The sequence below is a fragment of the Lissotriton vulgaris genome, chromosome 1_1 (genome assembly GCF_964263255.1).
Source record: "Lissotriton vulgaris chromosome 1_1, aLisVul1.2, whole genome shotgun sequence".
Classification (NCBI taxonomy): domain Eukaryota; kingdom Metazoa; phylum Chordata; class Amphibia; order Caudata; family Salamandridae; genus Lissotriton; species Lissotriton vulgaris.
The window spans coordinates 129,921,842-130,066,020 of NC_141685.1; the positions used below are offsets into that span (position 1 = coordinate 129,921,842).

The 144,179-nt window shown below is 46.8% G+C and overlaps 1 protein-coding gene across 1 annotated transcript; it reads right to left on the reverse strand.

Annotated features, from left to right (window-relative positions):
• Nucleotides 1-6,939: 6,939 nt before the first annotated feature.
• Nucleotides 6,940-78,488, reverse strand: LOC147737762 (uncharacterized). Its single transcript, XM_086935278.1, has 2 exons — nt 78,330-78,488; nt 6,940-9,990 (listed from the first exon to the last, which is right to left on the reverse strand). The coding sequence occupies exon 2, from the start codon at nt 9,071-9,073 to the stop codon at nt 7,667-7,669; it is 1,407 nt and encodes a 468-aa protein (XP_086791404.1). The 5' UTR covers nt 9,074-9,990; nt 78,330-78,488; the 3' UTR covers nt 6,940-7,666.
• Nucleotides 78,489-144,179: the final 65,691 nt, after the last annotated feature.

Sequence of the window (144,179 nt, forward strand, 5' to 3'; positions counted from 1 at the left end):
ATTTGAATTAGAGTACATATTAGGGTGATTTTGCGGAGAGAAAAAATTAGCATTTCTGTTAAAATGGGTGGGAATAAACTGGTTCATAAGTTGTTTCCGATGATAGGGAAAATCCAAACCATGTCTCATCCGAGGTTTAATCGAGGAGAACATCATGTTTTCCGGGTAAAAGTATGTCAAATTTTGGGTTGACACTCCTCCATTACTATTACCCGGGAACCGGTCACTAATATAAGTGACCACCCTATGATCCCGAAAGTTGACAATAATCAAATCACCCTCTATATTTTAAGGGCGTATGCCCACCAAAAAACACCTTCTAACTGAGACAATGTCTCCATTCAAGTGTAAAGGTAATGGTCTATTCAAACGTACCCAGTGAATGACTTTATTTTTTAAGCTATTATTTGATTCCACATTTCCCTCTGGGACAACAGGAACGCCTGTTAAAATAACAACAGAATTAGATGAGTCCGGGGGCAAATCTACTGTATTTTTATAATTAGATTTACCTCTATTAGAGGAATTTATTTGAGTAGAGGGTAATCTATTGGTGTGAACGGGCTTCAAAACCACTGGACGAGACTTTTCTTTACTTGTGGCTTTCATAACTGTTGAAGCTGATGTGCCTGCTAGTGTGATAGAGTTCTTATTTGCAGGCGCGTTATTCGGTTTCACAGTAGAAGTGTGTTGCCTACATTGATTGCTTTCAGATTGTTTATTTATAGTTTTATTTTCAATTGGAATAGCTGGAGTAATTGGATTTCAGTTCTCTGATAGAGTAAACTCTGGTAAAAGACGATCCAATTTTTTATCCAGCATTTTAAGCCTTTCAACTAGAGGGAGAATAAGAGCCTTTAAAAGACTTTCAACAGCCTCAAGAAGCCCATCATTAAGAGTAGATTTGCGATCCATAGCAAGTTTCTCTGTTATTACTTCTTTCCCCACTATTAACTCTTTCCCGACTACATCTGCTGGAATTTCTTTGGGGACAGCTACCCGTGGCGGCTTCCAAGGGTTGCCCGACCCACTTTTATTTTTCCCTCCCTTCCTCCTTCTCTTCCTAACTGGAGAGCGTACTGCTCCTCTGCTCTCTTGTCTTATTTGATTTTCACGCGGTCTACTTGGTTTAGTAGTAGATTGAGGATCAAGCAGCGTGACTATCTCAGTTTGGATCTTCAGGGGTGGAGGTAAGATGTTACTAATAGAATGGGGAACAGCATCCAAAGGTGAGAGGGTATTAAGATCTATAAGGTTATTTGATGCGGCCGTGGGCAAGTTACTTTTACCCTCCACAGCTGCATCCAAGTCTTCCAATAATGGTGGGTTTTCTTGGAAAATTAACGGAATGTTATCAGTGTTAAACAATTCCGCATCAGCCTCAGCATACGTGCTATCAAGTACTGAAGTGCTTACAACAACCTTCTCGTGATTAAGAGGGGCCTGTCTCTTAAGGAACTCAATTGAGAGGCGACGCTCTGCCCTCCTTTCAGCTAGAGCTAACTCTCTATCAATATCTTTAGTAGCTCTAGTAAAAAATTTATCAAGGGGGCCGAGGATGGATACACTCAAACAATTCGGTAGAGAATTGGGAATCGGGCTAGACATTCTTAAATAATAATACAGTAATAAATAATGTCTAAAAAGAAAAAGAAAAAGGGTTGCTAAACAGGAGGTGGGCAAGTTAAGTCAGCCTATAAACAATTAAAATAAGAAATAAAACACACTATTTCATGAATTACTATCAGAGGAACTCAGGGGTAGATAGGAGTACAAGCCTAATAATAATAAATAAACGAAAACAAAGCTTATCAGAGGGGGGGCCCTGCCCAAAACAAAGCTTATCAGAGGGGGGGCCCTGCCCAGCCTCCTCCGGCCCACAGACGGTCCCGCCCTTGTCCCGGGCTTCTCCCGGGACGCTCCCGCGCCGCGGGGTTTACACTTAACTTAAATACAGGGCTGAAGAGTGGAGGCGGGACTAGGCTAGCAGGGAGAGCGGCCAGGTGACGGGAGGCGGGGGGAACCGGGGCTTCTAGGAAACGAAGTCCGGACCCCAAGCGCTCGCAGCCCAGCTAGCAGTCAGTTCGCCCACAAGCACAGTCCAGGTGTCCCTTGAAGAGGAGCAGCGCAGCGGGACCCGCAGAGCGGGTACCTCAAGTCGTGAAGAAAAAGGAACAGCTACAAGGAGCCAGCAGCAGCAATCAATACAACGGTGAGGTGTCCCAGAGAAAGCAGCTTCCAAACACCTTTTCAAATGTGGAGGCGGGACTAGGCTAGCAGGGAGAGCGGCCAGGAGATGGGAGGCGGGGGGGAACTGGGGCTTCTGGGAAACGAAGTCCGGACCCCAAGCGCTCGCAGCCCAGCTAGCAGTCAGTTTGCCCACAAGCACAGTCCAGGTGTCCCTTGTAGAGGAGCAGTGCAGCGGGACCCGCGGAGCGGGTACCGCAAGTCGTGAAGAAAAAGGAACAGCTACAAGGAGCCAGCAGCAGCAATCAATACAACGGTGAGGTGTCCCAGAGAAAGCAGCTTCCAAACACCTTTTCAAATGTGGAGGCGGGACTAGGCTAGCAGGGAGAGCGGCCAGGAGATGGGAGGCGGGGGGGAACTGGGGCTTCTGGGAAACGAAGTCCGGACCCCAAGCGCTCGCAGCCCAGCTAGCAGTCAGTTCGCCCACAAGCACAGTCCAGGTGTCCCTTGTAGAGGAGCAGCGCAGCGGGACCCGCGGAGCGGGTACCGCAAGTCGTGAAGAAAAAGGAACAGCTACAAGGAGCCAGCAGCAGCAACCAATACAAAGGTGAGGTGTCCCAGAGAAAGCAGCTTCCAAACACCTTTTCAAATGTGGAGACGGGACTAGGCTAGCAGGGAGAGCGGCCAGGTGACGGGAGGTGGGGGGAACCGGGGCTTCTGGGAAACGAAGTCCGGACCCCAAGCGCTCGCAGCCCAGCTAGCAGTCAGTTCGCCCACAAGCACAGTCCAGGTGTCCCTTGAAGAGGAGCAGAGCAGCGGGACCCGCGGAGCGGGTACCGCAAGTTGTGAAGAAAAAGGAACAGCTACAAGGAGCAAGCAGCAGCAACCAATACAACGGTGAGGTGTCCCAGAGAAAGCAGCTTTCAAACACCTTTTCAAATGTGGAGGTGGGACTAGGCTAGCAGGGAGAGCGGCCAGGTGACGGGAGGCGGGGGGAACCGGGGCTTCTGGGAAACGAAGTCCGGACCCCAAGCGCTCGCAGCCAAGCTAGCAGTCAGTTCGCCCACAAGCACAGTCCAGGTGTCCCTTGAAGAGGAGCAGCGCAGCGGGACCCGCGGAGCGGGTACTGCAAGTCGTGAAGAAAAAGGAACAGCTGCAAGGAGCCAGCAGCAGCAACCAATACACCGGTTAACGCAGCAACTTTCTTTTTCTGAAAATGAGGGCGTTAACGTGGCAAGTCGTCCTGCTTGCCTTTACCATCAGATGGGCGGGGCTGCTCATGTCCTTGAGGGGCACACCGACCCCTGCGGTGTTCTCCGCTACCAGCTTGCTTGCCCAATATTTCCTGTGAAGAACGAGGAGAACGTTGCTCAGGAACCTGAAATCTATCAGGAGACCTAATTCTTGCTTGGTCGCGCAAATCATAAGTACGCTCAGTAGACACTGGTATCGGCGACGCCGTACGCGACCCCTGTTTTTATTGCTGCTTCCCCTGTTTTTTATTCTTCCAATTCTGTTTGGGAAAATTTGGACGGTTGTCTTTAGTAGACTTTGCCATCTGAGTCTGCGGTTGAGTTGCCGTTTTAGCAAAAGGCTTAACACCCAAACTATTGCGGCCAATGGTCTTATAAACCTCCGCAATATTTCTCGGTAACGCTTGGGGTTTGTCGACGTCTGGGACAAGGTGCAAAGCATTCGACACCTGAAAGTTACCCGCATCTCCCTTTACATTACAAAAGATGAGATCAGCAACTACGTCAAACACTTGAATATTGATTTATCTGAGAACTCATGGAGTTTTCAAAGAACTGAGTCTTTGATGACGTTATTATGACCAACCTTAAGTCAAACTAGGCACCTTCAAGGTATAAATATGCCCACACTTGCCCAGGCAAACACACAGTGGTTTGGAGCAGTTCGACTATCTACCTACATGACACAGCTCGCCGAAGCAAGCGCCGAAAGAAGCCAACCCTCCAGCAGATGCACTGAGAGCGACGCTGTCTTTTCTCTTGCTGAGAAATCCAGCTCCAGTGTTTCCAAGCTACCCTTGCGGGTTGTTAGGAATCAAGTCCTGAGAGAGAGATACCAGACCTCCTTCATTCTAAAACTAAGGTACAGAGCTGATTAGACCCTTAGAGAAACCTTGAATAGATTCTTGGCAAAAGAATACTGAAACTAAGCTACACCTCACTTACTTCTTCCCTTGTAGTAGACCTAGGTTATGTACACCGGGGTAGGCATATTTTAGAAGCACCAGTTGAGTACTTTTAGTCCTTATTTATTAATGTATGTATTCTATGTATTATATGGCTTAGAAACCATGTCATGCTTTTACAGTATTATTTTATAATACTCTTTGTACTGTACGCATTGTATTTTGCAACCAGTATTACGATTGTAGCAGTTAATTTCTCCTGCATGAGGCAGAAGACTGTTCAATAAATACTTTTTATTGAAAATGCCCGTCTCTCTATTTCTCTGCACCTCTGGTGAAACGAAGCATGCACGATTGACTGAGTGAAATAACTATCTATTGTTTCCGCAACTCTAGAGATACATTTCTTATTCTTGGGAAGCAAAGTTGTCATGTCTATGCGTTTGTCAGAAACTAATCCCTTCTTGTTTATTCGAGAAAGTTTCTAGTGACCTCTGAGCAAGCTGGCACCCACAATTAAGTCTAATATATTCGATAGAGACCTAGTCGACCTCAGTAATACGTCTAATCTATAGTATATGATATTCCAATGCGCAGAGCCTATTGGGAATATAGGAACGACACTACAATTCCCAACTCGACAGCCGCCTACGGACTGTGGTCATCCTGAACACGCTTGATCACAGAGGGCAAGACAGTCATAGACGGCGTGCCGAAACACTTCACATATACTGCTTCAGATACTTTACCCCAATTCTTACAATCTGTTACCTCTAGCAATAAGTCTTCCTGCAAACTAATTGTGAGAATCCTGTGTTTTTCCACAGGAGTGGTATTAGGAAACACTGCTTCCAATAAGGCATATCGTACTTAGTTTGGGGGTGCTTGCCCATTACCGAATTAACCAAATTAACAATGACGGAAGAAATCGACATCCCGGCCGGTCCAACTTGTTGCGCTGGAAGAAACATAATGAACTAAAGCCCTATGTACCCCAACAAAAGAGGTATAAAGTTGACACAAGTCATCAATCGGGCATTGGGATAACGTGGATATGGTGTGAACCCGGCTAAGACTGGCCAAGTGGCCCCAGGAATTGACAAGGGACCTAACCGTACCGGAGTTACGGTGTGGGGGAGGGTGCCATTAAACCAAACACGATGCTGCCATGCCGAAATTGGAATCTCTTGTGTCCTATATGGAGTATAGTTCAGAGGAATCGCAGTGTGAATGTATGTATGGAACGTATCCTCATCCGCATTTATTGCAGGAAATATAACCCAAGAGTAGAAAAGCTCAAAAGGCTGAGCTATGTCAATATCACCCATAAGGACATAGAGAAGAAAAACAATTTATAATTTGCAACACAAAAAGGGTAGTAATTCAAAACGTGAACCTTTTTATAAATCTCAAGCTTGAATTACCCTATAACACATTCATATAGGTAGGTTAATCCGTCATGCCTGTTAACCGGAAACAGTGGTAAGAGTATTGTGGACATATAAAGCACTAATCAAGACGTTGAGCGCCATGTTGAGGGGAATCTGCTCATGCACAGAACTATGCGCAGGAAACCAGGACCTCAGTGTATTGTGGTGTACCTAAAACCCACCTCAGTGCCCAGAACCCCTATCCAACTAGCATCAGTGTCTCATTCGTTCTCCGTACTAAAGCGAAGCTACCAACGATTAGACAACCCAGAACAAGTGACTTTGGGACCTCTCAGGAATAGTGGGAATCAAGAACACTATTTCATTTTTATTCTCATAAATGTCCACAATGTGAGTAATCAGAGACAAGGTGTAGTTTAAAATGTGTATTTCAACTACATGCTCTAAGATGCAGTATCGTTGGTAACATCAGTAAAAAGATGCATAAAATCAATACAATCAGCATTGTTACAATTCCATAAAATACAAAGGGAGAAATCATATTATAATGATAGTGGAACCAGGTCTATAGCGCCTTGTGTAAACCTCTCCCCTTGCTAGGAGCTAGGTATTATAATAATAGAAGATCTCTAGGTTAAAACCGGGAATGCCATACCTCCAAAGTCAGCTGAAGTGAATCAAATCATCAGCACAGCTCTTTGTCGATGGAAAGGTTTTTTCCAAGTGCTAGTCTCATGCATGCAGTGCAATATTAAAAGCACCTGAGTTTCAGAAATGAGCAGCTGTGTTCGTGTTGTGTCTAGAGCGTGGGTCAATCAACCTGCATCAACAGCATACATTGTTATTTTAACCTTGAACACTTTGTGCAGACTTGAGGTCGCAGTGTGAGTCTCGAGATGTGAAAACCAGACCGTTCTCATGTGAAGGAAAAGCAAGCAGTTTGTCTTTATAAAAACAGAAACCTGTAGTGTCATGTGCAAAAGCAGCAAAATGGCGTTTGAGCAACTAACTCACTTATGCTAATATAGCAATGTGTGCAGGCAGAATCATATTCATCCCTACACTTTTACAGGTAGCATGAACAGGAACTCTTGGATGTTTTTCTTTGTAATTCTTCATCACCAAATAAAAACCACCAGTGTTTCTTTCCTTTTATTCCACATTGTGCTAGTCTCCCAGTGGATTTCGTGTTATATCACGTTGTTTTTTTCTATGTGTACCGAAGGGAACAATCACTAGGAACAGACACTTTTATTATTCTACAAATCTTTGTTTTTTTTCTTTTCTTCTAGTCGAGTCTTCATGCATCTGGTATTTGAATATCCCACATAATTATATATTTTTTCCTGTAATTCCTTCATCTCACAATAATGGCACTGTTCTGCTACTGTCTATATCCTCAGATGAGTCAATATTATTGTTAATGTTTGTAAGTTCTTTCTGAATTCACTGCATCTCTAGGATTATTTCTAAGTGAGTTAAATGAAGGTGTGTGTTTACTGAGGCTATGTAGGATCAGAAATTGACAAAAGCTCGTCACACTTTTAGTGCGATTATAAGGTTTAGCCTAGGTGTGTTTGCAATTGACAAAATCACTTCTGAAATTCATTGCAATGCCCATTTTTACTCTGTGTATGTTAGTTGATGTATCCGTAGGTTTAATAACTGACTGAAGATATTCACACATTCACTGCACATGAAAGGATTTTTCTCTGTGTGCATTAACTGATGAATCCTTAATGCGAAAGATTTCCTAAGGGTACTTCTACACCCACTACAGTTGTACGGTATTTACAGAGTGTGTGTAAGCTGATGTCTATATAGGCTTGATAATTGACTACATTTCCTCACACATTTATTGCACTTGAAGGCTTTTCTTTTGCGTTTGTTCGCTGATGCCTGTTTAGGATTGATAATGGACTACAGCTTTTCAAGCATTCATGGCATTTAAAAGATTTGTTTCCCCTTTGTGAGCTCGCAGATGATTTCTTAATGCTGAAGAGTAAGTAAAACTACTGCCACATTCATTACAATGGTAAGGTTTTTCCCCAGTGTGTATTCGCTGATGTCTCCGGAGGTCTGTTAACCGACTAAAGCTCTTTACACATCCATTGCAATGGTAGGGTTTTTCCCCTGTGTGTGTTCTCTGATGTGTGTGTAGGTTTGATAGTTCCCTAAAGCTACTTCCACATTCACCGCAATTGTATGGTTTTTCCTCAGTGTGTATTCGCTGATGTCTCAGGAGGGCTGTTAACTGACTGAAGCTCTTTACACATTCACTGCACTGGTATGGTTTTTCCCCTGTGTGTGTTCGCTGATGTGTTTGGAGATGTGCTAACCGACTGAAGCTCTGCACACATTCATTGCAATGGTATGGTTTTTCCCCTGTGTGTATTCTCTGATGTCTGAGGAGGTCTGTATTTTGACTGAAGCTCTTCACACATTCACTGCAATGGTAAGGTTTTTCCCCGGTGTGTATTCGCTGGTGTCTCCGGAGGTCTGTTAACTGACTGAAGCTCTTTACACATTCACTGCACTGGTATGGTTTTTCCCCTGTGTGTATTCTCTGATGTCTGCGGAGACATGTAATTTGACTGAAGCTCTTCACACATTCACTGCAATGGTATGGTTTTTCCCCTGTGTGTGTTCGCTGATGTGTTTGGAGTTCTGCTAACGTACTGAAACTCTTCACACATTCACTGCAATGGTATGGTTTTTCCCCTGTGTGTGTTCTCTGATGTGTTTGGAGTTCTTGTAACCGACTGAAGCTCTTCACACATTCACTGCAATGGTATGGTTTTTCCCCTGTGTGTATTTTCTGATGTACGTGTAGCTGTGAAATCTGATTGAAGCTCTTTACACATTCCTTGCAATGGTATGGTTTTTCCCCTGTGTGTGTTCGCTGATGTGTTTGGAGTTCTTGTAACCGACTGAAGCTCTTCACACATTCACTGCAATGGTATGGTTTTTCCCCTGTGTGTATTTTCTGATGCGTGTGGAGGTTTGAAATTTGACTGAAGCTCTCTACACATTCATAGCAAAGGTATGGTTTTTCCCCTGTGTGTGTTCGCTGATGTGTTTGGAGATGTGCTAACCGACTGAAGCTCTGCACACATTCATTGCAATGGTATGGTTTTTCTCCTGTGTGTATTTGCTGATGTCTGTGGAGGTTTGCAATTTGACTGAAGCTCTCTACACATTCAGTGCAATGGTACGTTTTTTTCCCTGTTTGTATTCGCTGATGCTCTTTTAGGGTTTCTAATTGGCTAAAGTTCTTGACATATTCAATGCAATTGCACGTTTTGTCTCCTGACCGTGTTTCCTGAAGGGTCAGCATAGTTAATAAACCGCTTGCGTTATTTTCATATTCCCTGTATGTGTGTGATATTTTGGACACTTGATTTCCGATTTAACAACAAAATACAAGACTCACTAAATACCTGCCACATTCATAATATAAGTAAGGCTTCCTTGTGGGTGATTGCATTTTTAGATTGTATAATGGCTTCGCATGCTTCGGGTAAAGCTTAATCTTCATTCCGGTAGGTGCAAATTGGGACAATAATCTGTGCTTTAGGCAGCAGAACCACTCGTTCCTTTTCCCTTCAGTTGTTTGGCTCCACTTCGTTGTGCTTTTCCCTGGTGCCTTTGGTTTGACTAGAAAGAGTTTGCAATACACCTAGAGCACTGAATGATGGTCTGTTGCCAGTTTAGATAGCGAAGCACTGTTCTAGCCATATCATGATGATGAAGCGATTTGTAATGTGTACAGCTACTCCAAAGAGTGTCCAGGGGCCAAGCACAGGTCTTAAAAGAAGGTTAATCAGGTTGTTTCAAACATGGACAAAAAGCCAAGTTTTCAACTTTTTTTAAACATTATCATGTTGCTAACAGCTCAAAGCTGAAGAGGGAGTTTGTTCCAAGCTATGGATTCCAAATAGACACGAGACCTTCCTCCAACTCTCATACCGGCCTCATGATCAAAGCTGGTGTTAGACGATTTTTTATACAGCAGGTGGTTTTTCAGTTTTGCTACCTTAAGTTTGTTGAGGTCATTTCTTCGTCTTGGGGTATCGAGGTGCAGATCTCAGACTCGTACACTCACTGAATTGCCATTGACTGCGTCTTCCTGGATCTTTGCTCTGCCTCTGATTGCACTGAAGTTTTTGGAGCATTTTATTTTTGATAATTTCTGCAGGTTTGATGGGTTATCTTGATTATTCATAATCAATCCGTGTATTTAAGGCTTATTTTCTGTTGGATGTAAAGAAATGCAATATTACTAAATGCAAATGTAATAGAATGTGAATACACAATATTTAACCAGCTGTAGAAGACATCTCTTCTCTACCATATTTGAAATTTAGTAAGGAACATTTTACCATACATATATATTTCATTAAAACTGCGGTTGAACATGTCACATCTTATTTACTTCTGAAAAGGCAGTGATTTACCATTATTCACTGAGTAACTTACTAAAGAAAGGGCAGTCACAGAGCACTCATGCTACAGGTACAGTTTTAGGTAGATATACATGGACAAGATTTCATTTAAACAGAACAGATTGTGGAAAAAGAGAGGAATCAGGAAGCACTGCCGTTAATTCAGTTTCAGAAAGTAGCTTCCAAAGGTAGCTCTTCAGAAAGTGTATAACAAAGGTAACTCTTCAGGAAGTATTTAACCAAGGTAACTCTTCAGGAAGTGTATAACAAAGGTAACTCTTTAGGAAGCGTATAACAAAGTTAACTCTTCAGGAAGTATACATGACAAAGGTAATTCTTTAGGAAGTATATATGACAAAGGTAACTCCAGACACCTTCTTCCACGATGCTTTCATGTTCACACTGGATCAGCTCAAATGCCAACTCCTGCCTTTACCTTGCAGTTCATTAAGGGCCTCACTACGAGTGCGACGGCCCTCATGATCGCCGTACGCCCAGTGGCGGGCCAACTGCCACCATCCTGGCGGTCTGACCGCCGTATTATTGTTGGATCTTTCGCCGACTCAACCCACAACCACGGAAGCGAGGATGGCCCCACTCCTCTGCCCCTGCTCGGAACGCCACACGCAAGTTAGTACAGCGTGACCGCGAACCGGGAAAAGGGAGAAGGTAGGAAAAAGTAAAACAAAGAAAGAGTAAAGCCAATGCTCTCTCTATGTTACAGCACTGCAGACCCTCTTCAGTAGCGTAGGGAAAGATCTTCTAACCTGCAGTCATAAGAGAAAAGAAACACAGAAAAGAAATAGCACATTAACACATGGCCCAGTGTTCCTTCACCTGAATCCTTGTTCACACACCATAAACATGTCCAACACACCCCAATCCCCTCCTTACTTGTGTAACATAGCAGGATTGTCCCAAGGAGAGCGAAAGTCCATTAGTTGTACAAGGACCAATTCCTCGAATACTCTTTATATATGAAAAGGGGAAAAAGTCATACTTCTGACATAAAAAACCCCAGGAAAAACGAGTAGTGCAAACCTAGGCACTTATGACTCCAAAAAAATAAATCCAACTAACTGTGGCCACAGACTAAACAGGCTTTCCAATGGTAGCGCTAACAACTACACCATACCTCGGGTACTCAGAACCCGGAAAAAGCATCCCGCGGTTCCCTCGGCGGCGAGGAGAACCCTTGAGCACAGTCACGATTCGACAAAATAACAAAAACAGTTAGTTCTCGTGCTTTACAAAGCGGACGCTCCTCTTACGTTTCCGTCGGTTCTTTCTCGCTCGGGAAGACGACCGGAGTTGCACCCATCCGGGTGGCTGACACGAAGCCTCGTGCAGCAGAACGCCTCCTCCAGCCAGGTCGCGTAGGGCAAACTAGAAGTCCCACAAGTTCCCACGATGATTCCAAGACACAAGACTCTTCATCCAGACGCTCGAAAAACGCCAACAAGGTCAGAAACCAAGCACAGAGCCCAAGTGCTGGCGACCTAAATCCACAGAGGGAAAAGGGGCGGGGTTACCCAAAACAAGGAAACAGAGAAAGGACACCACAGGAAAATCGAAAGAAGGAAAAAAGACTAGATCAGAGAGGAAAAACCTGACTAATCCCTAACAATTATGAGTGTGGTGGTAGGAGGCGGTCTGCAAACACCCTGAATATGTTGGCAGTGCCGATGCCGACATCGCCGAGCATATTACGTCTGCATATCCACCACCCTTTTCATGGCGGGACCCCACCATCAAAAGGATAAAGGCCATGCAGGTAAAGGGGCCCTAACAGTTCCCCGGCCGATTCTGCTCCTGGGGTTGCATGCGGGGGGCACATGTTGTGCCACCCCATGGAATTGATCTCTGCCAGGTGTACATGTTTTGCATGTGTAGAATCACACACTAGTAAATGTAGCGCACGCATGCTTCGCCTTGTCAGTGTGTGAATGACCGCTTACTTGTGAGTAAGTGAGAATTCACAGACTCCAATCTGACTATTTCTGACACTGGAAACAGTTAGAGTTTCACTTCAACAAAATGCGGGAGTAACTCTAGAAATCTGAGTTTCAGGTCATTGCTGCGCTAGCGCTTAGGGGCAAATATTATGCTTATTGCTGCAATTGTTTTTACGGTCCACGCACCTTTTAAAAACTGTTTTCTGGCACTTGCTAATTGCGCGCTGACTCCCCGTTCCACCGCAGCGAATTGATGCAGATTTTTTGTGGAGGGAGAATACAGTGCATAGTATTTCCTGGTGGTGCCATTAGCGGGCGGCCATCTTGGCAGGGTGACGCTCCAGCCTTTCCAGGAACCCTGACTACTTAAAGCTTCAGGGCGCCAACGCGCAGGATCTAGAAATCTGAGTTTTAGGTCATTGCTGCGATAGCGCTTAGGGGCAAATATTGTGCTTATTGCTGCAATTGTTTTTATGGTCCACGCACCTTTTAAAAATTGTTTCCTGGCACTTGCTAATTGTGCGCTGACTCCCCGTTCCACCGCAGCGAATTGATGGTGATTGTTGTGTAGGGAGAATACAGTGCATGGTATTTCCTGGTGGTGCCATTAGCGGGCGGCCATCTTGGCAGGTTGATGCTCCAGGCATTCCAGGAACCCTGACTACTTAAAGCTTCAAAGCGCCGATGCGCAGGATTTAGAAATCTGAGTTTCAGGTTATTGCTGCTCTAGCGCTTAGGGGCAAATATTGTGCTTATTGCTGCAATTGTTTTTACGGTCCACGTACCTTTTAAAAATTGTTACCTGGCACTTGCTAATTGCGCGCTGACTCCCCGTTCCACCGAAGCGAATTGATGCTGATTGTTGTGGAGGGAGAATACAGTGCATAGTATTTCCTGGTGGTGCTATTAGCGGGCGGCCATCTTGGCAGGTTGGCGCTCCAGCCATTCCAGGAACCCTGACTACTTAAAGCTTCAGAGCGCCGATGCGCAGGATTTAGAAATCTGAGTTTCAGGTTATTGCTGCTCTAGCGCTTAGGGGCAAATATTGTGCTTATTGCTGCAATTGTTTTTACGGTCCACGTACCTTTTAAAAATTGTTTCCTGGCACTTGCAAATTGCGCGCTGACTCCCCGTTCCACCGCAGCGAATTGATGCTGATTGTTGTGGAGGGAGAATACAGTGCATAGTATTTCCTGGTGGTGCTATTAGCGGGCGGCCATCTTGCCAGGGTGACGCTCCAGCCTTTCCAAGAACCCAATCTACTTTAGGTCACTTGTCACCACCGCGCAACGGACACGCGCAGCGGAAACGCCTTAGAAGCGCCGGAGAGGCACCTAAGGGAAGCCAGTCTGCGCCAGTCCGCGCCCAGCCGTGCCCAGGTCCCATGAACCCTGGTCATGTGGCCGGGAACCTAATCACCTATGATTCCCCATGCCTACATGAGCTAAGATCGGTCGCCAATTTGAAATGTCTGCACTCCATGCGCCTCACTGACACTATGACCAATTGCACTCATTGCAATTGGGAGTTACCACCTAACACCATAGGGAGACACTCCACTTATAGCATATGGAGGATGTTCCTCCTCAATTGTAGATCACTGCCTAAACACCATACTGAGTTAGCCCTTCTAATAGAAGAACATAAGCCCGACGTACTCTTCCTAACGGAGACTTGGCTCCAACTGAAAGCTGACCCAGCCACTGTGTGGGCAATCCCACAAGGCTATACTATAAAGAGATCTGACCGTAATATGGGCAGAGGAGGTAGCCTAGCCATCATTTACAGAGAACTATATAAGTGTCGCATTACTCCAAACATAACATCACTTTGTGAAAGTATGTCGTTTTCGCTGGAACTGTCCCCGACAAACACCTTTACGGGTCTCCTGGTTTATCGACCACCCGGAACGCTAGGTCAGTTTACCTCGAACATGGCTGACCTAGCTGCCAATCTGGCGCTTACCTCGGCTAACTTTACAGTGCTGGGTGATCTAAATCTGCATCTAGATAACCCACTTGATCCTGCAGCCAATAACCTTCGGCTGAGCTTTCAAGCGATTGATCTGGTTCAAAAGGGATTCCTCCCGACACACAACAAGGGCCATCTATTAGATCATGTGTACAGCAATCTCGATGCTCTGAACACTGAAACGCCTCTGCCACTACCCTGGACTGACCACTATTTAATACATTTTACTTGGGTAACTGGGAGCCCTTCATCTGTCCAAGAATCCAAAAAACACTGTGGTAGAAAGTGGTCCAAACTCTCTTCCATCAAATGGGAATCTGCGTTTGTTGACCTTAAACCTCTGAAGGCTTCCAATCCTGACACGGCCAGTAATAATTTTGATAACTGGATCCAAAACTCCCTTGACTCAGTCCTCCAGAAGGAACCCATGCATTGCATAAAGCGGCAAAAAGTAGCCCCTTGGTATACTCCTAGACTAAGGGACATGAAACAATCATGTCGTAAGCTAGAAAGGATCTGGAGACAAGATCGCTCACAGCACAGGAAGGCAGATTACAGAACCGCAATTAGGCTCTATAAAACCAAAATCAAGGTGGCTCAAGCCTGGTTCTATGAAACAAAATTTAATATAGCTGCCAACGCTCCAAAGGAAATATTCTTGAAAGCCAAATCACTGATTTCCCCTCCCCCAGAGTTAGCACCATCAGACGGGGCACTTGTACGTTGTAACAATCTGGCAACCTTCTTCTATCAGAAGATTCATATCTACGCATCCTTTGCCTCTGATAACATCGAACTAGACGCTGCTACAACAGCGAGCTCCAGCACTGCGGCTGCCTGCATGCTGGAAAAATTCACTCTCCTAGACTCTGTTTCCCTGGATAAAATAATTCCCAAAGTCACCTTAGGATCCCTTAGGGATCCAGCACCTCCACAATTTCTTACCTCGGTCATTGACTTAATTTTTCGAGTCATTCTTGATGTTCTTAACACCTCAATCATCTCGGGCATAGTTCCTACATCATGGAAATGTGCAATGGTTAGGGCTCTTTTAAAGAAGCCCAATCTGGACCAAAGTAATTTATCCAACTTTCGCCCTATCTCCTTGCTGCCCTGGATGAGTAAACTGGTTGAGAAAAACATTAATAACATCCTAGTGGAATACTTAGAATCCAATGATCTGCTGTGTGCTCCCCAGACGGGGTTTCGTCCCCAACATTGGACCGAGACAGCCCTGCTGGCAGTGACCGAGGAAACAAGAATTGTGCTGGACCAGGGAGGGAAGGCAGCCATTATATTGTTAGATCTCAGTGTCACGTTCGACACGGTTAACCATGCCATTTTATTACATCGACTCAATGGCATGGGAGTGTCGGGCGCGGCTCTGAAATGGCTGACCTCCTTCCTGGACAAGCGCTTTTTTCAGGTCGTTGAGGGAGAGGTTGTATCCACCAAGCAGCCACTTAGTTGTGGGGTCCCCCAGGGTTCTGCCCTGAGCCCCACACTTTTCAATGTTTATATGAGGCCCCTGGCGAAGATAGTCCATCCATTTGGCATTCGAATTGTCACCTATGCAGACGACACCCAGCTTGTGGTTTCACTGAATCACGCTGAGGGGTCGTCTAGCACTCTGAGCCCCTGCTTAGAGGCAGTGGCCAGATGGATGGAACTCTCCTGCCTCAGACTAAATGGGGAAAAAACAGAAATCATGTTATTAGGCAATCCTTCACCTACCATCCTTGCCCCCATCTCGCCTACGTGCCTAGGACCCCTCCCAAACCACAGATAAAGAGCTTAGGAGTTTTGCTGGATAGCTCTCTCGATTTTACGTTCCAGGCCACCAAAACCTCATCCACCTGTTATGGTCTGATGAGAATGTTCCGGAAGGTTCTCCCTTTTCGTCTGTTCCAGGCGACAAAAATCATGGTTCAGGCTCTGATACTTTCTTGCCTGGACTACGGTAATGCTCTTTACCTGGGAGCTCTGGTGGCTGCGATCAACAAGCTTCAGGTCACCCAAAACTGTGCTGCCTGACTGCTCTTTCAAATTCCACGTTGGCAGTCTGCCAAACCAGCTCTGAGGAAACTGCACTGGCTTCCCGTTGCAGCTAGGATACAGTTTAAAGCCATGTGTCTGACCCAGAAAGCTATGGTTCCAGCTATAATGCATCCTTTATTCACCCCCTACCTCCCCCACAGAGCTCTACGCTCCAGTTCATTACACCTGGCCGCCGCCACTAAGATAAACAGGACCCGTTGGGGTGGCTGTTCATTCTCACACAATGCTGCGAGAATGTGGAATTCCCTCCCTCTTACCCTCAGAAAGAACAACAATCAGCTGGCATTTAGAAAGCTTTTAAAAACTCATTTGTTCGGAACAACCTGTTAGCGCCCTGTCCTGTCGCTTCTCTGATTCTAGCCAAAAGCGCTGCGAGGCCTCAGGGTAGATTATGCGCTATATAAATATAATTTTCATTCCATTTCATTCATTTCACTCTCCTTTCCGGGTAGGAAGAGAAATGGATCACCCTCTAAACGTGGTGGCGAGTAGTGCTATAAGGTTCATAGCACCATTTATCCGGGCAAAACTGGGGAAATGGTACAATGCACTGGGAAAATGGCATGTGATGACAATGTGACATGACATTCCCACTACATGTTCTTTTGCTCTTTTTTAGGGCTGTCTGTGTCCAGTTTATCAAGGCCCAGGGTTTAGTTTCAAGTCAAGAGATTGTGTAGGATTAGAATAATTATAATGTCATACATTGCAACAAATGCCTTTACCACGTATGCCTTTACCACGCAATGCCTTTACCATGCAAGTCTTTACCACGTACCACCTTTACCACGCAAGTCTTTACCATGCATATGCCTTGACCACATAACACCTTTACCACGCAAGTCTTTACCATGCATATGCCTTGACCACGTAACAGCTTTACCACACAAGACTTTACCATGCATATGCCTTGACCACGTAACAGCTTTACCGCACAAGTCTTTACCATGCATATGCCTTGACCACGCATAAAGAAAGATTTACAAAAATGGCCCTGCCAGTAAAGGGTGGGTGCCCTTGAGCCCATCCAGGGCACCCACATCATTATTGTTGGGGGCCAGAGGGGGTCCCTAAGCCTCCGTGATGTCAGCGGGAGCCAGCATTGTTCCTACCCGTAGGGAGCAGTTTAAAATCCTGCGCTCTACGGGCAGGAGCAATTTTTTCATAAGCAGTGCTTTGTAGGTGGCGTAAGTGATAGTTAGCCCATGTAACTATAACTGCTGAGTTTATATGGTTGTGTGTGTGTAAAATCTGAGCCTAAGTAAAGGTTCCTGTACCCTTTTTTTCTGTGAATTTCTAAAGTTTCTGATGCTATTAACGAGCTATAACGTCTCTGTAACCTTTGCTTTTTTTCAGTGAAAATATCTCTCTTTCTCTCTCTCTTTCTCTTTCTCTCTCTCTCTTTCTTTCTCTCTCTCTTTCTTTCTCTCTCTCTCGCTCTCTCTCTCTCTATATATATATATATATTCGCCTATTCCACATTTTGTGACATCCTACTCTAATTCCTCTTTTCTCTCACATTTTCACACAGAAATGTTGGCAGTTTTCAGCGTTATAGTAAATAGATTCTCTGTATTTCTGGATGTCATATTTCCCATAGGAACCAAAGAAGCTTCTTGTACTGAGGGCATGAGAGGGTACATGGTGGCTGACCTCTGGACTGCCCTGGGGCTTGTCTTTATGGCTGCTCCCGATTCGAGTCGCTATGGTTCGCAAGTAAACTTCCCCAAGGAACAGGGCTCTTAACACCTTAATATGGTGTACTTGCAGCACATACAGGAGATCACCATATCTAGTTAAGTTGTCCAAAAGTCATGACAAGGCCTAGAATACAGGCACCTGTAATGCACTGGTCAGCCTCCTGTACTTAGCTGTGTTCACAGTCAGTCCTGGTAAGCACTGCCATGCTCCCCGATGGAACTTCCCGCCACTGAGGGGCGATAATCATTTCCAACTCTAAAGCAGGTGTATTTCACGAGTAGAACAATATCCAACGAGTCTTTACTCTTCCATACAGCATCCCTCTCACAAATAAATATTTCTCCTCCAGCAGGGCTAGGTGACAGCAGGAGCCAGTGTGTCAGGGGCTCGAGTCCAAGAAAGAAACTCCCTCTTTGGTCCCTGTTTAAACTGTGAAATACAGCAATAATTATAGTTCAGTGGGCCCTGGTGCCACTGCACCTGCTGCACTAATGGAAGCTACGCCTCTAGTTTACGCGTTGTGTTTGAAAGTAGGAGTGGAGATAGGCAATTTGTGTTGAGATAAAAAATAATGATTTAGAAGTACTGCTTTTACACTGAAAATATTATCCTAATAATTGATTGTGAATACATAGAAAATTGTGTGTGCTAATGTATTTTAATTTGTGTTTTAATGTATAGGGCAGGCATAGGGATAACCTAATTAAAAGAGGATTTATATCTTCTAAGTAAGAGGTTAAGTACACTGGTAAAGACATAAAAGAGTGCTCCCACAAAGAAATACACATACAAAGAGATGCACAGACCCACAAACACACACACCAAACATGAACACACAGACACCTAATGTGGACTGGGGGTTGGTGCAGACTGGAATAACAGGCGTGGAGGCCGTATATACTTGGCTATGGTAGCTGTTTTTATTGCTCTGAGTGACAAACGGTTTTAAGTACAGAGTGCAAGGTGTGAAGCCGTAGTCTGTTCCCAGGTGTCCGTCGGCTGATGGATCTTCCGGACCTCTTCAGGTCTTCCGGGGAGGCGTCGGAGTAACCTCGGAGGGAAACAGAGAGGCAGAGGTTTAGTCCTTTCCAGCTCGGACTTCTGGAGTACCAATACCAGCATCAGGGTCGTGAGGGGACAGAGTTGACCGTGAGAAGGGGGATGGACGGGAAGGTTTAGACGGAAGGGAAGAGATGTGGGAAGGGGTAGAAGAGGCGTGCTCTCGTGAGTGGCCGGGGTGTAAGGACTATGTTACAAGTTATAGGTGCAGTGACTCCACTAAATCTATATACAGTGCAAGGGTGTTCTATCAGTGCGTTCTACTGCTATACAAGCATTTACAATTATTTACAAGGGGACATGGAGACGGTAACAAGGTACTCACGTGCCCCGCCGTAACTCTCCAGCGAGTTACGGCCGCTCTCCAGCCACCTCCAGAGGACTCCACCACTCCTCGGTCCAGACGTCCTCCAACTCTTCGTCTTCGATCCTCTCGCTCCGTCTACTCTCCTTCTCTGGTTCACTATGCGCTGTCTCCTGCCACGAGTCGGCTACCTGGAACGCTCTCCTCTCTTCGTCACCGGCTTTTCTACTTCTCGGCCCGTGGTAGGGGGCGGGACTTCCGGGTTCCCGGCAGGCTGCTTCCAGTTCGGCACTTCCGGGTTCTTGGTGCTCTGGATTCTCCGCCTCCGGGTAGGGATCTTTGTCCAGTCACCTGGTCAGGTTCCTGTAGGGGGAAAAAGAGAGAAGGATTCCTGGTCGTCAGAGACACAGGAGGGTTAGTGGTCATGGTATCCCCACTCGGGCGCCGCCCGGTTGAGGTGAGTGGCGTTCCCCTTCCACATCCCCTTTCCCTAGCTGTCTTTCTTGTGGGGGAGGCCGGTGGGGGATATCTAGACAGATAGTCTGCGTTGCCCTGCTCAACCCCCTTCCTATGTAAGGTTTGGAATCTGTAGGGCTGCAGGGAGAGAAACCACCGAAGCATAGGCGTGGGCGGAAAATCCGTTCCGCTCGCGGATTTTGCGGATTTTCGGGAAATCCGCAATCCGCGAGATTTGCGAATTTCCCGCAAAATCCGCAAATCCGCGAGCAGCGGATTTTGCTCGCACTGCTCGCACTGTTCGCGTGAGTTCGCGCCCCGCGAATAAGTGCAAAATTGCAGAAATACGATCTTAGCAAAACTGAAAGTAACTACTTACCAGGTTCAAAAGTTCAGGCTCATCATTAGTAGCCATTTCCTGGAGTGCTTCCTGAGGGGCCCCTCCAGAGTTCAGTTGCCAGTTGAAACTAGTATGTGACCCTGCTCTGAACCTCAGAATAGTTACACATATGCCACAAAGGTCCTGAATTACAGCTAAGGGAGACAAGCAGGAGCCAGGCTGGAAGTTAAAATCCATTAATCAGCCCCTAATTCATTATTGTCAGTTGGGGCAGGGCAGGTGTTGTAACTAATTTTGCAACAATGAAAGCACTTAGCAAGTGCAAAAGATCACTAATCAGGGCGCACTAAGGAAGCAGGTGCCAGCTAAAAAAATATTCTGTGACACATTAATCAGCCCCAAATTAATTCAGGTCACTTGAGGCAGGGAAGGTGTGCTTTGCTTTGCCGAAAATAATGTACACTGGACAACCAGAGGGTGTGGTGATGAAACAGAGGGTGGCATGGGTGGGCCAGAGGGTGGCATGAGTAGTCAGAGAGTGGCAGTGGTGTCAGAGAGTGGCAGTGATGAAGAAGAGTGTCCCAAACAGGCTGGACACGTAGAAACAATAAGTTCGCGAAACTTGCGACCCGACAGGTAAGTTCGCAATTTGCGAAAGTGTACAAAACCCTCGCGAACTGGCAGAAACACGGGCGAACACAAAAAAAAAAAAATCCGCAAATTCGCGGGAATTCGCGGATTTTGCGGATTGCGAATCCGCAAATCCGCAAAATTCGCGAACGCGAGATCCGCAAAATTCGCTCATGCTTACCGAAGCACCCTATCATTATGACCCCTATTGCGTGCCATCCATTCTAGGGGAGCGTGATCCGTGTACAGAAGAAACTCCTGCCCCTCTAGATAATAACGCAGGCTCTCTACGGCCCATTTTATGGCTAGGGCTTTCTTCTCGACTACCGCGTAATTCATTTCACGAGGGAAGAGTTTCCTACTGAGATATAGGATAGGCCTCTCAATTCCTGCCTGGTCTTTTTGGGAGAGGACTGCTCCCAATCCCTGTTCTGAGGCGTCTGTTTGCAGGATAAAGGGCTGCGTATAATTGGGGCTGATCAGAACTGGCTCTGACACTAGTGATTGCTTGAGGTCCTGAAAGGCCTTCCACATCTGCGGAGAGGGATGTTGCAACATGGTCTCTGTTCGAGTGTTTTTCTTTAGGAGATCTGTCAAGGGTACCGCAATTTGAGAAAAATTGGGGATGAACCTCCGATAATATCCTAAGAGCCCAAGGAAGGCACGGAGGTCCTTTTTGGTATGGGGGAATGGAATCGACTGGATGGCCTTTATTTTGTTGTCTTGAGGTCGGATGACACCCTCCCCAAGGAGGTAACCTAGGTATTTTACAGACTGCGCAGCTAGAGTGGTTTTAGCGAGGTTAATAGTGAACCCATATTCTCCCAGAGAGGTGATCACTCGTTTCAGGTGGGACAGGTGCTCTGGCCAGTCATTGCTATAAATGACTATATCGTCAAGGTACGCTCCTGCGTATTAGGCATGAGGTTGCAGGACTATGTTCATGGCCCTTTGAAAAGTCGCTGGGGCCCCATGGAGCCCGAAGGGCATGACTCTAAATTGGAACAGGCCGTCGGGTGTGAAAAACGCTGTTTTCTTTTTATCTTCGCTCTTCAGGGGGATCTGCCAGTATCCCTTGCAGAGATCCAGCGTGCTAATGTAGCGGGCTCGTCCGATGCGTTCTATCATCTCGTCAACTCTTGGCAACGGATAAGTGTCAAAACTCGAGACTTTATTGACTTTGCGAAAGTCGATACAAAATCTCGTGGAGCCATCGGGTTTGGGGACAAGAACGATGGGCGAGTTCCAGCAACTGATCGATGGCTCGATGATGCCCATTTGCAACATTTGTTTAGTTTCCTCTTGAATGACTTTCCGGCGTGCTTTCGGGGATCCGATAGGGGCGTTGTCTCACGATCTTTCCGGGATCTGTATGTATTGCATGTTCGATGACCGTGGTGTGCCCAGGTAGAGTGGAAAATACCGTCTGCAAGGGTGACAAGACAGTCCTAAGGTCTTGTCGTTTGTTCGTGGGTAGTTGTGGATCCACACATTCTTCAAAGAGTGGGGTCTCTGGGTCTGTCACGCTGATTAATACTGGGTGGGGGCCCTCCCACTTCTTTAGAAGATTGACGTGGTATATTTGTCTCTGGTTGCGTGTGTGGTCCAATTCAATTTCATATGTGACAGGGGTCACCTGTCTCGTTACTGGATACGGCCCTTGCCACTGTCTTAAAAGTTTGTGGTCTGAAGAGGGTAGGAGAAGCAGTACCAGGTCTCCGGGAACGAAGGTTCTGGAGTTGGCTCCTCGGTCGTATTGGCGTTTTTGCATAGCCTGGGCGGTCAACAGATTTTGCCTCACTATTTTCCTGATTTGACCCAGGTGAGTTTTGAGGTTGGCAACATATTCAGGCAGAGGTCGGGTACGATCAGGCTCGGCCTCCCAAGCCTCGCAGGCCATATCCAGGAGTGTTCTAGGGGCCCTTCCATAGAGGAGTTCATAGGGAGAATATCCGGTACTGCTCTGGACCTTACAACGAATAGCGAACAGAGCCAAAGGAAGCATTTCCTCCCAGCGACGGATTTCCAGACCCAACAACTTCTTGAGGGTGGTCTTCAGGGTAGCGTTATACCGCTCCACAAGGCCGTCGGTCTGGGGATGGTAGGCAGAGGTCCTAATTTGTTTAATGCCCAGTTGGGAACACACCTGGCGCATAAGAGAAGAAACAAACGGGGTGCCCTGGTCCATCAATATCTCCCGGGGAAAGCCCACCCGGGTGAAGATGGTTACAAGGGCTCTCGCTATGTTCTGCGTGGTTGGGTGTTTTAACGGAACGGCCTCAGGAAACCGGGTGGCATAATCCACCAGAACGAGAGCATACCGACATCCACTCTTTGAGGGTAACATGGGGCCTATCAGGTCCATCCCAAACCTACTGAAAGGAACACCAATAAGAGGGAGCGGCTGAAGGGGTGCCCTTTGGGGTCGATATCGACTGTTCTTCTGACATATAGGGCACTCTTTGCAGTATTGGCTCACTTGTTTGTGTACCCCAGGCCGTAGAACTTGTCCAGTATAGTTTGTCCTGTTTTGTCGTCCCCGAAATGACCCCCTAACAAATGGCTATGGGCCAGAAACAGTACTTTGTCGCGAAAGGGACCGGGAACGAGTAACTGAGGGTCTTCTTAGGGTCCGCCTTTCCTATACAACAGACCGTTCCGTTTAAAGAAATAAGGACATACGTGCAAGGGATCCTCGTTTTCTAGGGCCCGCCCCCAGGCGTCTTGTAGTACTGGGTCCTCTTGTTGGGCCGCACGGAACTCTCGATCAGTCTCCCATGGATGTTGGTCCACCTGAACAGGATAGGCTGTGGTGTGAGTCCTTTTTTCTTTCTTCTTTTGCCCTCTTGTCTTCTGGACTTTGTTTGTTGGTTCCACGGGAGGAGGGTTTCGGGAAAAGGGAGCCTCAGACCACCATCTTTCCAAGGAGTTTGTAGCGTCATGTAACAAACGGGGCAGCCCATTATAATCGCTACCCAGGATAACCTGTTCCGGCAGGTTGGGTACCAGGCCGACAGTAAGGGGGCTTCTTTCCCCTGAGGTGTGTTGTACCTGTACACGTGTGGTGGGATATCTCTTGGTATCACCGTGTACACATTGGATATCTACTGTGCCAGTCATATGCCCCATAGGTCTGGGCATTTCCTGTGGCCTTAATACGCTTTGTCGGCAACCGGAATCGGCTAGGGCCATCATAGGATGTCCATCGATCTTCACCGGACACCGGAAAGGAGGAGGACTGGCATCCATGGTGAGACACACATAGTTCCTAGACAGTCCAACCTCCATAGGTTCCTCCTTCTGGGGACAGAACCTGGCTATATGTCCGTATCCTCCACAGTGGTAGCACTGCGGACCGAGAAGACTTGGTCTTGGGGTCACGGGAAACGGAAACAAGGGGACAGGTTCAGGTTTCCGGGGAACCACCGGCCTCGGGGTTCGAGGATGACTTCCATGGGTTATCCGTGTAGGGTGTTCGTCCATTTTCTGGAAGTCTTGAGCACGACTGAAGGCACTTGCGATCTCGACAGCAGTGTCTAGAGTGAGCCGGGAGTGTTGACGGACCCATTTCTGTGTGGCGGGGTGTAGGGAGGCTAGGAATTGTTCCAAGTAGACCTTGGATAGGATCTCATCTTTGGTGGCCGTTGCAGGCTTCAACCAGCGGTTGGTTAGGTCTTGGATGCGGAATGACAATGCCCGGGGAGTTTCTTGAGGTCCTTCACGGGCCTGTCGCAGCCGTACTCTGTAGGTCTCGTCATCAATCCCAAGCCTCTCGAGGATACAGGTTTTGATGTCCTGATACAGGGTCAGCCCTTGTATATTGGCCTGTTGAAATGCCGCCTGTAGTTCACCCGTCAGCAGAGGCCCCAGGTAGTGGCTCCAGCGATCAACCGGCCAAGCAGCCGCCTATGCCAGGCGCTCAAAGTTCGTAAAAAAGAAGTCCGGGTCTTCTCCCGGAACGTATTTTTGTAAAACCACAGAGGGTAATGCAGTCGCTGGCCTCGATTGACCCATGACGTTGACTAGTTTTCCAAGGGCTCGGTCTTGTGCGGAGCCCTGGTCTTTCAGGACATCATGCAGTTGGCCTCGATTGTCCTCAGCCGTTTTGAGAAAGCGCTCCATCATCTTTCCGAGGAGTTCCTGGCTTTCTGCAAGTTGCTTCACGGCGGCCTCCATGCTTCCGGATCCCACTTCTGACACCAAGTGTGGACTGGGGGTTGGTGCGGACCGGAATAACAGGCGTGGAGGCCGTATATACTTGGCTATGGTAGCTGTTTTTATTGCTCTGAGTGACAAACGGTTTTAAGTACAGAGTGCACGGTGTGAAGCTGTAGTCTGTTCCCAGGTGTCCGTCGGCTGATGGATCTTCTGGACGTCTTCAGGTCTTCCGGGGAGGGGTCGGAGTAACCTCGGAGGGAAACAGAGAGTCAGGGGTTTAGTCCTTTCCAGCACGGACTTCTGGAGTACCAATACCAGCACCAGGGTCGTGAGGGGACAGAGTTGACCGTGAGGAGGAGGATGGACGGGAAGGTTTAGACGGAAGGGAAGAGATGTGGGAAGGAGTAGAAGAGGCGTGCTCTCGTGAGTGGCTGGGGTGTAAGGACTATGTTACAAGTTATAGGTGCAGTAACTCCACTAAATCTATATACAGTGCAAGGGTGTTCTATCAGTGCGTTCTACTGCTATACAAGTATTTACAATTATTTACAAGGGGACACGGAGACGGTAACAAGGTACTCACGTGCCCCGCCGTAACTCTCCAGCGAGTTACGGCCGCTCTCCAGCCACCTCCAGAGGACTCCACCACTCCTCGGTCCGGACGTCCTACAACTCTTCGTCTTCGATCCTCTCGCCCCGTCTACTCTCCTTCTCTGGTTCACTACGCGCTGTCTCCTGCCACGAGTCGGCTATCTGGAACGCTCTCCTCTCTTCGTCGCCGGCTTTTCTACTTCTCGGCCCGTGGTAGGGGGCAGGACTTCCGGTTTCCCGGCAGGCTGCTTCCGGTTCGGCACTTCCGGGTTCTTGGTGCTCTGGATTCTCCGCCTCCGGGTAGGGTCTTTGTCCAGTCACCTGGTCAGGTTCCTGTAGGGAGAAAAAGAGAGAAGGATTCCTGGTCGTCAGAAACGCAGGAGGGTTAGTGGTCATGGTATCCCCACTCGGACGCCGCCCGGTTGAGGTGAGTGGCGTTCCCCTTCCACACCTAACTACCCACAATGGTGCACACAAACACATAAATACAAATGGAAAAAAAACTAACAGCCACAAACAGATATTCAAACAGACGCACACAAACATGCACACAAGCAAACACACAGGCTAAAAGACACTCACACACGTACACCAGCTCACACCTCATTGACACTGAAGTAAATAGGTAATAATGAAACACTGGCAGGCAGGACCGTGGCTTGGGCAGTAAGATTGGAGGGGTGAGCTGTAGATTTTCCATGAATGGAGCTGGCATATAATGTTAAAACACATTATATGACAAGCAGGGCGCATGAGAGGGGCAATGGAAGGAAGACACACGCGGAGTGAGAGAAAACACGTTATTTTGTTATACAACCAACATTGTTGAAGACTTTCAAAACAGAAAGGGAAAAGTGTGTGCACGCGTCTGTGTCTGTGTGTCGATAAAAATTCCTGTTGAAATACGCCATCTCACCATACCCGAATGAAAGCATCTGTGCCCAACTATTTAGCTCAAAATACACTTACTAGTGAGATGTAACACCCCAAATACCACCCCCGGAAGCTACGTCCCTGCTGGCATGGCAGAGAATGACACCGGTTTGGGAATGAAGTAAAATTTCAAGTACTAGCGTCTCTACAGCAGCACACAGGATTGTAGCCTAATTTGGCCTGGTGCTCTAGGGGATGCCATTCCCACTAAATCTTCAGCCCGATCTTGCTCGGCCAGGGATGAGGGACAGCGACGCGATAACTTAAGACACAGTGGGTCGGTAACAGGCAGGAAGCTCTGATACCTGCTACTGTTTAGCCCACTGAGTAGAAAGGTGACCATATCTCAAAAAGGGCTACTGCCCACTAGATTAGCATTCAAGGATCACTGACATAATCACATCTGTCCCCAACAGCCCCTCAACAGAGATCACTGAGCAGAGCTTTAACTATACACAAGGACAGAGCACAGAGGTCGCCGTCACCAACAACAATTGATGGAATATGTTACCCTAAGTGGGAAGTGTATGCCCAGACGTGGGTCCCGTGCTCATTACACCACTGGATTCACGCTAACCTGGCTGATGAGGGGTGATGCCTTGAAACCGGTCCCAGGATGCTTGTTTCCGGTCCAGGGAGGACCTGGCTTGGCAGTTCGGGCTGGACTGTTCCCATGAGGCACAGGGTTGAAACTGATTTGCATATGGTTGGGTCCAAACTGGGGTGGTGAGCAAAAGAATGATGGATTTAACCCAGATCTTTGTTGCTGGTGGTGTATGTTTGCAGTGTCCAGCATTCCGTCCATACATTTTTTCTTTTGAATATGTCACCCTAAGTGGGAAGGGTATGCCCAGACGTGGGTCCTGTGCTCACCACTCCACTGGATTCAAGCTAGCCTGGCTGATGAAGGGTGATGCCCTGAAACCGGTCCCAGGATGCTTGTTTCCAGTCCAGGGAGTATCTGGCTTGGCAGACCTATACCAGCACTCACAAAACCAATGACTCATCCTAAGTGCCACTCACAAATCTACTCACTCATACAGCCACTTACATACCCACTAAGTCACCCATACAGCCACTCATGCTCCCATTCAATCACCAATACAGCCACTTACAAATACAGACATACATACACTTGCACACCCACTCATATACCCTTACATCTATTCACACACCTACTCAATCACCCATACAGAATCTCACACTGCCACTCACTCACCCATCCAGGTACTCAAACACCCACATACTCCCCTATAAAGCTACTCACACTGCCACTTACTCACCAATACAACTACTCACACACCCACGTATTTACCCATTCGGCCACCCATACACCCACTCACTTACCCATACAGCCACTGACACTGTCTCTCACTGACCCATACAGTCACTGACAGCCTCTCACTCCCCCATACAACCACTCACACACCCACATAACCACTTACATAACCATTCACACATCCATACTACCATTCACACACCCTTACAGCCACTCACAAAGACATTCCCTCTCCAGTACAGTCACTCACAACCACGGGGGCGTGACGAACCGCTATGCATAGCGGACACACTCTGAGAGAGCTTCACGCCTGGACCAACTAATGCTGCCAAATCCAGGATTGCTAGGACACATCCTACACCCAGGTGAGAGAAGTGTGACTGCACAGCGGAAGGCGGATGATATACCCACTCCAAAACAGTCGATGCGACCTCTGGGTAGCCAAACAGAGCGACTGTGCTGATGCCATTTGAGGCCTAACCAATTCGCCTGATCCCGATACGGGTGAGACAGCACCGGTTTGAGAGATCACAAGGACGGCACAGAGAGGTACGATAATCCAACCAGTTGGGCACCCCTGCATTCCGGGGCTACAGAGAGAACCGTGGGTGCGGGCGAGGACCCTGAGAGCTGCATCACCGAGGCCGCCGGACCCGTCCCTGGCATGACGCACTGAGCGAACCCGCGCCTCTCCTGCTTTGGTGGCGGAAGGCTGTATCCACCCCCCCCCCCAGAACTACATTCTAAAGAACTCCCGGGCCCATCAAACAGGCGAAGAGCAGAGGGAGGCACACCTGTGCAGGGCTCCGGGGATGGAGGGCTGGCAACGGAGGCCGGTGCCAACGCCATTTAGGGCCTAACCAATTCACCCGCTCCAGATATGCAGGAGACAGCACCAGTCTGAGAGATCACGAAGGCGAGGATGGCACAGAAAGATATGGCAATCAGACTACCAGGGGACCCCTGCATTACGGGGTTGTTGGGAAAGCCCTGGGTGAGGGTTAGGACCCTGGAAGCAGCATCACAAGGCCTCTGGACCCATCTCTGGCATGACGCACTGAGCAAGCCCGCGCTTCTCCCGGTTCGGTTGCGGAATGTTGTACCACCCTCCCCCCCAAACCTGCATTGTACTGAACTCCTGGGACCACTGGACAGACGACGAGCAGGGGGCTGGAGAGTGGAGGCAGGCCTAAGTGGGGCCCTGGGGGTTGGATGGCCGGCAGCAGTGGCCAGTAAACTGGTGCAGTGCACGGTACAGCTCACAACCTCGCCCTTGCGCAACACCAGACTGCGCTGCGATCTCCAGTGGGTGAGCAAAGACCTGCAAGCTCCCCCTGGGTATGTGAAATGCCCAAACACCCCTTCTGCACAGGACTAACGGTGGCCCGGCAGCACTTTGGGGCGACACCTGGACCCTGTCCAACATTATGACTGGCCTGGGACAAACACACATGCAGTGGCTGTGCTAGACCACAAAAGAAAAACAGTGAGTAGAGACTCTCAGTGCTCCCCTATCCACCCTCCTTCTACTTTATATACACAAAGAGGTTGAGTAGGCCCCAGGATACTGCCCATAAACATGGGCCTTCCCTGAAAATGGGCGGAGGAATCCCCACTGTGTGAAGTGTTACGCATCATATGGCCTACTGAGGGAAGCAAGACACTCTGCTAAACCTACCAACATGCGCTCCTCCCTCATTGCAGGACGCAGTCACTGGAGGGTGAACGAAGGGATCCAGGAGGTAGTTCAGGCTTGGTACAGAGTAGACACCGCATACAACAAGGGGCAACTCAAGAATGGAACGGAGCTAACTGCCTGAAAGAGAATTCACCAACTTAAAAGCAGAGGGTTCACTTGGGTAACGTAATTTATCAGCTACCTGTGCAACAACACAGTGCGGTGGGGAGCTGTGAGTTGGAGGAAACTACCGAAGACACTACACAGAATCGCCTACTGTGGCCCACTGGTTCAGGCTAGAACCATACATACGACAGACCACACTGAGCTGCCGGCTGATGTCAGTGCATCACCCCAGGCAATTACATTGCGCCCAAAAAGAAACTTCTACCCATAGAAACGCTGTGTGGCCTCCTGGTGCTGTGCGGGGAAACAAATAAAAATGGGAGGCCCAAAAGTAAAGTCCCGGAGACAACCACAACTACAGGCAAACAACAAACGGAGGATACGGACCACCGCCTTTCATCAGCCTTCCTTGAGCTGTGTCGCACCAACAAACATGACTTCAGAACCCGACAAACTAGACTTAATCTTGCAGGAAGTTCGGGACTCCAGAAAATCAATAGAGCAACAAATAGGCTCCCTAACAACAGGATTCACTCTTCTAAAAGCAGACCATGCTAAACTTGCCACCACCGTTAAAGATAATATACTCGCTGGTGCCAAAGTATAAAGAGCAAGCAATGCAACTGACACAGCTACAGCTTCGCAGGGCACACAGGCTTTATTTAAGAATCCCACCTCGCTAATTCTGAAGTCCTCAAAATGCGTAAGAAATGGAGAGGCCAATTCTTCTCCACATCATACTCTGCCTTTGCCAGGGCGTGACCACCTGGGTGCATGGCGGGGTTCCCTTTGTAGCTTTTGAACAATGCTTAAACCCACAGGGCCGATATACCCTAGTAAAGGGAACGCTGGATGGTGCGCAAGTGATACTGGGAAGTATATACATCCCTAATTTTGATCAAGATAAATTCCTGATGAACATTAATGATGTGCTGGTGGACTGGGCAGGGTACCCATGGATACTGGGTGGAGACTACAACGCAGTCATGAATATTAACATTAACCGTTCACATCCCCCGATTCCAGGAGCGGGATCCATCAAGCAGGCGGAGGCCCTGGCCAGGTGGTCGGAGGGCTAGGCGTTGGGAGATGTCTGGTGTTTCAAAAATTGGCCCAGCAGAGAGTATTCTTTTTATTCCTCAACCCACCGCCGGCACACGCAGATAGACAGAGTATTCTGCTCTACTCCCCTCAGAGCACAAGTCACACGCACTACCTATCTGGGAAACACCTTCTCAGATCACTGCCCATTAGAACTAACCGTTGCCGTGGGAGGACTGCCACTACGGTCCCAACCTGGAAATGATGGGCTCAGATGTTAGAAGACCCTGACTTTAAGAATGCAATGTCGGACGGTATATAAAATTATTTTACAGAAAATGCCAGCACTGCCTCCACTAGACACATAGAATGGGATGCGTTAAAAACCGTCATCAGAGGCATAGCTATTAGTACTACAGCTGGGGTTTGGCGGGAAATACACAACCTAAAAACTGCTGAAAACAACATAAACGCCTTATAACAAGAAGCAGCATGGTAACCCACACAGAGAGCAGACAGCAGAATTACAAGAGGCGCATATAAAACATGCTGAACTGCTGGAAAGCCTCAGAATAAAAGACAATAAGTCATACACTCAGTTAAAGCATTCAGAGGCAGAAATATCAGGGGCGCTGCTAAAGCGCATTTTACATGTTGTGCCACAAGCCGTAGTCACTCACGAGATAACCACACCAGGGGGGAGCCACTGTAACCACTCAGCGAGTTAAAAATGAAGCACTTTGTACCTATTATGAAATTCTATACCTGCCCCTCCGCAACAGACAGATGACATTGTAGATGCCTTCTGCGAGGACCTACCTTTTCCTCAACGAGGTCGTACCGCTCAAGATGCTTTATCAGGCCCTATCAAAAGGGCAAAAATTAGGGACGCTATTCGGACACTGCCACGAAATAAGGCCCTTGGCTTAGATGGCGTCCCAATAGAATTCTTTGACACCTTTGCGGATATTATGGTGCCCCAATTAGAACAGCTGTATAACTCTGCGATGGAAACAGGGTCCGTCCACTACAATGCAGGCTCTGGTGGTATCCCTTCCTAAATCAGGCCGAGCTGCCAAAGACATTTCAGGATATCGCCCCCTCTCATTACTAGCCACAGAATACAAGATATTAAGCACTTCGCCTCCACCCATATCTACAGAATTTAATACATATTGACCAATGTGGCTTCGTGGAGACACGCAGTACCTCACTGAATATTCGCCGACGGTACAACGTTAGGGGGACCGTCTCTGAAACAAATCCCAATACAGGCTGAATTTCACTAGATTTAAAACAGGCATATGACACACTGGCCGTGGCGGCCGCTCCATTAGGGTGTTTGAGCGCCGCCACACTGCTTTGTCGCAGACTGAAAAATCCAAAAATAAAATGGTATTTTAAATACCATTTAATTTTCTGCTTCTCGAGCTGCGAGAAAGCAGAAGTAGGGTATGCCTGCTTGGGGGCGGGTGGGGGTCTATGCCTGGTTGGGGGCGGGTGGGTGGGCGGAGCAGTCATGCACACTCTACATTTTCTCTATGGAGGCTGCCCTACTGGACTCCCCACCAATCACAACACTGCCATTGCAGCGTTGTGATTGGTTACAGGAGGGGAGGGAGCAGCATGCCTGTGGCTTGGCCCAGGAGCAGAGCCGCGACTGCTCTGATCACAGGCAGATGTGTTTACATTTCTTTCCTCCCTGGTCTTTGCAGTGCGCCTTGGCGGGCTCTTCCCGACCTGAGCAGGGAGATTGGAGCCCTAAGCATCGGACGTCTGAGTGAAGGCATCACTTTTACACAGACATACTGGCAAAAAGTGCACCAGAGACCCCTGCTCCGCTGCGGAACAGCTCCTTTCTGTGCCAGCGCATCGCTAAATTCTTATATAATTATTTACTACCGCTCTAAATGTCATTAATATGTTTGTCTCTATTATCAGTATTGTTCTATTTATTATTACATGTATTGTGTGTTTTTACGCTACTATTAATATGAACGGTATAAATATTATTACTGCATTTGGGAAGTTTATTTCTCATTTTACGTTTTTTTGTCTTGTAAATTATTTAGTCCGTGCCTCTTCTATTTAAGTGGCTAATCTATTCTATATTACTGTTATTAAAATATGTGAAATTAATATAGTTACGTTATCAATTTTGATTGCATAATTATTACTTCTGTTATTCCTTCTGATATATTTACGTACGCTCAGATATGTACAAAAAACTTGTATTTCATGATCGACTGATTGAAACTACCTTTCAATGGGGGGTGATATAGCATAGACACACATTGTTATTAAATGATACATATTATAGAGCCCAGTGCATATGGACAGGTTCAATGGACGCTGGTGAACATTCTAATATTACACATTTGCGTGAGTTTGGAGACTAGAAAACTTCAGACGTAACATTAAACTGTTAAAATGTATATTCCGATTGTTCAGTGTCGGAAAAAAACATATGATTCGCGTTCAGTTTTTGGAATATTTTGCATTGGTTTCAATCCTTCACAAATATGCAGGTGGGGAAAAATGCTTAAAGTCTACTTGTAAAATATAGGCGCATGTGTAGGGTTCAATAAGGGGAGGGCACACATTCCGACAAGTCCAAAACCCAACAACCGGCTTCATCACAGGTGAACTATAGATAGGATCTACAGGGCGCGCCACACACGTCATTTCCGCTGTGTCTTGAATGAATGATTATGCCTACCTCCCTGCAGGTGGAGCAGGTGAGTGTAAGCAAGCCGGAAACACAGGCGTGGGCAAAGAATCGTTGTCTCGGTGGGAACAGGAAGCCCTCAGTTTTCTGTATGCACGTGGAATGGATCAGACAACACTGCATATAGAGGTCACATTTCAAAGTCAGGGTAGTATCACCCCATAGAGTTCCTGCACACCACAATGCATCCTTATAATGTGCTTTTTATCCGCCAGGAGGTCACGGGTGTCAACAACTCTACAAGAAGCAGGGACTAGAACACACCAAAAAAGCCATTCCAGGTTTTTTCTTTTTATTCCGGAACTTATAAAGTGGATGCAGCGATGGTCGGTCCAGTGGAGTTCGGTGGTGTGATTGACGGAGACGTGGGGGCTTGCGGTGAAGATGGGGTCAAGCGTGTGGCCGGTAGAGTGGGTGGGTGTTGTGACGAGTTGTCTGAGTCCGAGGTTGTCGAGGTCGTCGATCAGGGTGGAAGAGTAGGAGTCGTTGTTGTTCTCCAGGTGTAAGTTTAGGGCCGCGAGGAGGATGTAGTCCGTGGAGGCGAGGGCGTGTGTGCTGACAAAGTGGGCGATGGAGTCGCTAATCTGTGGTCGGGATCCGGGGGTCTATAGATGAGGGTTCCTCTGTGGATGGTGTTGGGGTCAGTGTGGATTTGGAAGTGCAGATGTTCGGCGGTGCTGTGGGTGTCGTCGGTGTTTGTCGAGATTTTGAGAGTGTTCCTGTGGACGATGGCGATTCCTCCTCCTACTCCATTGGTGCGGTCCTTGCAGGTGATCGTGTAGCCTTCCGGGATGGCTATTATGATGTTGGGTGCCGAGGAGGGGTTCACCCAGGTCTCCGTCAGGAAGGCAACGTCTGGGGTGTTGGAGTCCAGTAGGTCCCAGAGTTCAACGGCGTGTTTGCATGCGGAGCAGGTGTTGAAAAGGATGCATCTGAGAAGTTGGGTTCTTTGGTAGGTGGGTTGGCGGGTTGGATGCTGGTGAAGCTGCAGTTCTGGCAGGTGAAGGGCTCTTGGGTTCGCTTCGGGGTGTCCAGGCAGCAGGTGAGTGAGTCCTGGTGCTGGGTGCGGTCCTGGCGCGGACAGGCGCAGGCGGGTTTGCCTTAGGCGCGCGGCCTCCATATGAGGGGATGTGGGAGGGAGGAGCAGCTGGGAGGTGGGAGCGGGGTGACAAATGGAAGTGCAGGGGGCGGGGCTGCAGGGATGCAGCGGCAGGAAAACGGTGGTGGGAAAAATGGGCGAGGGACGGCAGGGGGTTGAGGGAAAACTGAACTTACAGGAAATAGAGACAAGTAAGGCCAAAAATACAAGTTAGGCAAAGGAAGCAAATTCGGGCATAGAAAAGGCAAAACACTGCAGGAAGTGGTAGCGAGGCAGGCAAAGACAGGCAGAGCCGTGCAGCAGCATGGGTTGCGACTGGCCTGCGAGCAGGATCAGAGGTTTTTCCATCCCTAGCTTCTGACTATTCCCGCCCTCTTTAGCCACCTGGTTGTGGAGGGCATTTGCCTAGATAGCAGACACTGCATGTGTACAAGCCCTGGACATGTTCGCTGCCGACAGGCCCTTACCATGTTAATTATCTAGATGCCGGATCAGCCCTCAGGGAGTCTGAAGACAAACAAGAGCGTGGGGATTCTTGAAAATGTTTTACAACCTACAGCTGAGGGAAGAAGGCAGAAAACACTATAAGCAAGCATTTGCAATGCAACAGGTCTCGCAATTACATTATTTTGAGCTATTGACATTGTAAATTACAATGCCTTTAAAAAAAATTACCGGACAACCCGAATTGTATTGTTTTATTTACTCCTGTGCTATCCTTCTCCATCACTTATTCCTACTTTCCTTGCCCTCCTCTCTCTATCCTTTATCCTACCATCAACCTATAACAAGCATAAGGGTACCCTGTTGAAAATGTATACTATTAACTCCATACCTTGTAACCTGAGGAACTGGAAGCCCACACTAAAACATACGGCACACACAATTCAGATCCCAAAGACAATAAGCACATGACAAAACACGCTAAATACACAAACGTATACACACTTCAGATAATCCCAAGACTGCCCTCACTTTTACCACTAGCCCTAGAAGGCAGTTAACAGGTATAATATTCCATTAAACAAAAACATCTTTAGCGTTCAAGAAAGGTGTGGGGCCATTTTGGAAACTTTACTTTGTTCGACGGAAGGAAATTGTAAGTGCTGGGTGAAAAACTCTGCACTGGCATTGGACTTAGTTTTAGTGCACACATTTATATGTATATCTTTAACAGATATTTTATGTATATGTTATCCTTGAAACCCAATGAACAGTAAATGGACTGCTCATTGCGCCACAAGAAGAACATTAAAACATGGAGGAGAAGGTCTCAGTTTATGTTAACTTGCAGACATTCCAGCCACACCTTCTGGAATCTTTTACACTATCTTGATTTATGCACGGGGAAAACAGGAGTCCATGCAAGATGTCACATGACATTACCTATTGCTATATTGCTATATTACCCCAAGAAATATGCGATTAGCACAGCATTCCAGGCATACTTAGGGGATTTTTTTTTTACCACTAGACTTGGTATCTCGATTTGTGGAGAAAACATTTTCTTTCCACTCGTCACATGTGGACAATCCCACTGAGAATTAAGTGCACGCTGTCAATAGTTTATTAGTAAAATGTTAGAATTTCTGTGTGAGCAGAGGGAGGTTCAAGTCCTGCTTTTGTCAGTTATACAGGAAGGCCGTGCTACTGACTCGCCGCCATTTCATCGACACCACCCTGATTCCCTGTACCATCTATATGTCTTAGAGCCAGGGACAGCTGTAGTGCCGGAGGTGCCCGCTGCAACCCTGATAACATTTGTATGTGCTTTTTCCTTTTGTTTTAAAAGAAAAGAACCTGAGATATGTGGTTTTATATATGAATTTAGTATACCCTTGACCTCATTCTGCAGGATTCCCTTACTCCCACCTTCCACCAGTGCTCCTCACCTCTCCATAGCCTCCTCTCTGACATGCATTTTTTAAAATTTTGCTGGATTGTTTACTGACACTCAGTTCTGTGATCTCTATATGATGTGCTGTGCAAGCTCACCTCTTCCAAATTTGGCTGCATTTATTCTGCTTTCATCACTGGGGTGAACAGCTGTTGTGTGTCAGCAGTAGAGTGTCAGCAGTGAAGTGCACAGCAGTGGTGTCAGCAGCAGTGATGAGTTGGCAGGGTTGTATCAGCAGCGGCGTGTCAGCAGAGGTGTGTCAGCAGCGGCGTGTCAGCAGCGGCGTGTCAGAAGTGGTGTGTCAGCAGTGGTGTGTCAGCAGTGATGTGTCAGCAGCGGCGTGTCAGCAGTGGTGTCAGCAGCGGCGTGTCAGCAGTGGTATGTCAGCAGTGATGTGTCAGCAGCGTTGTGTCAGCAGTGGTGTGTCAGCAGTAGTGCGTCAGCAGTGGTGTGTCAGCAACGCAGTGGTGTGTCAGCAATGGTGTGTCAGCAGTGGCGTGTCAGCAGTGGCGTCTCAGCAGCAGCGTTTCAGCAGGGATGTGTCAGCAGTGGAGTTAGCAGCGGCGTGTCAGCAGCGATTTGTCAGCAGCGGTGTGTCAGCAGCAGTGGGGTCTGCAGGGGCGTGTCAGCACCGGTGTGTCAGCAGTGGTGTGTCAGCAGTGGTGCATTAGCAGTGATGTGTCAGCAGCAATGTTTCAGCAATGATATGTCAGCAGTGATGTGTCCGCAGCGGTGTGTCAGCAGTGGCGTGTGAGCAGCGGCGTGTCAGCAGCGATGTGCCAGTAGCTGTGTGTTAGCAGTGATGTGTCAGCAGTGATGTGTCAGCAGTGGGTTGTCAGCAGCTGTGTGTCGGCAACGATGTGCCAGCAGTGATGTGTACACAGCAGTGTTTCAGCAGTAGTGTGTCAGCAGCGGCATATCAGCAGTGGTGTGACAGCAGTGGTGTCAGCAGTGGCGTGTCAGCAGTGGTGTGTCAGCAGTGATGTGTCAGCAGGGATGTGTCAGCAGGGTCGTGTCAGCAATGGTGTGTCAGCAGTGCTGTGTCAGCAGCAGCATCAGCAGAGATGTGTCAGCAGTGATGTGTCAGCAGGGGTGTGATGGGTCTGGACCAAGACTGACCAGGATCTGAGTGTTGTCAGCATACGACACAACATCAAAACCATATGATCTAATCACTTTGGCCAAAGGTGAAAGAGTGTGGGACCCAAGATAGAGCTCTGTGGTACTCCGATCCTGACTAATCTACTACAGGAGCTGGTATTTCCTCCCTGTACTATCGTAGTTCGATCAGTTAGACAATTTTTGAGCCACTGTAAAGCCTTACCTCTGACACCAATCTCCCAAAGCCGATGTTCAAGAAAGCTATGGGAGATGGTGTTGAGCGCTGCAGATAAGTCTAGCAGAACGAGGATAGATGACTGTCCCTTTTACCTCCAGCAAAGCTATTTCGGTACTGTGGGCTTCCCTAAAGCCAGATTGTGAGGGGTCAAGCAATCCATAGCTCTCAAGATGGAACACGAGCTGTTTGTTAACCAGTGACTCAATCATCTTACTGAAATGAGGGATCAAAGATGTAGGACGATAGTTAGAGAGAAGTTTTGGGTCTGCAGTAGATTTTTTTAATATAGGCCTAACTCTGGTAGTTTTCCATATTTTGGGAAATTCTGATTCTAACAATGATTTGTTGAACAGATCAGTGAGGCAGTCCTAGAGGGCTGGAGCTACAGTAGGAAAATATTTTGGTGGCAAAGGGTCTGTAGGCGAACCAGATGTAACTTTTATAAATGCTTTAATCACTTCTTCCGAGCCACATTGAGTAAATTCTTCCCAAATATGAGGGGGATCAAAAGTAGTTACAGAACGATTTACTATATCATTATTAATATCTTGTGCAGCGAAGGAATTATGGATAGCCATGATCTTTTCATCAACAATTTTTGAAAGTGAGTCTGCCCAGTCCTGATAGGTAGAATGTTGTGTCTGAACAGGCAGGTGTTGGACTTGGCCCTCCTGGCAGGGTCATCCCTGAACTTTTTGCCTTCCTCCAATATTCTCTCTGACCTGTTTTTGTTGGCTTAATGACTCTGGGCACTTTACCACCGCTGACCAGTGCTAAAGTGCATATTCTCTCCCTACTGTAAAGTGTATATGTGATTGGATTCCATGATTGGCTCATTTGATTTACTGTCAGTCCCCAGTAAAGTGCACCAGGAGTGCCAGGGCTTGTAAATACAAATACTGCTCGTGGGCTTGTAGCGCTGGTTGCGTCACCCACAGAAGCAGCCTTTTAAAATGTGTCTAAGGTCTGCCATTGCAGAACCTGCGTGCAGTCTGGTACTGTCATGCTTGCTGGGCAAGTGCACACACTTGCCAGCCCCTAAACCTTCCCTTTACTTCATGTGAGTCACCCCTATGGTAGGCCCACGGGCAGGGTGCATTGTAAGCATAAGGTACGGCAAGCCCTGATGAGTGTGGCATGTCCTAATAGTGAATTACAGCCATTTTCGTTTTTTACTATTGTAAGGCTACCTGTTCTCATAGGCCAGAATAAGCTGCTGGCATTATTACACTCTATAAACCCAGCAGGCTCAGGGAACGTGGTATTAAGTCAAGTTTAGTATGCCTGAACTCAGAATAATAAAATACTTCTTTTAGTAAAGTTTATTTTCATATCCTGTGTTTGCAAATGCTACTTTTAGAAAGTTAGCATTTGCTTGCCTGACTATTTCAGCCCGCTTTTGCCAGGATGTGTATCTGCTGTCTGGTTTGTGTAAATGACACGGCTGGGGAATTCCAGGGGACAGTCTGGGCTGCCAGGTGGTGAATAGAGGGATTACCCCAGGATAGGTGGGAGGAGTGCCCATTGACTCTGAATGGGGCTGTGCTCTGCCACCACAATGCTGGCTCCACCTCCTGCGGAGCGTCTGATGTCCCTGCCCTGCACCCTGAAACAGAGTGCTCCAAAACTGGGTTGAACCATGCTCAGGCCCCCTGGCCTGTAAAGACAAAAGAAATTGTGTATAAAAGAAGGAGCCCTGCTCCTACAAAACTAGATCCTGTTGACGCCAAGAAGAAACTCTGCCTGAAGAGAAGGACCTGGGAAAGCTGCATGGAGGACTACTGTCTCTAATCCTGAGAGACTGGCCTGTGGTTGGTGCCTTGCTGCAAGAAGGAGAGAGGAAGTAAAGACTAAAAGACTTTTGAAATTCAACTTGTGCCTTTTGACAATCTCCAAGGGCTTGCTGGTGAATTTGCCCCCTGAACTGCGCCCCAGGAACATTGGGCGCTAAACCCCCTGAAGGAAGAGCTGCTGTTTGTGTGATCTGACCCCACAGTGCTGATCCCGGGAAGCGGAGTGTGTGAGGAAGCCTTCCTGCATATTCCACGAAGCAGTGCACTCCCGTCCCCTGAGCACCGCAACCTCTGCTTGGCCGCACCGCATGAGCAAAGTAAAGCCCAGCCACAATGGACCAAGCACCGTGATCTGTGAGTAAAGCTGAGCCTTCATCTGCAAAGTAAAGAGGACCCGTTCAGTCCGAGCACCACGAGCCCCTGGCCCCCGAGCCACCGCCCGTAAAGCAAAGACGGACCCCCGCCCTCTCTACTGAGGATAGCGCCCGCTGCTGTGAAGCGCACAGCTGCGGAGCGTCCAGCGAGAGAGTACCTCCTGTTTTCTATAACCCAAACTCCCGCCCGCACAGCCTGCAGCCGCTCCCCCTCCTCGCGAGTACACCTATTCACTAAGATATACTTAATAAGTCAGTTATACAATCAATTTTACAAAACAAAACATCCATTTAGACACTTATTTACCCATTTATTCTTCCATCGACCTTTAGATATACATATATAAAAAAAGTTATCTTTCAGAAAGACACACATTCACTTGATGATGTCATCGGTGATGTCATTTGAGATGTCATCAGTGATGTCATGAGTGATTGCACTGTCCATGTCATGATTGATTGGGCGCACAAGTTATAGTTAGCTTAGCTAACTATAACCGAGGAATTTCAAAGGTTTTGTATGAGAGAAATGTTTAGCTAACTATAACATGTGAAACCTATGGTTTTTTCAAAGAATTTGCAAGGTTTTTTAAATGCTAATTCCTAACTATAACATGTGTGAAACCTATGGTTTTTCCAGTGAATTTCATAGGTTTCGTAAATAATATTTTATAAATGTATTAATTATTATGTCTTTCTTTTTATACTAATTTCTTATATTTCTAATATAAATATTTATATTTATTTTATTTTTGGGATTATATTTCATATTCTTATTATAAAATAATAACAACACTAAATTGCAAAGTAAATTTTGGATGAATTATTGCTTGACGTTGGTTGCAAGTATAACACAGCTCCAGCAATTCTCTTGGGGCCCTATGCTCAAAATGCTGTATCAATCCTTACACCTGCTTCAAGCATATGCAACGTTTTGATGCAGCATAAGCTCAAAAGTCACTGAATAAAATGTCACTTTTAGGAGGCCTTGCTGCACCCCCTTCTGCACAAGAAAGCCTCTTCTGGTGCAGTGCTTTACAATGTAATACACCCTCCAGAAGCGTCACATTGTTAATAGCACACACCATGGCACATCGTTTGCACCACCGCTGTGTCACAAAAGTGACGCAACAGCTGTGTAAAAGAGGCACAAGGGGATTGTAAATCCGCCCCTAACACATACAAATTCACCCAGGCACTTTCACCAGCAGCGCAAATTGAAACATAGACTTGTAACATATTTATGTACATATGATACATTCAAGTGCTTCGGACATACTACAGTATACTATAGATAAACACCTTATAGATTTATGCTGTAGCACTTCCTTATAGTTCTGCACTTTCACATTCTCCATACACTAGTAACATATTCATTCAATCCTTTATGAACTACACATTCATTCTGACAAACTTTTACACACTAACATAGAAATATAGTTCTTTCTTTGACCAGTGAAGGTAGTTCTAAAAAGAACTGGTTTTTTTTGTTTTGTATTTTTTTGTGTTTCCCAAATTCCAAGCGGAACAAAAGAATGAAAAAAAGAACAACTAATGTCGAGCACAGCAATGATCCTGCGTTTCATAAAGTCTATAGACTGTTCACCATAACACAAAAGTTTATCGCAATAAATGCATAGAATTTTTACTTTAGCAAAGTCAGAATCAATATGTGGGTGGGGACTGCTTGCTGAAAATGCTGCTGCCGCAGTTGATGTGCTTGGTGCAGAAGCAGGTGGGTTCTCATGCAACCTCCGACTTGCAGCTCGAGCAAAATTCTTGGGGTGCAAGTTCTTCACATGTCGCACAATATTTGCTGTGCCAAAGGGTATTTTATACATGGATCACCCCTTGATAGAGTTGTTTCGCAAATTTTACAGGTTACTGTTGTAGCATTAACCTTTTTTTGACCTTCTGGAAAAGTGAAAAACTACCAAATTATAGCTTCTTTCCTCTTCTTTGGACGTTCTTCAGGAATAAAATGTTCCCCTGAAGAACTGCTGTAAGATAACTCAATTGCTCTTATTATGGTGATCTTCCTTCTATTTGATAAGATTCTCAGAACAAATGCTTCTTCTCAGAAAGTCAAAGTCAAATAATTATAATGGGACGGAACTTTTACCAGTCGCAATAGGAAAAGTTATGAACCAATCAAATCTCTCCTTTTAAAGTCACATGGCTTTGCGTACGCTTATGATGCGCTTGCGCAGCTCTTTCAATACGAGTACGCATGATGTTCTACCATGATTTGTGTAATTCTTTTTAAAAGTAATATATGATTATTACAAGTATTTAAAAACATTCATAGTTATCCCAAATGTCTGCCCTCACTATGTACATTAAATACATACATGTTTTAAACCAAGTAGAAACATTGACCCCTTTCGCATACAGAACTCTGTATATGACGTCACACCGAAGCCTTAATGCGACGCGTAACGTCAAAGCATATTCGTACCGTATGCGCGGGTACATGCTGAGTATGATAAGCAGTACAAACTATGGTGCAATCCCCCTCTCAGTGACAAATCAGAGCTAGGGCGCGCTAAGGAGAAGGATTATAAGTGCTGACTCATTGCAGATCCGATTCTGGGCCTGCCTCTGCGTACATTATAACACATCCCCATTTTTTGACAGACAGCCCGGTGGCAGTGGGCTCGTTTGCTGACATTGAGGGAGTTGAGAGAGAGAGAGAGCACCTCTCTGTACTTTTAGCATTCCGCCCCGCTGTATGCGAGCGGCGGCGCTTTCACGCAGCGCATTGTCTTTTAAATTGAATTTTTAACCTCACCTTTTGTTGTGCAGGGCTCTAACCTTATTTTCCGGTTTTCAGAGGCGAGTGGCTGGCTGGGGGCTGTTTGTTACCTCGGGCTCCCAGTGGCAGCGGGCGCCATCTTTGATTGGGATTCAATTCCCATGAAGCTTCCCTGAGACTCCACCCTCGTCCTGCCCCTATTTAGGAGGGCGTTTCACTCCTCTCTCGGTGTTTGACAGACAGCCCGGTGGCAGTGGGCTCGTTTGCTGACATTGAGGGAGTTGAGAGAGAGAGAGAGCACCTCTCTGTACTTTTAGCATTCCGCCCCGCTGTATGCGAGCGGCGGCGCTTTCACGCAGCGCATTGTCTTTTAAATTGAATTTTTAACCTCACCTTTTGTTGTGCAGGGCTCTAACCTTATTTTCCGGTTTTCAGAGGCGAGTGGCTGGCTGGGGGCTGTTTGTTACCTCGGGCTCCCAGTGGCAGCGGGCGCCATCTTTGATTGGGATTCAATTCCCATGAAGCTTCCCTGAGACTCCACCCTCGTCCTGCCCCTATTTAGGAGGGCGTTTCACTCCTCTCTCGGTGTTTGACAGACAGCCCGGTGGCAGTGGGCTCGTTTGCTGACATTGAGGGAGTTGAGAGAGAGAGAGAGCACCTCTCTGTACTTTTAGCATTCCGCCCCGCTGTATGCGAGCGGCGGCGCTTTCACGCAGCGCATTGTCTTTTAAATTGAATTTTTAACCTCACCTTTTGTTGTGCAGGGCTCTAACCTTATTTTCCGGTTTTCAGAGGCGAGTGGCTGGCTGGGGGCTGTTTGTTACCTCGGGCTCCCAGTGGCAGCGGGCGCCATCTTTGATTGGGATTCAATTCCCATGAAGCTTCCCTGAGACTCCACCCTCGTCCTGCCCCTATTTAAACGGCCATAATGTGTCAGCGCAGCGGACGAGCGCAGCGGGCGCGACGTAGGCGCGCCAGAGTTGCGCCTGAGTTAAGCCCGTCTGCGCCCGTCCGCGGCAGGCCGGGGCACGGGGCTCGTCACTCTGCTCCCCGCATCATCTATTCCCGCTCTGCCATTGTCTCACTGCACAAACCTGTATTCCCTCCCCCCGAGGCTTCGGTCAAGCACACCGCATGCGGTTTGCCCGTATCGAGGAAATCCTTTCCTGAGCTCATTCTTTCACCCCCTATTCACAGGCCCCCGGCCCTGGCAGGCAAACCTCGCTCTTCTACCTCGGTACCTGCCCCTAATTCCCCCCTATCTGTGATGTACCTGAACACTCGGTCTCTGGTCAGCCATAAAACTGACATCTTCTATCTCTTAGGATCGGAACAGCCTGACATCTTGTTCCTGTCCGAGACCTGGCTCACAGATGATTCCTCCCCTGATATCCTGGCGGCCATCCCCCCAGGATATTACATACTGCAAGGCAATCGCCCCTCTGGCAAAGTGGGCGGCGGGGTCGCAGCCATCATTAGCCACTCAATCAGGTTTTCCCCTATACCTATCCCCAGCATTCCTATGACCGACTGTCTTGCTCTCAGGCTGGAGCAACCTGGGTCCTCTCGTGTATGTGTCCTAGTTTACCGTCCCCCTCAACCCATGCCAAACTTCTCAGTTCAGTTTGGGGAGCTCATCTCCCAGCTGACTATCAACAACACTAATGTTTTGGTTCTCGGCGACTTCAATTATTGGCCATCGGACCCTCACGAAACCCCGGATTCTCTCGCCTTTTCCGACCTTATGCTGGGCCTCAATTGTATTCAACACATACACACACCCACACATGCTAAAGGTCATATTTTGGACCAGGTATGGACTTCTTCTTTAGACATCTCCACTCCCCTTGTCCTCCCCTGCCCCTGGTCAGATCATCTACTTATCACTTTCTCCCTTGCTAAGCCTCCCCCGACCAATATTACCCGAGAATCTAATTTCCTGGCACGTAATTGGAACAAGGCCGACCTCAACAAATTCACTTCCCTCCTGAGCTCATCAGCCCCTTCTACTACGGGACCCCCCACTTCCATTGACTCTCAGTCTGATAATCTTATCCAATGGCTTGTCTCCGCCGCTGACTCGGTGGCACCTCTAAAACCTGTTAAGATGCGGCGCAGTCACGACGCCCATAGGTGGTTCACCGAGGAACTCAAGGCACTGAAACTTAGTCTCCGCCAGGCCGAAAGACGCTGGCGTCGAGGATATACTCCAGAGACAAAAGCTGTCTTCTCTTCTCAGCTGAGGGAATACAAGTCTGCTATAGCCCGGGCTAAATCCAGCTATTTCTCCAATAAGATTTTGAACTCTACTAACAAATCTAAAGACATTTTTTCTATTGTTGAGGAATTATCTAACCCGGCGAGAGTCACCATTGCCCCGCTTCCCTCCCAGCCTCTGTGTGACTCCCTGAATCAGTTCTTCGTGGACAAAATTGTTAAAATCAAAACCAGCATTTCTGCTCACGTTTCATCCACTTCTTTCCCCCCCAGCACTTCCTTTCACCCCATCACCCACACCCTATCCCAGCTCCCCCTCATTCCAGAAGAGATGTTTCTCTCCCTTTTGCTCAAAGTTTCTTCTGGCTCCCCTAGCGACTGTTGCCCCCCCTCTGCCCTGCGAGAAGCTTTTACTTCCTGCCCGGACCCCCCTTTAGCCCTCTTAAACAACTCTTTAACCTCGGGGGTGGTCCCGGGTTCCTTCAAACGGGCAGAGGTGGTCGCCATCCTGAAAAAACCCACGGCTGACCCGTCCACCATGAGCAACTATCGCCCTATCTCCCTCCTTCCCTTCCTTAGCAAAGTCCTGGAGTCCCAGGTCACTCAAACCCTTACTTCTTTTATTGAGGACTCTTGTGTTTTGGACCCCCAGCAGGCTGGGTTCAGACCTGCGCATTCCACAGAAGCAGTCATCCTCTCTGTGATGGACGAACTACGCAGGGGCGCCGACTCTAACACCTGTCAGGCCCTGGTTCTTCCAGACCTGTCAGCCGCCTTTGACACGGTCGACCACGATATTTTGGTCGACCGTGTCAGAGAGGCTGGCATCCAGGGCACTGCCCTGGATTGGGTGCGCTCTTTTCTGACTCACCGCCATCAAGCTGTCAGACTGTCCCAGTTTTCTGCCTCTCAAGTCGAGCTGACCTGTGGTGTCCCGCAGGGATCCTCCTTATCCCCTCTCCTTTTTAATTTATACCTAGCCCCGCTTATCCGTTCCCTCCGCCAATTCAATGTCTCCGCGTTCAACTACGCGGATGACATTCAACTGGTCTTCACTATCGACTCCAGTGACCAATCCATCTCCACTTTCCAAAACACCCTCTGCTTCATCAGCGATTGGATGGGCACAAACCATCTGAAACTTAACCCCGACAAGACTGAGCTGGTGCTTGTCGGGGGGCCCTCTAATCCCTGGCACTCTTCCTTTTGGCCTGCCAGTCTGGGCAGCCCCCCTTGCCCTGTCAACTCAGCAAAAAGTCTGGGAGTTGTCATAAGCAACGACCTTTCTATGACACCCCAGATCAGCGCTGTAGTCTCCTCCAGCCATTTCCAGCTCAGGAAAATACGCAAAATCTCCCGCCTACTTACCACCGATGCCCTCACTTTGGCCCTGCTTGCGTTAGTCATGTCTAGGCTTGACTACGCAAATGCACTTTACGTAGGCATTCCTGCATACCAACTTAGGAGACTCCAGCTGATCCAAAATCAAGCTGCCCGCTTGATCTATCATCAACCTAGAGATCAGCACGTCCAACCTCTCCTAAAAAGTCTCCACTGGCTTCCGGTTTCTGCCCGCTGCAACTTTAAGCTTGGTTGCATCATTTTTAAATCCCTCACTGGTCATGGTCCCTCCTTCATTTCTTCTTTGCTTCATCCTTATGTTCCCTCCCGCACTCTTCGGTCATCTCAATTGGCCTTACTTTCTGTCCCCAGATTCAAGCGGAAGAAACACGGTGGCCTCAGGTTTTCTTTCTTAGCCCCGTCTTTTTGGAACACCTTACCTCTTTCTCTTAGGTTGCCCTCTCCCTACACCACATTCAGATCCTCCCTCAAAACTCACCTTTTCACTGTAGCTTATTACTAGCCGTCATTCTGTGTTATGTTATCTTCTGTCTCTCCTCCCTGCTCCCTCTGTATAGCGCCAAGAAACCTAATGGTGTTAGCGCGCTCAATAAGTTAATTTAACATAACATAACATAACATAACCCATCTCTCTCTGTTGTTAATTGTTAGTGCACACACTCAAACTTGCACATGCGCGGTGCACACCCACCCACACTACCCACATGCCACCACCTAGCATGCTTGCTATCATTTAGCCTGCAAACTAAAACATTACCCAATGGCGTGTCCCCCAGGGCCATCATTCTTGCAGACCACGAAAACGCTACCAATGACGGCCCTGGGCTTGGTTTGGTCAGCCCCTGCGGTTCCCATATAATGCGGGCACTGACGTGAGCACGCTCTCTTTTACCTGCCTCTGCTGCGGTGACAGACTGACTGTCAAAAACACCCCAGACTCAGCGAAACCGCAGCCTTTCAAGACACGACAAAAGACGTCAGAAGCAAAGGTAAGAGAAGAAGTCACAACATCAGCCTCCACTGTAAATTGTATATGCATAATGATATTTTTTTATCCTTCATATGGCTTTCCTACCACTCAATGGTTTTACATTGTACTTACATAATTGAAATATTTCTTTATAAGTCACGAGGTCCTATACACCTCTAATCTTAAAAATTATGCATGCATAAATTTCTGTGACGTATTTCTGTACTACATCACATGCTTAGGCCTCTATTATTATTAATTGGGCGTCCATGATAGTATTTTTTTTTCTGCGTCACGAGGCCGTCCCAGGCCTCTATTAACTTATTGATCTTCCTTTGTTTGCTGGAGCTGCAACAGTCTTAACTACGGAATATTAAGAACCCACATTAAAATTCACTTTTGATAGTTACGCAACTCAGTTTACGATGACTAATCAAAATGTCCTTTTGTTTCCTTCAGCAAACATCGTTCAGAAGCAGCCACGGCCTATCAAGCAACAGCAATGGAATTCTTTGCAGCTTATTGAATATACTTTGACGTACAGAAGCAGAGTTCAAGTGGAATAGTTAACTCCGGTGGCCGCACTCTTTATACAAGGTAAGCACAGCAGCCTAGATCTACAAAGCCTTCATAGGAATGCATTAGAAATAAGTCGCCATAACAGCCGTCAGTAACTCAGTAGGCACTTTCATATAGACAGCACTTGAACGCGGCACGATAGCAACTGAAATATACCAGGTACACTGCACTCGTAAAACTGTAGTGTTAGCTTTATTTGTGAAACGAGAGAGGGCCATAATATCAAGCCTGGACGACTAAATTATCGCCATTTTATCGGCAGGAAACTGCCGCTAAAGTGGCGATAATGGGTTTGATAATATGCTCTATGGAATTCCAATCGAAGCTCATGTTACATGTGAAGGACATCAGACATGAGCTTCGATTGGAATTCCATAGAGCATATTATGAAACCCATTATCGGCACTTTAGCTACACTTTCCTGCCGATAAAGTGGCGATAATTTTGTCGCCCAGTCTTCATATTATGGCCCAGAGTGCGTACTGAACAGCAGCTTCTCTGCAAAATCTATAATGACCTCCGAGCAGTGACAACAGATAGCTTACAACAGTTTGAAAAACAGATCCACAACCTTATTACGCCACTTTTGAGTCACTTTTAACATGGGTAAAGTGATGCAAGGAGCTAGTACATCTCACAATTCAATAAAAAATCTCAACTCCAGACTCTGCGACACAGTTTTAATGTTGTTTTCTCTCTCTTTCTCTCTCTCACTCTCTGGTACATCATTTCTCTTTCTCTCTAAAACTTAGACACTGCTGTCTGCTTGGACGTGTAGAAGAATTGTTGAAATCGAGTTTTCAATCCAACTGCCTAAAGTGTTTGGCCGTAAGGTTTATACAACGGTAAGCACAGAGGCCTAGATCAACAAATCCTTCATAGGAATGCATTAGAAATATTTCGGCATAACGGGCGTTAGTAACACAGTAGGCACTTCCATATAGACACCACTTGAATGCAGCACTATAACAAGTAAAATGTACCAGGTACACTGCACTCGTAAAACTGTAGTGTAACTTTTATTTATGAAAGGAGAGAGGGCCATATTATCAAACCTTGGCAACAAAATTATCGGCACTTTATCGGCAGCAAACTGCCGCTAAAGTGGCCATAATAGGTTTGATAATATGCTCTATTGAATTCCAATCGAAGCTGATGTTAGATGTGAAGGACATCTAACATGAGCTTCGATTGGAATTCCATAGAGCATATTATCAAACCCATTATCGCCACTTTAGCGACACTTTCCTGCCGATAAAGTGGCGATAATTTTGTCACCAAGGCTTCATATTATGGCCCAGAGTGCATACTGTATAGCAGCTTCTCTGCAAAATCTATAATTAACTCCGAGCAGTGACAGCAGATAGGTTACAACAGTCTGGCAAACAGATCCACAACCTTATTACGCCACTTTAGAGTCACTTTTAACATGGGGAAAGTGATGCAAGGAGCTAGTAAATCTACATCTCACTTTTCAAGAAAAAATCTCAACTCCAGACAGTTGAAATGTTGTTTTCTCCCTCTTTCTCTCTCTCACTCTCTGTGACATAATTTCTCTTTCTCTCCCAAACTTAGACACTGCTGTCTTGGACGTGTAGACGTGTAGAAGAATTGTTCAGAATATATAATCCAATATCCCGGCACTCAATTGTAACAATTTTAGTTCCTTATGTATTAAACATAAAGACTTTTGTTCTATACACAGATCCTGAGTATTTCATCCACAAGTGACACTTTTGGTTCTTATTAGTTAAAGGAATTTATTAACACACATTAGTAAGCATAGTCAACAAAAAGTATATATACATCAGACAAAGGATAATACAAAAGCTGGTCAGGAGAGGATGATCAACAAAGTGTGCAGGACAGTTGGTATTTTCTATGTCCTCCTTTTCCTGATCCACAAAAGACAACAGCCGACACGTGTTTCGTCACGTCATGTGACTTCCTCAAGGCTTCTGAATATTTATAAGTCAAAATAAGATGTCTATGTCTTTGTTCTTCCCGATGAGTCTCAAGATTCCAATGTCCTTTTAATGAATAACTTTATTCAAGAGTTTGTAATGCTCCTATTTACTTTTGTTCGTATTCCCGGCCCATATTCTACGTGTTATTGATCTCACGTACACGAATTCAAAGTGACGCACAGCGTTATGCTAATATTTTTATCAGAGTGCGAAAAAGAAGACCACTGTCTGCTGTAGAAATCTTGGGTCTTAGTTTGCAAATAAATTGCATCCCTCTAGGTTCGTTATCCTTTAAAAAGCTCTAGTGTTAATTTAATTTAGTCCTTAATCTCTTTTTTCTTTGATGCAGGGGATGGCGACCTCAAACACGTTTTCAATTATGGGTTTGCATATTTCTTAGCTCAATGATGTTTGGAATACTCTCAATCGTAAGGCGTGGGTAGTGGGCTCTGATAAGCCGCGTTAGTGCACGTCATCCCTGCAAGGCTATCAGGTCCGAGAATAGGTTGTGACACCAACTGCCTGAAATGTTTACCCGCAAAGTTTATACAACAGTAAGCACAGAGGCCTAGATGTACAAAGCCTTCATAGGAATGCATTAGAAATAAGTCGGCATAACGGGCGTCAGTAACGCAGTAGGCACTTTCATATAGACACCACTTGAACGCAGCACTATAACAGAACTGGAATGTACACGTCACACTGCACACGTAAAACCGTAGAGTTACCAAAACTTGTAGGGACATAGTATCAAGAACGGCAATAAAATAATTGCTGTTTCAGCAGCAGGAAACTGCCGCTAAAGCAGCGATAATGGGTTGATAATATGCCCTTCTGAATTCCCATAGTAGCCCAGGTTAACACCAGAACCTGGACTGCTATGGGAATTCACAACAGCATATTATCAAGCCCATTTTCGTCGCTTTAGCGGCTGTTTCCTGCCGCTGAAACGGCGATAATTTTATTGCCCTTTTTGATAATATGCCCCGTAATGCTTTAGCTCATTTACTCACATCTACATAATTCTAAACTCTAATTTTCTTTTTTCTTTTGCAGATTACCAATCGGACACCTTTTTGAATCCATTTCACAATTTGATTATAACAGTGTTTAAGTTATTTTTCCAGTTCTAATGTAGTTATAATTGAGTTTTGTTTATATATATTGTTTAATAAAAGTTAGTTAAGAAAAACTACATACTTCTTTTATTTTGTGGGGGAGGGGTATGATGGCCCACAATAAAAATAATGTTGAAATACTATAGTATGATATTGAAGACTAGGATTGAAAACTACTGAGTTCTTACTAACAGATATAATAAAAACAACACTGAGAAACTACGAAAATGGCGATGGACGGAGTACGTAATCAACGTTTGGCGCCTCGGCACTACCTTTCAAATAAATAAATAAAAAATATGACTATTAATACTGTACAAAAGTACAGCAGCGGATGACACACATGAACCGGGAAAAGAAAGCAACAGATTTACTAACTGATATAAAGAAAGGTTTGCTTGTTGAACTTGAAGAAAAAGAAAACGTGGGCTTCGAAACGACGCTGAGCATGCGAAGAGAGTACAACTGCTACACCAAAAAAAACAAAGCTTTACATACTATCATAGAAATGAAGGAGCATATTATCAACAATAGGCCATACATTATCGCCGCTTTTATCGGCAGGAAACTGCCGATAAATTGGCAATAATTGGCTTGATAATAGGCCCTTGTAACTTCCCATAGCAGCCCAGGTTCTGGTATAAACCTGGGCTCCTATTGTTTTTCACAAGGGCATATTATCAAGCCCATTATCGCCGCTTTATCTGCAGTTTCTGCCGATAAAAACAACGATAATGTATCGCCTTTTGTGGATATTATGACTCATTGCTCTTCTTTTGACCAGTAAACGTAGGTGCATATTATCAAAGACCGGTGTTACAATTATCGCCATTTTATTGGCAAGAAACTGCTGATAAAACGACGATAATGACCATGATAATATGGCCTTGGTATTTCCCATAGAAGCCCATGTTAACACCAGAACATAGGCTTCTGTGGCAATGAACAAGGACGTAATATCAAGCCCACCCTCCCAGAATTAATAAAAAAACATAGGCCCTTGTAAATTACCATAGCAGCCCAAGTTCTGATGTTAACCTAGGCTGCTATGGTTATTCACAAGGGCTTATTATCAAGCCCATTATCGCCGCTTTATCGGCTGTTTCCTGCCAATAAAAGCGACAATAATGTATCGCCTTTTGTTGGTATCACTGAAACAATATCGATGTTAAAATTATCGAGTTACAAAAATATCGAGGTAAAAATATAGAATACCAAAATATCGACCTCCTATCTCCAAACAGGTAAGTACAAAAATATCGAATCCAAAATATCGATGTAAGAAATATGGTTAGTCAAAATATCGAATTTTTTAAAATGCTTTAAATTAATTAAAAATTAATTAAATAATAAATATAATTAACTTAAACATACTTAAACTACTTAAATAACCTTAAAATGTATAATTTAAAAAAAGTTTTACAAATTAATTTGTTAATACATATTTATATAAGTAAAACAAAAAACTGGAGAAATTAATCAAACGTGAGCAGGCCAAGTGGTGGGAGCACCGCTCATTGAGCAGATACCTGGAGGTTAATCGAATACCGAGGGGGCTACGAGTACTGCTGGCCCCTAGCTACGACCAACCAGACCCAGAGATGCTCAGGGAGTGGGCAGAATGCAATTTGGAGTCCTCGAGGAGACTAGTTCAAATACTAGTACGATATGCAGAGTCGGACCGCATGAAAATTCAAAATCAAATTGACGCATTGAACCTCGAGATTGAGGAGCTGAGTACCGACAAAGTAGCAGAGAGCACTAAACTCCGAGAGGAAATGATGGTCCGTGTCCAGAAGGAGGAGGACATCATTATAAAGAGGAAACAATATAAGTTTCAGCGGGACAAAACAGACTATCTAGAAGGACGCATATTCACGTTTGCGCGTAAATATGACGCCAGGAAACTGTCTCAGCCGCCAAAAAGCACAACGGCGCCCAAAGAACGAGGAGCCCAACGGGCTACATCACCGGCCAGCTCATCAAACGCAGATCTGAGTTCGAATATAGACAGCGGCTCTGAATATGAAGGAGGCAGAACCCGTTCGGGTTTGGGGTTTACCCGGTACACAATGGCGCAGGAGATGGAAATGGTGAACCAGAACAGGGACATATTACGCCCCAGAGTCGACCGCCAAAAGGCGGCAAAAATTCCAGCACCAAACGACGACAGCGCCGAAAAGCCAGAGCAGGACGATGCTCCAAAACGCAAACCTTACAAAAAGCAGTGGAGCAAAAAGAAGAAGCAACCATAGAACAAACAGGTGTGTCTAATTTTTCCATTATTAATCTAACTTCCATGCAAATCTCAGATTCCGAGCTAAAAACATTATCTATGGGCTTATCTTTTTGTCCGCCTCGTGATTTTAATTACGCGGACACTCGAATTGACTTGTTTAAATTCACAAGGAAATTGAAATTGAAAAAACACTTTGTGAACAATAAGTCCAGGAATCAGGAGGTTAGAACTGACAACAGCACCCCTAATAGTCCAACACTAATTGTTCATGACTTGCCACTTGTTCAAGATATGGAGAGCTTGAGACAAGAACAGTTTCTAACGCAACAATCTGATGCAGACAGTGCTTCCCAATCTGGCAACGTAATGGGTAACCTCACCAAATTCAAGCCAAGATCTACATATACTCCACAGATGCTGCATGATAATTTAGATATCTTCCAGGAGGCCATAGTAAAAGATATCAAGACACTTTACTCACAGACATTGAGGAACAACAAATACAGAAACAATTGTAACAAAAAATACACTGACTTAGTGGCAAAGATCCAAAAGGCTGGCAATGTGATCGTCCGTCAATCAGACAAGGGGGGCAACATTGTTTTATGGGCAAGGGATCTGTACTTAGAAGAGGCGACTGCCCAGTTGAATGACATCTCCTGCTATAGACATTGTGATCTGGCGGTCATCAAGGAAGCCCAAAGTGCATTCTATTCATTGCTTATGGGTTGGCGGTCATCAGGCCTCATAAGCATGGATGAACTTAAATACCTAAAAAATGATTTTCCCATTATGCCGGTACTCTGCCTGATCCCCAAGATCCACAAGAACTCGCAGAAACCCCCCGGAAGACCTATTATCTCTGCATGTGGGGGTTTGCTAGAGAATACTACAATCTACGTGGATTCATACTTGCAGGAACATGTGTTAGGATTACCCTCTTATGTCCAAGATTCAAGTGACTTTTTAAGAAAGCTGAGCACTGTTGATTGGGATCCATCATACCTGCTGGTTACTCTTGATGTTTCTGCCCTTTACACCAGCATCATCCATGTGGATGGTCTCAGGGCAGTGGCACATTACTTGGGGTTCCGTCCGATTGTTCTGGCAGAACATAACAAAATGCTGGTATCGATGATAAAGTTCTGTTTGAATAACAATTACTTTATGTTTAATAAACAGTATTTCCAGCAGATCAGAGGGGTGGCCATGGGGGCCTGCTTTTCTCCCAGTTACGCCTGTCTCCACATGGGGTACTGGGAGAGACAGGTCCTCAGTGGCGAACACTCTGAGATCTGCAGGAATCACATTGTTCGGTGGTTCAGATACATCGATGATGTATGCATGATCTGGAAGGGAACCACCGAACAGGTCACAGAATTTATTGACAGGTTAAACGTGAACAATTACAACCTGTCATTCACCTCCGATATCAGCAGTACACATGCAACCTTTTTGGATGTAGCCATAGATATCATCAATGGAGAAATTCAAACATCCCTGTTCAGAAAGCCCACGGCCGGCAACACTGTACTGCATGCCAGGAGCCACCATCCTCCCCATCTGATCCGCAGCATCCCTTACGGGGAAATGCTGCGGATCAGGAGAGCATGCAGCACAGAAGCACAGAATCAAAAAGCTCAGGAAGAATGTAAACAGCGATTTCTGGCTCGGGGGTATGACGAAAAGGTGATCCTGGCTGCCATCAGGAAAGCCAATGCCATACCCCGTTCTGAAGCCCTGGTCCATAGGGGGACACGTAATTCCATCATAACCCCAACACAACAACCAACTAGACTCATTTGGGCCTTTAACAACCAGCATGGTGCTTTACGAAAAATTGTAAATAAGCATTGGGGTCTGGTTAAATGCGATCCTATTATAGGCAAGGATATGCACACGAAACCGGCAATTACATAAAGAAGAGCCTTTTCTTTACAGGACGCATTAGTTAAATCTAGCCCTGAGTTGGTAAACAAACAAGATTGGTTGGCAGGGAGCAGAGGCTTCAGAAAATGTGCTTTGTGCAAGGCATGCATCCAGGGGGTCAACAAGACCGAGTATTGCATTCCATTTTCAGACACCCCATGCAAAATAAAGAAAAAAATCACATGCAAAAGTGAATTTTCTGTTTATGTTTTGGAATGCCCATGTGGCCTTCGTTACGTGGGCAGTTCCAAATTACAGGTGCATAAAAGGGTCCTTCAACACCTACGGGCCATAAAGTCTAACGACCCAGCATACCCGGTCGCGAGACATTTCAGGGCGAAGCATAACAGCAACAGCTCTCTCTTGAAATATTATGCCATAGACACCATTGCACCTATGAGAAGGGGTGGAAATAGGGAAGCAGCACTGAGAAGATTAGAAACACGCTATATTCTCATGCTAGACAATAAATACCCTAATGGGTTAAATGCATCGGAAGATTTCTACACCTGTCTGTAGTTTTGTTTTCTGAACAGGATATCTCCACGTATATGTTCCTCAGGGCACCATATTATGTTTTTTTCTTTAGAGACTCCACAAAATGGTTTTGTTCAGTACTTCCAGCTCGGCCAGTGGTTTGTCTATTGTTATGGTTTGCCCACATGTCTTAATGATTATTATACCCGGTGTTCCTATTGCTTTTCTCGGCAGATTTGATTATAATTAATTCAACATCATGAACATGCTTATAATCGATTCTGAATCTGTCCGCTGTTTTTAATCATATTCACTTGCACTTTTTTCCACAATTCAGGTAATCCAACCATAATGTGGTTTCAGTTTGCCAAAAAATGTTGTTTAATGAGATCTAAGTGTGTCTTATGATCAGGTTCCTGAGTTCAATGGTGTATGAACTTCTCTATCAGCTCAGACCGACATATGTATCTATTTTAGTGACATTGTCTTAAAGAGAAGGTACATGGATTTATCCATACATAGTTAGCAGCGCAGACACTCATACTGCCTACTTGCATTTAAGCACGGTTATGCACTTTATTGGTTTGTCTGTTCTTATCTGGGTGAGCCTGATCGCTTTAACGGATTTATCCGGTCACTGTGTAAATAATGTATATATTTATACACTTTAGTGTATATAGACACACGCTTATCATGTGATTTGTTTGGAGGATTTATCCCAATACTGGCGAACTTCCATGATTTGTAAAACTGTTGAGTGCGTGATTCATGTTAACAATGGAATTACGTAGTATTTTTACTATGTTTATTGTACTATGCACTTTACGCCATTCTGGTTGGTTACCGTTTTTTTGCACTTGCACTTTAAATTCTGCCATTCGAATGTGTAACACCATGTGATCAAGGCCTGTGAGAGGCCGAAACGTTATGCTGCCGTTTGTTGCTGAAATAAACTAACAACTCACGGAATACCTGGTCCTGCTGTTTTCTTTAAGGTAGCGTGGCTGATCGTTGCTCCGAGTGCCTTGCTGAGGACCCGTTTGGATATATATATAGGGCTAATCAAATAATCCTAAATTGAGGCACAGGGACGGGACCCATTGGAGGGTTAACACTGCCTACAAAGACTCCACTTCCCAGCATGCAGTTGTGAAAAGAACGTGATAATCACAGCACACCGGAGGCTAATCAATTCAGCATTGCTGTGGGAGTAGAGCGGCGAAAGAACTTTCCCTGTGCTGGCCTCTGAAGAGATGCACAAAGGCATCGAAATGCGTCAGGCCGAAGGATACAGCAACTGGAGGGGATACAATGTGCTTGCAAAATAAAGGTTTGTGACCAAACTTTCAGCGGTGTGCGGCTTCAAAGCCCTGAGCTATGTTTTGGACATGTTTACACGGTTGCTCGGACCGTGGAAGCGACGCACCTCTGAGAACCGAAGTAAGGACCAGCAGGGGGGTAACGTCCCGTCTGTATTGGCGCTGGAAGTAGCAGGACTTAAGCACACTGTACACCGTCTGGGGCCCATTGGAGGGCTAATCAAATAATCCTAAATTGAGGCACAGGGACGGGACCCATTGGAGGGTTAACACTGCCTACAAAGACTCCACTTCCCAGCATGCAGTTGTGAAAAGAACGTGATAATCACAGCACACCGGAGGCTAATCAATTCAGCATTGCTGTGGGAGTAGAGCGGCGAAAGAACTTTCCCTGTGCTGGCCTCTGAAGAGATGCACAAAGGCATCGAAACGCGTCAGGCCGAAGGATACAGCAACTGGAGGGGATACAATGTGCTTGCAAAATAAAGGTTTGTGACCAAACTTTCAAGGGTGTGCGGCTTCAAAGCCCTGAGCTATGTTTTGGACATGTTTACACGGTTGCTCGGACCGTGGAAGCGACGCACCTCTGAGAACCGAAGTAAGGACCAGCAGGGGGGTAACGTCCCGTCTGTATTGGCGCTGGAAGTAGCAGGACTTAAGCACACTGTACACCGTCTGGGGCCCATTGGAGGGCTAATCAAATAATCCTAAATTGAGGCACAGGGACGGGACCCATTGGAGGGTTAACACTGCCTACAAAGACTCCACTTCCCAGCATGCAGTTGTGAAAAGAACGTGATAATCACAGCACACCGGAGGCTAATCAATTCAGCATTGCTGTGGGAGTAGAGCGGCGAAAGAACTTTCCCTGTGCTGGCCTCTGAAGAGATGCACAAAGGCATCGAAACGCGTCAGGCCGAAGGATACAGCAACTGGAGGGGATACAATGTGCTTGCAAAATAAAGGTTTGTGACCAAACTTTCAGCGGTGTGCGGCTTCAAAGCCCTGAGCTATGTTTTGGACATGTTTACACGGTTGCTCGGACCGTGGAAGCGACGCACCTCTGAGAACCGAAGTAAGGACCAGCAGGGGGGTAACGTCCCGTCTGTATTGGCGCTGGAAGTAGCAGGACTTAAGCACACTGTACACCGTCTGGGGCCCATTGGAGGGCTAATCAAATAATCCTAAATTGAGGCACAGGGACGGGACCCATTGGAGGGTTAACACTGCCTACAAAGACTCCACTTCCCAGCATGCAGTTGTGAAAAGAACGTGATAATCACAGCACACCGGAGGCTAATCAATTCAGCATTGCTGTGGGAGTAGAGCGGCGAAAGAACTTTCCCTGTGCTGGCCTCTGAAGAGATGCACAAAGGCATCGAAACGCGTCAGGCCGAAGGATACAGCAACTGGAGGGGATACAATGTGCTTGCAAAATAAAGGTTTGTGACCAAACTTTCAGCGGTGTGCGGCTTCAAAGCCCTGAGCTATGTTTTGGACATATATATATATATATATATATATATATATATATATATATATATATAAACATAATATTAATAAAATATTTACTATATTTTTACCGTAGGATAGCGGAAAGTGTAAAATTTACTATACCCACTCCAATAAGTGCAACAGTAGAGAAGGCGTTGGATAGCGTAGGGGTAAAAATTACTATTCCCACTCCAAAGAGTGCAACAGTAGGGAAAGCATTGGATAGCGTAGCAGTAAAAATTAATATTCCCACTCCAGGAAGTGCAATAGTAGGGAAAGCGTTGGATAGCGGGAGTGGTAAAAATTACTATTCCCACTCCAAAGAGTGCAACAGTAGGGAAAGCATTGGATAGCGTAGCAGTAAAAATTACTATTCCCACTCCAGAAAGTGCAACAGTAGGGAAAGCGTTGGATAGCGGGAGGGCTAAAGTTACCATTCCCACTCCAGAGAGTGCAACAGTAGGGAAAACATTGGATAGCGTAGGGGTAAAAATTACTATTCCCACTCCAGAGAGTGCAACAGTATAGAAAGCGTTGGATAGCGTAGGGGTAAAAATTACTATTCCCACTCCAGAGAGTACAACAGTGGGGAAAGTGTTGGTTAGCGTAGGGGTAAAAACTTACTACTCCCACTCAAGTGAGTGCAACAGTAGGGAAAGCGTTGGAAAGCGTAGGGGTAAAAATTACTATTCCCACTCCACAGAGTGCAACAGTAGGCAAAGCATTGGATAGCGGGAGGGTTAAAATTACTATTCCCACTCCAGAGAGTGCAACAGTAGGGAAAGCGTTGGATAGCGTAGGGGTAAAAATTACTATTCCCACTCCAGAGATTGCAACAGTATAGAAAGTGTTGGATAACGTAGGGGTAAAACTTACTATTCCCACTCCAGAGAGTGCAACAGTAGGGAAAACAATGGATAGCGTAGAGGTAAACATTACTATTCCCACTCCACAGAGTGCAACAGTAGGCAAAGCGTTGGATAGCGTAGGAGTAAAAATTACTATTCCCACTCCAAAGAGTACAACAGTAGGGAAAGCATTGGATAGCGTAGGAGTAAAAATTACTATTCCCACTTCAGAAAGTGCAACAGTAGGGAAAGCGTTGGATAGCGGGAGGGTTAAAATTACTATTCCCACTCCAGAGAGTGCAACAGTAGGGAAAGCGTTGGATAGCGTAGGGGTAAACAATTTCTATTCCCACTCCAGTGAGTGCAACAGTAGGGAAAGCGTTGGATAGCGTAGGGGTAAAAATTACTATTCCCACTCCAAAGAGTGCAACAGTAGGGAAAGCATTGGATAGCATAGAGGTAAAAATTACTATTCCCACTCCAAATAATGCAACAGTAGGGAAAGCATTGGATAGCGTGAGAATTAAAATTACTGTTTCCACTCCAAAGAGTGCAACAGTAGGGAAAGCGTTGGACATCGTGGGGGTAAAAATTACTATTCACACTCCAGAGAGTGCAACATTAGAGAAAGTAAATACTTCAAATATGAATAAAAATAAATTAAATATTATTAGCAAATACAAATTAATTAACAATAATTAACAATGTTATATAATATAAGAATTAATCAATTAAATTATTACAAATAATTACCTATTAATACAAATTATTTACCAATTAACAATTAATTACTTAACAATTAAAAATATATTAATAATTACAACAAAACAAAACCAATAAATAAATAACAATATTTATTTATTCACAATTACATTACTTCACACCCTATTCCCCTATAAAACCACAACCCACTACAGAAAATAAATAATAAAATTAATATAATTAACACTTAAACTATTATTTAAAATTAACTATCAATTATATATTAAATAATTACCAATTAAATATTTATATATCAATTAATTCAAAATAAATACCGAAAAATAAATTTAAAAAATGTAAATAATTATAATTAATTTACTTCCCACCCTATTCCCCTATAAACCCACAACCCGCTACAGAAAATACAATAATACAATTTACATAATTATCAATTAATCAATTAATTAAAACAATTAACAATTATATTTTAATTATTACCAATTAATTATCAATTAACAAATAATTCTAAATAAATACCAATAAATAATTTAACATATTTAATTAATTATAATTACATTACTTCCCACCCTATTCCCCTATAAACCCACAACCTGCTACAGAAAATATATTAATAACATTACCATAATTATCAATTAATCAATTAATTAAAATAATTAACAATTATATTTTAATTAATTTACCAATTATTTATCAATTAACAATTAATTCTAAATAAATACCAATACATAAATTAACATATTTAATTAATTATAATTAAATTACTTCCCACCCTTTTCCCCAATAAACCCACAACCCGCTACAGAATTATATTAGGCAAAAATTAAATACCATAAAATTAATTAATTATAATAAATTATAAAATAAATATACACTTTTCACACATATACTAAAATAAAAAATACTTTAAAAAATTAATATTAACTTACCACAAATTCGATATTTTTGTTGTCTATATTGTGTCATTCTATATTTTTATTGTCTATATTCTGTCATTCTATATTTTTGATTTCCATATTCTGTCCATTCGATATTTTGTCCATTCTATATTTTTTGATTCGATATTTATGCTATTCTATTCGATATTTTTGTAGTCTATATTTGGTCCATTCGATATTGTGTCCATTCTATATTTTTAACTCGATATTAATGTAACTCGATATTAAAAACTCAATATTTTGACTGTATACCCTTTTTTTGATAATATGGCCCATTGCTCTTTTTTTGACCAGTAAACTTAGGTGCATATTATCAAGGACCGGTGTTAAAATTATCGCCGTTTTATTGGCAGGAAACTGCTGATAATGAGCTTCATAATGCGGCCTTATTTTTTCCCTTAGAAGCCCATGTTAACACCAGAACATAGGCTTCTATGGGAATTTACAAGGATGTATTATCAAGCCCACCCTCCCCAAGTTAAGACCAGAGGAATGGGAAGCGAAGCTACGGGAATCTGATGGCCCCCTCTCAACTGATCCAAACATCGCCGATAGAGAATTCAACAGCTGGCTCACCAACCCCCTAGACAGCCTCATCCCACTAACTAGCTCTCTTAAGCATGTAAAAAGGATCAACCATGCACCTTGGTACACTCCGCCCCTGAACATTCTAAGGAAGGAGTGCAAAAAGACAGAGCGTACATGTAGAAAAAATAAATCGGCGACGGAGAAAGACGCTTATCAAACAGCTATGAAAGCTTACAAACAAGCCCTTCATAACGCAAAAAGCTCCTTCTACGAGGAAAAAATAAAGAACTCCTCTTGCTCGGCCAAAGAGACTTTCTCTATCCTCAAAGAGCTCCTCCATGTCCCAGCCCCCGCACAGATACCCATGGACCCCATAGCAGCCGAAGAAAAATGTGTCAACCTGGCCAATTTTTTCGACGATAAAATAAAAAAAAATCCTTTCCTCTCTTCCTGCCACCAATCAGGCCACCTCGGGAAAAGCCAAGGACCCATCCCCTGCATTAGGGAACCCCCCTGATAAACCTGATCCACCTCATTTAGCTTCATTCGGACCAGTCACGGAAGAGGAAGTGGCAGCTACTCTAGCATCTACGAAGAGTGGTGCCCCCAGCGATTCAGTTCCCATACGGTTCACAAAAAACATCGCTCGGACCATTACAGCTAGACTTACTGCCCTTATCAACACCTCGTTTATCCAAGGAGAAGTCCCACAAAGCTGGAAGGAGGCCGTCGTCGAAGGACTTCTTAAGAAGCCCTCGCTAGACCCCGCGGACCTATCCAACTACAGACCCATCTCGCTCCTCTCTTGGATAGGTAAGGTCGCGGAGAAGCTTGCAAACAAAAAACTATCTCACTTCCTAGAAGCAAACCATCTCCTGAAAAACTCTCAAACAGGCTTCAGACCAGGCCAGGGCACTGACACCGCCCTCCTGGCTGCCGTCGAGAAAGCTAGGGAAATCATTGACACTGGAGGATCAGTGGCAGTGGTCCTCCTAGACCTAAGCGCGGCATTCGACACTGTCAGCCACCAGGTCCTAACCCAGCGCCTGGATAACACTGGCGTGAAAGACAGTGCGTTGAAATGGCTCACATCCTTTCTCTCTCGACGCTCCTTCCAAGTCTGGGAAGGAGAAAGCCGCTCCCCCTCGATCCCCCTCCGGTGTGGAGTGCCTCAGGGCTCCTCATTGAGCCCCACGCTTTTCAACGTGTATATGGCCCCCCTGGAGGAGCTGGTCTCTCCTTTCGGAGTCACTATCGTCAGCTACGCTGACGACACTCAGCTGGTGGTAACACTCTCACACCCCAAGCTAGAACCCTCCAATCTTCGAGACTGTCTCTCCAACGTCCATCAATGGATGAGCGATTCAGACCTAAAGCTAAACGGGTCAAAAACGGAGATCCTGCTCCTAGGTCACAAAACTCTGAGCCTCCCCTCCAACCTCTGGCCCGCCTGTATGGGTGAACCCCCTACTCCTAAGACAGAGGTTAAGAGTCTGGGAGTATGGTTGGAGACAGACCTCACCTTCAGGACACAGGCTAGGAAAACTGCCGGCATCTGCTATGGTCTACTTAGATCATGCAGAAAGGTGCTTCCCTTGTTACCATCCCAGTCCCGTCTTCTGCTAATTCAGGGCTTAGTTCTATCCAGGCTAGACTATAGCAATGCCATTTACCTCGGAGCGCCGGAAGCCATCCTCCAAATACTGCAAAAGACCCAAAATGCCGCAGCTCGCCTACTCACGAACACCCCAGCAAGAACATCAGCCAAACCAGCTCTCAGGAAACTTCATTGGCTCCCCATGAGGGAAAGAGTCGTCTTTAAGGCCCTCTGCCTGGCCCACAAGGTTCTGCACAACGTCGGCCCCCCTATTCTGAGCACTTGGATCACTCCATATATACCAACGAGAGCGCTCCGGTCAGAACAGGGAAACCTCATCGTTGTCCCTAGGGTGAAGAAGGCCCGCATCGGTGGCCGCCGCTTCTCGGTCAACACTGCCAAGAAATGGAACGCCCTCCCCCCGAGCCTCAGAGCTGAACCAAACCTCCTTCGATTCAGGAAATCCCTCAAAACCCTTCTTTTCCCCTAATGCATCAGCAGCTTCTCTTTGCCCCCCTTAGGAGTCCGAGGTTTCAGCGCTGGGATACTCGAGGGTGACTACGCGCTCTATAAAAACCTAAAATAAATAAATAAATAAATAACATTAATAAAAAACTACAGACAATGAAGGTACCCGGTGCTGGAAGGTAATTTTACATATCAATGCCCCAGAAATGTGGCGTTCTCGGCAACGTGTACGGGGAGAGAGAGAGAGAGAGCTCATAACATATATTTTTTTTAAAAAGACCTGAGGAGTGGCGCTCTCCGAGACTGTGGGGAGTAGGACCGTAACCCCCCCTGCATACTTCAAAATAAAACCAGAGGAGTGCCGTTCCCCAGTGCTCGGGGCACCTTACAAGCCCCCATTATGCAGAAAAATGGCCCCCTTAATTTGCCCCCCCTATGACCTAATGAATAAAACTGACTTCCCCTTTTTTTCACCTTTTCCACCGCGTACAAGTACTGCACAAGTACCCAGCCATTTTTTATTTAAAAAAAATAAAAATTGAGCCTAAAGATCCGTGTACCAACCCCTGACCAAGACTATAGACTCGGAATCTTTCCACCCTGCCCAGTTTCCTTATTTCTCAACTTTGTTTTACTGTTTTCGTGTGACTCTCCTCTCCCGACAAACAACATGGCTGCCAACACTTCCTGGTTTGGAGTATTGAGAGCCAATCATCATGCAGCCCCTGCTCGTAATTGTACGTATTTTCATACGCGTATGGCCAGTAAACTTAGGTGCATATTATCAAGGACCGGTGTTAAAATTCTTGCCGTTTTTATTAGCAGGAAACTGCCGATAAAACGGCGATAATGAGCTTCATAATACAGCCTTGTTGTTTCCCATAGAATCCCATGTTAAGACCAGACATAGGCTTCTATGGGAATTTACAAGGACGTATTATCAATCCCCCCCTCTCTGCATTAATAAAAAACTTCAGACAATGCAGATACCCGGAGCTGGAAGGTCATTTTACATATCACTGCCCCAGAAATGTGGCATTCCCCACGACGTGTACGGGGAGAGAGACAGAGATAGCTCAAAACATATATCTTTTTTAAAAAGACCGAAGGGGTGCCGCTCACCGAGACTGCGGGGAGTAGAACCGTAACCCGCCGCATACTTCAAAATAAAACCAGAGGAGTGCCGTTCCCCAGTGCTTGGGGCACCTTACAAGCCCCTATTATGCAGAAAAATTGACCCCGTAAATTGCCCCCCTGGGACCTAATGAATAAAACAACCTTCTACTTTTTTTCACCTTTTCCACCGCGTACAAGTACTGCACAAGTACCCCGCCAATTGTTTTATTTAAAAAAAATAAAAATTGAGCCTAAAGATCCATGTACCACACTCTGAACAAGACTTTAGGCTCAGAATGTTTCTACCCTGCCTTGTTTCCTTATTTCTCAACTTTGTTTAACAGTTTTCTTGTGACTCTGCTCTCCCGACAAACAACATGGCTGCCAACACTTCCTGGTTTGGAGTATTGATAGCCAATCAGCATGCCGCTCCTGCTCGTAATTGTACGTATTTCCATACACATACGCCACAATTTTTCTTTACAAAAAAATAGAAAATAGAGCCTAAACATTCATGTACGACCCCCTAAGCAAGCCTAGAGGGTCAGAATGTCTCTACCCTACCCCGTTCACTTATTTCTCAACTTTCTTTAACTGTTTTCTTGTGACTTGGTTCTAGCGAGGCATAAGATGGCCGCCAACACTTCCTGGTTTCGAGTGTTGACAGACAGTTCACAGCCAATCAGCATGCAGCTCGCGCTCGTAATTGAACAGATTTTAGTACACGTACTGAACTCCGTCTGTAGATATCTCTATGATTTTAATTGCAATTTTCTCAGAAACTACTCAACGGATTTACACAATTTAACAAAAAGCGCAATCTGCGAAAAAAGACCTCTTCCTCTCTGCCAAATTTCGTGTAATTCCATTCAGCCATTCGGGCTGTAGCCCTGGCTAAAGGTCCCTATGGAAAATTGTATGGGTAAAACACATTTTGGAACCCCCCTTTTTTCTCGGCCCCCGCTTATCGAATCACCTCCAAACTTTCAAGGAAGGAGCGGTACCGAGCAGGCCATTTTCTTGGAGAAATTTGCGAAGATTCGTCCACCGGTGCCAAAGTTATTCCAACTAAAATAAGGTTTAGTTTACAGTTAAGTGAGTATGTCAGTGATAACATTAATGCTTTGAACTAGAAAAATAACAGAAATTCACCGGTTATTAGCAGCGCTAACTATAACTTGCGCCCTGTACTGCCTTGCGATATGACCTCACATATGACATCACTCATGACGTGTTCTATGACATCATTTATGACATCACTGATGACATCTCAAATTAGTGTCCTTGTTTGTTTTATAGTTTACATAGTGGTGCCTAAGTACCATATTACTTGTCTACCTATTTTGTACACTCGGTCCAGCTAATGGATGTAAGTCTTTACAAAACACATCTGCTCCTACGCATCTTAGGTGTGGGGAGGTATTGAATATGATATAAATCTTTGGACTGAAGAGTAAATCTCTGTGCAGGTAACAGCTGACTGGTGTTCATTAAGTTCCACACACGTTTTATGGTTCTTCAAAAACAAATTTCAACAGGAGTAAGATTCTACATAGTAGATACTAACTTTTATAAGTAGCCTTGAACTATTAGAGCGAACTGTATCAGCATGACAATTTCCACATAACATAGAAGACTCTGTGCACCAGGTACTAACCTATGTACCAGTGCTTGTTTTGCTGTAAAGTTTTCATGACAGTATAAAGGGTGTGAGTTGAAGGATGAATGGCGGGGGTGCAAGCTATAGTTAGCACTGATAATTTTAACTGGGGAATTTCTTTTTTTTTTTTACTTCAAAACGTTAATGTTATCATTGACATATTCACCTAACTATAACGTTACTGTAACCTTTTAAGTAAAAACATTTTTAAAAATCCTGTATGTAAATGCAAGCACCCGCTGTGCCTAGTCTTCGGCCTTGCGTGGAAGGGGGTTGTCTTTAGGGCCCGCAACCAACATCCCCCCATACAGCCAACCCTTTCCTGTGCAAGGCCAATAGGGTTGGCCATAGGGCCTGGGCTCGGTGATCCCAATCCCCAGGGCGATTTTCTTTGTAATTAGAGGTATGAGGGAACCGCACAGCACCCCTCCCCAAGCATTCTTAGGCCCTGGGAGCCGCACAGCACCCCTCACCAAGCATTCTTAGGTCCTGGGAGCCGCACAACACCCCTCCCCAAGCATTCTTAGGCCCTGGGGGCCGCACAGCACCCCTCCCCAAGCATTCTTAGGCCCTGGGGGCCGCACAGCACCCCTCCCCAAGCATTCTTAGGCCCTGGGGGCCACACAGCACCCCTCCCCAAGCATTCTTAGGCCCTGGGGGCCGCACAGCACTCCTCCCCAAGCAATCTTAGGCCCTGGGGGCCGCACAGCACCCCTCCTCAAGCATTCTTAGGTCCTGGAGCCGCACAGCACCCCTCCTCAAGCATTCTTAGGCCCTGGGGGCCGCACAGCACCCCTCCCCAAGCATTCTTAGGCCCTGGGGGCCACACAGCACCCCTCCCCAAGCATTCTTAGGCCCTGGGGGCCGCACAGCACTCCTCCCCAAGCATTCTTAGGACCTGGGGGCCGCACAGCACCCCTCCCCAAGCATTCTTAGGCCCTGGGGGCCGCACAGCACCCCTCCCCAAGCATTTTTAGGCCCTGGGAGCCGCACAGCACCCCTCCCCAAGCATTCTTAGACCCTGGGGGCCGCAAATCACCCCTCCCCAAGCATTCCTAGGCCCTGGGGGCCGCACAGCACCCCTCCCCAAGCATTCTTAGGCCCTGGGGGCCGCACAGCACCCCTCCCCAAGCATTCTTAGGCCCTGGGGGCCACACAGTACCCCTCCCCAAGCATTCATAGGTCCTGGGGGCCGCACAGCACCCCTCCCCAAGCATTCTTAGACCCTGAGGGCCGCACAGCACCCCCCCCAAGCAATCTTAGGCCCTGGGGGCCGCACAGCACTCCTCCCCAAGCAATCGTAGGCCCTGGGGGCCGCAAAGCACTCCTCCCCAAGCATTCTTAGGCCCTGGGGGCCGCACAGCACCCCTCCCCAAGCATTCTTAGGTCCTGGGAGCCGCACAGCACCCCTCCCCAAGCATTCTTAGGCCCTGGGGGCCGCACAGCACCCCTCCCCAAGCATTCTTAGGCCCTGGGGGCCGCACAGCACTCCTCCCCAAGCAATCGTAGGCCCTGGGGGCCGCAAAGCACTCCTCCCCAAGCATTCTTAGGCCCTGGGGGCCGCACAGCACCTCTCCCCAAGCATTCTTAGGCCCTGGGGGCCGCACAGCACCCCTCCCCAAGCATTTTTAGGCCCTGGGAGCCGCACAGCACCCCTCCCCAAGCATTCTTAGGCCCTGGGGGCCACACAGCACCCCTCCCCAAGCATTCTTAGACCCTGGGGGCCGCACAGCACCCCTCCCCAAGCATTCTTAGGCCCTGGGGGCCACACATCACCCCTCCCCAAGCATTCTTAGGGCCTGGGGGCTGCACAGCACCCCTCCCCAAGCATTCGTAGGCCCAGGGGGGCGCACAGCACCTCTCCCCAAGCATTCTTAGGCCCTGGGGACCGCAAAGCACCCCTCCCCAAGCATTCTTAGGCCCTGGCAGCCGCACAGCACCCCTCCCCAAGCATTGCTAGACCCTGGGGGCCGCAAATCACCCCTCCCCAAGCATTCTTAGGCCCTGGAGGCCGCACAGCACCCCTCCCCAAGCATTCTTAGGCCCTGGGGCCGCACAGCACCCCTCCCCCAGCATTGTTAGACCCTGGGGGCCGCAAATCACCCCTCCCCAAGCATTTGTAGGCCCTGGGGGCCGCACAGCACCCCTCCCCAAGCATTCTTAGGCCCTGGGGCCACACAGCACCCCTCCACAAGTATTCTTAGGCCCTGGGGACCGCACCCCTCCAGCGGGTTATGCGCTGCCTGTAAACATGTGGATGAGGCCAACCTGGCATACATTTAAATGCTTGCAGGGTTCATCAAACTTCTATTGTTAGGAGGATATTGATAAAATCAATGACAATGAGTTGGATGGTGATCTTAAAAACACCCCAAAACTATTGATTTTGTACTGCGTGCTATGGAAATGGTCATCAGTATAACTGCACACGCACACCTGCAAATACGCAATGATGATAATTCCATGCCAATCATCATGCATAAATGGTCCTGTCAGCTTGTGAAACGACATTGCAGAGTGCTCCAGTGAGTCTGCTGGTTACCTGGTGAGTCTGCTGCTTCCCATGCTGAGTCTCCTGGTTCCCTGGTGAGTCTGCTGCTTCCTTGCTAAGTCTGCTGGTTCCATGCTGAGTCTGTCAGTTACCTACTGAGTCTGCTGGTTCCCTTCTGAGTCTGTTGGTTACCTATTGAGTCTGCTGGTTCACTGCTGAGTCTGTTGGTTCCCTGCTGAGTCTGCTGGTTTCCTGCTGAGTCTGCTGGTTCTCTTATGAGTCTGCTGGCTCCCTGCTTAGTCTGCTGCTGAGTCTACTGGTTTCCTGCTGAGTCTGCTGGTTCCCTGTTGAGTCTGCTGGTTCCCTGCTGAGTCTGCTGGTTCCCTGCTGAGTCTGCTGGCTCCCTGCTGAGTCTGCTGGTTCCCAGCTGAGTCTGTTGGTTCCCTGCTGAGTCTGCAGGCGTGCACTGGTGCCAGGGGGATGCCTTTGGTTTATTACCTGTTCCTACGATACACAGCCCTGCTGATAGGTAGTCACTTACTGCAGTTTAGAGAGAGCGCTACTTCCTATCACTAACCTGATTGGTTTTATAACCTAAACCAGAGTGCAAGTCATGGCGGGCCTGGGAGTATGATTTTTTGGCACATACTGCATTGACTTCACTCAGCTGGCCTCACGACTCACCCTCCATATTGTAACACGATTCTGCAAGGGAGTAGGCACAGGGGTCAATGCTGGGCCAATAAAAGGAATTTTACAGGCACTTTTGTAAAAACAGTGGCCTTTATACAAAACTGCGGGTATCGTGATTGTTTTGCAGATCATACAATCCTGGAGGGTCTGCACAGTCTCAGTAATAAGAGGTGCAGTTTATAAAAGGCTCCACAGTAAATGCCCCTCGGAGTGTGAGTGAAGATCAGTGTACAGATATTCTCTACTCTACACACTTTTCTTAGTGCGAGTTCAGATCAGGGCACCGTACAGGTCAGTTAGGACCCCTTATACTGCAGTAAAAAGTAGTGTTTTGTACACAGATTTCTTATTTTGTAAACACTTCTCATTGTGTTGGAAAAAGACAGTGCAGTGTTCAGTTTTCGTCTGTAAATGTCCCTCAAAGTATAATAAATAGAAAAAAACTGCACACAGATTTCTTCCTGTTACGGCCCCTCATAGTACAGATAAAAGCAGTGCAGTGTTTACACAAACTCTCTGTAAACGCCCCTCATGTTGTAGTAAACAGCAGTGCAATGTGTACAGAATTACTCTTCTGTAAACACTCCTCATTCGGTTGTAAAATAGATTTCCTGCTGTAGATGTAAATACTGCTTCTAGTGCAGTTAGAAAATAGTGCAGGGCACAGATTTCTTCTTCTGTAAACACCCCTCGTAAGGTAGTAAATTACAACGCAATGCGCACAGACAATGAATTCTGAAAGCCCATGGAATGGAACGCAAGAGAGATGCAACTCTTAAGGTATATTTATCAAGCCACGTAAGGCCACCTTGCATGGCCCTGCGTGGCCTATGCAATGGAACGCAAGAGCGACGCAACTCTTAAGTTATATTTATCAAGCCACACAAGGCCACCTTGCACGGCCCTGCGTGGGCTATGCAATGGAATGCAAGAGCGACGCAACACTTAAGTTATATTTATCAAGCCACACAAGGCCACCTTGCACGGCCCTGAGCGGCCCTGCAATGGAACGCAAGAGAGACGCAACTCTTAAGTTATATGTATAAAGCCACGCAAGGCCACCTTGCATGGCCCTGTGCGGCCCATGCAATGGAACGCAAGAGAGACGCAACTCTTAAGGTATATTTATCAAGCCACGCAAGGCCACCTTGCATGGCCCTGCGTGGGCTATGCAATGGAACGCAAGAGCGACGCAACTCTTAAGTTATATGTATCAAGCCACGCAAGGCCACCTTGCATGGCCCTGTGCGGCCCATGCAATGGAACGCAAGAGAGACGCAACTCTTAAGTTATATGTATCAAGCCACGCAAGGCCACCTTGCATGGCCCTGTGCGGCCCATGCAATGGAACACAAGAGAGACGCAACTCTTAAGTTATATGTATCAAGCCACGCAAGGCCACCTTGCATGGCCCTGCGCGGCCCATGCAATGGAACGCAAGAGAGATGCAACTCTTAAGGTATATTTATCAAGCCACGCAAGGCCACCTTGCATGGCCCTGCGTGGGCTATGCAATGGAACGCAAGAGCGACGCAACTCTTAAGTTATATTTATCAAGCCACGCAAGGCCACCTTGCATGGCCCTGCGCGGCCCATGCAATGGAACGCAAGAGAGATGCAACTCTTAAGGTATATTTATCAAGCCACGCAAGGCCACCTTGCATGGCCCTGCGCGGCCCATGCAATGGAACGCAAGAGAGACACAACTCTTAAGTTATATTCATCAAGCCACGCAAGGCCACCTTGCATGGCCCTGCGCGGCCCATGCAATAGAATGCAAGAGAGACGCAACTCTTAAGTTATATTCATCAAGCCACGCAAGGCCACCTTGCATGGCCCTGAGCGGCCCATGCAATGGAACGCAAGAGAGACGCAACTCTTAAGTTATATGTATAAAGCCACGCAAGGCCACCTTGCATGGCCCTGTGCGGCCCATGCAATGGAACGCAAGAGAGACGCAACTCTTAAGTTATATTTATCAAGCCACGCAAGGCCACCTTGCACGGCCCTGAGCGGCCCATGCAATGGAACGCAAGAGAGACGCAACTCTTAAAATATATTTATCAAGCCACGCAAGGCCACCTTGCACGGCCCTGTGCGGCCCATGCAATGGAACGCAAGAGAGACGCAACTCTTAAGGTATATGTATCAAGCCACGCAAGGCCACCTTGCATGGCCCTGTGCGGCCCATGCAATGGAACGCAAGAGAGACGCAACTCTTAAGGTATATGTATAAAGACACGCAAGGCCACCTTGCATGGCCCTGTGCGGCCCATGCAATGAACGCAAGAGAGACGCAACTCTTAAGTTATATGTATAAAGCCACGCAAGGCCACCTTGCATGTCCCTGTGCGGCCCATGCAATGGAACGCAAGAGAGACGCAACTCTTAAGGTATATGTATAAAGCCACGCAAGGCCACCTTGCATGGCCCTGTGCGGCCCATGCAATGGAACGCAAGAGAGACGCAACTCTTAAGTTATATGTATAAAGCCACGCAAGGCCACCTTGCATGGCCCTGTGCGGCCCATGCAATGTAACGCAAGAGAGACGCAACTCTTAAGTTATATTTATCAAGCCACGCAAGGCCACCTTGCATGGCCCTGTGCGGCCCATGCAATGGAACGCAAGAGAGACGCAACTCTTAAGGTATATGTATAAAGCCACGCAAGGCCACCTTGCATGGCCCTCAGCGGCCCATGCAATGGAACGCAAGAGAGACGCAACTCTTAAGTTATATGAATAAAGCCACGCAAGGCCACCTTGCATGGCCCTGTGCGGCCCATGCAATGGAACGCAAGAGAGACGCAACTCTTAAGTTATATTTATCAAACCACGCAAGGCCACCTTGCATGGCCCTGTGCGGCCCATGCAATGGAACGCAAGAGAGACGCAACTCTTAAGGTATATGTATCAAGCCACGCAAGGCCTCCTTGCATGGCCCTGCGCGGCCCATGCAATGGAACGCAAGAGAGATGCAACTCTTAAGGTATATTTATCAAGCCACGCAAGGCCACCTTGCATGGCCCTGCGTGGGCTATGCAGTGGAACGCAAGAGAGACGCAACTCTTAAGTTATATTTATCAAGCCACGCAAGGCCACCTTGCATGGCCCTGCGCTGCCCATGCAATGGAACGCAAGAGAGACGCAACTCTTAAGTTATATATATCAAGCCACGCAAGGACACCTTGCATGGCCCTGCTCGGCCCATGCAATGGAACGCAAGAGGGACGCAACTCTGAAGTATATTTATCAAGCCACGCAAGGCCACCTTGCATGGCCCTGCGCTGCCCATGCAATGGAACGCAAGAGAGACGCAACTCTTAAGTTATATTTATCAAGCCACGCAAGGACACCTTGCATGGCCCTGCTCGGCCCATGCAATGGAACGCAAGAGAGACGCAACTCTTAAGTTATATTTATCAAGCCACGCAAGGCCACCTTGCATGGCCCTGCGTGGCCCATGCAATAGAACGCAAGAGAGACGCAACTCTTAAGTTATATTTATCAAGACATGCAAGGCCACCTTGCATGGCCCTGCGTGGCCCATGCAATGGAAGGCACGAGAGATGCAACTCCTAAGTTATATTTATCAAGCCACGCAAGGCCACCTAGCATGGCCCTTTGCGGCCCTCGTCACCAGCCGACTGGACTACGGCAACGCCCTCTACGCCGGAAGCACCGCCAAGCTCCAGAAGAGACTCCAGCGGATCCAGAGCGCCTCAGCCAGACTCATCCTCGACATCCCCGACGCAGCCACATCTCCAGACATCTGAGAGACCTGCACTGGCTCCCCGTCAACAAGAGAATCACCTTCCGTCTCCTCACCCACGCACACAAATCCCTACACGACCAAGGCCCGAGCTACCTCAACAACCGCCTCAACTTCTACGCTCCCAAACGCCACCTCCGATCGACCAACCGCGCCCTCGCCGCCGTCCCCCGCATCCGAAGAGCGAGAACAGGAGGAAGGTCCTTCTCCTACCTGGCCGCCAAGACCTGGAACACCCTCCCGACCGACCTTCGCCTGACCCAAGACCACCTCTCCTTCAGGAAGAAGCTCAAGACCTGGCTATTCGAGCAGTAGCAGTACCCCCACCCCCCCCCCCCCAAGCGCCTTGGGACCCTCCGGGTGAGTGGTGCGCTCTATAAATGCCTTGATTGATTGATTGATTGAACGCAAGAACGACGCAACTCTTAAGTTCGATTTATCAAGCCACGCAAGGCCACCTAGCCTGGCCCTGCAATGGAACGCAAGAGAGATGCAACTCTTAAGTTATATTCATCAAGCCGCGCAAGTCCACCTTGCATGGCCCTGCGCGGCCCATGCAATGGAACGCAACAGAGACGCAACTCTTAAGTTATATGTATCAAGCCACGCAAGGCCACCTTGTATGGCCCTGCGTGGACCACGCAATGGAACGCAAGAGAGACGCAAATCTTAAGTGAAATTTATCAAGCCACGCAAGGCCACCTTGCATGGCCCTGTGCGGCCCACGCAATGGAACGCAAGAGAGACGCAACTCTTATGTTATATTTATCAAGCCATGCAAGGCCACCTTGCAAGGCCCTGTGTGGCCCATGCAATGGAACGCAAGAGAGACGCAACTCTTAAGTGAAATTTATCAAGCTACGCAAGGCCACCTTGCATGGCCCTGCGTGGACCACCAAATGGAACGCAAGAGAGACGCAAATCTTAAGTTATATTTATCAAGCCACGCAAGGCCACCTTGCAAGGCCCTGTGTGGCCCATGCAATGGAACGCAAGAGAGACTCAACTCTTATGTTATATTCATCAAGCCACGCAAGGCCACCTTGAATGGCCCTGCGTGGACCACGCAATGGAACGCAAGAGAGACGCAAATCTTAAGTGAAATTTATCAAGCCACGCAAGGCCACCTTGCATGGCCCTGTGCGGCCCACGCAATGGAACGCAAGAGAGACGCAACTCTTATGTTATATTTATCAAGCCACGCAAGGCCACCTTGCAAGGCCCTGTGTGGCCCATGCAATGGAACGCAAGAGAGACGCAACTCTTATGTTATATTTTTCAAGCCACGCAAGGCCACCTTGCAAGCTCCTGTGTGGCCCATGCAATGGAACGCAAGAGAGACGCAACTCTTAAGGTATATGTATCAAGCCACGCAAGGCCACCTTGCATGGCCCTGCGCGGCCCATGCAATGGAACGCAAGAGAGACGCAACTCTTATGTTATATTCATCAAGCCACGCAAGGCCACCTTGAATGGCCCTGCACGGCCTGATAAATCTAGAGTAACACCACGCAGCGTAAATCACGGTGCTGTGTTACTCTTCCCCCAAGAGGTGTTCCGTTCCATGGGTGGGGCGAGGTGGTTCCAACACTGGTAGACTTGAGAATGCGTCAAAATGCTAAGTCTCCCAGGTGCGGCACAGCAAAGAGAAGTATCTTTATGTCTCCTTGTTGCCTCCTCTTTCTATGAGTCCTGGATACTGTGGCACACTCAGCAAGATGCCTCAAGGGATTGTTTTTGTGCAGGAGGGTGCTCCTTCCTGCACAAAAACAATCCTGTTTGCAAGGCACGCACGCTTGCACCATGGTGCAGGGGTGCCGGCTTTGGCACTGGGAGCACATTGTGCGCCCGCGCAGGGAAAACAGGACTGCGCTGTAGAGTGTTAGATACAGCGCATTCCTGCCCTTTCACTATCACGCAGCGCAGCTAGGTGACTTGCTGAGCTGCGTGTGTGCCCCTAAGTGTAGTAGAAGGACGTGCAGTATAGACGTATGTTTCCCAGTGAAGAGTGAAGAGCGGTGCAGCGTGCCCAGAGTTTCTCTTTTTTAAACGCCCCTCGGACTGTAGTAAAAAGTGATTCCGTTTGCAGACCACAGATGCGCTCTAAACACCCTGCACAGAATAGTCAAAGGCAGAGGAGTCTGCACAGATATCCTCTTTTATTTTAAACCCCTCACAGTGTAATAAAAAGCAGTGCAGTGTGCGCACATGAGCTTTCCTGTCAACAGCCCTCATAGAGCAGGGAAAAGCGATGCAATACACAGATGTTCTTGGTTCACAGAGATTATTAGTAAACTGAGCACGAATTTCTCACAAAGTAGCAAAAAGCAGTGCCGTTTTCACAGACATCTTCTTCAAAGTGCAGTAAAAAGCAGAGCAATGTGTACCGATTTCTCACAGTGCAGGGTGCACAGACTACTGATAGTGCAGTACAATGCATGGCCGCATGCACAGATCGCACATAGTGCATATAGCTGTGTAGCATTCACTGTTTCTACACAGTGCAGTACGATGCAGGGCAGTGTGCACAGATTTCTCATAGTGGAGTTTGATGCAGTGCAGGGTGACAGGTTTCTCATAGAGCAGTAAGATGCACTGCAGTATGACAGGTTTCTCATAGTGCAGTAAGATGCAGTGCAGTGTGACAGGTTTCTCATAGTGCAGTAAGATGCAGTGCAGTGTGACAGGTTTCTCATAGAGCAGTAAGATGCAGTGCAGTGTGACAGGTTTCTTATGGTGCAGTAAGATGCAGGGCAGTGTGCACAGATTTCTCATAGTGGAGTATGATGCAGTGCAGTGTGACAGGTTTCTCATAGTGCAGTAAGATGCAGTGCAGTGTGCCAGGTTTCTCATAGTGCAGTAAGATGCAGTGCGGCAGGTTTCTCATAGTGCAGTAAGATGCAGTGCAGTGTGCACAGATTTCTCATAGTGGAGTATGATGCAGTGCAGTGTGACAGGTTTCTTATGGTGCAGTAAGATGCAGTGCAGTGTGACAGGTTTCTCATAGTGCAGTAGGATGCAGTGCAGTGTGACATGTTTCTCATAGTGCAGTAAGATGCAGTGCAGTGTGCATAAATTCACCCTCAAACACACATAATGACCACAAAATTCCCCAGGGCCGGAAGGAAAGCCCCTTCTCCCTCCCGGAGGTCCCCAGGTAGAAGAACCCAGCGCAGTCCACTTCCTTGCAGTGATTTCTCATAGTGCGGTAAGACAAAGTGCAGTGACACCGATTCCTTCTAGTGCAGCAAGGTGCAGTGCAGTGTGCACAGATTTCACACAGTGCAGTTAGATACAGTGCAGTGCACTGACATAGACTTGTCATAGTGCACTAAGATGCAGTGCACTGCACAGACTCCTTATAATGTAGTCAGATGCAGAGCAGTGTGTACAGATTTCTCATAGTGCATTAAGAGGAGGTGAACCATTAGCAGGTTGCTCAGAGTGTCCTATGTTACACTGCAGTGTGAACAGATTTCTCATAGAGGAATAAGACGCAGCACAGTGGGCACAGATTTCTCATGGAACACTAAACTGCAGTGCAGTGTGCATAGATTACTCCTTGCAGTACAATGCAGTGAAGTGTGCACAGGTTTCTCTCAGTGCAGTGTCACATACTTCTCATAGTGCTGTAAGATGCAGTACAATGTGCACAGTTTCCTCATAGTGCTGTAAGATGCAGTGACGTGTGTGCGAAGATGCAGTGTGCACAGGTTTCTCACAGTGTGGTAAGATGCAATGCAGTGCGCATAGAATCCTCACAGTACAGTAAGAAACAATGCAGTGTGCATAGATAATTCATAGTGCAGTAATATGCAGTGCAGCATGTACAGACTGGTCAGAGTGCAGTATATACAGTACAGCAGATGGAGAAGTGTGGCTCAATGGTTAGAGCGGCAGACCCTGATGCAGAGGTCTGGCCCAGGCCAGGGCTCAATTCCCCGCCTCGGCGGGTCTTGGGCTCAAAATTCCACGGACCTGATAATTCTCGCCTCGGTGCCTATTCTAATCATAGAGTCCCACTCTGCAACTCTGGGCAATAGCTTGCTTAATCTCCACAACGGCCCCCACGACGCTAAGGATGCCTGGCCTACACCCTGGGGGTGCCCAGGAGTGGACGCCTCACAGGGAAAGCCAGGACGGGTTCCACAGCGGTATTCGTACAAGCGCCTTGAGACCCTCGCGGGTGAGTAGTGCGCTATACAAGTATCAATTTAATTTTTTTTACATTTACAGCATACAGAGAATTCTTACAGTGTTGTATGATGCAGGGCTGAGTGGACAGATTTCTCACATTGCAGTAAGATGCAGTGTAGAGTGCAAATATTCTTCACAGTGTTGTAAAGATGCAGTACAGTAGCCCATATTCCTCGTGCAGTAAAATGCAGTGCAGCATGCAGTGATTTCCATCGTTCAGTGCGATGTTGTGCAGAGATTACTCATAGTTCATTCAGGTGCAGTGCAGTGTATACAGATTCCCTACAGTGCAGTAAGATGCAGTGCACAGACCTCTCATAGTGCAGTGAGATGCATTGCAGAGCGCGCATATTATTGATAGCGCAGTAGGATGAACTGCAGTGCACAAATCCCCTCTTTAACACATATGATGCCAACAAACAACCCCCATGGCGGAAGGAAAACCCCCCAGGGCCCACGGATAGAAGAGCCCAGCTCAGCCCCAGGGGCCACGGATAGAAGAGCCCAGCTCAGCCCCAGGGGCCCCGGATAGAAGAGCCCAGCTCAACCCCAGGGGCCCACGGATAGAAGAGCCCAGCTCAGCCGCAGGGGTCCCGCATAGAAGAACCCAGCTCAGCCCCAGGGGCCCCCCGGACAGAAGAGCCCAGCTCAGCCCCAGGGGCCCCGGATAGAAGATCCTAGCTCAGCCTCAGGGGCCCCAAATAGAAGAGCCCAGCTCAGCCCCAGGGACCCCCCGGCTAGAAGAGTCCAGCTCAGCCCCAGGGGCCCCCGGATAGAAGAGCCCAGCTCAGCCCCAGGGGCCCCCGGATAGAAGAGCCCAGCTCAGCCCCAGGGGCCCCGGATAGAAGAGCCCAGCTCAGCACCAGGGGCCCCCTGAATAGAAGAGCCCAGCTCAGCACCAGGGGCCCCCGGATAGAAGGGCCCAGCTCAGCCCCAGGGGCCCCTGGATAGAAGAGCCCAGCTCAGCTCCAGGGGCCCCCGGATAGAAGAGCCCAGCTCAGCCCCAGGGACCCCGGATAGAAGAGCCCAGCTCAGCACCAGGGGCCCCCGGATAGAAGAGCCCAGCTCAGCCCCAGGGGCCCCCGGATAGAAGAGCCCAGCTCAGCCCGGCCCCTGCAGAGATTTCCTCCAGGATTATTCAGTCTATTTCTACAAACACAGCAGAATGTGCTGACAATCTCCTACCTGAGCCGAGACCTGTGCAGACATGTCCAGTCTCTCTCCTGCTCATGGGGGGGTGGGAGGGGGGCAGGGGCAGATCTGGGGTCTTTGAGGGTCTGCAGATGAAGGTAACTGCACACCAGACAGGGCTCCTTCCTGCTGCAGGCTGAACACACACAAAGAAAGTCCGGAATTTATGTAATCACCACTGCTGGTGCTGTCTCTGCCGCTGCTGACCCGGAAGAGGAAACCCTTCTCCCTTTCACCCAATGTGCAGCTCAGTGTTTCCTCAGCAGTTGAGGAGCGCCCTCTGGTGGCTGCTGACGGAACCATCGCCTCCAGTCTTTAAGAGTGGATTGGAAATGGCAGCCTGAATTTTATTAAATACATGAAAATGAAAGAAAAATGCTAGAATTAAACTAGTCAACGTTTTCTTTATATTTGATAGGGCTGTGTATATTCAAACAACTTTCCAACGATTTACCCAAATTAAGTTTTGCATTTCTCTGCAATTTTTACCCACTCACTCCCCCCAAAGTTTCACTTATAAAACAAAATAAAGTAGATTGCAGTCTCAATACATTCATGAGACAGAACAATCGGGTTTGACTCTCACAGATTTATCCCTCAGTGGATGGTCCCATGGCAATGAGTGAACGATGCCGGGTCTGAGGATGAGAGGGTATTCCAGCACTAACAAATGTCAGAGTTCTGCATACAGGCTCTTATTAGAGTTACCACCTGCCTTTTGGTCATGTTTTAAGATTTTGCAAAGGCCCTGATATTATTCTTCAGTAAGACTTTGAATAAAACTGTTTGTATTCATTTTTAACATGGCTTTGATGTCTTTATTTACTTTAGCTCTCAGTCAGGATTCATTAAGGCAGCACACATTTTAAAGTGATTTCTGCTTATATTTGATATTTTAAGTTTGCACTGATTAGAGGTAAAATGCCAGGTTTAAGTAATCTTCCTACTTTTTTACTGGCCGGGACATGAAAATACAGGCAATGCCACGCCTATAAAAGACCGGCCAGGTGGTAACCCTCTCTCCTATCATAAGACACTCTTCATCCATGCACTATCAATGTGCGGGTGCAGGAGGGCTTCGTAGCACCGTCAGGCAAGTTGCATTTGTTGCCTCTGCAGTAACATGGGATCCGAAAATGCACACACATTAGATCCTTCAAGTCTCACTCATCATGAGTGACACTCACACATTTAGAGGTCGAGCTGAAGTCTCACTTACACCTAGCTGAATCTTATAACTGGGAGGCGGGAGGGGGTCCTAGTAGTCCATATGTGACTTTGCTCGCACTTCTACTGTGTGCAGAGTAGCCGCTTACAACTAAAGAGGGAGATACTATTCACTTCATAGAGTTCAGCAAACCCACTGTCCTACATTTTGATAGCACTACATTTTTAATATTTCACCTTGCGGCTGCACATATTATGCTTTCGGTGTAATGTTAATTTGGATGTCTGCATTAATGATTTGGATGTTACCTATGTACTCATCATGCCTATAATTTCACTAATGTCTCTTCCTCTGACATTTTCAAAGTCAAATGTTATTTTACATCACTTCCTGTGAGGTCATCAATAGGATACTTTGTTTTGACTCCTAAGAATCTCAAAACCTTGAGCTCTGTGAAACCCATACATGTGCGCTCATCTGGAGTAAGGGGGAGGAGCATGCTCTTCGCTCAGAGATGAAAGCGTCTGGTAGCGGTGCAGGCGTTACACTGACACGTCCTTGCCAGGCTTTGCTATCAGCATGAACACCACAAGAGTGCTAATCTCTGCAAAAAGAAATGACATGATTGTTTCAGTTTAATTGCACACAATGTCAGTGTTGTTCAACTTTACAATGGTCACAAAGTGGTTCTTCGCTTGAGTTCCTACGAGTACCTTCAGTCTCTTAACTTTCACACTCTGCTGTTTTCCAAATAAATTATCCTTTATGGACAATGCTGTTTTTTCTGAGAAGGAAGTCACACTTATGCTTCCTAGTGAAAGTGGTTAAAGGATGTCTATGTTTCTGCTGATTCCTGGATTTGACTGAAGAGAGTTACAAATTCTGTGCCTGGGTGGGTTCACTAAGAGAAGCCCTTCAAAATGTACATTGATGCTCTCAGTGCCTTGGCTAAGATCTGGAGGATGGGACCTCTGCTCCACTGGGCTGTGTCTGGCACACAAGATATTGCCTTTGAGCCTCCTTCAGTTCACATTGACACATACAGGGGATTCAAAGGGCGTCTGATGAAATATCTTCATCCCGCAAAGAACACTACATAAACCGAGGCGGCATCAAAGAATCTAGCACACCGAAGTCATTGGGGGTAGAGGTTACTCCTGCTGCAGACAGTCTTCACCATACCCAGGGGTTCAGGGGAAATAACACCCATGTGGCAACAGAGACCATTATAAAAGGACTGACTTCATGTTCAGCTTTTCTGCACAATACTAAGCCCCTGAAAGAGAAAAGAAAAGGACTCTTCATTCAAAGTGCATCAATCCTTTTGCTTGCTTGTTTTTTTTCACTTTTTGCCATTGAGTTTCACAGTTGATTATTACATATGATTTGGGGTGACTGATACTTCTAGGATGGAAATGTAGGGTGGGGATGGATTTTAGTTTAGATTTTTCAGGGTTTCATTTTGTTCTTGTTTCCAGGCACATGCTCCCGCGAGTTGTACAAGATCCTTTTGATTCTAATGACTAACAAATTCTTGTCAGACTGAGATGGGATATAGTATAAAGTCATGGAATGATAATAGTTTAAAAACTAAAATTAAGAGGGGGCCCTTATGTTGTTTGTTGATCATCACACCCCTGCTATCCTGTTACTTCAAGAAACTCATTTACTAGGTACAAAGTGTGTGTTCCTGGGTAGTTCACATACACCCGTTTGTATCATGCAGGATTTACTCAGTGGTCCACAGGGGTTGCCATTCTTCATTCGCCTCTGTAGGTCCTTCCCATTTTCAGTACAGACAGTTCATGTAGATGACATAGGTAGATATGTAATTCTCTCCTGCGGGCTTTTCGATCATTCACCGGTCCAACTAGCCCTCTGACATCGACAGTGGGAGTTGAAGGGTATGGGGTGTTTGAATGCCTGGTGGTTATTAGATGATACTCTTGTGAAACATCTTCTCAGCAGTTACAGTTTGGGAAGTATTCAAGGTAGTGGGTCTCTTCCTCACTCTACCTCTGGATTCAAGATAGCCTGGCTGATGAGGATTATGAATCCGAAACTGGTCCCAGGATGCTTGTTTCCGGTCCAGGGAAGATATGGCTTGGCAGTTTGGGCTGGACTGTTCCCATGAGGCACAGGGTCAGACTGATTTGCATATTGCCATGTCTGAACTGGGGTGGTGGAGTGAGCTAAAGAATGGTGATGGATTAAACCCAGATTAGTTGACTGGGGGTGAGTGTTTGATTTACTCAAACGCTCTGTCCATCATCCCCTTTGGTATCACTGTGTTCACCCTAAGTTGGCAGGGTATGCCCAGACGTGGGTCCCTTGCTCACTCTACCACTGGATTCAAGATAGTCTGGCTGATGAGGATTATGAATCCGAAGCCGGTCCCAGGTTGCTTGTTTCCGGTCCATGGAAGACATGGCTTCGCAGTTCGGGCTGGACTGTTCCCATGAGGCACAGGGTCAGACTGATTTGCATATGGCCATGTCTGAACTGGGGTGGTGGAGTGAGCTAAAGAATGGTGATGGATTAAACCCAGATCAGTTGACTGGGGGTGAGTGTTTGATTTACTCAAATGCTTTGTCCATCATCCCCTTTGGTATCGCATAGTTTTGCCATAAGTAAAACTGTTAGCGCTCTAGTTGTTATTTAGAACACTCTGGGAGGCTGCAGTAGAACACTGGGTATCAGCTGACATTCGCTGCTCATGCTGGAAGTACACGATTTACTGAAAATGTCAGACTTTTTACAGGGAACATGCTCTCATTTTAGCTTTTGGAGCACCTTCTATAACCCCTGTGTGAAAATCACGAGAGAACTGTTTTCTCTTAAACATGATTAGAATCAGCTTAGAACAGCTTAGAACAGACAACAAATGATTTATATTGTAACAGCATCCTTTAATTTCACAGGGTAAAATCACCTTAAAACAGACCATTCCTAAAATTAGTGTGGTACCATCCACAAATAATTTATATTGTAACTGTTACCATCTTTTCATTTCCATTGGCTCCATGTCCAAGAGTCCTGTAATGGCTGCCACGGAGTGTGATCCCACCTGGCCATTGGTTTACTCCTCCATCACTCTTCTTTGTTGGCTTCTGATTGGTTGGCACTCCTGTAACATCACTTGCGGTTTTCTCTCAGGAGCAGCGGCCAACTACAGTTTTGTTACGCTGTAGTTGTATATATGCCCCTTTGTGTACTACTTTTATTTCAACGTGTGCATAACTTTTCTCCACCCGGGCGCCGCGCTTCATGTTTCACAGGGCGCCCGTTTCTATTTATAGTTTTTTACTTTTACGGTTCAGAAATTGCCTCTGTGCAAGGCAGTCATTCCCGTTGCTAATCTCATCAAATGGTAACTAGATGGTTCAGCAATAAATAACAGTGTTATATAAGCCAAACAAGGCAAGTTATCATGAGAAAATAGTGATTTTGGGTGCAGCCTGGCAACAAGAAATTTGATTTTAGCGATAATAAAGCATTTTTGAAAATGTGTTAATTTGTTTTGTACTAGTCTTAGTCACCGCCTCTTCAGAGGTCATAGAGGCTGGTGGTGCCGGTGTAGGATGAGAAAGGTGAGCAGGAGCTTGCTGCCGGTGCTGCTAGCTCAAGAAGCACTGGCGGCACTGAAGCATTAACCGCACAGGGCTGTAAGAAGCAGACCGAGAGAAAGGCAGCGCAAAGCCAGCATTCCGTCATTTTCAGCTCCCTCTCTACCCCCTTTCTTGCATGTGTGCAGAACACCAAAATCCAACGGCCTTTGCACTTCAGGTACAGTAACACACACGCAATGTACTGTGCAAACACTAGTAATCTGTACATGCGCTTTCTTGCACACAGTTGCCTATTTAGTGCCACACACAACCATGCAGTCATTCATACCCAGGCCTCTCTCATACAAATCATCACGTGTTTCCTTTTACACTCCCATCACCATAGCAGCTAAAGTTGTGGCCACAAAACAACACAAGAGAAACAGCGGAGGTGGTTTCACATGATGGAGCAACATGCCTGGGTGGTGGGGGGGAAGGGGATGGGAGAGTGAGAGGGGTTTGTTCACTTATTAGTTGTTTAGATAGATATGTGTGTAGATGAGAACAGACAACCGAGAAGCTGATCTCCGATATAAAGACTTTGAATGTAAAGTTGCGGGAGTTGTTTGGAATTTGAGGGGTGGTTGCCCTTGCGGTGAAAGCTATACGGGGCGAGAAGCGGGGAGCAGGACTGAATAGATGCAACTGAGCTTGTTGACACCCGCTGCTTAAGTTAAGATGAGACGCTCTTGTTGAAATGTACTGCTACTAATTGACAAGATGAAAATGAATAAAATCTGTTTATAAAAAAAGAGAGAGAAACAGCGGAGGTGGTTGCGACTGCAATCGCATCCTGAATAACACCTGGCTTCTCATCACCACCGTAGTGGCCGTGGTGCTTCATATGTGCTCCTCCATCCCTCATTTCTCCACACAAATCCCATCAACACCCATGGTGACTAACCGTCCCTACTTTTCACGAACTCTCCATAAGAATGCCTTTATACGGAGCCACTTCTATAATTTTCATTATTTTGGGTGACAGCCAATGAAGCGGTGTGTTTCACCCTCTAATGGTTGCCCCAGACTTTTTGTGGAGAGCTACTATGATTGGCTTGAAAGCCATCAGCCAATCCTAGTGCTCGCTGCTCCACTGCAGGACTTATATGGGCCAGTGAGAACAGCTTTGGTTACCCAGCCTTGGGTTGCTTTAGCGCCCGCAAATCACTCTTTCAGTGTTATTTTAAATTGTTTACAGTGTCCTGCACATAGGCTTCATTACCCCTTCAATCAACTTCTCCAAGGTAAGTGGAATAATTATGCTTTTCATGTTTTGAAGTTTTACATTTGCGTTTAGTTTCAGTAGAATGAAATGTATCTACGGTCACAGTGTTTTCACTTTTTTTTTCCATCTCCACATGAGTCGTTCCTGCGCTCTTTCCATCTTTCTCTTTCCCTATATCTCTCTGCTGGTTCCCATTCCCAGTGCACTAGGTCTCACATTTACGAGAGTTTGTGTTATTGGTATTGTACATGATAATCCCTTTTATTTACGTTTTATTTCTTAAAACATAAATAAAAGGCATTGTCATTTACAATGCTTATAGCTTAAACACTCGCAGATGAAACCTATTGCATTGCAAATACTTGTTTAATTAATTTATTATGTTCCTGAGTCTGGTAAAGGCTGCCAAAACATATTGTTCAGGTTGAAAACAACCAATCAGGATGGACTACTTCCTCTTAATTTGGTCAATCAGGCACATCTGGACACCAACTGCCTAAATATACAGTTATTTTTTGCACTCAATTTCTCAAAAACTACTGATCGGATTTACACCAATAACCAAAAAGCTAAATCTGTGGGCCAAGATCTAGCTTCATGCCAAATTTAGTGTAACACTGTTCAGCAGTTTTTGCTACAGCCCTGTTTAGAGAAGTCTATGGAAAATATAAGGGGGGACCCTTATTTTTCTCAGCCCCCGCCTGATGGTTCACCTCGAAAGTTTCCAGGAAGGAGCTGAAATGAGAGGCCTACTTGTTTTTTATAATGCCCCTGGGTGGGCCAGATCCTGGGGGTTAATTAGCTTCAGAATTAGGAGAGAGGGGGCACACGCGACTGCACTTCCCCAGACCAGTTATGGTCCTGGAGACCACCACTCCCCAGCCATCTAAACTCAAGGGGAGGGGGTATGTGGCCCCTCTCCCAGGATAATTTCAGCCCTGGGGACCACAACACCCCCGTGGCCTAGCTATCCAAACCAGATGGCAGGGGACAGATGCCCCCATCCTGGGCCAATTTCGGACCTGGGAACCTCATTACCCGAGGCCCAGCCGTAATTGTAATGAGGGGAGCCATGCAGCCCATCTCCCCAGGCCTATTTTGGATCTAAAGGAGGGAATCCACAGGCACTAAGCAAAAATCATGAGGGGTGGGGACATGCAGCCCCCTCCCCAGGTAAATTTCAGCCCCAGGAACCTCATCCTGGGGGCAGACTGTAAAAGCAAATGGGAATGCGGCAACATGCACCCCTTCCAGGGCCAGTAATCAGCCTGGGGACCCCATACTCTATTGCCACCTTGGCTTTGCCCTGGGGTGCCCACACCCAGAGCATAGCAGTTTCCCTGCCTGCACTGGTCCGGACACGGAAACCTGTGTTTGCTCTCGCTTCGTGGGAGCAATTTTAAAGCTCCTGCAAAAGCGAGAACAAACACTATGTCTGCACCCAGCAGGCAGGAGCATTAAAAAATGCACCTGGCTGTTGGGAGCAGACTTTACTATTGCTTCCCTGCCCACTTTGAAGTGGACAAAGAAACAGATGAAAAAAGTGCTCTTGCATGAAGGGAGCAGCATTTTTAGCTTCTCCCTGCGAGCGGGAGCAATGCTGTTTCATGCCGGAGGCGTGGAGCATCTGGGGCAGTGCCCTAAGGTAACTATAACTCGCACACTGACCATGCACTGCTAATTACCCCACATATTACATCACTCATGATAACTTCTATGCCATCATTGATGATATAATTTGCAGTGAAATTATTGATAAGAAAACTGCATGGTGGGCGCGCAAGTTATAGTTACCCGAGGGCAGGAGTTATAGTTTCTTGAGATAACCATTACTGCTGCATTTCTATGGTTTTGTGTATTAATTGTGAACCGAACTATACCGTCCCTGTAACCTTTGTTTTTTTAACTAATTTCTTATGTTTTTTAAATTCTATTTCCTAACTAGAATATCCCTGTAAACTTTGTTTTTTTTTTCAGTGGATAAATATATAAATATATAAATATATATATATATAATATTTATAGTTAGGCACCCATAGAATTATGGAAATACTAGCCCCTAGACAAACTCATAAAATTCTCTTTTACAGGTAACTTGGAAAAGGTGTAATAAGATCTTACTCAGTAATCACAGTGAAGTAGCTCCATAGATAGCCTTTGCTAGAACTTTATCACTGTAAGAACAAACAGGGGCTCAGAAAAAGAGCCTCTCATACTATGAGAAAAAGCATAAAACGATGAGTTAGTCCGAGACCTAGGATAAGCAACATTCTGGATTATGACCTTTGCTGAGCGTTTCAACAAAAAACAGAAAATCAAAAAACCATTACTGTATAACTGCTGACCCTTCACCCTTAATTGGTGCTCATAGGTTTATGAGAAGCTCTTTGTACTGAGCTCCTCCAATCCACAATAATTCCTATCAATAATTTTGCCGTCATGCATTGATTCTGTCCTGTAACCAGTTAGAATTTGGTTGAATGAGTCACTGTAAATAGGAAACTCATAACATATATTTATACAATGAATCTAACCGGGACTCTTTACACAGCCAGCTGTAACCAAGATCCAGCTTGATGATAAACACCCCTGTTGTATACAATCCATCTAACCGTGAATCAGTTACATAATCAGCGCGAGGTGAGTTAAGATCCAGCTCGATGATAAAGACCTCTGTTATATACACTTCATCTGAATGTAGTTTCTTATAAATGTAAATGTAGTTTCTTATATAGCGCACGTATCACCATAAAGGGTATCTCGGCGCTTGCTTTGGGAACCCGTCCTGGTTTTTCCCTGTGGGATAGCCCAGCTGGGCACCCCCAAGGTGAAAGCCAGGCATCCCGCCGCGGGGGCCGTAGTGGAGATTGAGCAAGCTATTGCCCAGAGTTGCAGAGCGTGAACCCCTGATTCAAGTAGGCACCGAAGCGAGAATTATCAGGTCCGTGGACATTTGGGCTCCAAACCTGCCGCGTCGGGAATTGAACCCTGGTCCCGGGCTGACCTCTGCTTCTGGGTCTGCCTCCTCTAACCGGTGAGCCACACTTCTCCACATCTAACCGTGAATCATTTACAGAGCCAGCGGTGACCAAGATCCAGCTCGATGATAAACACCTCTGTTGTATACATTTCAACTAACCGTGACTTATATACATACCCAGCGGTGAGCCAAGATCCAGCTCGATGATAAACACCTCTGTTATATATATTTCAACTAACTGTGATTTATATGCATACCCAGCTGTGAGCCAAGATCCAGCTCGAAGATAAACACCTCTGTTATATACATTTCAACTAACCGTGACTTATATAAATACCCAGCGGTGAGCCAAGATCCAGCTCGAAGATAAACACCTCTGTTATATACAATTCATCTGACCGTGACTCATTTACATACCCAGCGGTGACCAAGATCCAGCTTGATGATAAACACTTTTGCTATATACAATTGATCTAACCGTGAATCATTTACATAGCCAGCGGTAAGCCAAGATCCAGCTCGATGATTAACACCTCTGTTATGTACAATTAATCTGACCATGACCATTTACACAGCCAGAGGTGACCAAGATCCAGCTCGATGATAAACACCTCTGCTATATACAATTGATCTAACCTTGAATCATTTACATAGCTAGCGGTAAGGCAAGATCCAGCTCGATGATTAACACCTCTGTTATCTACAATTCATCTGACCGTGACTCATTTACACAGCCAGCGGTGACCAAGATCCAGCTCGATGATAAACACATTTGCTATATACAATTGATCTAACTGTGAATCATTTACATAGCCAGCGGTGACCAAGATCCAGCTCGATGATAAACACCTTTGCTATATACAATTGATCTGACCGTGACTCATTTACACAGCCAGCGGTGACCAAGATCCAGCTTGATGATAAACACTTTTGCTATATACAATTGATCTAACCGTGAATCATTTACATAGCCAGCGGTAAGCCAAGATCCAGCTCGATGATTAACACCTCTGTTATGTACAATTGATCTAACCGTGAATCATTTATGTATCCAGTGGTGACCAAGATCCAGCTCGATGATAAACACCTCTGCAATATACAATTGATCTAACCTTGAATCATTTACATAGCTAGCGGTAAGGCAAGATCCAGCTCAATGATTAACACCTCTGTTATCTACAATTCATCTGACCGTGACTCATTTACACAGCCAGCGGTGACCAAGATCCAGCTCGATGATAAACACATTTGCTATATACAATTGATCTAACTGTGAATCATTTACATAGCCAGCGGTGACCAAGATCCAGCTCGATGATAAACACCTTTGCTATATACAATTGATCTAACCGTGAATCATTTACACAGCCAGCGGTGACCAAGGTCCAGCTCGATGATAAACACCTTTGCTATATACAATTGATCTAACCGTGACTCATTTACATAGCCAGCGGTGAGCCAAGATCCAGCTCCATGATAAACACCTCTGTTGTATACAATTGATCTAACCGTGAATCAGTTACAGTCAGCGGTGAGTTAAAATCCAGCTTCATGATAAACACCTCTGTTGTATATAATCCATCTAATCGTGAATCAGCTGCAGAGTCAGCGGTGCATTAACATCCAGCTTGACGATAAACAACTCTGGTAAAGGGCCACTATCATGGGTGCATTTAGAGATGCAACGATGGACATTGGCGTCACTTCTTCCACATCAGGGCTTGGGTGGTGAATGCCATGCGCTGCAAGCATTAACCCTGAGAGTCACAGCTCTCATTCTTCTCCTTTTATTCTTCCATGTCAGGGCCTGGGTGGTAAATGCAGTGCACTGCAAGCATTAACACGGAGAGTCACAGCTCTCATTCTGATCCTCTCACTTGTTCCGCGTCAGGGCTTGGGTGGTAAATGTTGTGTACTGCAAGCAATATACCCGAGAGTGACAGTTCACATTCTTCTCATTTCACTTTGCTTTTGGACACTGTTCTCTGGCCGCTGTCACTGAATCATTACTGTTGTAGAAAACAACCAAACACCACAATCAGCTGTGACTATTCACCAGTGTGTGCTTGTTAAATTAGTTCTTCCTGCAGGGACTCCGTCCAAGTGTGTTGAGTTTATAGGTTTTATCACTAATCCCTAAAGTTAGCTGAAAATACCCTTCTTAGTCCAAGCATTGTTTCTAGAGCTGCTTTTGTTGCGGGGATTCTGCTCATGCACAGAACGATTCTCAGGAAACCAGGACCTCAGTGTATTGTGGTGTACCAAAAACCCACCTCAATGCCAGAAGCCCTATCCAACTAGCAACAGTGTCTCATTCATTCCCCGTACTACAGCGAAGCTACCAATGATTAGACAACCCAGAACAAGCGACTTTGGGTTCTCTCAGGAATAGTGGGAATCAAGAACACTCTTTCGTTTTTATTCTCATAAATGTCCACAACGTGAGCAATCAGAGACACAGTACAGTTTAAAATGTTTATTTCAACTACGTGCTCTAAGATGCAGTATCTTCGCTACCATAAGTAAAAAGAAGCATAAAATCAATACAATCAGCATTGTTACAATTCCATAAAAACAAAGGGAGAAATCATATTATAATGATAGTGGAACCAGGCCTATAGCGCCTTGTGTACCACCCTCCCCTTGCTAGGAGCTAGGTATTATAATAATAAAAGACCTCTAGGTTAAAACGGGGAACCTAATACCTCCAAAGACAGGTGAAGTGAATCACATCCCAGATCAGCACAGCTCTTTGTCGATTGAAAAGTTTTTTCATAGTGCTAGTCTCATGCATGCAGTGCAATATTAAAAGCACCTGAGTTTCAGAAATGAGCAGCTGTGTTCGTGTTGTGTCTAGAGCGTGGGCCGATCAACCTCAATCAACAGCATACATTGTTATTTTAAACTTGAACACTTTGTGCAGACTTGAGGTCGCAGTGTGAGTCTAGAGATGTGAAAAACAGGCGGTTCTCATGTGAAGGAAAAGCAAGTAGTTTGTCTTTATAAAAACAGAGATGTAGTGTCTTGTGCAAAAGCAGAAAAATGGCGTTTGAGCAACTAACTCACTTATGCTAACATAGCAATGTGTGCAGGCAGAATCGTATCCTGAATACACCCTCCCTTGATTGGGTCAATGCACGAAAAGAAACATAAGAAGAATGCAGCGTTCAAGATCATCCGAGAAAGAAATTAGTTCATTCTTGTCAAAAAAATGGGTCACGAGGAAATGAAAGGGGCAAAAAGAAAAGAATGTCTATTAAAAAAGAAAAAAATGCAAGTGAGAAAAAATAAAAATAACACCACGGGGAGAAGCAAAAAACTTGAGTGATGCATTGCATGCTGGATCGTTGCCAATCGAATCCATCAGCGTGTATGCACAGTATGTTGCAACAGCCTCCAAAAGGAAGTCATTGTTATTGTCAGCAAAGAGTTCCACCATTCAGTTTAGTAACGGAAATGAACATACCATGAGCCTCTAGCACGATCAGAGGACAACTTGCATTTACGTCAAGATAACTTCGTTCCAGGAAGTCATGCGCAGCCGTATTTATGTCCCAATTCGGTAAAACTCAGTGTGCTGCTGCACAGATCATAATCCCGATTCCAGAACAGGCAAACTCATTAGCCACTAAGGAACTCATTAGATGGTCAAAATCTGGAGCAGGAGACACCGTATTTGAGAGACAGAGTTCTAATGCGCATTTGAATTGGCAATCAGGGCAAAGGAAAACAGGCTAAGCGCAAGTAAAGTTTGAAAAGCAAAATGAGAATCCATTTGCCACGCCCAATGTGCCCAATGGCAGTGTTCTGTTGTAGACAATTTATATAGGCAGCAAGTTGATTTCTGATATTAGAGGATTTACGTTAACACTAACACACTTGGTGACAGCTTTTCTTTTGCACACAAGTTCGTTTTGACCTCCAGTAGACACATAAGGCACCTTACATTCTGGTTAAAATGTACACTTGGCCATTGTTGAAAGAAGCATCTTAATCAAATTGAGTATAGAGTCAACAGTATATGATGGATTAGTATTAAAACTTTGAATATGTTTTTCTTTTTCTTACCAGTGCCCGTGAAGAAGGGAGAACTTCCCGAAATGCATTGGGCTTTATTATTATGTGTTGTTTATCAAGTTTTCAAAATAATCAATTGTACTGTCAATATACAGTATTGAATCTTTCGTTTGTAATACACTGAAATTGATTGAATGTTGTTTATGATACCCACATTCAGTATTATGTTCATGAAAATTACAATGAATACATCGCACAACTTTTTGGTTTCAAGAATGTTTCTTTGATGATAAATGTGATTAGCATTTTTTAATTCTAGTGATTTCGTGTGTAATACGTTTAAATATTGCTGTGCGTTTGGTATACCAGTGGTTCTCCACTAGCTGTTGCTCATATTGCCGGGCTGGCTGCCAATTCACCAAACAGCACGCTGCTCAAGTAAAAACTGTGTCAAGAGAGTCGTGGAACAAATTAAATAGGGTGTGCATAGGCTTAACTAATCATATCAGTACAGTCATGTGTGTCATGCAGGCAATTTTCAGATGGATTCTGGCTTCAAAAGGCAGCCAGTTCAGGGATTTTAAGTCAGGGGAAATATGCGAGCGTTTTTTGATCCAGTGATAAGTCTCGCAGCAGCGTTCAAAGAGGCTCTTAGGGGTGCGGTTATTGATAGGGGGAGTCCGCAGAGGGCGACGCTTCTGTAGTCTATCAGAGGAATGACTAGGGCTTGTACTGCAGTTTAGAAGTCCTTACCTGGGAGAAAGGGTTTAAGTTTCCTCAAAGTATTGATTTGGAAATTAGCTCCCTTAGTTGCCTTGCTGATATGATGTTGCATATTGAGATTGGTGTCAAGAGTTATGCCTATGGATATCGCGGAGTCCACGATGGTAGGTTGGACATTGAGTGCAGTTAGGTGCTTAATAAGTATGGGCGAATTTTGCGAATCTAGCGTTCGCGAATTTTGCGGATTTGCGAACTCACAATCCACAAAATCCGCGAATTCTTGCGAATTTGCGGATTTTTTTTGTGTGTGTTCTCAAGGATTTCTGCCAGTTCGCAAGGGTTTCGTACCAGTTCGCAATTGCGAACTTACATTTCGGCTCGCAACGGTCGCGATTATGTTGTTTCTACGTCTGGTTCATCATCACAGGTTCCCAGCACCCTCTGTTTCACCACTGCCACCCTCTGTTACATCAATGCCACCCTCTGGTTCATCATCACTGTAGATTATGGGGGGGAAAAGCAAGCACACCAGCCCTGCTTCAACTGACATGAATTAATTTGGGGTTAGTTTATTAATGTGTCACTGTTTTAAAATTCCAGTCTGGCACCTGCTTCCTTATCTGTAATTTGCTTTCTGTTGCAGTGCATTTTTTTTCCAGGACCTTTGTGGCCTACTTGTAGCTATTCTATGAGCCTGCTGTGAGGGTCAGAGCAGGGTCATACAATTGTTGCAACTAGCAACTGAATTCTGGAGGGGCCCCAGTCAAGAAGCACTACAGGGAATTGTTACTAATGATGAGTTTGAACTCTTGCACCTGCCGAGTGCTTTCAGTTTTGCAAAACTCGTTTTACTGCAATTTCGCGGGATTTGCGGGGCGCGAACACTCGCGAGATCGGATTCGGAAGACGCGAATTCGTGCGAATATGCAATTTGTTGTTTTGCGGCGTGTTAGTTCGCAAGGTTTTGTGCGTTTTTGCGAGCCGCTCGTAGCGCAAGGCGCGAAGTTACCCTCGCGGTCGTTCAAGGGCGCAGCCATCTTGTTTGCCTGACGTATTTCCGTTTCCGGGCACGAAGTGTAATCTCGCAAAGTGTGCGGCTTGCCAGTACAGTTTCGCGAGTGTTCGCAAGGAAAATCTCGCGCAAACTTACCCGCGCGGTCGTGAACGGGCACGGCCATCTTGTTTCTCATTCATTGCTATGGTTCTGGGCATGGTCTTTGTATCCTCTCTAAATCTCTGCCATCCTTTGTTTGTTTGAAGTTTTTTTTAATCTATTTTACTTATTATCTATCCCTCTATTTTTCTAGCCCTATATTTTTGTGTTTACTGCAACTTTTGGTTAATTTTAAACTACTTTTTTAAACTCTTTTCTTTTCTTCTCTTCCCTATTCTATTTTCTTTATTCCTTTCCGCCCAGACCATGGTGAAGGGAGCCGGGAAGCATCCCGAGAAGGGGAAGGGTCTCGCACCCCGTGTCCGGCTCCCGTGCGGGCGTTTGAGGGGGGAGGAGGTCGTTCCCAGGGAGATCTTTAGCCCGGAGGAGGTGGGCCAACTCATTTTTTATGTTCAGCGCCGCCTCCCCAGGACCATCATGGGAGGCGGCAAGATCAGTGCCGGGTACGGGGTCCGAGAGCGCCAGAAGCGGTGGGAGAAGGTGTGCCAGGCCATTTACCACCACTCTCGGGTCTGGCGCACCTACAACCAGGCCACGCACCGCTGGATGGATGTCCTGACCCGTGAGCGAGATCTGCTCGACCTCCTTGGCCTTGAGATCCCCGGGCTTGGTGCGTAGTAGTAGCTATTTCTTTACTACTATGTTTTCTCCTGCTGTGTTATTATATTGCACATTTTTGTTTTTTACCAAGAGCAATAATGCTGCTCATTACATTGTAGGTAAATTATATTTCAAAATCTTCTGTGCATTTCAGGTACACTGCTCTCCTTCTTCTCAGTAGTGTTGCTACTATGCTTATTTGTTTTAGATTTTGTGTTAATTTCATTGGCCTGTGAAATTATGTATGAGTGTAGTTTAAAGAACTGCGTAATGCTACACACTAAGGTTCAGATTTTTAATTACCGGCGCATCCCTGCAAAGTAGCAGGGATGCGCCAGTAATTGTGCGTCACGCCACCATCACCCATGGTGCGCCGTATTCACAATGCGGTGCACCATGGGCCCAAAACGTCACCAAAGCGTTACGCATCTGTGCCGTAAAGGCGGCGCATTGCTGGAGTTGCGTCGCAACGATGGTGCAGCTCCATCAATGCTCTGGGGTGCCCAATCTCCCCAATGCTGCGTCAAGCCGTACGTCTGCTTCAAGCAGGCGCAGGGTTTGAGTCACGCATCATTGTCCTCAAAGTGACTGATTGAAATCTTGTAGATTTCCCTCAGCCACTTTTAGGATGCGTTCCTGCGCAGGAACGCCCTCCCTTGCGCCGGAACGCCCCCTATTGGCGAAGGGCTTTACAACGTGATGCATCTCCCATATGCGTCACGTTGTTAATATACGCCGCATCATTGCGCCTCTTTTGTGCTGCCGCTGCGTCACAAAAGTCACGCAACAATGGAGCAAAAGAGCCGCAAGGGGCTTCTAAATCAGCCCCTACAGTACAGACTCAAGTCCAGTCCTTCCTTTGTACACATGGCGATAAGAAGAAATAGTGGTGGTGGATTGATAGTTTGAGTATTTTAATGACTGGTTAATGTAGTAGGAAATTTTAGTGTTGTCGCTGATCTTCAATCACGATGGACTTTGGCTGTCACTTCGTGTGCTGCGGACTGCTGCCTGCCAATCCTAGGCAAACCTTTTTAGTACTTTGTTTAGTGAGTTACATAAGGTAATTTCCAATTCGACAGTCCGCAAATCAAGCAATACTAAAGTAATAACGTAGTCGACCACATGAGATTGGTCAATAATATATCCCGTGGAGTAGCTGTCTATTTGCTATTTCGCAAAAATATTTTGTTAGTTCTTTTGAAATGTTTGATTTGGTTGACAAATATCATCCATGTTTTCTGTTTTTCTTTCTTTCATGTTGTACATCAGCTTCCACCAGGGGCAAGAGGATGACACAGGAGGAGGAGGAGGGTGCTGTTGACGATGCAGGCCAGGACCGGGCAGGCGAGGGCTCCTTTGCTGGCCCCAGTAAGTTTTAATTTTAATATAGAGTACTTATTTTTTCCTGGCGTTCCTCATTCGATTTTTTCTAAATCGTCTTTGATCTTCTTATAGACAGGATCTAAATTCTTATCCTTCCTCGACTATGACTCCGTGTGGTATTACTAGATTATTCTTATTAGTCTGTCTGTGTAGCTAACTAAGATTGCACATTTGGCATTTCCATTGGACTCCCATTCTAGTCAGCAATAGCTCTATGCACTGAGTGCAGTCCTCTGGGATTGTCCATAATGTCTTTTCAAGTATTCTAAATGTTTATGCTTTGACAATTGCCAACAATAAAAAGGTGAATGACCACCAAGAAAGAATAAGATACTACTTTACTTTTGGTTTGGATAGGAGCACAATCCATTCTACTACTGTTGCAGGGACAAATCTTCACAAACAGAACTATGGACACTAAATAATGCATTGCTTAGCTTATCAATTATAATAGGTGCTGTTAGACTTTCCACATACCTCAGTGATAACAGACTTTGTAGTTGAACCCCCAATCTCCTTACTGACTAGATAGTGTGGCAGAGTCATTTAGCTCCCAAAGTCACCAATGGCAGAGGCACGGACTTATGCTTGCAAAAATTCCAAAACCTTTAGCTCATCCACTCTAGTCTGGAGGACCAAAAACCACAGAGTCTATTTAAGTTTAAAAGCTTTATTAAAAGTAAACACATTTATTGAAATCAAGTTTGTCATAAAAGTAAACGTTTAACTGGAAATGGAAAAGTGCTTAGTGCTGACGATTAATTGGACACATTTCTTGTGGTCGAGCCGAGCTCTCACCTGGTTTGAACTTGATCCTGCTCGTGTTCTTAGAAGCTAAGCTTCTGTCTGTTAGGAGAAAAAGTGGTGCGTGTTAAAAATAAAAAGCAAGCATTCATCAGTTGTGCCAAAAAGTGCAGCAAGACAACAGCCTTCCCTGGAAAAAGGGACATTTTTACTTTACAGTAGACAGTCACAAATTATTAAATTGTATACTGTTTTTTTCACATTTCTTTCTTCCTCCTAGACCAAATATTATATAGTAGTGAGTGGTGTATTCTAACATTATTAAATGTACTTTGTAGGTGGAACATCTGGAGGCGGGGCCAGCGTCGAGGTGGTGGTGGCATTGGACGAGGACAACTCTGGGAAGGAGGCGGTGGAAGTGCCGGACAAATCTGTGGGGGATGACACGGTGGTGGCGGGCAGAGGTAAGCTATACATTCCTTACTCATTTGAGATTGAAGACTGCAGAGTGTGCTTTCTGCACGGGTGTATTATAAATAAACCAGGTAGTAGCCTCCTCTAAATGTACTTCGACTTAGCTGTGAAGTTTTTGGCGAGAAGAATCCCAATCAGATCTGAGGTGAACTTGATGGAAGGGATGAACGAAAAGCGAAAGAAGGGTGTAAGTAAGTGTGGAAGGACGAGAAATGTAATGATGACTGGAAAAGAAGAATGATATGTGTTTGCTTGGTCCCCGAAGTGGCTGGGAAGGAAAGAATATGGTATGGTGCATGGCTGGGTGAATGATGAAGCAAGGATGGGTGTAAGGAGAACAGCCTGGGTGGGTGAAACAGAAACTGTATGTGTGCATATACTTTGAATGGATGGATGCCTGGATCATTCATGGTACTATCTGACTCTTAGATAGCATATGTGTATCTAGAGAGAGTAGACGGTCACTGGATGAACTAAGTGTTACTTTGAAGAGCATGTAACACCGCACCCGCACGTCCGTTCCAGTGTAGGAAAGGCAAGGAAAAGAAGTTGTAATTTTGTCCAAATACTACCATGAATAGTAGCAGTAGTTTGTATTGCAACTGCAAGCACAGCATATATCCGGTTATTACGGTGGACACTCTCTACCTCTCTTAATAACTTTAGTTTAGTAGTAGTACGTCATTCATGTGTGGGGGTATCACTGTTCACTCAATAATAAGCAAAGCACCTACAGTCATCCCATATGTCATCAAATACATCCCATGTGAAGTGATAGATAATCAGATTATTTAGCTTCTTTATTTTCCTTTTCTAATACTCATTTGCACTGTAGGGTGAAAGCTAAATAAATTAAGCAGTAGCCCTTTTAACAGAGTATTCTCAGTGCCACCCGTAATAGAAAAGTAAGAGCTTCACCACCTGCATGTACTGGACCGGTACAGTAACGCAAGTCTGTATCACTCACCATGGTGTGCGTCTGTTTTTCTCGGGTGCAAGTTCACTGCGCTGGCATTATGTCGGCTTGCATAAGATAACGTACCAATTTTCCTAAACAAGAGAGAAGAAGAAGAAGACTGGTGTACTGTCATAGTCGATGTAATGGAAGTCCATAGTGCTTGTAGAATTTGTTCCTTAAACTCCCACTAATGTTAGAGCAAGGATGAAGAAGTCGGAGGTTACATAGATACTGTCCTCAATAGTTATGTACTGTGCTTTCAATTTGCTACTTGTACTGTGACAACTTTCTGCTCAATCATTTTGTGTTAATCTTAAGGAGCATTGGTTACAGACTATGTCTTTCTTTCTTCATGTAGTTGCTCCTTCCAAATCCAAGACACCATCAAGGAGGAAGGAGCTGGCTCGAATGGCCCGGCAACGGAGGCTGGATGCCACTGTCGCTGAATTTCGGCGGCTGGTGGCCCTGGAGGAGACGCAGTCTGGTACAACAACAACATCCACGGGGACAGCGGCATCCTCCTCCGTGCGGGCTGCCAGCCAGCGCAGTGCTCCAGCGGTACGGAGCCGGGCTACCAAAGCCAAACGCCAACGCCGAGCAGCAAAGACAGCAGCTGCCCCCCACAGGATTTGCAAGGCACACCGGCGCCGCTTATCCCTCAGACTGTCTACCTGGAGCAGGAGGTCCTGAACTATAAGAACTTGGTGGAGGGCCTCCGCTTCGAACTTGCCACCCTCCGCAAGGAGCATGATGCCCTGGCTGCTAAAGCCAACAGCACCCTGCCATAGTGTCCCTTGCCCCTTTTTTAGAGACTTTTGGGGGGTGGGAATTGGGAGTTGGGTTTTTTGGGGACTTTTGAAGGACAATCGTTGGGGTTAGGGAGGGTCTTGCGGGAGATTATTTTGTTAGGGCTATAAAAATATACTTTTTGAAACTTTATCAAACCATACCTGTTTTTTACTGCTTTTGAGTCTGGTGGGTGGGGGTTTAACAGTAAGTTTGTTTTCCTGAATAGTCCTAGGACTTTAGTAGTACTACCGTCAATCTCTCGTCTCTCCTAATACTCCATTATACTACCTCCAACCAAACGCCTATCTTACCTGTAATTTCTGTTTGCAAGTAGGGCTAGGCCCAGGGCTGGCTCCACGGGAAACAGCGAATAAGGTTGGCAATCCTGGGAGGATAAAATTTCCTCATAGCGGTGGTACTAGTGGTGTGACACAGTGGCAGTTGCATGCCTATGAAAAAAAAGAAAATGAAATCTGGTTTGTCCTCCTGAGCAATACAACGGTACAATAGAGAATATAGCAGGTGACAGTACACTAGAACAGTGCCACATTGTAGCCTAACAAATGGTAAAGTATAACTACTAATTCAGTTGAAGTTCTTTGACATTAGCCATGGGTCTTTGTCAAGCAGAGTAAGAATATATCCTCTGATTTCCGGGGGTTTTTGGGAAAGGTTTTGTGAGACAAGAAAAAATAGCACAGCATGGACAAACAATTGTGAACATAAACGAATCTCTGGGTACAAATCTATCCATCAATCTTTGAAAGTGCATGCACTACTGCATGCATGTCAGTGAAAAGTAAGTAGTACTTTCGACAACTGTGGAAGAAAGAATGCGACAGTACAGGGCGTGTGTGGAAATATTGATAACTATATTCAAGATAAGGTCTCTGTTGCCAGATACCTGAGAGCCTTGCTGGTCACTATAAATCCATTCACAACACTCAATGGGGTTGGTCTGGAAGGTATAGTAGATAGAAAAGGAGAAATTGCTCTTTTTCTAGGTGTCCCCTCACTCACCAGGGTTGCCCCTTGGTGACATGCTTCATCATTGGGGCCATCCCAGTCCTCTACGGGCTGGGGCGTGCTGCGACTTGCGAATTACGTAGGAGCACTTACAAATGACTATGTGTGGTGCAGATGTGATAGTGGAGTGGACTAAGTGATTTGTTAAGGGATCAATTTAGAAGCAGAGAGAGATCCAAGAAATGCAGTCACAGTCATAGAAAAACACAATGGATACTGTATCTGTATGTTGTTGTAGTTGTCCTGTTGAATTTGGTAAGTAAGTTGCATGCAGAAAAAAATTCCTCTTATTAGCGGCACTCCTCCATTCCATCTGACGCTTCGTCCATCAATGTTGGTGACCAGAAGACACCCTGTCCACTGCCTGCCTGGCGGATGCTGAATTGCGGCTCGCTAATGTGAAGCCTGACTCCATCCTTTTTCCCCCATTGCACAGACTGAAACCCGGCCGGTAATTATTCAACGAAAAACAGGAAGTGATATAATATTACAACACCACTGATAAATAAATATAAGGTATGTAGGCTGTGGAGTGCAAAAAGTCACACTTTGATTTTCCTAGTAGACAGTACAATATTTTTGCCAGTGCGTACTCTGTCTGAGTCACCTTTTGAAGGATAAATAAGTATGGGCAAATTAATGTAGCGGATCTTTCCCCTCAAGCTAGGTGTACTGTAAACTGTGTTTTAGAACAAAATTAGATCTTCCCAGCAGTGCTCCCACCCAGACCCTTACTAAAGCCAGTCGCAAAAATGTAGAAGACCCCCAATCAAATCGCAAAAAACGAGGCCTAGCAGAAAACTGGTGACAAAACGTACTTTGAAAGTAAAAGTAGGCCCAAATACCCCCTTACCCACCGTGGATTGCATTCAAACCACTTGCAAGCAACCAAGCAAAAGTATCCATAGCCAGCATCGCTCCAAGACTCGAAAACACCCCCACCCAAACACATGCAATAGAAATACTGCTAACCCTAACAAACCCTAAGTTAAGAATAGTGGCAAAGGCTTTCTTTAACTATGCCAAATCCCCCCTTTCCCACCATGGATTTTCTTCAAATGACTTGCAACCAAAATTACACATTCTCACGAGTGCTCTAAGACCCCAGAACTCAGTTGCAAAAATCTAGAACACCCCGAAACACATGCAATCCTGCTGCTAGGGCTAACCCTAACGAACCCTAAGTTACAAAAAGTGCCAAAAGGCTTTTCGGCGTGGATTTTGTCCCAACCACTTCTACCCGGTATTAGACCTTCCCAGGAAGGCTCCAAGACCCGCCAATTCCCTCATCTCTGTTGCTGTCCAACTCATCTTCATCCGGCGCGCTTTCTCGTACTCTGAAATCTGGTGGTATGAGGTGCTGATTCATCTTGATCATTGTTAACCTCTCCACATTTTTGGGCGAGAGGCGGCTCCGTTTGGAAGTTACAATGCCACCAGCAGCACTGAAAACACGTTCAGAAGACACGCTTGCGAGTGGGCAAGACAAGTAGTTTAAAGCCAGGTTGGTGAGCTGTGGCCACAATTCTTTTTTCCCATGCCAATACGCCAATGGGTCAGCATTAACATAGACCTCGGTTGAGTCATTCAGATAGTCCTTGACCATCGAATCAAGGTTCTCCTCCAAGGTTCCTCCACTTTGCTTAGATGTTGCTGTGACCTTTTGAGAACCAAACCCAAGCCGAGCTAGCCAATCCTCTTCAGCCTCCAATGTTACTGTTGTGTCTGGTGGTGCAGATGATCCGGTTGCCGGTCTCTTTAACGGCTGAGAGGTCACTTGTGCTGCAGCCACAGCTGCAGAAGTGGATTGTTGTGACTGGGGATGGCCTGCTGATGCTGATGTACTGCCTTTTCCTTCAATTTGCTGCCTTTCTCTTTCAAACCTCTTGGCTGAGGAGGCTATCCACTGTTTGTACTTTGTAACATCTTCATCAGCAAAAGGAAAGAATGCTTGGCCTGCCTGCGCCTTTTGGTAGCGTGGATCCAGAATAGTAGCACAAATGTAATGCTGGTTTGAGTGGATCATTTTAAGACGTTCATCACCTTGTAGGTGCTCTAATAATTTCTCAGCCAGAACAAAAGGGTCTTGGTTTTTTTCATCTTTTTCAAACACAGAACACACCTCCTTCAGTTGGTGCTCCAGCATGTACAACAATGGGATAGCTTTTCCCAAATTACAGTCCTCCTTGCTGACTGCACGCGTGAAGCACTCAAAAGGACGAAGCATGCGTGTCAGGCTTTTAACTATGTTCCATTGCGCCGCACCCATCCTCAGGTCCTCCTTCTGAGCTGTACCCTGTGTTAAGAAATAGTGATCGAGTACCGTATACTGCTCATACAGACGCTCAAGCATGTAGAAGGTTGAGTTCCAACGTGTTACCACCTCCTGGATGAGTGCTTTCACTGGCATTTGACGTTCATATAGCAGGCTCCTCAGATGCTTCCGGGCCTTAAAAGAATGGCTGAAATGGTTGCACATTTTTCGGCAGGTCTCCACTACTCTGTACGCTGCACTGTCACCCAAGAATTTTTTGACAACTAGGTTTATACAGTGCGCCAAACACGGCACTCTGAAATAGTCACCCAGCTGCATGGCCTTAACTATATTGGAGCCATTGTCCGTGGAAACATAACCAACCTGGCGTTTTTTTGGGGACAGCCAGTCAAGGACCTTTGTGTTGAAGACATCCAAAATGTTTTGTGCTGTGTGACGTTTCTCCAAACCAAACATGGCTAGTGTTGCATGTTTCCGAGCAGCTTTAAAAACAATGTCCGGGTCAACACCTGCGTTTAGCTTTGCTTTAGCCCCTGAAAAAGAGACCCAGTGTGCAGTGATGCACATGTAATCAGCGCCTGCGCCACTGGTCCACATGTCTGTTGTCAGATGTATAGTGTGAACAGCACTCTTCTGCAAAGCTGCCCCAATCACCTCCAGAACATCTTCATGTAGTGCTGGAACCGCAACTCGGGCAAAATAGAACAGGCTAGGAACCTTCCATTTAGGGCAGAGCGCTGCCACTAATTCTAGAAAACCAACCCCTTCTACAAAAGAAAAAGGGGGAAGGTCCAGAGCTAGCATTTTAGCCAGCTTAGTGTTATACAGACGCGTCAGTGGGTGGTTGCGTTCATATTGCGCTTCTGTAAACAACATCTTTTTAATGTTGCCCTGGACCAAGGATTTACGGGATGATGATGATATCTTCGACCCAGTTACGCTCGCTGATGAACTTTTTCGCATTGATGTCTCACTCTCTCCCACACTCTTAGTGTGGCTCACATGGGGTGTGCTGCTGACAGGGGAACTGGGTGTAAGTGAAGTGTTTGAATCGTCATCTTCCTCCTCGTCATCATCAGATGAAAAATCAACGTTTTCATTATGTGTAATTCGGGCTTCCTTGACCGCCTCTAGGTGCGCAAACCATTGGACAGTGTGCGTTCTCCTAAGATGACCTCTCTGGCCTCCGGTACCATAGTTGGTACCAAACTTACCACGACTAACTCGAAGCTTACAAATGCTACAAATGGCTACGTTTTCCTTTTTTGGGCAAACACTAAAGAAGTCCCAAACCCGAGACTTGAAATGTCTTTGGGGGCCGGAGGAGGCGGCGATACTGGTGGTGGTGGTCCTGCTGCTAATGCCAGATGAAGTGGAGGATGTGGATTGCCGAACTTCAGTACGTTTTGCACTTTCACCACCACTAATTGAGGTCGAGGTGGATGGAGGTCCCTTCTTGCGAGAAAGAAATATGGAAGCGGTAGGTGTTGGTGTACTAGTTAATTCCAAATCTAATAATTGTTGTGTTTCCATTTCCATTGCCTCCTCGTCGACATCATCATCACGCTCAGCAGCTTCTCGGGATAGGGACAAAATGTCTCTTTGCTGCATGCCCGCTGGGGATGCAGTGACCTTTATGATGACTGGCTCGTCGTCATCGTGAGAGGCTTCATCAGCAGCAGTATCCGTCACTTCTTGTTGAGCCTCATCACACTCCATAGCTATGAGTTTTTCGACGACCTTCCTTTTACGCTTAGGTACCTTTGTCAGATCATGGTGTGCCTCACTCTCAGACGGCCGTGGTGGTTCCCAATTTTCATCCAGTTCATCAGAAGGAGGTGGGCTTGAAGAAGATGTAGACACCCCCCTTGATCTTTTCCTTGCTAGGGATGTGGAAGACAATGAATGATCATCAGGAGGAGTGGCTTCCAATGATACCTCGGCTTGATTGTCGATTTCCTGATGCGCCCCTACTTCGGGAGGAACAACTATTGTGGGCACTTGTGACCCTCGATGCACCTCTGCTTGCGCATCTCCTTGTGCTGCCTCTCCTTCCACATGTACTTGGGCTTGTACTTGCACATGGTGTTGTTGTTGCGGCTGTGGTTGTTCAACACTTGTCAGATGAGTTACAACAACCTGTGTTGATTCAGGGACATTGCTGCTACTTTCTTGCGATGAGCCAACATCACTGGTCGATGGTGATTGGAGAAGTACACTGACTGCCTCTGAAGCACTCAAGGGCTTTGACTTAAGTTGGCGTGGTGGTGGAGGCACTGAACCCAATGGAGCGGGGGTGCTGCTCCCAGCTTGGTCCCCAGCAGATCCTGCTGCTGCTGCAGGCGTACTTTTTTTTTTGCCCCCAAAAAACGCGGCGGGCGGCACACCAGCCTCCTTGGTAACTTGCTTCTTCTGCTCCTTACTAGCAACTTTCTTGCTAGAGGAGCTACGGAGACCTTTTTTTGGGGCCATCTTCTTCAGAGCAGGTCAGACAGCAGGCCGCAGTTGCACGAATTGTAGAGTTGTCTGAAGCCAGACGTGACGTCGCGTGACGTTATGCTGCACACACACCGCTGCAGGACTTCTTCCTGGCACTGGTGGTTCTCTTGAGTCTTGTGCACCTAAAAGCAATGGAAGACAGAGGAACATCAGTTCAGTTATACACCCCAAAAAAATCGAAAAAAAACAGAAAAATCAGCACAATCCCATGCCCTCCATGATGCTTAAATTCAAGACACCCCACAGAAAGACTAGGCACATGCAACACTCACTAGTCACTATGTCTGGTGAAAAGGCCACTACCACAGGCCCATAAAACAAAAATCACAGAAAAATCAGCACAATCCCATGCCATGATCCAGCCCCTCCATGATGTTTAAATTCAAGACAACCCACAGAAAGACTAGGCACATGCACCACTCACTACCCCTGGGCCCTGGGCATAATGGATGAAAGCTAGGCAAAATGGGTGCAGGCCTGAGAACACTGCCTGCATTCAAAATGGCCCCCTCCATCACAGCACATGGCCAGGGCCTGTAGCAGCACTCAAAATGGCCCCCAACCACATGGCCTGTCCATCCACAACAGGCCCAAAAATGAAAATCACAGAAAAATCAGCACAATCCCATGCCATGATCCAGCCCCACCATGATGTTTAAATTCAAGACAACCCACAGAAAGACTAGGCACATGCACCACTCACTACCCCAGGGCCCTGGGCATAATGGATGAAAGCTAGGCAAAATGGGTGCAGGCCTGAGAACACTGCCTGCATTCAAAATGGCCCCTCCATCACAGCACATGGCCAGGGCCTGTAGCAGCACTCAAAATGGCCCCCGACCACATGGCCTGTCCATCCACAACAGGCCCAAAAAACGAAAATCACAGGAAAAATCAGCACAATCCCATGCCATGATCCAGCCCCTCCATGATGTTTAAATTCAAGACAACCCACAGAAAGACTAGGCACATGCACCGCTCACTACCCCTGGGCCCTGGGCATAATGGATGAAAGCTAGGCAAAATGGGTGCAGGCCTGAGAACACTGCCTGCATTCAAAATGGACCCCTCAATCACAGCACATGGCCAGGGCCTGTAGCAGCACTCAAAATGGCCCCCAACCACATGGCCTGTCCATCAACAACAGGCCCAAAAAACGAAAATCACAGAAAAATCAGCACAATCCCATGCCATGATCCAGCCCCTCCATGATGTTTAAATTCAAGACAACCCACAGAAAGACTAGGCACATGCACCACTCACTACCCCTGGGCCCTGGGCATAATGGATGAAAGCTAGGCAAAATGGGTGCAGGCCTGAGAACACTGCCTGCATTCAAAATGGCCCCCTCTATCACAGCACATGGCCAGGGCCTGTAGCAGCACTCAAAATGGCCCCCAACCACATGGCCTGTCCATCCACAACAGGCCCAAAAAACGAAAATCACAGAAAAATCAGCACAATCCCATGCCATGATCCAGCCCCTCCATGATGTTTAAATTCAAGACAACCCACAGAAAGACTAGGCACATTCACCACTCACTACCCCTGGGCCCTGGGCATAATGGATGAAAGCTAGGCAAAATGGGTGCAGGCCTGAGAACACTGCCTGCATTCAAAATGGCCCCCTCCATCACAGCACATGGCCAGGGCCTGTAGCAGCACTCAAAATGGCCCCCAACCACATGGCCTGTCTATCCACAACAGGCCCAAAAAACGAAAATCACAGAAAAACCTGCACAATCCCATGCCATGATCCAGCCCCTCCATGATGTTTAAATTCAAGACAACCCACAGAAAGACTAGGCACATGCACCACTCACTACCCCTGGGCCCTGGGCATAATGGATGAAAACTAGGCAAAAGGGGTGCAGGCCTGAGAACACTGCCTGCATTCAAAATGGCCCCCTCCATCACAGCACATGGCCAGGGCCTGTAGCAGCACTCAAAATGGCCCCCACCCACATGGCCTGTCCATCCACAACAGGCCCAAAAAACGAAAATCACAGAAAAATCAGCACAATCCCATGCCATGATCCAGCCCCTCCATGATGTTTAAATTCAAGACAACCCATAGAAAGACTAGGCACATGCACCACTCACTACCCCGGGTGAAAAGGCCACAACAGGCCAAAAAAACGAAAATCACAGAAAAATCATCACAATCCCAAGCCATCCAGCCCCTCCATGATGTTTAAATTCAAAACACCCCACAGAAAGACTCAGTGCACCCACCACTGAGTACCCCTGGGCAAAAGGCCCCAAAACAGCCCAAAAATCGAAAATTCCAAAATTGTAGTTGCAACAACTGTAATGCCCCAAACAAACTTACTTGTGAAATTTCTAATCCAAAAGTGATCCAAAGAAAGTCAAAAAGGCCTCAAATCCAAATATCCAGCAGCATCCACAAAAAGTAATCCTTCCAGCTCCAGATCCAAATGAAAAGTGACCAGGAGATGGACAAAGCACTGGGAGGAGCCTGCTGGACAGGAACAGGAAGTTGAAGACTGTGGGGCACTTCCTTCCTCCCCCCCCCCCCCCTCCCCAAAATGTGCGAGATTGTTGCTGCTCGCCGCATCTCAAAGCTCACAATTGCGAAGTACCACGATACGTGATCACGGCGTACTCGCGTTGACAAACTCTCGCTGTAAAAGTTGGCAAGCCGCGATTACGTAATCGCGCTTGCCAAATTCCCGAGGGATCCCGCAGCAAGATCCAAAATGGCGCAGCACTCGCAAAATATCAAGAAAAATAACTCGGCAAACGATGAATGACGGGAAGTAAACGCCGCGCGCCGCAAAATTGTATCACCAAGAAAAAAAAAATCCGCTGCGTGCGAAATGGCGGATTTTGCGGGAAATCTGCAAATCTCGCGGATTGCGAATTTACCGAAAATCAGCAAAATCCGCGAGCGGAACGGATTTTCCGCCCATACTTAGTGCTTAAGCCATGTTTGAGTGGTGGAGATTTTCGTGGGAGGTGAGATCAGAAGGAACTCAGTTTTCAGAGCATTGAGTTTGAGGTGATTTTCGGCTAGCCATGATTGGGTGTTTCTGAGCATTGAGTTCAGAAGTTAGATGTCTTTGGGGGATTGTAATTTGAGATAGAGTTGGGTGTCGTCAGCGTACATGTGAAAGTGTACATTAGATGCTTGTAACAAAGTGGTGAGTGGCTCCATGACTAGGTTGAACAATGTTGGGGATAAGGAAGATCCTTGTGGGTTGCCTAATGTTACAGGCACAGGTGGGGACATCAAGTTGTTGCTCTTGAATTTCTGAGACCAGTTATGCAGAAAGGAAGTAAACCACTTGAATACAGTCCCTGATAGACCTATTCTGATATTTAACAGCTCGAGTAAGTTCTCGTGTTTGACAGTGTCAAATGCTGAAGAGAGATCAAGTAGGATGAGGAGGCAGGTATTGTTCTTATCTAGAATTTGGAGGGCGTCATCAATTATGTGTGTCATAGCTGTTTCTGTACTGTGTCCTGCTCGGAAGCCTGATTGATGAGGGTTGAGGAGGTCAAACTGATCAATGTGTTTTGTCAAATGGAGTTGTTCGCATTTTTCCAACAGTTTGGACAGGGTGGGGATATTGGAAATAGGACGGTAATTGTTTAGGTCAGTAGGGTCAGCTGTTGGTTTCTTGAGTATAGGCGTGACTTGTCCCACTTTGAGGGAGTCGGGGATGAGTCCTTGTTGAAGGGAACTGTTAATAATTTTGGTCCAAAGTGGGAGGAGCAATGGGATGAAGTCCTTTACAGCGTTAGCAGGAAGGGGGTCTGTGAGGTGATTAGAAGGTTTCAATGTACTGAGCAGTTTGCCAATTGTTTCTTCTGACTGGTGTCAAAGGACGACCATGTGGCATTGTTTTTTGGTTCAGTGGGTGTTATGCTGTGGGGGCTAGAGTAAAGGCTTACGTCATTGAGGAGATCGCTCCTGATGTTATCAGTCTTTAGATTAAAGAAAGCAGAGAAGTCTTCACAGGATGGTATATCGCCCATTGTGCAATGTGATTGTTGGGGTTGTTCCTTGGATTGTGTTTTGATTAGCTCAAACAGTTTTCTTGGCCGTTTTTTTGCTTGGTCGGGCTGGAGGCTAAAGAAATCTGATTTTGAGCGTTTAATTTTCCTAAAGTAGGCGTTTCTCTTTTTCTTAAGGGCTTTAAGGTGCAATTCCGAAGGGGCTGATCTCCAGGTGCGCTCTGCCAGCCGCATGGCACGTCTATCTTCGTTGAGTCTACCATCGTACCATGGGTTAGAGTTCTTAGTGGAGACTCTCTTCAGTTGCAAGGAGGCGGCCTCATTGATTATTGAGGTCATAGAGTTGAGGTAGTGGTTGGTCAGAGCTTGAACGTCTGAGGCGCCGGTAGGGGGAAGGAGGAGATTGCAGCTGGGGGAAGGTAAAGAGTTGGGGTTGAGTTTCTTCAGGTCCCTTTTCCAGACCTTGGATTTGGTGGATTGAACCGGGTTAAATTTAACTTTTTCATTGATGAAGAATGTGATAATGTGGTGGTCTGACCAGTCACTGTGTTGGATTGATCCAAGTTGGGTGGAGTCCATTTTGGAGATGATAAGGTCGAGGATAGAGCCTTTGTCATGGGTGGGGCTATTGCAGATTTGGGTGAGGTCAAGAGCGTTGAGGAAGTTTTTGAGACTATTTACCAGTGCGTCATTGTGATAGTTCCAATGGAGATTGAAATCACCAAGGAAAATTTTTGTGTTTTGCCGTCCGGAATTGGTTGTGATCGTGTCCATGAGTTGTTGGGTGAAGATGAGGTTGTCCCCAGGTGGATGGTAAATGATGTGTAGAGAGCATACAGGTTTGCCCTCGCTGATGACATTGAGGCAGGTGTATTCACAGGAGGTAAGAGAAGGGGAAGTGACTCTAGTAACTGAGAGCTTGCTCCTATAAATGCATGCGATTCCACCGCATGTCTTGCCGGTCCTGTCAAGTCTAATGATGTGATAGTTGGGGGGAATTAGAATGTCAATGGTTGATGTAGAAGATTCTGTTAACCAGGTTTCAGTGAGAATGGTCAGGTCAAGGTCCAGTGTTTTGATGAGATCAGCGATGTCGGAGGAGGGTCTAGGGTCCGATTTGCAGTTGAGTAGTGTGCACTTGAGCCAAGGGGTGATAAGGGAGGTAGAGGGTTCTAGAGTGAGGGGAACTTTTTTAAGGTTATTAGGGAGGGTGCCTCTGTTGTTGTGTGTGGAGGGCCTAAGGGGGTTTGAGTGAATCGTGGGGATGGAAAGGTGTGTGGTGGCTATGTGGTTTTGGGGAACTGGGTCATATGAGCGGAGGAGGGTGCATATGTTGTATTCCGAAAGTGTATTGATGGTACGTCGAGAGCGGTTGGTGGGATTGAGAGCGGGGATTGAGGTCCAGTGTGGGGAGTTTTGTGTGAGAGGGTGAGTAGGATGGGTGGGGGACATGTTAGGAGAGGAAGTAGTGGTGGGTAGGGGGTGTCTGGGGTGTATAAAGAGTAACTCTTTGAAGGTGTGAAGATCCTCTTTGATTTGGAGGAGGGTGGACATAATCTTGTCCAGCGTGGGATTAGGAAAGGTGTTGGGGATGGGCACTGAGGGTGAGTAAGTGTCAAGGGTACTGGAGAGGGGGGAGGGGTGTGGTGGTGTTAGTGAAGGGGTTGGTGGTATTAGTGAGGGGGTTGGTGGTCGGAGGGGGTGGGGGAGGGAAGTTGGGGGAGGGGTGTGGTTGGATTAGGGTGGAGGTTGGTGGTATAAGTGAGGGCGTTGGTGGTAGGAGGGGTAGGAAAGTTGGGGGGAGGGGTGTGGTTGGAATAGTGAGGGGGTTAGTGTTATTGGGGCGGGGTTAGTGGTAGGAGGGGGTGGGAAGTTGGGGGATGAGTGTAGGCTAGGGGTGGCGGGGGTGCAGGTGTGGTAGTGGGGTCTGAGAATGGGGGGGGAGATGGGAAATGGTCCTGTTGTGGGGAGGGGGAGTGGAGTTAAAGGAGGTAGGGTGTTCTGAGAGTCCAGTTGGTAGTGGGAGGGGAGGGTTATGGTGGAGGGTGGGGAGAGTGAGGGTGGGGTGGATGTAGGAAGAGGAGTGATCTACGCCTGGGATTGAGGGGTGTGAGGTTCCTGTAACAGGTGGGTGAATGACTAGAACACTGGGGGGAGGGAGGAGGGGTGTGTCGTTCTGATGCTGTGCTAGGTTAGAAGGAGGGAACGTGGGGGAGGATAGGCAATTAGTGGTAGTGGAGTCAAGGGTGCTAGGCTTGGAGGTCAGATGGATTTGGAGTCAGAGGGTTGGAGATATATTCTTTGAAAGTGGGGAACAAGTTGTCGAATTGGTCAAGGATCCTGTCTGTGGATTGAATTAAGATAATACAGTTGTTGTAGATAGTGATGGTTGCTCTCACTGGGAAGAGTTGGGATGGTGCGGTGGAAAGTGTTAGGCCATGAGCGGATTTCCTAGTGGCGGAGATAGTGAGTAAGGTGAGGAACGATTTTCTCCATTGTGCGCTACATATAGTGTAGAAGATAATATCGGTGCTCTTGGCTTCATTGTTTAGTGAGAAGTAAGTGTCCACAAAGGGGGTTTCAGGGTGGGACTTCAAGAAGTTGTGTTTAAAACGTTTGACGTTTTTTTTGGGTGAGTTTGGGGGGTAATTCATTTTATATGTGTGCTTGCCCGTGGGTTCCATGTTGAGAGCAGAGGTGTAGGTAGGTGAAGGAGGTTGTGTGGGTAGGTGTAGATACAGAGCTATAGTAAGTGCGTGTAAGGTGTGGGTGGTTAAGCTAAATAGTGGGCATGAAGGAATAGAGATTATGACTAGTCTAAAATGGCCGACTCCTTAGGCATGGTTAAGTAATGAGGAATGATTAGTCTAAGATGGCCGAAAATTTGGGGAGATAGAGAATAGTATTGTAGTCCTCTGTTTGTTTTTATGCTTTGAGACCAGGGGAGTAGACCAGTTTCGCTTTCTAATCCAGGGCAGATCGAGATAGTCCAGTTTCTAGCTTTCTAAGTGGAGAGGACAAGTCCTATAACTATTTTGGTGATCCCAGTGCCATGCAGAGTTGTTGTTCAGCCATGTGCGCGCCTGGTAGTAATGGAGGCGATTTATTGCTGTAGTTTATGGCCCCGGCCATAGTTCTCAGAGGGGTAAATGGCCAAAAATCAAAATCAAAACAAAGCAGAGACAATACCTTGTTGCATTCCTGTGTAGCAAGTACGCTGGTGTCATCGGCATTTCATTGCAATCATCGGTGTCATTGGCATTTTTTTTTTGAAGCTTCAATGCAGCTCTCGATGATCCCAGAACTTCGGAAAGTAGAGAGCACCGGGATTGTTGTGTGCATCATCGGGCACAGTCTGCGGGTCTGCTCCCGAAGGTCCCAGGAACAGCAAGGAGGCCTCGGGAAGTCAGAGCCGTGAGGCGAAGACCAAGATCCGTAATGCGGGCAGCGGGCAGATCCGTGAAGCAAAGACCAGGATCGCCAATGCGGGCAGCGGGCAGCTGGGGGCCAGGACGAAGGTGAAAATGCAGTTGTCGGGAGCAAGAGTCTTTGTCAAGGAAGTGCGATGACACACCCAGGGGTTCGGGTCGGGTGTCCAGCCTGTCTCGATAAGAGTTGCCGCGAGCGCCCCAGGACCGCTCCGTGAGGCTCTGCCCAGTCCGCCCCCAGTGCTCCACTCCAGACGCTTCACCTGGGCATCGACACCAGCACTACAAGTGCAGACCCAGTGCAGACCAGGTCTTCAGCAGTCCGGTGAATGTGGGAATGACTTCAGATGATTCGGACTCCACCGGTGGCCAGCACAGCTTCCCAGGTGACCGCAGGACTTTCAGCAGGCTCCAACCATCCGCCTCGGACTCCACCGATGGCCAGCAGCAGTTTGGTGAAGGTGGGGATGACTCCAGACGACTCGGACTCCTCAGATGGCCAGCACAGCTTCCCAGGTGACTGCAGGACTTTCAGCAGGCTCCAACCATCAGCCAGACAGGTAAGAAGAAACAGTAAAGTTTGCTGGTTACAATCCAGTTACTTATGTGTGTTCAGTTCCTCGAAACAGTGGGTGCTAACAGGGGTATTTCCAAAAGTGGGATCCCAAACACTAGGAGCAACACAAAGATTTGCAGCACCAATAAATTACGTTCTGCGCCCTGTGGGCAGTTCTCTTTCAACTACATTGATTTTCTGTCATAGCGGTGTTGTTTTACAACAAATACTGTGTGCTTTCCACAATTCCGGCGTAGTTTGTGGAGTCTAAATATAAATCCTCAGCATCAAAGGCAGCATAATATTTCAAATCAGAAAAGAGAGCGTCAATGGCTTGGACATCCCAATCATCAGAACGTATGTTTTGTTTCACAACATCTCCCATTGAAACACGAAGTACATTAGGAACATTAACCACCTCTGTAGGTCCATGAATTTGAAATTTTACAGCATCTCATACAATAACATCTAGCACGGGCTACACTGTGATGTTGACAAAAGTTTGGTCTCTTTTCATGATGTGTGATGAGGAGTGTGGGGCCAAAGTTCCATCAATTAATCAGATTTTTGATCGTTCAGTTATATAGTGTCCATTTACCAGACGGAAAAATACCATCACAAATCCAACCGACATGACCAAAAAAATGGAGATGAGAACCAACCACATGTAAGTCCAGGAACCAAAAAATGTCTTGTAAACCAAGTAACAAAAATAGAAAACCTCAATGGTACACTCGATGTTATAGAGTCAGAGTCAAAGGAAAAAAGTGACTGGTCAGCTAGACTTGTTTACACACCAGGCAATGACAAATCTGTGGGATATGTATACTCAGTATCTTCATGTGGATCACCAGCTGGCGAATTTAATAATGGATTAGTGACTGTGGACATCTCTATATCAAGGTCAGGGATGTTGGTGTCAGCAGAGGCCAAAACAGAATTTCTCAGCAGTGCTGGACAAGAGACAGCAGGAGTCATACTAAGAAGAATCGGCCACTTCTTGTAGTTTGACATTGTCAATGGAGTCGTACCTGTTTCCCTAGTGACCAGGAAGTGGTGGTAAAATGAATGTTCTTGTGCCCTGCATGCCAAGCACTGGAATGGGTGCATGATACGAGGGGCTGAACTCCTTCTTGTTCTACACCTTCTCACAGACCAGGTTACCGACTCGGGGTAGCCAGCTAAGTACCGGAATTTACCGGAATCTGTAGAGCAGCTTCAGCTCCATATGTGGAGGGCAAGTGTTCCTTTGCTAGACTGTCTCGAGTCTCTTGTAGGTTCTGTAACACAGCAGAATGATTATCTACGTCAAAGAATACGGCTGTCGCCGCCATGTCTCGACCATCAAGGACCGGGACAAACATTTTTTTTGCCAAAAAGCCTTTAGTACGGGGTCTGCCCACCCAGAGATCTTCTAGGAAGATTATTTGGTGCCCGTAGTACCTAAAACCCTAGCTGTCAAAGATTGGTTTAAGTCACGGTTCATTCGCTCCACAACATAATTGCTCTCAAGCCGGTATGGAGACAAAAATTTCACCTCGACCCCCAAAGACCCCATGGCTTCCTTGTACACCTTAGAGGTGAACGCTGGACCTGATCAGAATGGAAGGTGCCACATGCAAAAATTCCCACAAAGACATGCAAATCTCGGATGACAGTTCGAGCATCAGCACTCCTTTGTGGCCAAATGAAGAGAAAGCGTGTGCATGAATCCACTGCAACTAAGATATACTTATACGCAGTATCAGCAGAAAAAGGTCAGCAGTGATTAAATAAACACAACAAAGTGGTCTATTAGATATATACAGCTGAGTTTGTGGCGGCCGTGCAGCAGTTGAAGGTTTAATCTGCTGACATACATAACAAGAAAGAACATATTCACAAGTTTATTTATACAATCCACACCACCACTAACGCTGCTGTAAGATAGATAACCAACAGAATAGGGATGCCAGTACTGATATACATAATTTTAAAAAAAACAATAACCACCAGAAACCTGAGCAAAGGATCAGAAATGGGGATTACTATTTAATAGTATTTTATTCAAAATATTTGCAACATATATCTCGACTTTTGATTCTTTTTACACGAGAAATTTACAAAAAACACATGGGACATAAGGATATTGGCTCAACATTCAATCATTCATTCTAGATTCAGGCATATCACAAGCAACCACAACAAATATACATACTTTAGGAGAAAAAAGGGTTTAAAAGAAAACAGTGAGGACAAATACCAAGGTCTACAAATATTTTCAAAACCATTTAAGATAACTGTTTTGTGAGTACATTCTTATATTTACAAAATCATTTCGAACTTAAGATTGATGTTATATGGTAATGTACAACAGTGTGCTCAGGGTTCAGAAAATTTGATGCCCAAGAGCTAGTGTAGACTGGTATGGTGGGGCCTACGCGTTTCGAATCCCACTGAAATCATAAGGGATTCTCTTCAGGGCCATAAGAATTCCTGTGAGGGAAAAAAATAGAAAAGAAGAAAAAACAAGCATAAGTGGCGCAGATTTAGGACCGTTTGTTTCGTAGTTATATCATAGAGACATGAACCGCATCAAGTGAACTACCAAGCGATACAAACAACCAGTGATTCAGACGGCATTGTGGTTGGACTGAAGATTATGTCCACATCTTAGACTAACGCTTTGGAAATAAAGCCCTTTTTATTGGTGAAACTGAGGTACCTGAAAAAAGATCTCCCACTAACAGCTACTAGACTGGCGTGAGTGGAAGGTTTTAAAGCAGCTGTTAATTTACTCACCTTTGATTAATGGAAGGACGGTTGTCCTTATGATAATTGTCCATGTGTTGTGCCAATGCGCTAGAGCATAAAAAACTACCTGTAATAAGAAGAAATTTCATTTAGACTCATAAGTCCAATTGGCGACCTCTCCTAAAAAAGGTGGAAACGCTATGTGGGATGGGGGTCGTATACACTTACCCCTGACTTCTTGTCCTTTAGCTTAGGGGTTCCTATGTAAACCGACTGTAGGTAGGAGGAGAATTAAACGACGGTCGAGACTGTAGAGGAATAATGGTGAAGAGCCCATTATTTATATGACAAAATGAGCCCAAAAGTTTAGTGAATTGGGAGACCAGTATTGTTAGATTGCTCTTAACGGTCTCATAACTGATTAGTTAAAGGGACAAATTCATTTAAAAACCAAGGAGTACTAAACAGAGAAGAACAATGAAAAATGAGGCAGAATTGGCTAGCATGAACGGTTTGTTTCAACATGGTGGTAATTGCTTCTTACCCGTTGGGCTAGGTGCCTTGTTCCTATAAATATGTTGGACCACAGGATATACTACTTCGCAGTCATAGTCTACTTACAATCTCTGGAATTGTCTGAAAGAGTAGGAGGGATGATGGTATACATTTACGGAGCGACAAAATTACATTAAATTGCAATACAAATGAAACCAACATGGGTCTTAGGACCTCACCTGAAGAGTGCAGCAAGTTACGAAACATCCGTTTTTAGAGTTTTGGGGGTGGGTGTCATACAGGCTTCTGGTGTGTTATTCACGTCCCTAGTGAAAAAAGAGGAAGACATCTGAAGTTAGAAACGGAGCACTAAGGTCTGTAGAAAAAAGTGCCAGCCGCTAACAGCGGGGAACCGCTTACTTCAATTTGCAATTCAAAGTTCGTGTTTGGTAAAAAACGATGCGGGTGTCCTCTCGGCAGGAGGCACGGTCGGCTGTATAATCAAAAGAAATCCATAAGTTTAAGCAAAAACGAAACGCTCTGGGAACAAGGCATAGGGACTAGCAGCAGGAGCCGTGAAGCTTACTAATGAATCGGAGTGTCCGCACTTAGCAGTGGCGTCTGAGTCTGCACTGATAGCTCGCGCATGGGTAAAGAGGCGCGAGTTACGGGAGAAGTCTTTTTAAAGGAAGAGTACTACAGGGTGACGCCCAAAAGGCGGCGGGGGAGGTTTTTTTGAAACAGTGGCAAACGGGAGATACAATGTATCAAAATCGAACAAAGGTCCTGATCTTACAGGGTAGAATAACAGTAAAGAAAGACGCTCGGGGGGGGGGCGTGATCTGCCCTGCACACGGTGGCAAGAGGCAGGTGCAGTTTATTTGAAAACAGCAGAGCGTGTGTCGTGAAGTGGAACAATTATATAATAGTCCAAATCAAGCAGGATGCAGAAGCGGTGATAATCATAGGGACCAACAGCGTCCTCATAATTTAAAGATTTCACTCAATTCATTTAAGCCAGACATTGCCATATCAAATTTAATGATAAGCAATGCCTCTCTTTTAGACAACTTGAGGTTCCAATCTCCTCCGTGCGGATCTTTTTCAACTTTTGATATTGATGAAGGCACCAGGCACAATTCTTATTACCATACCAGCTTAGTAGGTTAGTGTGGTTACCATGAGTCAATAAGTACTTAGATTCATGAAGATCAAACTGCAAAAATGGCAGAATAGCTGAATGTTCAGGCAGCCAGCTTGAGTTGGTAAAAGATGGTTGTATCAAAGCATATAGAGGTTTGATATGCTGGGCATAATCAGGAATATAAGGACGCCCAAAATTTAAAAAAAAATTCAGAGTTGCAGGAGACCATAAACATGCGTATTTCTCCAGGAAGTGAGGTGCGAGACTTCTACCTTCATTGTACTCAACAATGTGTGACTTTGCAAAGTTACATTTATAACCAAAGTCCGTAAACATAACTATGATGCGGTCAGTGCAACACAGATGCGGCCATAATTTGTCATCCATGAGATAAATATCATCAATGTACGAGTACGCATCAGGATCAATGTCATCTAACAAAGAGACGACACCTGCGGCAAAGACACCTGGGCTGTTTTTATAGCCCATAGCCAATCTTTTAAATTGTTTTTGTTTGCCGCTACAAGTGAACGCTGTCCATTGACTACCAACAGAGGACAGGTTATGACTAAAAAAGCTATTGGAAATGTCTAGTGTGGTCTTAAATCTTTTTCGCACCAGACTGTCAACGAGAGCTGAACTGTGGGTGTTCTGTACCGCACATGTACGACAATGTGAATTCAAATGTCAATAATCCAAAACCAGGCAGTACGACCCATCAGGTTTGGTAACAGTGAAACGAGGATTATTCATGGGTGACACACATGTCTCAATCAAACCTTCATATTCTAATTGTTCAAGGATTTCCGCAACTGGGGGGCGCTAGAGGGCGCACAAGCAGAATGGCTGCTTAAGCGCGCAGCTCCCGCTCCTTGGTTAACAATCCTCCATATATCCTCTGCCACGGAGTGCCAACTCGGCTGATTTCTTCACAATTTGCTGCAGGACATCTTTTCCCATACCCGACCCAAGTCTGGTGGCGTCACGAGTCTCGGAGCCGGAGTTACGAGCCTTCGAATGTTTACCGGCTGTTGCTCTGGAGCTGGTGAGGGAGTGCGGCCGGCTGCAGCAAACTGCGCTACACCGGGGATGACCACGAGGATCTAGGCCGCAGATCGGCGCAGTCGGCAGATTTCTCGCCAGGACTTCTTCGGCGGGCTTGACACGGAGGTAGGAGGCTGCCTTCTCGCCCGCGCGGGGCCCCCTCACCTCTGTTGCTGCTACTCTCGCTGCTGGGGCTGCGGGCGAGTACTGTGCTGTGCACTGATGGAGGCCTTCGGAGGGGCCTACATTCAACTGGTGCTCTCGGCGGGGCAGTGCAGATCTGCAAGCTGCCCAGGGGGGGGTCGGATGTCGGGCCTGGGCCCCCACAGCTGACGGCGCCGCCGCATCGGACTTTGGCCGACCCTGAGCTTCTGCCTTGCTCTCGGCCTTCACACGCCACTGCTCGCCGCAACACCACCAGGATCTTCAGTCGGCGGGGCCCCCCCCCACCCTCGAACTGCCCTAGCCTGATCCTTTCTCCAGTGACTGTGCTGTGTGGGGGGGCCCGGGATTGCACCTCCGTGGAGCGCACTCCACCTTAGACACTCTTCCCAAATGAAGCTCAGCCATCCCTCAAGCCTCCTCATCTAGGACTTCTATGACGCCATTGTATCGCGTGGCGGCGTCGAGGGGTGAGGTTCTGGTCCCACCTCTACCTGGGCATTGTCGCCCCCCCTCGCCATCAGAGCGTCTAGAGAAAGCACGGACCCGCCAGAACCCCGTACCTCCCCTGATTGGACCCTTACTAATTTGCTGGACCGCTACTCTGCCCGGCGGCCGCTGTACCCTGCTCTCTGGCAATAGCTTCCCTGCGTGACAGTCCGAAGAGCTACTACGTTCCACAGTGCTCGAGTGCTGAGCCCAATCGCCACCATGGTGCGGCCTGAGAACCGCCACACTAAGCTCAGTTTTGATAGCGCAAAAAAGGGCACAAAATCAACGCAGTTGGATCCTGAGCCTAGCGTATCATCCCCAAAGACTACCATCTCTCCTGCTAAAGACGTTGACCTGACCAACCTGATACAGGAGATGAGACAAGGGTTCGCCACCATTGTTGAAAAGGTTGATGGAGTCACTGCTCGACTGGACGCGCTGGTGCACAAAGTTGACCGCCACCGATCGGTTGGAAGATCGCGCTCCCAAGGTTGTCCCCCGGTCCACGGTGGCTCGGCATTCTGCCCCGTGGTTTACGGAGGCGCTCCGTGTGGCTCGTAGGCAGTGCAAGGTGGCCGAGAGGGCCTGGCGCCTTGTGTACGATGGGGAGGCTAAACTTGCCTACAAGGCGGTGTTGAAGGCTTACCATCGGGACATTCTCGGTGCCAAGAGGGTTTATCTGGCTAGGAGGATAGAGGCATCTGCGAACTCCTGTAAGGAGATCTTTAATATTGTGAAGGAGTTTACGATCCCCAGCTCCCATCCGCCCCCTCCAGCTTCGGCGGATGCCTGGGCATGCGATCTCGCTGGTTTCTTCACAAATAAGATCAAGGCCATTCAGGCCACCTTCGTGGAGGAACCGGATGGAGGGAGTGGTGCGAGGCTGGACTTTGGACTGCCGCAGACTTCGGTGGCAGTGCTGTCCGACTTCCCTACTGTTTCCAGCGAGGCCTCTTTTACGTTGTTGGCCAACCTCAAATCTGGCTCGCCACTTGACCCCTGCCCTGCCAAATTTTTGGCCGGGATGGCGGCAGTGGTGAACCCTTTGGTCAACCCTATCCTTAATGCCTCCCTGAGGGAGGGACGGGTCCCTAGCTCTTGGAAAAGAGCGATGGTGATCCCCCTCCTAAAAAAACCGGGCCTTGACACCGAAGTCTTGGCGAACTACAGGCCTATCTCGCTGTTACCAGCACTAGCGAAGCTTACGGAAAAACATGCTCACGGCGCTCTCTCTAGTTTTTTGGAAGCCAATAATCTGCTCCATCCATCTCAATCGGGCTTCCGACCTAACTTTAGTACGGAAACAGCTTTGATAGAGGTGACTGAGATTATCAGGGAGACTCTGGATGCCGGCGGCAGGGCCATGCTGGTCATGTTAGATCTCTCGGCGGCTTTCGACACCGTCCCCCACAAGGCGCTTCTAACTAGGCTTTATGACATCGGCCTGAGGGGGACGGTGCTGAGGTGGTTTACTTCTTTCCTGGAAGGCCGCCGCCAGACGGTCTGGGTTTCCCAGAGCTCCGCCGAGATGCCGCCATTGGGAGTTGGGGTTCCACAGGGTTCTGTGTTGAGCCCCACATTATTTAACATCTTTATGTCCCCTCTGGCGGCCTTGGTGGAGGCGTATGGGGCCCAGATCGTCTCCTATGCCGACGACACGCAACTCCTCTTCACATGCGGGAAAGATCAAGAGTTTGTGGGAGAGAGAATCCGGGACTGCCTTGCGCTGGTCTTCGACTGGTTCCAGCGGAACGGTCTGAGGGCCAACTCAGGCAAGTCCGAGATTTTATTTTTTGGTTGCGTTGCCGATCCGGAGTGGCAGCATTGGTGGCCGTCCGACATGAGTCCTCCTGCACAGTCTTCAGTGGTGGCCAAAAATTTGGGCGTCAAGCTAGACAATCAGTTGTCGCTCCGTACTCACATCCTTGGCCTGGCCGGCACCTGCTACGGATTACTGAAAATGCTCCGCAAATTTTTGCCTTTGTTATCTGAGGAGCACAGGAGGATTACAGTGCAGGCTCTGGTCGGTTCGAGGCTAGATTATGCCAATGCTCTTTTTCTCGGCCTTCCTGATTATCTGGTCCAGCGCCTTCAGGTGGTGCAGAACTCTGCTGCCCGGGCGATCTTTGGCCTAGGGAGAAGAGCTCGAGCGTCCGGGTTGCTCCAGTCGCTTCATTGGCTCCCCATCAGGAAGAGGATCCAGTTTAAATCCTTGACCCTGATGCATAAAGCTCTGCATGGATCAGGAGCGGGATATCTGCAGCGGAGATTGACTTTTTATTGGCCAGCTCGTTCCCTCCGCTCGGAAGCTCTTTGCAGAGCGGTGGTTCCACGGGTGAGGAAGGCCCGCGCGGGAGGGCGGTCTTTTGGTTGCAGAGCCCCCCAGCTTTGGAATCTGCTTCCATTTTCTCTTCGGAGTACTGCCAATTTGCTCCAGTTTAGGAGGGGCCTGAAGACCTGGCTTTTTAACTCCTAGTCTGTTTTATTTCCCATTGTTTCTGTTTTGTTCTGTTGTCTGTTTTTAGCTGTGTTGTGTTATTTCAATATGAGTTGAGGGTGGAAAGCGTCGGGACACTCCCTGTGAGTAGCTGTACGCTATATAAAAGCTCAATAACATAACATAACATAACATAACAAAGAACGTATCACGGCTGCGGAGCAACGTATCTCTGACACCTCGGATGTCGCCTCGACTCACACCACGCAACTGACCAGGATGGACAACTTGCTCAGGGTCATAGCGGCTAAAAATGAGGATTTGGAAGCCCGCAGCCGCAGGAACAACATACGAGTCACCAATATGCCGGAATCCATGGATACAGGCAGGATGGAATTATACATTGAGAAATTGCTCAAGGGCTCAATTGGTGAGGACGCCTTCTCACATGCGCGAAAGCGGAAGGAACGACCTGCAGGCTCCCGACTACGTAACTTAGGGATTTCCCCTCACAAATTTTTACTTTGAAAGAACGGATTTTGTTTGGGAAGTAGTACAAATTATGATGAAGAACTGAAAAGAACAAACTGTAATGTAATATCCTTGAAAAAGCCCTGGCGCGAATCGCCACAGGGGGCGAAACACGTGTCGGCTGTGCATGTTTTTACCTAAATTAATAAAGAGCATTTTCCTATACAAAATGGACTTTTGACTCCAATTATATGAGCAAGGATTCAGCCTAATGATATAAAGAACTGTTGTTAACACACTCACTATCCCCCCAAAGACTTTACTGTTCAAAACTCAAGAGGTCCAGAGTTTTTTTGAGTGTGTTTTTTCTACAAAAACAATGTGAAAACTGATATGGACTTGGATTCTCCTTTTGACCACCCTTCCTCTCTAGATGCCTTCTCACCTCAGTTCATCGTAGAGAGGGCCCACTGCTCCCTGGCACCTATGCCCAAACCTGGACTACCACCGCGGCCTATTATTGCTCGACTATTGAACTACCGGGACCGAGACACTGCACTTAGGGCGGCTCGGTCTCAGAGGTCGCTGCAGTACAATGGTGTCACTTTCTCCACTTACCCAGACTTTACGCCAATGGTTCAGGAAGAACAGCGCAAATTTCTCCCAGTAAAGAAAAAGTTGCGAGAGGCCCAGATAGACTATGCGCTCCTGTACCCTGAGAAGCTGCGAGTTACGCACCAGGGTAAGCAAAGGTTCTTCCCCAACCCGCAGAAAGTGGAAGACTTTCTTAAATCGCTCCGGAGGGCACGCAGGGAGGACTGAGAAGCCGCGGAAGTACATGAGAATTCTGACTTATCTCCGGCGCAACACGGCGACTAACTGCCAACATGCGCTACACTACGCGCATTATCTGCACTGGATTATATTTTTTCTACAGATTGGAGCGCAGACATGGGGGAACTTGTGGAAGATGGACCTGCTTGGAATCTACACTCCTGTGGTAATGTAAACCAAGGACCACTCTCCTGGCCCTAGTCTCCACCGAGGACGGCACAGTAACGGAGCTAGGGACCGGGAAGTGGCTGTGCGTACTCTATGTCTTACCCCTACTGGGAGATCCCCTTTGACTTGCTGATGTTTCCGTTGTTGATGTTGCTCGTGTTGGGGGGGGGATGGGGGAGGGATACTGGGTGGGGGTTCTTGGCTGCTGGCATGATTGGGATGCTGGGGTGGGTGGGGAGAGGATGTTTCAAGAGGCATTCATCAAATGGACTATGTGCGTGGACTTTGTTTTGGTGTGTGCACCGATGCTGGTGGGGCGGGGATGGCTCTTTCATGCTGCCTATTCTGGCACTGCTATGCTTCTTGTTGTTCTATCAATGGCTGCTCTGATTGTGAATACGCAATTGACCTGCTTATCCTGGAATGTTCGAGGGTTGAACAATGCCAAAAAATGTCGGAATGTCATTGCCTACCTGGATAGACATCATGTACAAGTTGCCATGTTGCAGGAAACACACCTATCACCACCAGGTGGAACCTCTTTCGCGAGTAGGTGGGCTGGGAACCGCACTTTCTCCTCATATTCAACCTATTCGAGGGCGGTTGCCATCCTCATCACCCGCAAAGTCCCCTTTCAGAGGTTTGGAGAGCTGACCGACAGGGAAGGCCACTATGCATTGCTGTGGGGCAGGATAGGCCGTGACACATACACATTTGTGACCACATATGCACCCAATGTTGACACACCTGCTTTTTTTACTACTTTATGGGGCAAGATTCTGTCTGTTGGGTCACGACACATCATCTGGGGTGGGGATTTCAATCTAGCACTGGTACCTCAATTAGATAGGGCAGATGGAGTTTGCTCCTACAAGCCTAGGGCACGGGAGGCGCTGGAGGGAATCATCGAGGAGGGCAGGTTGTTGGACACCTGGAGACACTTGCACCCCCTTGGAAGGGAAGGCACACACTTTACATCACACACCGGGACTTGGGCACGTCTAGATTATTTTTTAATTACCAGGGATGTGGCTGCGGAGCTAGTGGGGGTTCTTCACCTACCGAGAACATACTCTGATCACAGTCCTGTCTTGCTACACTTCCGCACACCGGGGTGGGATAGCCCGCGACCACAGTGTAGACTCCGCCCTGACATCCTCCTTGACAGCCTGTTTGGCACTGAACTGGGGGAGGAGATAACAGACTTCTTCGCTAGAAATAAGGGATCAGTAGATTCGGTTGAGCACATATGGGAGGTATTTAAGGTCACTATTAGGGGATATTGCATCTCCAAAAGCCATGGTGTCCTACATGTTATCCTCAATTCCATCAGCACGTTGGAAAGGATCTGCGGGCTTTGGAACTTCGCATAGTGTCTGAAACTAGCCCCGAACTCCATGCCACCTTTAGGGAGACACTGTCGAGGTATGAGGAGGAGGCTGCAAGGGAGGCCAAATTCCGGGGCAAACACTGGCAGGCCCGTAGGTACTGCGAGGGAGATAGGCCCGGGAAGGCACTTGCTACCCTCACACAACCTCCGCGAGCGCATAATACCATACTGGAACTCACCGACACCTCTGGCACTACTGTTAGGGATTCGGATGCGTTACTTACTACATTTGTGGTGCATTACCACTTGCTCTACACCTCCACAACGGGACCCAGCGCGTCCTATTCTGAATACCTCAACGACGTGGCACATTGTTGGCTTAGCGATGGGGATAGGGCGTTCCTGGCGGCACCTTTCGAACTGGATGAGGTCCGCGAGGCCATCATGTCCCTCAGGAATGGCAAGGCCACGGGACTCGATGGCATACCCGCCCAGTTCTACAAAGCTTACATTGACATCATGGCCCCAGTACTCCGCGAGGTCTTCTCGGAATCCCTGTGTGACGGGGTGCTTCCCTGTTCTATGCGCGAGGTGGTGATCACATCACTCCTGAAGCCAGATAAAGACCCCAAATCCTGCAATTCTTATCGCCCACTCTCCCTCTTAAATTGTGATGTTAAAATACTTGCCAAGATCTTGGCCACCCGGCTGTCGCTATTAATGACCAGACTTGTGCTGCCTGATCAAGCAGGCTTTGTGGCGGGCAGATCCACTTCCCACAACCTTTGCACGCTCTTCTCTTTGCTCCGCGCGGTTCACCCTGATACACCTGTGGCAGCCGTATTCCTTGATGCGACTAAAGCTTTCGACTCTGTCGAGTGGCCATACCTGTTCTCGGTTCTAGCCAGTATGGGGTTCCACAAATTGTTCATATCCTGGGTCCGCCTACTTTACACCCGTCCCACGGCGAGGGTACTGATCAATGGTCGCCTGTCGCAGCCTATCGCAATCACCAGAGGCACACGGCAGGGATGCCCACACTCCCCCCTGTTGTTCGCCATAGCGGTTGAACCTCTTGCCTGTCGATTGCGTCAGCTACACCGTGGCGGAGCGGTGCAGTGCTTACAGCGTCAAATTGATGTGTCCCTCTATGCGGATGACATCACGCTGTATGTTAAGCATCCTGAGACATACCTTAATCCCTTACTCAGATAATTTGTTCTGTTCGGCGGGGTGTCAGGTGTTCACATCAACTGGTCCAAGTCGCAATTTTTCCCTTTAACTGAGGCGGAGACTGATTTTCCTCTTGATTATCCACTCGAATGGTGTCGTCAGACCTCCGATACCTAGGGATCCGCATCTCTTGCGACAAGGACGAGACGTTGCGATCCAATTATGGAGTGGCGATAACTAGGCTGGCCGCCTCCGTGGATCGCTGGGTTACTCTGCAGCTCTCCATGGCCGGGAGGGCGTCGCTCATAAAAATGGTGATACTCCCCCGCTTTCTCTACCTCTTTCTCAATATACCTTACTTCCCTGGTGCTTTTTTTTTCAAGACTCTAAAGACAGAGTTGCGCAGGCTCTTTTGGGGAGGCGGGAGTCCCCGGCTCAAATGATCCACGCTCACCCTCCCCTATGACAGGGGTGGTTTTGATATCCCTGATTTTGAAGCCTACTACCAGTGTGCGCAGGCGCACTTCGCCTACCACTGGATGGCTCCTACCCCCTTCATGCCGCACATAGCGGTGGAGGACTGGATAGTGCATCCTCTCCCACTCAATGGTTTGCTCCACTGCCCTGAATCATCCATAACTACGACAAACACGTCGGTTTCATGTACTTTAGATGCGTGGCGTGGCATAGCCAAGGGCTTGTCTTGTAAATTACTCTACTCGCCCAAGTTGCCGCTTACTTATCACCCTAATCTCACCCTCTTGTGGGAACCAGGATTCCGCAACCTCTGTGCTAAGATTCATATTTCCTGCTGGGGTGACTTGTTCTCCAACGGTTGTTTTAGGTCGGCGGATCTATTCTTTGCGTCGCATGAACGCACTCCTCTCGAGCTCTTTTACTATATACGGCTACGTGCAGGGATGAGAGACATCCTACCCGAGTTTCCCGCCGAGCCCGAGGTTCTGCCCCCGCTACATTTCTTATTGTGCTCGCAGGACGGGGCCCATCTAGTCTCCGGCCTTTACCGCCAACTCAGGGGAGCTGCTCTGATGCCGGAATCCAATGCCCTGCTGCGCTGGTCTACTGAGCTTGCTACTGATATATCGGACGAGCAATGGCACTATTGCTGTGCACTTACCTCCCGCATCTCCGCCAGTAGCAGATTGAAGATCATCCATTATAAATTCCTACAGCGGGTGTATTACACGCCGGTGTGACGTAAATATATAATTTACTCTCTTAATTTCTATGCAGGTAAGTACTTAATCAATAATAACTCAAATCGGAAAGAAAGAACCAGAGTCCGTGGTGTTAGAGTTCTTAGGGGTTTTATTCCTTAAAAAGGAATGGTCAAGACCATAATATCATGTTCTTCCCACCGCAGGGGTGGAAGAAGGGATAGAGCGCGCTACATTTTATTGACAGTACATAGCTTATATACTTAATTCATGTCATAGGATACAGTATAGTAGGCGTAACAGCTGAGAGAAGACAAGATAAGACAAGATAACAGTATACACGTGTTACTAGTACGTAATCAGAAGGCGTGGACTAGGCGTGAACTGGAGGTGTGTGCTAGAAACGTCACAGATGGGTGTCATAAAGGGGTGGCACTAACAGAAATGTTGCAATGTCAGCAGAAATCGGAAGCTTGGATGCGCGCGCAGCTGCATGACGTGTGATAGACGTGAAACTGGAGGGGTGCAGGGGACTTGACATTTACACTGACGGAAAGAGACAGAAGTCTGGCATGTCAGATCAACTTGTACTTCTATCATATCTGATATCTGATGTTTGGGAACCATATTATCTGGACGGAAAGGTCTCTAGGGCAAAAGCTATTCTATACTAACTGTGGATGCGTGTATAAGCGCCTAAGTGTCTGCATGAGAAGCGTGGGGGCACGGGGCCTTCCATGGGAGCATGGTAACAGAAGCTATGAATTACTTGCACTGAGACAGGTCGGCCCCTTGGCTCTGCAGCTGGGGAGGATGTTTACTGAAGCTAGTAGGCAGGAATGCATTTTCGAAGAGCGGAACAGATAACTCGAAGGTTATAGTCAGTCTTGGCAGAAAGCAGGCTGAGCTGAGCGCGGTGGGCCGCGCTGGAAGTAAGTCAGAGTTCACGGGTACAGGGGCAGCCTGGGCTGACGCTTTCAGAGTCAGAAGCCAGAAAAGAGGCTCGATGGCAGAAATTCAGGGCCTACTTTGCCAGAGCAGGAAAACATGTAAAGTACACTACAAAAAGACGGTGGCATAGCATACTTAGGAACGGACTATTCAATCCATTCAGGGTGGATCTGAAAGAGGACAAGTTAACGTTGGACGCAAATGTATTTGCGTCTTCATAACTGACACAGGAGGGAAGTTACATGCACTTTTAGCTGGTACATGGAGTCGGTGGGGTACGCGCTAGGGAACACAACTTGACCATAAAATTTATATTACCTCATTCCCTCCTTGTTCCCTACGGACCCTTCATGATATATCGATCCTCATGAATCGATCAGTTTGTTCTTGTAACATCATTTGTTCTTCTTTCTTTCCTTTACGTTTTGAGAGAAACAGGGGCAGCCTGGGCTGACGCTTTCAGAGTCAGAAGCCAGAAAAGAGGCTCGATGGCAGAAATTCAGGGCCTACTTTGCCAGAGCAGGAAAACATGTAAAGTACACTACAAAAAGACGGTGGCATAGCATACTTAGGAACGGACTATTCAATCCATTCAGGGTGGATCTGAAAGAGGACAAGTTAACGTTGGACGCAAATGTATTTGCGTCTTCATAACTGACACAGGAGGGAAGTTACATGCACTTTTAGCTGGTACATGGAGTCGGTGGGGTACGCGCTAGGGAACACAACTTGACCATAAAATTTATATTACCTCATTCCCTCCTTGTTCCCTACGGACCCTTCATGATATATCGATCCTCATGAATCGATCAGTTTGTTCTTGTAACATCATTTGTTCTTCTTTCTTTCCTTTACGTTTTGAGAGAAAACTGGAATGTTCAATACAAGAGGTGGCACACAGTCCACAAATCGCTGGCCCGCACTGCAGGCACAGGCAGCAACTGCATACTAGGACTAGGACTAGGCCAATGCCTAGGAAGGATAGGATCTTCCATCCCCAAGCGGTTAACGTTGTCCAGAACCAACCGGACCAAGTCCAGGTGCCTGGATTCTGATGTATCTGATTTGCAATTTTATGGAGACGTGTAATAGCTTGATATACAGATGGTGCGTTTTGTGGTATGAAAACACAGCAACTTGACCCGATGACCTTACAAGCTCCACCTCTATCTGCCAAGATGACGTCAATAACAAGACGATTCTGAAGGACAACAACCCGCATGGCGGACTGTTCTTCTGTTAAGTTACCTAGAGCGGAGGCAGTTTCATTCACTACTGCTTCAAGTGTTCTAGTTAATCTGCGTATTAATTTACTATTTTGGACAGGTCCTAAAAAGAAAAAGAATCCTTTATTAAAATCGGTGTACTGTTCCCATGCCGTTTCTGTGTAGTCGACAAGTGGGATATCTCTTCTGGGTCTATTCTTTACTAGATTTGTATTTCTGTGGTAATCAGGAGGGGCTAGGAAAACAGGTGGCAGAAGGAATGCAATATAACAGGTACCATCCCAATCTGGAGGTAGGCGTATGTATGCGGTATGACCACAAACAAAGTAAGAATGACTGATAGCTTTAAAGGACGATTTTCCATGATCACTGAATTCGATCACAGTAGTGCATTTACTATGACCTAAGTGTACTGAACCTTTCTTCCTGATGCATAATTCACCAGTGACTGGCAATACTGACATAACGGGCAGAACTGGGGCAGCTTCTGCTTCAACAGTGAGAATCATAAGGCTAATTGTGTAATTACCTAGTCCATATACTTCATTTTCTAGATCAGTTCCTATTCTAGTGGGGAGTCCCTCCTTATCAGGGTAACAGACGTCGAGCAGGACCAAGTTCAGGTTTCCCCAAACCCAGCCCCCGTCGAAAACAGCAATGTCAGGATCTAAGGAATTAATTATTTTAAACCATGCACCGCAGGAGCCATTGTGAGTGAACGGGTACGGAAAGAGGGGCAGAGCTCCCTTGTAATTCTGGTAGGGAGGGAGTCGGCCACATATCCAGCAGTCTGTAGCATTATTAGTTTGATGGGAATGATGTAGCATACTAATGAATGTGTTGTTGCGCAGCGCAAGTCTGTAGGAGAGTTCGTGTGGAGGTAACTCGCTAAAAGTGTGTTCAGCAGAGACATTGTAAACAGATTGTTCACGCCTGAAAATAGGGTAGTAGATAGGGAGAAGTATACTGGCAATTATGATCAGAAGACTTAGAAAAAACATTATTAACAATGTCACTATACAGTGACTACGCAGTGATTTACAGTATGTACGTTTCTTGAATTCTCTCTCTCTATCTCGATCTAGGGGATACATGTCAGAAACTATTTAACCGATTCACCTAGGGGAGGACTTAAACAATTAAACTGTCTGACTTGCTAGATCGGAGTTTCGATCGGTACTCCTCTTGGGGAGTTTTTTCTCGTTCAGATACTGTAAAGTCTTTTGGCTCAACACAGTCTTTGGTGGGGGTGGACGAGTCTCGGTCTGGTTTCAGTTCATGGAATTTTTTCACATGACTCGTATGGACCCACCCCTTTCTCCCTTCGATCTTCACGGCGGTCCTCGTGGTGAGAAGGACGGTCTTCGGCGATTTCCAGCGGGGCTCCAACGGACTCTTTCTATCAAAATTTCGCACCAATACTAGGTCCCCAGGACGGACATCATGTGGCTTTACATCAGTGTTGTCAGGGAAGGCTGCGGCAACCTGTGAACGACATGATTGGAGTGCAGACATCAAGGAGGCAAGGTAATCTGTCAGCATATTGCAATCAACATCAGTAACTTTTTTTGGAATGGGCGTCCCCCACATATTCGGTGGTCTACCAAAAACCACCTCGTACGGGGATAGCCCTGATCTCGAATGGGCAACCATTCTCATATAGAATAGTGCCACTGGCAGGGCGACTATCCAGTCGACCCCTTTCTCTTTACATATTTTAGCAAGTCGTGTTTTTAATGTCTGATTATGCCTCTCTACAAGGCCTGCGGCTTCAGGATGTCGGACACAATGGAATTTCCACTGGTATCCTAGCAATAAAGAAACTTCTTTCATTAATGCGGATGAGAATGGCTGACCGTTATCTGAGTACACGACACGAGGCAAGCCGTACCGTGGGAAGAATTCACGAACCAACTGCCTGGCAGTGGTCGGAGCAGTGTAATCTGGGACTGGGTATGCTTCGGTCCAGCGGGACAGAGCACAAACAACTACGAGAACATACTTAAATCCTCGACAACGGTCCATCTGGATATAATCCATCTGGAGGACTTCAAAAGGGTGATCGGGAGGATGAAATCCACCTTGCTCTACAGGGACGCTTTTACCTGGATTGAACTGACAACAGATCATGCAAGTACGCACTTTCTGTTTCGCTGCTGCTCGTAAGTGTTTATTGTTCCAAAGATTTTGTAAACTGTCTAACATCGCTTTCTCTCCTAGATGTGCTGGACTATGTGCCGTATTAATCATGACTTGAACCATAGAGTCAGGGAGAAACCATGTAGATTTTCCCTTCGTCATCCAACCTTGATCTGTCTGGATCCCTCCTAGTTCAATCCATTTCTTTATTTCTTCTGGGGTAGCATGTGTCTGAATATCGATAACATCTAGTGTGGGATCTCTGACTGTCATACAATGTGTCGGTCCTGTTGTCTTTGTCATGTCAATTGTCTGAGTGTGAGTCAATGCTGTATGTTTTGCTGTCTGGTCTGCCAGGTCGTTACCCTGGGAAACAGAATCCGTAGCTTTAGTATGTGCTTTACACTTCATGACGGATATTCCTGAAGGCAGATGTATTGCTTCTAACAGTGCTTGAATGAGGGGACCATGTTGAATCTTGGCACCGTGAGAGGTCAGAAAACCTCGTTCTTGCCATAACATGCCGAAGTCGTGTACAACTCCGAACGCATAACGGGAATCAGTGTATATGTTGACATTTCTGTTCTTGGCTAGAATACAGGCTCGGGTCAGAGCAATAAGCTCTGCCGCTTGAGCGGACAGTGTGTCAATGCGATGTGTTTCTTTAACTTCGGTTTCAGTGGTCACGGCATACGCGGCCACTAATTCTCCTGTACTTGTTCTCATGCATGAACCATCCACATAAAGTGTCAGGTCTGGATTTGTCAATGGAACATCTGTTAAGTCTCGTCTGGGCTTTGTTACTGCATTAATGATCTCTATGCAATCATGCGGGGCTGGATCTGTCATAATTGTAGGTAACAGTGTTGCGGGGTTCAGAATGCTGCAGCGTCTGATTTCTATGTGTGGCTGGAATAGTGTTAATTCGTAACCTGTCAGTCGTGCTATAGTCAAGTGCTGAGTCTGGGTTCTATTTAAAAGAACCTCTACAGAGTGTGGAACTTGTACTGTTAACTGATGGCCTAAAACAATTGAATCGCTCTGTCTTATTGCTAACGCTGTTGCTGCTACTGACTTTAAGCATGCAGGGAGTGCCTGGGCTACTGAATCCAATGTACTTGAAAAATAAGCACAAGGCTTATGTGAACCTGCTTGATCTTGAGTGAGGACAGACAATGCTGTACCGTCACGTTCTGTAACAAAAAGTGTAAACGGTTTACTGTAACATGGTGTCGCTAAAACTGGTGCTTGGCATAATGCTTTCTTTAATTCCTCAAAGGCTTGTGTATGTTCCTGAGTCCAAGGGAGGACAGTCGAGGTTGCTGCCTCCTGCGTCGTTAACTGGATGAGTGGTTTAGCTAGAAATGCATATTGAGGAATCCATTGTCTGCAGTACGAGGTGAGGCCTATGAAGGCCCGCACTTCCTTTTGTGTCTGGGGTCGTGGCATATTTACAATTAACTGAATGCGATCGGGAGTGAGCTGTCTCCCCACTTTGGACAGCAAGTGACCCAAGTACACAACTTGCTGAACACAGAATTGCAGCTTCGAAGGAGACACCTTGTGTCCCTTGTCTGCCAGAAAATGTAGAACTGTCAGTGATGCTTGTTCACATTCGGGCTCACTTCGTGCGGTGATCAGCAGATCATCAACGTATTGCAGTAAAGCTGTGTTAACTGGCATTTGAATACAATCTAGTTGCCTTTTCAGTGCTTGACTATAGATGCTGGGGCTTTCTGTGAATCCTTGAGGTGCGCGGGAAAATTTGAAACTTCGTCCATTTAAACTGAATCCGAAGAGATATTGGCTCTCCGGATCAATAGGTACACTGAAGAAAGCGTTCTTGAGATCAATTACAGTAAAGAACGTTGCTTCTGAATCAATAGCAGTCAATAGGGAAGAGATATCGGGGACCACAGGGTACTGTGGTACAATACATTTGTTCAGTTCTCGAAGATCAATCACCAGCCGATATACTGGCGGTGCATTGGGGTTAGTACGTTTAAGAATTGGGATGATAGGTGAGTTACAGATATTGGAGTCAGTCTCGACGACCACTCCTTGTGCTATAAGCTCTTCAATGATTTTCAGTAAAGCCACTACAGCATCGGGTGGTAACTTGTATTGTCTGATTCGTGGTAGAACAACTCCTGTCTTGAGTGTAACACGGTATGGTGTGATATGCATACAACCTACATCAGTTGGGCCTTTTGCCCATAGGTGATCTGGTACATTTTTCAATCTGACATCGAATTCTCGCAACACATAGTGACCCTTGAAATCCCGTAGAAAGAGTCTAACTCCCTCCGGGGAACAGCAGATTATAGCTCCTAGAGCCTTCAATGTTTTAATTCCTAACAGATTTTCTGGGCATGAGTTCGTAAGTAACAAATCTGTAACTCGTGATAATGGACCCACAGCCAAGGGTACTGGTTCTGATACTTCATTTACAATAGGCTGTCCTGAAAAACCAAGGGAAACATTCTGTGAGCCTGAGAGGGGTGCCCCTGGGACTTCATTATGGCTGATTGTGGTGCGGCTTGCCCCTGTGTCAATTAAAAACTTTCTGTCTTTTCCCAATACGTGACTGTGTACATAAGGACCTTCTTGATCTACAGGAATTTCAATAAGAGGCAAGCCACCTTCCCTCTCTAGGCTGTTTCATGTATATCGGGGGTAATCTGGATATGCAGATTGGGCATACTGGTACATCTGTTGTGAAACTTGCTGAGTCACGGCAATGGGCTGTGGTACTGCTACTGTCTGTGCTGTATGAGATAGGGCATGCATAGGCTGTGTATTCTGCATGGGCTGTACATTTTGTGAGGTCTGTTGCTGGACCTGATCTTGTCTAGGCGGATGCGGTCTCTCTTTAGTTTTCCCTGTTGCTATGTTATGTTTCAGGACGGGGCATTCATGTACGTAATGACCTGGCTGCTTGCAATAATTGCACGTTCCTTTAACGGGAGCTGTAGTGTGACTTGTCTGGGTCCCACCCTTCCTTTGACCGTCGGCTGGGACCGTCTGAGCTACTAACATTTTCATCTTTGTGTCTTTCATGCGTTTTTGTTCCTGATCTTGTTCTTCTCTAATTCTGTTCTGATGATATTGGAGCATCTGTAACATCTGGGATGGCGTATTTGCCTGCCAAGTACTTTCAACTTTGTACACTCGGTTTTTAACTAATGGTAGGGAGTTCTCGACTAGTTTTGATACAAAAAGGTGTGGATATGACTCGCTACTTGGTTTTAGGCCACTGTTAATAATGAAACATTTCTCGAATCTTGAATAGAAGTCACTAGTATCTTCATCATGTTTCTGTTTACAGGACGAGATGGCATCCCAATCTTCCTTTCTAGTTGTCAATAATCTTGGCAGGACCTGTACTATTAAACCGGGTAATGCTTTAGTCTTATCCCCAAGGCCTACCCCTGGGACACGTTTGCTTTCTTCGTCTTCTATTTCTGCCCATACAATCTTTTTGTCCCCCACCTCCCATTCTTTTTCCTTTAATTTCTTCTACCTTCATGATGCACTCGGCATCCCATGTTCCGGTAACAGGCCATCTGTGTCTTTCGTCTAGATGCTTGGTATAGTCGGCCCATAACTCCAGATACAATATGGCATCTATGCCATGTTTGTGATACATAAAGTTACCTGGAGTGTCCCTAGGGGGAATAGGAATTTCTTCCTCTAGTATCCCTTTCCTAGTTCCTATCTGCTTTAACTTGTTGAAAAACGGCATCTTGTTTACTTATTACTGAATACTCAATCCTTACTACTTAATACTGGATACAGCTAGTTTATACAAGAAACACAATAATGCACATTAAAACAGTCACATTCATACCACGACATTAATCACATGAAAAGACATTTGAGACATAGATGACTACCCCCTATACTGGATGTACTGCTAAACAGTACAGATACACTGGTGAACAGTGCAGAACTTCAGAATACTAGATATACTGCTAAACAGTACAGATACACTGCCTAAAAACAGTGCAGACCGGACTTGTGTACCCAAACCCGTCTAGATACGTCCCAGCAATGGTACTCACCGGGAAGCACGGAAACAGAAGGCCTCGGAAAACTCGACTGGACTGGACTCGACTCGGCTCGACTTCGGAAAACTTCGGAAAACTTCGGAAAACTGGTGGGCCTCTTGACACCTCGGACCTTGCTTCTTTCGGCTAGGCTCTGGTCGGGATCCTCCGCACTCCTCACCGCCTCGTCTGGGCACTGATCGCAGTCTTCGTCACCTCCGTGGGTCAGAGGGAGATGCAGGAAATCCTGCCGGTACGCGTAGTTTCCATCTAACTGATGGCAGGGGACAGAGCTTGCAACGCACCAACCGGCGCGTGAGGTGGGGGAGGGGTCCCTATTCGGGCGCCAAAATGACGTAAATATATAATTTACTCTCTTAATTTCTATGCAGGTAAGTACTTAATCAATAATAACTCAAATCGGAAAGAAAGAACCAGAGTCCGTGGTGTTAGAGTTCTTAGGGGTTTTATTCCTTAAAAAGGAATGGTCAAGACCATAATATCATGTTCTTCCCACCACAGGGGTGGAAGAAGGGATAGAGCGCGCTACATTTTATTGACAGTACATAGCTTATATACTTAATTCATGTCATAGGATACAGTATAGTAGGCGTAACAGCTGAGAGAAGACAAGATAAGACAAGATAACAGTATACACGTGTTACTAGTACGTAATCAGAAGGCGTGGACTAGGCGTGAACTGGAGGTGTGTGCTAGAAACGTCACAGATGGGTGTCATAAAGGGGTGGCACTAACAGAAATGTTGCAATGTCAGCAGAAATCGGAAGCTTGGATGCGCGCGCAGCTGCATGACGTGTGATAGACGTGAAACTGGAGGGGTGCAGGGGACTTGACATTTACACTGACGGAAAGAGACAGAAGTCTGGCATGTCAGATCAACTTGTACTTCTATCATATCCGATATCTGATGTTTGGGAACCATATTATCTGGACGGAAAGGTCTCTAGGGCAAAAGCTATTCTATACTAACTGTGGATGCGTGTATAAGCGCCTAAGTGTCTGCATGAGAAGCGTGGGGGCACGGGCCTTCCATGGGAGCATGGTAACAGAAGCTATGAATTACTTGCACTGAGACAGGTCGGCCCCTTGGCTCTGCAGCTGGGGAGGATGTTTACTGAAGCTAGTAGGCAGGAATGCATTTTCGAAGAGCGGAACAGATAACTCGAAGGTTATAGTCAGTCTTGGCAGAAAGCAGGCTGAGCTGAGCGCGGTGGGCCGCGCTGGAAGTAAGTCAGAGTTCACGGGTACAGGGGCAGCCTGGGCTGACGCTTTCAGAGTCAGAAGCCAGAAAAGAGGCTCGATGGCAGAAATTCAGGGCCTACTTTGCCAGAGCAGGAAAACATGTAAAGTACACTACAAAAAGACGGTGGCATAGCATACTTAGGAACGGACTATTCAATCCATTCAGGGTGGATCTGAAAGAGGACAAGTTAACGTTGGACGCAAATGTATTTGCGTCTTCATAACTGACACAGGAGGGAAGTTACATGCACTTTTAGCTGGTACATGGAGTCGGTGGGGTACGCGCTAGGGAACACAACTTGACCATAAAATTTATATTACCTCAGGTGAGGAAACGACGATTTGGCCTGGCGGAGGATGACCGCTGTGAGCGCTGCCGCGCCGATCGTGCCGACTTTCTCCACTTGGCATGGGAATGTCCCCAGGTGGCATGCTACTGGCAACAAGTAACGGATGCTCTTGTGGAGATGGTGGAGGAGACGGTGCCCATGGATCCACTGGTGGCCCTTCTTGGGGACACGATGCGGCTCCCTAGGTCTTGCCGGAAATTCGTTGATACCGCACTCCTATTGGCCAAAAGGCGTGTGGCGTGCCGCTGGGGCAGGGGCAGGGCGCCCAAATTTAAGGACTGGCTGGCGGACTTAACCCACTGCCAAGACCAACATGCAACATTTGCTGAACTATTGCCCATCTCGAGTCGGCCCAGCGACATTTGGGATCCACTGGTGCGCTATCTGCTCGCACGGTTGGATGATGTGGATTCGGCGGAAGACCAACCTATCATGGATTAGTGCCCTGCTCGTATCCCGGACCTGACCAAAGGCCCTACTTCTGCACACGCACTTCCTCTCTATACGATCCTTGTAGGGACCCCCTGTCCCGTGGCTGCAGTGTTGTTACCCACCCCCCAAGACCCTCACGCGATGCTTGACATTGTGGCTCTACCCCCTTGGATAGCCCATCACTCCTCCTTACTTGTGCACTGACACCCCATGCCTTACCCGCCATATGCTACTACACCCTCTGTTAGACGATACTTCAGGGCTCCGTACACGTCACTACTTCCGGCTATTTACGGCTCGATTGTTGGGACAGCTGTGATGCTGTTACAATATTGTGCACATCTCTGCTCACCTGGTGTGCCACACCAGATCACCACCACTTATCCTGCTATGTAGATATGAATTGCCTCTGAGTTACTGCATTGTTGGGATGTTTTGTTGAGCTGTTATGACCATCACAAAAATGTTCCGAAAAACATTGTTCTACTGCTGGTCATCCTTCCTTACCCTGCAACACCGGATGTGTTACTGCCCTTTTCCACCTATATGCAGTGCCGCCGGGCCTCCGGGATGCTGGCCGTAGGGCTGTGTAAACATCATCTCCTTCTGCTGCCGGCCTCCGGGTTGTAGGCACAATAAGCTATGTATTACGTTTCATCTTATGGAATAAAGCAGATTTGAACTACAAAAAAAAAAAAAGGATTTCCGCAACTGGAGCTTTAGCCTCTCGTCGCATGGGATATTGGGGTTGTGGCTGTGGCAGAGACCGCAATGGAATCTCGTGTCTGGGAGAAAGTTTTTCCCACCCGACTTGAGTAAGGTACAACGCAGGTGCAAGCACCAGAGCCCACTCTTCTGCAAAGTTCTGTGGACTGCTCCTTGGGCACGGTGTGGTAACAGTGAAACGAGGATTATTAATGGGTGACACACATGTCTCAATCAAACCTTCATATTCTAATTGTTCAAGCATTTCCGCAACTGGAGCTTTAGCCTCTCGCCGCATGGGATATTGGGGTTGTGGCTGTAGCAGAGACCGCAATGGAATCTCGTGTCTGGGAGAAAGTTTTTCCCACCCGACTTGAGTAAGGTACAACGCAGGTGCAAGCACCAGAGCCCACTCTTCTGCAAAGTTCTGTGGACTGCTCCTTGGGCACGGTGTGCAGAAAACTAGGGAGGGCCACCTCCTCCCCTCTTGGAGCAGCCAAAACGAAAAGCAGGGGCCAGTCTGCCTCAGTTAATAGAATGTCATATGTAGAGGTCAGATCTTCCCAAAGAATTCCTTTTCTTACACGTTGGATGTCACCTTCTATTAAATGAACTATATCATATAGTTTGTCAGGGGGAGCCACCCTAGTGTCAGTAGTTTTCACTGTGACAACGACGCCAACTCCGCCACCCTGATCAACAACCTTGCCAATCTTGGCCTCAGACAACTTGTCACTGCACTCACCCACGCAGCTTGCCACACGCTGGACCCTGTCTTCTCCACAGTCACCCACGTCGACTTCAACCACACCACCGAACTCCACTGGACCGACCACCACTGCATCCATTTCACCTAGAAGAAATGAACCACGCACCACCGCACCCAACACGTGCCTCGCCGCTGCTGGAGCAAAGTCACCGAAATCCAGCTGATCACCACCCTCACCCAGAACCCACCCGCCAACCCCACCAACCCAGACGCCACAGCCTGCAACCTCAGACGGTGGATCGACGACTGCGCCAACACCCTCACCCCGCTCAAGAAACGCTCCAACAGCCACACCAGCAAGAGAGCCACCTGGTTCACCGACAAGCTCGATACCTCCAAAAGCGCATGCCGGAAACTGGAGAAGATATGGCTCCATGAACGCACAACAGACAACCATGCAGCCCACAAGGACGCCACCGGCAGACATCACCACCTCATCAGATTAGCCAAGAGATCCTCCTTCAAAGACCGCTTGGATAACAACGCACAAGACAGCAAGGAGCTCTTCAGCATCGTAAAGGAACTCTCCAACCCCAGGGCCAACGCCAACGACATCCCGCCCTCACAAGAACTGTGTGACTCATTAGCCATCTTCTTCCACCCCAAGATTGCTTACATCCACGAAAGCTTCAACACCACAACCACCCCGACTACGCTAGACTCCACCTCCCCTGTGAACACTACTAGCGCCAACCGCCTGACCTCCTGGCCCAACGTCAACAACATCGAGACAAGCAAGGCCATGAACTCCATCCACTCAGGAACTCTGTCAGACCTGTGCCCACACCACCTATTCAACAAAGCAGACGCAGCTGTCACACTCCAACAACTGAAGGTCATCAACATCTCCTTCAAAACAGTGACATTCCTGGAAAGCTGGAAGCAGCCGAAATCAACGCCCTCCTTAAGAAGCCCAAGGCGGACCCCAAAGACCTCAATAACTTCCAGCCCATCTCCCAGCTCCCGTTCCTGGCAAAGGTCATCGAGAAAATCAACAACATGCAATTGGCCCGCCACCTGGAAGACAACAACATCTTGGACCCATCCCAGTCCGGATTCAGATGAAACCACAGCACCGAGACAGCCCTCATCGCCGCCACAGACGACATCAGGGGCAAACTAGACAATGGCGAAACATCATCCCTCATCCTCCTGGACCTGTCAGCCGCCTTCGACACGGTCTGCCATCGGTTTCTAAAGACACGCCTCCTAGAAGCCGGAATCCAAGAGAAGGCCCTTGACTGGACCACGTCCTTCCTCTCTGGCAGAACCCAGAGTGTCCGCCTCCCACCCTTCCGATCTGAAGCCACCGACATCATCTGTACCATCCCCCAGGGCTCATCTCTCAGCCCGATGCTCTTCAATGTCTACATGGCCCCCCTCGCACAAGTGGCCCGCCATCACAACCTCAACATTATCTCCTACGCCACGACGACACCCGGGTCATCCTCTCTCTCACCAAGGATGCACACCCCGCCAAAACCAACCTCCACGAGGGAATAAAGGCCGTCGTCGACTGGATGAGGAGCAGCCGTCTGAAGCTGAACTCGGACAAGATGGAGGTTCTCATCCTCGGATCCACACCCTTAGCCTTGGATGACTCCTGGTGGTCGACCACACTGGGAACAGCACCAACACCCACTGACCATGCACGCAACCTAGGATTCATCCTCAACTCCAACCTCTCCTTGTCAAAGCAGGTCAACGCTGTCTCCTCCTCCTGCTACAACAACCTCCGCATGCTCCGCAGGATCTACAAGTGGATCCCGACCGAAACAAGAAGAACGGTGACACAGACCCTCATCAGCACAAGACTGGACTACAGCAACGCACTCTACGCAGGAATCCCAGCCAAACACCTACGGCGACTACAAAGCATCCAAAACGCCTCCGCCTGACTGATCGTCAACGTCTCCGCCGCAGCCACTTCACCCCCACCTGAGAGACGTACACTGGCTCCCTGTCGACAAGAGGATCACCTTCAAGCTCCTTACCCACGCCCACAAAGCACTCCACAACACCAGACAAGCCTACCTGAACAGCAGACTCAGCTTCTACACCCCAACCCGCCAGCTCCGCTCCACCAGCCTCGCCCTCGCCGTTGTCCCACGCATCCAACGAAGGACCTCCGGCGGCAGATCCTTCTCCTACCTCACCGCCAAGACCTGGAACACCCTCCCTATCCACATAGGGCAGACCCAAGACCTACTCGTCTTCAGAAGACTCCTCAAGAACTGGCTCTTCGAGCAGTAGCAGCACCTCCTCTCCCCATAGCGCCTTGAGACCCTCTGTCAAGCGTTCACACACGAGGTTCCTGTTGTTTCCTTCTTGGAGATGCACGCTCCCAACCCCTCTATGAACTAATCAGTCAGCAAGGAGTTAAGCACTTGCACAACTACATAATCCACAAGGGAAAGGGGAAGTGGATAGAGAAACAAGACAAACAACACTGGATCTCTTCCTGAGATGGCAGCTCGGTTTCTCTTTGAAGTGTTCAGGACTTCAGGTTCATTTGTACCTTCACAAAATAACAACGATCCTTCAGGTCTCAAAATAACACTATGCTTTTCTTTTGAAATAATGCTAAAATTACTATTACACACCCATACCTGTGAAGCCCTTTCTAACAGTCCAATGATTGTCAGGTTTCAATATTTCTGGGTTAATGCCTTAAAGAACAATACGCAAATAAAATGATTAATCAAAACAAAACACCAAGATATCAGCAATCATTGGTTAATGGTTAGTGTTTGATTTAGTATTCAATTTCACACCAAACGTGGCCGACCTGACAAGTGTGTGCTGCTGTCCTTAAAAGGGATTCTGAAAATAAAAGACAAACAAAGAAACAACAACAATATCCTCCTTTTAGGAAGTTTGACCTCGGTCCTGTATACGAATTCTGTCCAGCATACGAATTCTCCTATGTCAAATTATACATTGAATACACATGACTTAAAGAATCTTCAAAACACTGTTTAGGGTTTTTTTTTATAAAACAGTTATTGTCTCTGCTGAAATGTCAATATTGATTTTCTATATTGATTTGTCCATCAACTATGTTCAGAAGAAATGACAATGGAAAATATACTTGCTTTAAATATATGCCAAGTTCCCAAAATCCGTTTTACAATCAAGAAAATGATTTTCCCGCTCTCGAGTCTTTTACAAATAAGAAGCTTGTCTTTACCAATGCTTGTTTTTTGATCCTGAGTTGCTTGGTAACCAGATCTCTTACTTGTTTACACAGGAAATCGGATCGACGAGAGAAGGCTCAACCGGAACTGAAGATCGAGGGAACTGAAACCGCCGGTGCCTTTCGGAGATCGGAGGGCGAAGAAGGAATCACAAAAGGGGAAGGTAAGTTTTTAAAGGGAAAACAGGAACTGAGGTTTTTTAAGGGAATCGGGAACAGAAGCTAGCGGGAGGAATTCCAGACGGGAGGGAAGCAGAACCAAAAGAAAGAGACTGAATCAGACGGGTCTCAGATGCCAAACAGGAACACTCGCGGTGATGCTGTTGCACGAAGCGAAGCGTCCTGTGAGCGAGGGCAGGGTATTTATAGTCTTTGCTTGGGCGTTCCTTTACCTGCTCACGTGTATTCAGGAAACCGTTCAAAACGTGAGAGTGAAAAGGCTCTTGTATTAAGTTCTACACGTGCATAAAACTTGAACAGTAACAATCATTGCTAGCTGCAAGAAAATGTACCAACAAACATTGATTGCTACAAATGAATCACTAGCAGTACTTGCCACACAATAAACAGTACTTGTCACACAATACGAGAACATGCATAATTAAAGGGATTAACTTGCAATGGCATAAGAACCCACAACACCCTCACGGGTAAGTAGCGCGCTTTACAAGTACTCTGATTGATTGATTGATAAAAGTATCAGTTGCTGTCGCCTTCAGATATGGCCGCAGTGCTTGCCGCACTATTGTAACCTCCGCTGCGCTGTCGAGCTGCGTTAATGTCCATGTCAGGTTCCGAAGCTGTGTTCTCACTAGCCGTGGCATACCCTACGGTTAACGCAGCAACTTTCTTTTTCTGAAAATGAAGGTGTTAACGAGGCAAGTCGTCCTGCTTGCCTTTACCATCAGAGGGGCGGGGCTGCTCACGTCCTTCTGGGGCACCCCGACCCCTGCCGTGTTCTCCACCACCGGCTTGCGTGCCCGATGTTTCCTCTGAAGAACAACGAGAAAGTTGCTCAGGTAACTGAAATCTATCAGGAGACCTAATTCTTGCGTGGTCGCACAAATCATAAGTGCGCTTAGTAGACACTAGTGTCGGCGACGCCGGATGCGACCCCTGTTTCTATTGCTGCTTCCTCTGTTTTTTATTCTTCCAATTCTGTTTTGGAAAATTTGGACGGTCGTCTTTTGTAATGTAAATGTAAATGTATAGGCATTTATATAGCGCACTACTTACCCGGAGGGTCCCAAGGCGCTTCGACCGCCGCGAAACCCTTCCTGGCTTCCCTGAGAGATGGTCCCTTAATGGGTATCTCCAGGGTGAGACCAGGCATCCCCGGCAGTCTGGTGGGGCCATTAGTGAAGATGAGGCAAGCTAATGCCCAGAGTTGCCGAGTGTGATCGCTGATCAGAGTGGGCACCGAGGCGAGAGAATTATCGAGTCCGCTGACCCTGGTCCAGAAACCTGCCGCGCCGGGAATCGAACCCTGGTCCCGGGCCGTCCTCTGCTCTCGGGTCTGCCGCCTCTAACCAGTGAGCCACACTACTTCACTAAACTAGACTAGACTTTGCCATCTGAGTCTGCGGTTGAGTTGCCGTTTTAGCAAAAGGCTTAACACCCAAACTATTGCGGCCAATGGTCTTATAAGCCTCTGCAATAATTCTCAGTAACGCTCGGGGTTTGTCGACGTCTGGGAAAAGGCGAAAGCATTCGACACCTGAAAGTTAACCGCATCTCCCTTTACATTACAAAAGATGAGATCAACAACTACGTCAAACACTCCAAAGAGCCTCATTCCCAACTCGGCAGCCGCCTCCGGACTGTGCTCATCCTGAACACACTTGATCACAGAGGGCAAGACAGTCATAGACGGCGTGCCGAAACACTTTGCATATACTGCTGCAAATACTTTACCCCAATTCTCACAATCTGTTACCTCTGGCAATAAGCCTTTCTGCAAACTAATTGTGAGAATCCTGTGTTTTACACAGGAGTGGTATTAGGAAACACTGCTTCCAGTTGGTCAAATTTTCGAATTAACCAAATTAACCACGACGGGACTAATCGGCATCCCGGCCGGTCCAACTTGTTGAGCTGCAAGGTACATAATGAACTAAAGCCCTATGTACCCCAACAAAAGAGGTATAAAGTTGACACAATCGGGGCATTGAGATAACGTGGATATGGTGTGAACCCGGCTAAGACTGGCAAAGTGGCCCCAGGAATTGACAAGGGACCTAACCGAACCGGAGTTACGGTGTGGGGGAGGGTACCATTAAACCAAATCTCTTGTGTCCTATATGGAGTATAGTTCATAGGAATCGCAGTGTAAGTGTATGTTTGGAATATATCCTCATCCCCATTTATTGCAGGAAACGTAACCCAAGAGAAGAAAAGCTCAAAGGGGAAGGCTGAATCAGCACTCACCACAAAGATAACAGACATACCATTGTCTGGTACTCCAAACTGCGTCAGATGACGCCGGAGCGCTGCCCGACTATGCTGAGCTATATCAATATCACACATAAGGATATAGAGAAGAAAAACAATTTATATAAATTGCAGCACAAAAAGGGTAGTTATTCAAAACGTGAACCTTTTTATAAATCTCAAGCTTGAATTAACCTATAACACATTCGTATAGGTAGGTTAATCCGTCACGCCTGTTAACCGGAAACAGTGGTGAGGGTATTGTGGACAGATACAAGCACTAATCAAGACGTTGGGCGCCATGTTGCGGGGATTCTGCTCATGCACAGAACTATGAGCAGGAAACCAGGACCTCAGTGTATTATGGTCTACCAAAACTCACCTCAGTGCCCAGAATCCCTATCCAACTAGCATCAGTGTCTCATTCGTTCTCCGTACTACAGCAAAGCTACCAATGATTAGACAACCTAGAACAAGTGACTTTGGGACCTCTCAGGAATAGTGGGAATCAAGAACGCTCTTTCATTTTTATTCTCATAAATGTTCGCAATGTGAGTAATCAGAGACAAGGTATAGTTTAAAATGTTTATTTCAACTACGTGCTCTAAGATGCAGTATATTTGCTTACATAAGTAAAAATATGCAAAAAATCAAGCCAATCGGCATTGTTACAATTCCATAAAATACAAAGGGAGAAATCATATTATAATGATAGTGGAACCAGGTCTATAGCACCTTGTGTACCACCCTCCCCATGCAAGGTATTATAATAATAGAGGATTTCTAGGTCAAAACGGGGACCGCATACCTCCAAAGTCAGGTGAAGTGAATCACATCCCAGATCAGCACAGCTCTTTGTCGATGTAAGGGTTTTATCCAAGTGCTAGTCTCATGTATGCAGTGCAATATTAAAAGCACCTGAATTTCAGAAATGAGCAGCTGTGTTTGTGTTGTGTCTAGAGCGTGGGCCGATCAACCTGCATCAACAGCATACATTGTTATTTTAACCTTGAACACTTTGAGCAGACTTGAGGTTGCAGTGTGAGTCTGGAGATGTGAAAA

Coding starts and splice junctions, on each gene's coding strand:
- LOC147737762 (XM_086935278.1), bottom strand. CDS start 9,073: ATGCTGACCCTTCAGGAAACACGGTCAGGAGACAAAACGTGCAATTGC.